A 144179-nucleotide genomic window follows, 5' to 3' on the forward strand; every position below is an offset into this window, starting at 1 on the left:
GCACTACGGGGACAATTTAGCACGGCCAATCCACCCTAACCTGCACATCCCTGGGCACTATGGGACAATTTAGCACGGCCAATCCACCCTAACCCGCACATCCCTGGGCACTACGGTAACAATTTACCACGGCCAATCCACCCTAACCTGCACATCCCTGGGCACTACGGGGACAATTTAGCACGGCCAATCCCCCCAAACCTGCACATCCCTGGGCACTAAGGGGGCAATTTAGCACGGCCAATCCACCCTAACCTGCACATCCCTGGGCACTAAGGGGGCAATTTAGCACGGCCAATCCACCCTAACCAGCACATCCCTGGGCACTACGGGGACAATTTAGCACGGCCAAACCACCCTAACTTGCACATCCCTGGGCACTAAGGGGACAATTTAGCACGGCCAATCCACCCTAACCTGCACATCCCTGGGCACTACGGGGACAATTTAGCACGGCCAATCCACCCTAACCCGCACATCCCTGGGCAGTACGGGGACAATTTGGCACGGCCAATCCACCCTAACCCGCACCTCCCTGGGCACTACGGGGACAATTTAGCACGGCCAATCCACCCTAACCCGCACATCCCTGGGCACTACGGGGACAATTTAGCACGGCCAATCCACCCTAACCTGTACGTCCCTGTGCACTACGGGGACAATTTAGCACGGCCAATCCACCCTAACCTGCACATCCCTGGGCACTAAGGGGGCAATTTAGCACGGCCAATCCACCCTAACCCACACATCCCTGGGCACTACGGGGACAATTTAGCACGGCCAATCCACCCTAACCTGCACATCCCTGGGCACTACGGGGACAATGTAGCACGGCCAATCCCCCCTAACCTGCACATCCCTGGGCACTAAGGGGGCAATTTAGCACGGCCAATCCACCCTAACCTGCACATCCCTGGGCACTAAGGGGGCAATTTAGCACGGCCAATCCACCCTAACCAGCACATCCCTGGGCACTAAGGGGACAATTTAGCACGGCCAATCCACCCTAACCTGCACATCCCTGGGCACTAAGGGGACAATTTAGCACGGCCACTCCACCCTAACCTGCACATCCCTGGGCACTACGGGGACAATTTAGCACGGCCAATCCACCCTAACCCGCACATCCCTGGGCACCACGGGGGACAATTTAGCACGGCCAATCCGCCCTAACCTGCACATCCCTGGGCACTACGGGGACAATTTAGCATGGCCAATTCACCCTAACCTGCACATCCCTGGGCACTACGGGACAATTTAGCACGGCCAATCCACCCTAACCCGCACATCCCTGGGCACTACGGTAACAATTTACCACGGCCAATCCACCCTAACCTGCACATCCCTGGGCACTACGGGGACAATGTAGCACGGCCAATCCCCCCAAACCTGCACATCCCTGGGCACTAAGGGGGCAATTTAGCACGGCCAATCCACCCTAACCTGCACATCCCTGGGCACTAAGGGGGCAATTTAGCACGGCCAATCCACCCTAACCAGCACATCCCTGGGCACTACGGGGACAATTTAGCACGGCCAAACCACCCTAACTTGCACATCCCTGGGCACTAAGGGGACAATTTAGCACGGCCAATCCACCCTAACCTGCACATCCCTGGGCACTACGGGGACAATTTAGCACGGCCAATCCACCCTAACCCGCACATCCCTGGGCAGTACGGGGACAATTTGGCACGGCCAATCCACCCTAACCCGCACATCCCTGGGCACTACGGGGACAATTTAGCACGGCCAATCCACCCTAACCCGCACATCCCTGGGCACTACGGGGACAATTTAGCACGGCCAATCCACCCTAACCTGTACGTCCCTGTGCACTACGGGGACAATTTAGCACGGCCAATCCACCCTAACCTGCACATCCCTGGGCACTACGGGGACAATTTAGCACGGCCAATCCACCCTAACCTGCACATCCCTGGGCACTACGGGGACAATTTAGCACGGCCAATCCCCCCTAACCTGTACATCTTTAAAGGAAACCTGAGCACCCGGAGCAAACCCACGCAGACACGGGAGAGAACGTGCGAACTCCACACAGACAGTCGCCCGAGGGTGGGATCGAATCCTACCCCTCAGCGCTAACCACTGAGCCTAGGGGTCTAAATTTGGTTTGAACTGGAGACTTTGTGTCCAGGTAGATCTTTTCCCCCTGAGGTGGGGGAGCCCAGAACTAGAGGGGGGTAGGTTTAAGGTGAGAGGGGGGAAAGGGACCTGAGGGGTAAATTTTCCCCCCAGAGGGTGGTGCGTGTGTGGAACGAGCTGCCAGAGGAAGTGGTGGGGCTGGTACAATGACAACATTTAAAAGGATGGGGGGGCGGACATGGATAGGAAGGGGTTTAGATTAGATTAGACTTACAGTGTGCAAACAGGCCCTTCGGCCCAACAAGTCCACACCGACCCGCCGAAGCGCAACCCACCCATACCCCTACATTTACCCCTTACCTAACACTACGGGCAACTTAGCTTGGCCAATTCACCTGACCCGCACATCTTTGGACTGTGGGAGGAAACCGGAGCACCCGGAGGAAACCCACGCAGACACGGGGAGAACGTGCAAACTCCACACAGTCAGTCGCCTGAGTCGGGAATTGAACCCGGGTCTACAGGCGCTGTGAGGCAGCAGTGCTAACCACTGTGCCACCGTGCCGCCCACAGGGGGAGATGGGCCGAGTGCTGGGACTGGGTTAGGTTAGGATATCAGAAGTGGGCCGAAGGGTCTGTTCTGTGCTGTCCAGCTGCGTTGGATGTACAGGCTACAGCGTAAAAGCCTCTCTGTCTCTGGGCCTGTTGGAAACGGTCACATCCTCGCGCAGAACAGCTTGTGGGTTTCCTGTCGAAACCGGCCAACTGGGGACCGGGGTCAGGGGGAGACGGGGGAGAGAGTGGATCAGCAATGGAGGGGTGTCACGCAGAGCTCCCAGCGTGAGATCTCCTGCCGGGAGGTTGGGGGGAGGGGAGGAGGGGTGTGCTTGGAAGAGTTGCTGCTAGTTGAAGTCCACCATCTTCCCCAGACGGGGAGCGGGAATCTCGGATCCATTCCCTGCTCCCTCCCTCCAAAACTCTCCTGGCTCTGGGTGGTGGGAGCCAGTCCTGAATTTGTCATTCGTTTGGTGGGGGCGGAGATTGAGGACAGGGGGAACCAAGGCAGGGAGATGGATTCAGATGCATGTGGTCTGTGATTGAGTCGTACGCAAACCCCTTCCTCTCCATGTCCCCCATCCCCATCCTTTTAAATGTTGTCATTGTACCAGCCCCCACCACTTCCTCTGGCAGCTCGTTCCACACACGCACCACCCTCTGGGGGAGAAACGTTACCCCTCAGGTCCCTTTCCCCCCTCTCACCTTAAACCTACCCCCCCCTCTAGTTCTGGGCTGAAGTTTTTTGTGGGTGGCAGAACAGGCTCTTGAAGGGAGGGGCTGAATGGCTCCTGTTCCTGTGTGACAGGCTGGAGGAGGAGGGGCTGAATGGCCTCGTGTTCCTGTGGCCCTGGACAGCTCTGCCTCCTGCTCCGTGACCAGGAGGTGGTGCCCTGGTGCTGCATGCAACGTTCCCCCACACCCCCCATTCCCTGTCCCAGTCAGTCTCTCCAGGTCCGGAAGCAGGAGCTGGGTGGGAGGGTAGGGGGAGGGGGATATCAGTATTCCGACAGCCACCTCTCCCGGACGGACATCTCGCTGCGACAGAGGCTTAACAGAACCGGAGCCGTGCCCAGAAATCCTGGGCTCCGGGCGGTTTTAATTTCCTCTCTGCCGTCCCAGAACCTCAGGGGGAGGGAGCTGGGGATGGGGGGGGCCGTTATATAAGCTGTTGATTCAGCCAAGGAGTCTGTCTTGGCATCAGCCCCGTGGAACGCGGGGTGTGGGGAGGTGTGGAAGGCTCCCTCAGCCTCTCCCTGCTCACCCCTCCTGCCGGTCCCCACCATGCACGCACTCCCTCCCTCCCTCCCCGAAAGTCCTGGGACGAATCGCCACGCGGCTCCCTCTTCGCCCCCACTCCCCCACGCTCCTCTGCACCGTCAGCCTACCCACGGAGTGCCGCGTCAATCCTGGAACATTCCTGATCCTCAGCGTCCATCCCGTTGTCCCACTCCACCTTGAGCGCTTCACAGTTGGACGAGGGAAACGCATGGGACGGATCTAGGACAGCAAGGTGAATGGGCATTGGCCGTTCATTGAGTCAGGGAGTCCCTACAGTGAGGAAACAGGCCCTGCAACCCCAATAAATCCAGCACAAGCCCCCAAAGGCTAGCCCACTCCCCCTACACAGTTATTCTACATTTACCCCTGACTAATCCCCCCTAACCTGCACATCCCTGGGCACTACGGGGACAATTTAGCACGGCCAATCCCCCTAACCTGCACATCCCTGCGCACTACGGGACAATTTAGCACGGCCAATCCACCCTAACCTGCACATCCCTGGGCACCACGGGGACAATTTAGCACGGCCAATCCACCCTAACCTGCACATCCCTGGGCACTATGGGGACAATTTAGCACGGCCAATCCACCCTAACCTGCACATCCCTGGCCACTACGGGGACAATTTAGCACGGCCAATCCACCCTAACCTGCACATCCCTGGGCACTATGGGGACAATTTAGCACGGCCAATCCACCCTAACCTGCACATCCCTGGCCACTACGGGGACAATTTAGCACGGCCAATCCACCCTAACCTGCACATCCCTGGGCACTACGGGGACAATTTAGCATGGCCAATCCACCCTAACCTGCACATCCCTGGGCACTATGGGGACAATTTAGCACGGCCAATCCACCCTAACCTGCACATCCCTGCGCACTACGGGGACAATTTAGCACGGCCAATCCACCCTAACCCGCACATCCCTGGGCACTACTGGGACAATGTAACACGGCCGATCCACCCTAACCTGCACATCCCTGGGCACTACGGGGACAATTTAGCACGGCCAATCCACCCTAACCTGCACATCCCTGGGTACTACGGGGACAATTTAGCACGGCCAATCCACCCTAACCTGCACATCCCTGGGCACTACAGGACAATTTAGCATGACCAATCCACCCTAACCTGCACATCCCTGGGCACTACGGGGACAATTTAGCACAGCCAATCCACCCTAACCTGCACATCCCTGGGCACTACGGGGACAATTTAGCACGGCCAATCCACCCTAACCTGCACATCCCTGGGCACTAAGGGGACAATTTAGCACGGCCAATCCACCCTAACCTGCACATCCCTGGGCACTACAGGACAATTTAGCACGGCCAATCCACCCTAACCTGCACATCCCTGGGCACTATGGGGACAATTTAGCACGGCCAATCCACCCTAACCTGCACATCCCTGGGCACTATGGGGACAATTTAGCACGGCCAATCCACCCTAACCTGCACATCCCTGGGCATTACAGGACAATTTAGCACGGCCAATCCACCCTAACCTGCACATCCCTGGGCACTATGGGACAATTTAGCACGGCCAATCCACCCTAACCTGCACATCCCTGGGCTCTACGGGGACAATTTAGCACGGCCAATCCACCCTAACCTGCACATCCCTGGGCTCTACGGGGACAATTTAGCACGGCCAATCCACCCTAACCTGCACATCCTGGGCACTACGGGGACAATTTAGCACGGCCAATCCACCCTAACCCGCACATCCCTGGGCACTACGGGGACAATTTAGCACGGCCAATCCACCCTAACCTGCACATCCCTGGGCACTACAGGACAATTTAGCACGGCCAATCCACCCTAACCCGCACATCCCTGGGCACTACGGGGACAATTTAGCACGGCCAATCCACCCTAACCCGCACATCCCTGGGCACTACGGGGACAATTTAGCACGGCCAATCCACCCTAACCTGCACATCCCTGGGCACTACAGGACAATTTAGCACGGCCAATCCACCCTAACCCGCACATCCCTGGGCACTACGGGGACAATTTAGCACGGCCAATCCACCCTAACCCGCACATCCCAGGGCACTAAGGGGACAATTTAGCACGGCCAATCCACCCTAACCTGCACATCTTTAATGGAAGCCAGAGCACCCGGAGGAAACCCACGCTGACACGGGGAGAATGTGCAAACTCCACAGAGACAGTCGCCCGAGGGTGGGATCGAACCCGGTCCCTGTGGGGCAGCGGTGCTAACCCCTGAGCCGAGGGGTCTAAATTTGGTTTGAACTGGAGACTTTGTGTCCAGGTAGATCATTTCCCCCTGGGGTGGGGAAGCCCAGAACTAGAGGTTTATAAAATCATGAGAGGGTGTGGATAGGGTAAATAGACAAGGTCTTTTCCCCCTGGGGTGGGGAGCCCAGAACTAGAGGGGGGTAGGTTTAAGGTGAGAGGGGGAAAGGGACCCGAGGGGTAACTGTTTCCCCCCAGAGTGTGGTGCGTGTGTGGAACGAGCTGCCAGAGGAAGTGGTGGGGGCTGGTACAATGACAACATTTAAAAGGATGGGGGGGGGGACATGGAGAAGAAGGGTTTGGGGGAGATGGGCCAAGTGCTGGCAAACGGGGGGACTGGGTTAGGTTAGGGTATCTGGGTCAGCATGGACGGGTTGGACCGAAGGGTCTGTTTCCACGCTGGACATCTCTGTGACTCGATATCCCAGATTTATAGGAACCATCTGGCTTGTGTAACTTGCAGATGTTATTGTGCATGACCCAGGCACTCTAACAAGGAGAGAGAGAGAGAGGGGGAGAGAGAGAGGCCGAGAAGGGGATATGCTGCCTTTCCAAACGGGCTGTCATCTATCACTGTGTCATCGCTGCTCTGTTTAATGTTCAGGGAGACAGACGGAGGACAGCAGATCCTGGGGATGGCAGTCAGAGACTGTGGTTGCTGCAGAAGCACCGCAGGTCAGGCAGCCTCCCAGGAGCAGGAGAGTCGACGTTTCAAGCACTAGCCCTTCTTCAGGAAGGCCCAACTCTCCTGCTCCTCGGCTGCTGCCGGACCTGCTGTGCTTTTCCAGCACCACGCTCTCCTGACTGTTAAATGTACAAGTCTCTCTGGTTGATAAACTTAATGGGCAGCTTCGAGGGAGTGGACGCTGTGGGAGGGTCAGTGCTGAGGGAGTGGGTGCTGTGGGAGGGTCGGTGCTGAGGGAGCGGGCGCTGTGGGAGGGTCAGTGCTGAGGGAGTGGGCGCTGTGGGAGGGTCAGTGCTGAGGGAGTGGGTGCTGTGGGAGGGTCAGCACCGAGGGAGTGGGTGGTGAGGGAGCGGCTGCTGTGTGAGGGTCAGTGCTGAGGGAGTGGGTGCTGTGGGAGGGTGAGTGCTCAGGGAGGGTCAGTGCTGAGGGAGCAGGTGCTGTGGGAGGGTCAGTGCTGAGGGAGGGTCAGTGCCGAGGGAGTGGGTGCTGTGGGAGGGTCAGTGCTGAGGGAGTGGGTGCTGTGGGAGGGTCAGTGCTGAGGGAGTGGGCCCTGTGGGAGGGTCAGTGCTGAGGGGGTGTGCGCTGTGGGATGGTCAGTGCTGAGGGAGCGGGTGCTGTGGGAGGGTCAGTGCTGAGGGAGTGGGCGCTGTGGGAGGGTCAGTGCTGAGGGAGTGGGTGCTGTGGAAGGGTCAGTGCTGTGGGAGCGGGTACTGAGGGAGGGTCAGTGCTGTGGGAGCGGGTGCTGAGGGAGGGTCAGTGCTGAGGGAGGGTCAGTGCCGAGGGAGTGGGTGCTGTGGGAGAGTCAGTGCTGAGGGAGGGTCAGTGCCGAGGGAGTGGGTGCTGTGGAAGGGTCAGTGCCGAGGGAGTGGGCCCTGTGGGAGGGTCAGTGCTGAGGGAGGGTCAGTGCTGAGGGAGTGGGCCCTGAGGGAGGGTCAGTGCTGAGGGGGTGCGCGCTGTTGGAGGGTCAGTGCTGAGGGGGTGGGTGCTGTGGGAGGGTCAATGCTGAGGGGGTGGGTGCTGTGGGAGGGTCAGTGCTGAGGGGGTGGGTGCTGTGGGAGGGTCAGTGCTGAGGGAGTGGGCGCTGTGGGAGGGTCAGTGCTGAGGGGGTGGGCGCTGTGGGAGGGTCAGTGCTGAGGGGGTGCGTGCTGTGGGAGGGTCAGTGCTGAGGGAGTGGGTGCTGTGGGAGGGTCAGTGCTGAGGGAGTGGGCGCTGTGGGAGGGTCAGTGCTGAGTGGGTGCTGTGGGAGGGTCAGTGCTGAGGGAGTGGGCGCTGTGGGAGGGTCAGTGCTGAGTGGGCGCTGTGGGAGGGTCAGTGCTGAGTGGGTGCTGTGGGAGGGTCAGTGCTGAGGGAGTGGGCGCTGTGGGAGGGTCAGTGCTGAGTGGGCGCTGTGGGAGGGTCAGTGCTGAGTGGGTGCTGTGGGAGGGTCAGTGCTGAGGGAGTGGGCGCTGTGGGAGGGTCAGTGCTGAGTGGGCGCTGTGGGAGGGTCAGTGCTGAGGGGGTGCGTGCTGAGCGAGTGGGCGCTGAGGGAGCAGGCGCCATCAGAACGTTCGTGCTCATGATGAACAGGGTGTTCAGGCTGGGAGACAGAGAACATGCAGCACAGCTCTATCAGAGAAACACGCACTGGAGGGCAGCCAAGCCTTGGGGCTGAGTCAGAACCCTCTGATCTTGGAGCGAGAGCACACGCAGGCACTCTCTGTCTCTCCAGGCTGAGGAAACAGCTGTCTGGTGGGCAGCCCGGACTCTCTCTGGCCTCTCCTCATCTCCAAGTGAAATGGGTGCATGGCTGACATTGTTCCTCATCTCTGCCCCCTCATTCACTGCAATTTCGCTCTCACCCACAGCACGGCTTCAACCTATCCACCCCACCACCCCCTATTCTTATCCCACATGCTTCTCACCCCCCAGTCTCTCTCCCCCGGGGAGCAAATCCCCCCCCCCCCCCGTTCTCTCCCTGTGGGAGTGAGTCTCTCCCGTTCTCCCCCCTCTGTCCCTGGGGAAGTGAGATCCAACCCCCCCGCCCCCGTCCCCGTTCTCCCCCTGGGAGTGAGTTCCCCCCACATTCTCCCCCGTCTCTCTCCCCGGGGGAGTGAGTCCCCCATTCTCCCCCCTCTCTCTCCCTGGGGGAGTGAGTCCCCCATTCTCCCCCGTCTATCTCCCTGGGGGAGTGAGCACCCCCGTTCTCCCCCCTCTCTCTCCCCGGGGGAGTGAGTCCCCCCGTTCTCCCCCGTCTCTCTCCCTGGGGGAGTGAGTCCCCCATTCTCCCCCGTCTATCTCCCTGGGGGAGTGAGTCCCCCATTCTCCCCCCTCTCTCTCCCCGGGGGAGTGAGTCCCCCCGTTCTCCCCCGTCTCTCTCCCTGGGGGAGTGAGTCCCCCATTCTCCCCTGTCTCTCTCCCTGGGGGAGTGAGCACCCCCGTTCTCCCCCCTCTCTCTCCCTGGAGGAGTGAGTGCCCCCGTTCTCCCCCGTCTATCTCCCCGGGGGAGTGAGCACCCCCGTTCTCCCCCCTCTCTCTCCCCGGGGGAGTGAGTCCCCCCGTTCTCCCCCCTCTCTCTCCCCGGGGGAGTGAGTCCCCCCGTTCTCCCCCCTCTCTCTCCCTGGGGGAGTGAGTCCCCCATTCTCCCCCCTCTCTCTCCCTGGGGGAGTGAGTCCCCCCGTTCTCCCCCCTCTCTCTCCCTGGGGGAGTGAGTCCCCCATTCTCCCCCCTCTCTCTCCCTGGGGGAGTGAGTCCCCCCGTTCTCCCCCCTCTCTCTCCCTGGGGGAGTGAGTCCCCCATTCTCCCCCCTCTCTCTCCCTGGGGGAGTGAGTCCCCCCGTTCTCCCTGCGTTGGGATTCGATTCCCTGCCTGAGTTCTCCTCCCCTCCAAAATGGAACTTGCTCCACTGCGTTGACCCTCTTGAAATCCCTGCTTCGGTTTCTCCTCGATCATCCTACCTCATCCTCCCTCCAGCCTCATCTATTCACGCATGAAGAGCCCCCAGCCTGTTTCACCTTTCCTGATACTTCACCCAAACCCCTTCCCCGTTCCCTCCCGCTCTACACCGTCCCAATGGACCCCAAACCCCTTCCCGTTCACTCCCGCTCTACACCGTCCCAGTGGACCCCAAACCCCTTCCCGTTCACTCCCGCTCTACACCGTCCCAGTGGACCCCAAACCCCGTCCCGTTCCCTCCCGCTCTACACCGTCCCAATGGACCCCAAACCCCTTCCCTATTCACTCCCGCTCTACACCGTCCCAATGGACCCAAACCCCTTCCCGTTCACTCCCGCTCTACACCGTCCCAATGGACCCCAAACCCCTTCCCGTTCACTCCCGCTCTACACCGTCCCAGTGGACCCCAAACCCCTTCCCGTTCACTCCCGCTCTACACCGTCCCAGTGGTCCCAAACCCCTTCCCCTTCACTCCCACTCTACACCGTCCCAGTGGATCCTAACCCCTTCCCGTTCACTCCCGCTCTACACCGTTCCAGTGGACCCCAAACCCCTTCCCCGTTCCCTCCCGCTCTACACCGTCCCAATGGACCCCAAACCCCTTCCCGTTCACTCCCGCTCTACACCGTCCCAGTGGACCCCAAACCCCTTCCCGTTCACTCCCGCTCTACACCGTCCCAGTGGACCCCAAACCCCTTCCCCGTTCCCTCCCGCTCTACACCGTCCCAATGGACCCCAAACCCCTTCCCTATTCACTCCCGCTCTACACCGTCCCAATGGACCCAAACCCCTTCCCGTTCACTCCGCTCTACACCGTCCCAATGGACCCCAAACCCCTGCCCCCTTCACTCCCGCTCTACACCGTCCCAGTGGACCCCAAACCCCTTCCCGTTCACTCCCGCTCTACACCGTCCCAAACCCCTTCCCCTTCACTCCCACTCTACACCGTCCCAGTGGATCCTAACCCCTTCCCGTTCACTCCCGCTCTACACCGTTCCAGTGGACCCCAAACCCCTTCCCCGTTCCCTCCCGCTCTACACCGTCCCAATGGACCCCAAACCCCTTCCCTATTCACTCCCGCTCTACACCGTCCCAATGGACCCAAACCCCTTCCCGTTCACTCCCGCTCTACACCGTCCCAATGGACCCCAAACCCCTTCCCGTTCACTCCCGCTCTACACCGTCCCAGTGGACCCAAACCCCTTCCCGTTCACTCCCGCTCTACACCGTCCCAGTGGACCCTAACCCCTTCCCGTTCACTCCCGCTCTACACCGTCCCAGTGGACCCTAACCCCTTCCTGTTCACTCCCACTCTACACCGTCCCAGTGGTCCCAAACCCCTTCCCCTTCACTCCCACTCTACACCGTCCCAGTGGATCCTAACCCCTCTGCCATCAGATGATAAGGTCATGTTCTCCATGCAGGTCCCACGTGAAGGGAAAGGGTTGGCAAGGCGCCTGTTCCTTCTCCAGTCCAGAGGAAGTATGTCAAAGCCAGTCCAAATTGAAACATTGCCACTGTACACAGAAGGCCTGTAAGTGAACTCTCTGTCTGTGTCTCCCCACTGCTGGTTCTCTCCAGAAAGAGATGCCAAACACGCTGTGTTGAAATGGCTTATTCTTCATACACGCCAACAGCACCACTCTGCTGTAATGCCAACCCTGCGGACATTCGCTCAGCTCAGGTCAAACACTTCTTCCCCTTGTTCCAGGGAAAGGTAGCCGTAAGGGGCTGTCAGGGTGCAAGGGGGGGATGGATTTGAGCAGAGAGCTGGGAATATTGTCCACAGATGGGAGAAGGTGGATGGGGGATTGGCTACAACAATACCTAGAATAGGAGATCACAACCACAACACCCGCTCCCTCAGCACTGACCCTCCCACAGCACCCGCTCCCTCAGCACTGACCCTCCCACAGCACCCGCTCCCTCAGCACTGACCCTCCCACAGCACCCACTCCCTCAGCACTGACCCTCCCACAGCGCCGACCCTCTCACAGCACCCGCTCCCTCTGCACTGACCCTCCCACAGCACCCACTCCCTCAGCACTGACCCTCTCACAGCACCCGCTCCCTCAGCACTGACCCTCCCACAGCACCCGCTCCCTCAGCACTGACCCTCTCACAGCAGCCACTCCCTCAGCACTGACCCTCCCACAGCGCCGACCCTCTCACAGCACCCGCTCCCTCAGCACTGACACTCCCACAGCACCCGCTCCCTCAGCACTGACCCTCCACAGCACCCGCTCCCTCAGCACTGACCCTCCCACAGCGCCCGCTCCCTCAGCACTGACCCTCCCACAGCACCCACTCCCTCAGCACTGACCCTCTCACAGCAGCCACTCCCTCAGCACTGACCCTCCCACAGCGCCGACCCTCTCACAGCACACACACCCTCAGCACTGACCCTCCCACAACACCCACTCCCTCAGCACTGACCTCCCACAGCACCCGCTCCCTCAGCACTGACCCTCCCACAGCTCACACTCCCTCAGCACTGACCCTCTCACAGCAGCCACCCCCTCAGCACTGACCCTCCCTCAGCACTGACCCTCCCACAGCGCCCGCTCCCTCAGCACTGACTCTCCCACAGCACCCACTGCCTCAGCATTGGCCCTCCCACAGCAACCGCTCCCTCAGCGCTGACCCTCCCACAGTGCACACTCCCACAGTGCACACTCCCTCAGCACTGACCTTCCCACACCACCCACTCCCTCAGCACTGACCCTCCCACAGCACACACTCCCTCAGCACTGACCCTCCCACAGCACCCACTGCCTCAGCACTGACCCTCCCACAGCACCCGCTCCCTCAGCACTGACCCTCCCACAGCACCCGCTGCCTCAGCACTGACCCTCCCACAGCACCCGCTCACTCAGCACTGACCCTCCCACAGCTCACACTCCCTCAGCACTGACCCTCCCACAGCACCCACTCCCTCAGCACTGACCCTCCCACAGCACCCACTCCCTCAGCGCTGACCCTCCCAAAGCACCCGCTCCCTCAGCACTGACCGTCCCACAGCACCCACTCCCTCAGCACTGACCCACCCACAGCACCCACTCTCTCAGCACTGACCCTCCCACAGCGCCCACTCCCTCAGCACTGACCCTCCCACAGCGCCCACTCCCTCAGCACTGACCCTCCCACAGCGCACACTCCCACAGCACCCACTCCCACAGCACCCACTCCCTCAGCACTGACCCTCCCACAGCACCCACTCCCTCAGCACTGACCCTCCCACAGCGCCCGCTCCCTCAGCACTGACTCTCCCACAGCACCCACTCCCTCAGCACTGACCCTCTCACAGCACCCACTCCCTCAGCACTGACCTTCCCACAGCAACCGCTCCCTCAGCGCTGACCCTCCCACAGCACCCACTCCCTCAGCACTGACCTTCCCACAGCACCCACTCCCTCAGCACTGACCCTCCCACAGCACCCACTCCCTCAGCACTGACCCTCCCACAGAGCCCACTCCCTCAGCGCTGACCCTCCCAAAGCAGACGCTCCCTCAGCACTGAGCCTCCCACAGCGCCGACCCTCTCACAGCACACACACCCTCAGCACTGACCCTCCCACAGCACCCACTCTCTCAGCACTGACCTCCCACAGCACCCGCTCCCTCAGCACTGACCCTCCCACAGCTCACACTCCCTCAGCGCCCGCTCCCTCAGCACTGACCCTCCCTCAGCACCCACTCCCGCAGCACTGACCCTCCCTCAGTACCCACTCCCGCAGCGCTGACCCTCCCACAGCACCCGCTCCCTCAGCGTTGACCCTCCCATAGCACCCACTCCCTCAGCACTGACCCTCTCACAGCACCCACTCCCTCAGCACTGACCCTCCCACAGCACCCACTCCCTCAGCACTGACCTCCCACAGCGCCCGCTCCCTCAGCACTGACTCTCCCACAGCACCCACTCCTCAGCACTGACCCTCTCACAGCACCCACTCCCTCAGCACTGACCCTCCCACAGAGCCCGCTCCCTCAGCACTGACTCTCCCACAGCACCCACTCCCTCAGCACTGACCCTCCCACAGCACCCGCTCCCTCAGCACTGACCCTCCCACAGCGCCCGCTCCCTCAGCACTGACCTTCCCACACCACCCACTCCCTCAGCACTGAACCTCCCACAGCACACACACTCCCTCAGCACTGACCCTCCCACAGCGCCGACCTCTCACAGCACCCGCTTCCTCAGCACTGACCCTCCCACAGCACCCACTCTCTCAGCAGTGACCTCCCACAGCACCCGCTCCCTCAGCACTGACCCTCCCACAGCTCACACTCCTGCAGCGCTGACCCTCCCACAGCACCTGCTCCCTCACCGTTGACCCTCCCACAGCGCCCACTCCCTCAGCACTGACCCTCCCTCAGCGCCCACTCCCTCAGCACTGACCTCCCTCAGCACTGACCCTTCCACAAGGCCCACTCCCTCAGCACTGACCCTCCCACAGCGCCCACTCCCTCAGCACTGACCCTCCCACAGCAACCACTCCCTCAGCACTGACCCTCCCACAGCATCCACTCCCTCAGCACTGACCCACCCACAGCACCCACTCCCACAGCACTGACCCTCCCACAGCACCCACTCCTCAGCACTGACCCTCCCACAGCGCCCACTCCCTCAGCGCTGACCCTCCCACAGCACCCACTCCCTCAGCGCTGACCCTCCCACAGCACCCGCTCCCTCAGCACTGACCCTCCCACAGCACCCGCTCCCTCAGCACTGACCCTCCCACAGCACCCACTCCCTCAGCGCCCACTCCCTCAGCACTGACCCTCCCCTGCACATGGCCGGTCGGTGCCTTGGGGACCCATGGGGGGGTATTAGGAGGCCCCCGGTGGGAATGATGTGGCCCTCTTCCTTGAACCCCACGCCCCCTTCAAATCCCGGCCCGACTCCAGCTCCCTGTCAGCCGAGCCCCATTCGTTTCTGTCACACTTCAGCTGTGCGAGGAGGGGAGGTGGAGGGGTGTGTGTGTGTGTGTCTGTGTGTGTGTGTGTGTGTGTGTGTGTGTCTGTGTGTGTGTGTGTGTGTGTGTGTACGCGCGCGTGTATAGGGTGTGTATGTGTGGGGTGTGTGTGTGTTTGTGGGGTTAGTGTGTGTGTGTGTGCGTGCGGGGGGTGTGCGCGTGCGGGGGGTGTGCGCGTGCGGGGGGGTGTGCGCGTGCGGGGGGTGTGCGCGTGCGGGGTGCGTGTGTGTGTGTGCACATGTGGGGTGTGTGTGTGTGTGTGGGGTGTGTGTATGCACGTGCGGGGTGTGTGTGTGCACGCGTGCGGGGGGGATGTGTGTGTGTGTGTGTGTGTGAGTGTGTGCGAGTGCGGGGTGTGTGGTGTGTGTGTATGCACGTGCAGTGTGTGTGTGTGCGCGCGTGCGGGGGGTGTGTGTATGTGTGTGTGTGTGTGTGTGTGTGTCGGAGGAGAGGGCTGTGCCATCCGAAAGGGGGCAGTGTCCGATGGGCAGCTTCCCACTCAGGGTGGGGGGCAACAGGGAGGGGAAGGGAGCCCCAGGGCACCGACAGATCCCCTTCTCCATATCCCCCTCCTTCCCATCACGGTCCGAGAGCCAGCGCTCTCCTTGTTACGCAAGGATCAGTCACATCCCCTTCAAATTATCTCCAAACGCCAGTGAGTGGTTTTTGTGAACAGAGCTGCATTCCTTCGGCTTTGACTTGAGGCGGGTAAACAACTCGGCGTGCCTCTGCTTCTCATTAAAATCCCTGCAGCTACAATAACAGGAAATGGGACACTCACTCCTCCAGTTCACTTTGGACATGGGGTGGGGGGCGGAGGGAGAGAGAGAGCCGAGAGAGAAATGGCAAACATTTGAGAGGAAATCATTTCCATTCGTCTCCCACCTCCCCTCCACCCCAGCTCACTCGCAATCGAACTGCAACCATCGATTGCCGCTCTGCCTGTCCACGTTTGCGCTGTCCCCGTTCACCTCCTCCCCACCCCCCCCCCCCCCTCCCTCATTCCTCACCCTATCTCCCCCTCGGCTGGGTGGCCCCATTCGAAACTGCTGCCCTCTCAGGATTCACTGTCCACCTTCAGAGCAACAACAGGAGATGGAGCTCTCACTCCATCTCCACCACGTCCCTTTCCCCCTCCATCACCATCTCCCCCCCCCCTATCCCCGTCTCCCCCCTCTGGGTCTTTATCCCGTTCCCCCTCTATCCCCGTCTCCCCCTCTGGGTCTTTATCCCGTTCCCCCTCTATCCCCGTCTCCCCCCTCTGGGTCCTTATCCCGTTCCCCCTCTATCCCCGTCTCCCCCCTCTGGGTCTTTATCCCCTTCCCCCTCTATCCCCGTCTCCCCCCTCTGGGTCTTTATCCCGTTCCCCCTCTATCCCCGTCTCCCCCCTCTGGGTCTTTATCCCCTTCCCCCTCTATCCCCGTCTCCCCCCTCTGGGTCTTTATCCCGTTCCCCCTCTATCCCCGTCTCCCCCCCTCTGGGTCCTTATCCCGTTCCCCCTCTATCCCCGTCTCCCCCCTCTGGGTCTTTATCCCGTTCCCCCTCTATCCCCGTCTCCCCCCTCTGGGTCTTTATCCCGTTCCCCCTCTATCCCCGTCTCCCCCCTCTGGGTCTTTATCCCGTTCCCCCTCTATCCCCGTCTCCCCCCTCTGGGTCTTTATCCCGTTCCCCCTCTATCCCCGTCTCCCCGTCTCTGGGTCTTTATCCCGTTCCCCCTCTATCCCCGTCTCCCCCCTCTGGGTCTTTATCCCGTTCCCCCTCTATCCCCGTCTCCCCCCTCTGGGTCTTTATCCCGTTCCCCCTGATCCGCTGGAGGTTCCCTCGGCCGATCCCGGGGTCGGAGGGACTCTCTCACGAGGAGAGGGTGGTGCCCGTACATGTTGGCGTTGCGAGGAACAAGGGGTGACCTTATTGACACAGACGCGGAGGACACGACAGGGGGTGGGGGATGATGGGGAGAGGTTGCTCCCTCCCTCAGCGGGGGGAGACTCTCGGACCCAGAGGGCCATCCTCTCAGAGTAACGGGTCCCCCACGCACAGATGGGGAGGGGAGCGCTCAGCAAGTGACCATTCGGCCCTTCGCACCCCCCCCGATGCTGTCCCGATCCACATCCCACCCACCGGCCCAGACAAGTTGTCACTCTCCGTGAAAGCCCTCTCGGTTGGTTGAACCAGCTCCCCCTCAGAGGGGAGCAGCTGCTCTGTGCCACCCCCCCTCCCAGCTGCCCTGAGCGCTTCTACCCTCCCCATCTCTCTCTCTCTCTCTCTCTCTCTCTCTCCCTCCGCCCATGGCTGACTCTCTCGCTGTCATGCCCGTTCTCCCACTCTCACGTGTGCGCTCCATAAGGCATTCTCTCTGTCCTGCGATTTCTCTATCATGTAGTTTCTGTTTGGTCCTCTCTTGCTTTCTCTCTATCGTATGCTCTGGATTCTCTCTTGTGCATGCTCTCTCTCGCTCTCAGTTTAATGCGTGTGCTCTCTTTATTGTGTACGTTCTGTCTTATGATCTTTTTGCTCTCCCTCTTGTGTGTGCTCTCTCTCTCCCTCGTATGTGCTCTCTCATGCTAGCTCTCTCTCTCTCGGTCTTTCATGAGCTCTCTCTCACTCTCTCTCCCATGCGCTCCCTCCTGCGCACTCCCTCTCCCATCCGCTCCTTTCTGCGCACTCTCTCTCCCATCTGCTCCTTTCTGCGCACTCTCTCTCCCGTGCCCTCCTTCCTGCGCTCTCTCCCGTGCACTCACTCTCCCGTGCGCTCTCTCCCGTGCACTCCCTCCTGCACACTCTCTGTCCTGTGCCCTCCCTCCTGCGCACTCTCTCTCCCGTGCGCTCCCTCCTGCTCACTCTCTCTCCTGTGCCCTCCCTCCTGCTCACTCTCTCTCCCGTGCGCTCCCTCCTGCTCACTCTCTCTCCTGTGCCCTCCCTCCTGCTCACTCTCTCTCCCGTGCGCTCCCTCCTGCACGCGCTCTCTCCCGTGCACTCCCTCCCCCGTGCGCTCCATCCCCCGTGCACTCCCTCCTGCACACTCTCTGTCCTGTTCCCTCCCTCCTGCTCACTCTCTCTCCCGTGCACTCCCTCCTGCTCTCTCTCCCGTGTGCACTCTCCCGTGCACTCCCTCCCCCGTGCCCTCTCTCCTGCCCGCTCTCTCTCCTGTGCCCTCCTTCCTGCTCACTCTCTCTCCCGTGCGCTCCCTCCTGCTCACTCTCTCTCCCGTGCACTCCCTCCTGCTCACTCTCTCCCGTGCCTTCCTTCCTGCTCACTCTCTCTCCCGTGCACTCCCTCCTGCTCACTCTCTCCCGTGCCTTCCTTCCTGCTCACTCTCTCTCCCGTGCGCTCCCTCCTGCTCACTCTCTCTCCCGTGCGCTCCCTCCTGCTCACTCTCTCTCCCGTGCACTCCCTCCTGCTCACTCTCTCTCCCGTGCGCTCCCTCCTGCACGCTCTCTCTCCCGTGCACTCCCTCCCCCGTGCGCTCTCTCCCATGCGCTCCCTCCCCCGTGCACTCCCTCCTGCTCACACTCTCTCCCGTGCACTCCCTCCTGCTCTCTCTCCTGTGTGCACTCTCCCGTGCACTCCCTCCCCCGTGCCCTCTCTCCTGCCCGCTCCCTCCCCCCTGCCCTCCTTCCTGCGCTCTCTCTCTCCTGTGCGCTCCCTCTCCCATGCACTCCCTCTCCCGTGCACTCTCTCCCATGCGCTCTCTCTCCCGTGCGCTCCCTCCTGCTCACACTCTCTCCCGTGCACTCCCTCCTGCTCTCTCTCCCATGCGCTCCCTCCCCCGTGCGCTCCCTCCTGCACACACTCTCTCCTGTGCACTCCCTCCTGCTCACTATCTCTCCCGTACCCTCCTTCCTGCACACTCTCTCTCCCGTGCACTCTCTCCTGCGCGCACTCTCTCCCGTGCGCACCCTCCTGCACACTCCTCCCCCCTCTGCCCTCTCCTCGCCCTCAACTCCTCCACCCCCTCAATCCCCCTCGTCTCCCTCCCCTCCACTCCTTCCCCTCCCTCCCCTCCATGCCCGTACTCTCCCTCCCCCCATTTCACATCTGCCCAACACATGGACAGCTTCAGCCCTCCACCAAAGGAAGGATTAACCCCTTCCCCTCCCTCTCGCTCCCCGGGACAGAGAGTTAACCCTCTCCCCTCCCCCTCACTCCCTGGGACAGACAGTTAACCCTCTCCCCTCGCTCTCCCTACCCGGACAGAGAGTTAACCCTCTCCCCTCCCTCTCACTCCCCGGGACAGAGAGTTAACCCTCTCCACTCCCTCACATCCCCGGGACAGAGAGTTAACCCTCTCCCCTCCGTCTCTCTCCCCAGGACAGAGAGTTAACCCTCTCCCCTCCCTCACACTCCCCGGGACAGAGAGTTAACCCTCTCCCCTCCCCCTCACTCCGCGGGACAGAGAGTTAACCCTCTCCCCTCCCTCTCACTCCCCGGGACAGAGAGTTAACCCTCTCCCCTCCCTCTCACTCCCCGGGACAGAGAGTTAACCCTCTCCCCTCCCTCTCACTCCCCGGGACAGAGAGGTAACCCTCTCCCCTCCCTCCTCACTCCCCGGGACAGAGAGTTAACCCTCTCTCCTCCCCCTCACTCCCCGGGACGGAGAGTTAACCCTCTCCCCTCCCTCTCACTCCCCGGGACAGAGAGGTAACCCTCTCCCCTCCCTCCTCACTCCCCGGGACAGAGAGTTAACCCTCTCCCCTCCCTCTCACTCCCCGGGACAGAGAGTTAACCCTCTCCCCTCCCTCTCACTCCCCGGGACAGAGAGGTAACCCAGCGATGTGCAGGTTAGGGTGGGATTGGCCATGCTAAATTGTCCTGTAGTGCCCAGGGATGTGCAGGTTAGGGTGGATTGGCCGTGCTAAATAGTCCCCGTAGTGCCCAGGGATGTGCAGGTTAGGGTGGATTGGTCAGGCGTAACTATAGCATTACTCTTCGGAGGGTCGGTGTGGGCTAACCTCCCTCCCTCCCTCGCACGGGCGCAGCCCGTTCCCCGTCTCTCGCACCCCGAACCGTTCACCGAGACGCAGTTTGGTCCCCACGGTTCATCTGGAACCTTCCGCCACGAACCCCGCGTTAGACGTCACTCCCTCAGCCACCTCCAAGGTGGGCCGGTCTCGCTCAGACAGAGTTTGACCCCTGTCCACGGACCAGGAGGTATTGGGGACAGGACGTCAGAGAGCTCGCGCAGAGGGGTCGGTTTTTCAAGGAGCATCCTAAATGAGGAGGGGGGGAAGAGAGAGAGAGAGAGAGAGAGAGAAGGGAGGAAAGTGGGGCAGAGTGAGAGAGACACAGAGAGAGGGAGAAAGAGGGTCAGCGCTGAGGGAGACGTTAGAGCCGAGGTCCCCATGGCGAAAGATGCCACACCCCTGTCTTTTGGACCTGCCACACTTGGAAAGCAAAAGATAAATTCCGTGGTTCTGAAACGCTTTGATGTCTGCTGCTTGCCAGGAAGGGCTGGAGGGCCTGTGTGTTCTGGAAGGGAGGGTCTGAGGGATCCCTGACGTCCCCTCCTGCCTGCTGACCTGGCTGGACTGGACCTCCCCCCTCCCCTTTCACTGGGAACACTACTCTGATTCTTTGAGCTGCCCGTCTGGTTCCGATTGAAGCTGCTCGCGAAGGGAGGGCTTCCTGCCTGGAGGAGGCGCCGTGTTCCAGGAGCCACTGAGACTGGGCCACTTGTGCCAGCAGTGAGCGTGATTGGCTCCAGTCCGACAGGCTGCAGGGCACAAGCGCCAGGGAGCGACTGCCCACCTCTCTGAGGCTCTGAGAGAGAGAGAGAGAGAGAAGGGGACTGGGATGGAAAGACGGCGTTGACCCGATCCAGTCTTCTCGGCCCCATAATTTGGCGATTCTAGCTTCCATTGAATCCCCAGCGTGCAAATACAGGCTACACAGCCCGTCAGGTCTGTACTAGCCCTATGAAAAGGCAGCCCATCCACATGTCTCCAAACTCCCCACAGCAAATCCACCCTAACCTGCACATCCCTGGGCACTATGGGGACAATTTAGCACGGCCAATCCCACCCTAACCTGCACATCCCTGGGCACTACGGGACAATTTAGCACGGCCAATCCACCCTAACCTGCACATCCCTGGGCACTACGGGGACAATTTAGCACGGCCAATCCACCCTAACCTGCACATCCCTGGGCACTACAGGGACAATTTAGCACGGCCAATCCACCCTAACCTGCACATCCCTGGGCACTACGGGGACAATTTAGCACGGCCAATCCACCCTAACCTGCACATCCCTGGGCACTACGGGGACAATTTAGCACGGCCAATCCACCCTAACCTGTACACCTTTGTGGGAGGAAACCCACACAGACACGGGGAGATTGTACAATCTCCACACAGACAGTCCCCCTAGGCTGGAATCGAACCTGGGGACCCTGGCGTTGAGACAGCAGCGCTAACCGCTGAGCTACCTTGCTTACTACAAATGCCCAGGATACCCCCAGTCCTTTTTTGGGACAGGGGCTTAGCTGGCAAGACGCCGGCATTTATTACCCATCCCCGAATCCCCTGCATCGCTTGGTGTCTGGAGTTACTGGGAGGCCCCCCACTGGGATAAGAACGGCAGATAACCTTCCCTGAAGTATGAGAAGCTGCAGAGGGTTCCCAAAAGATTTCCCAGGATGGAGGCCGAGACGTTTGTTCCCCGGAGCGTCAGAGGTTGTGGGGTGGTGGGGGTGATCTTATCTTATTGAGGTTTACACACTCACGAGGGGCATGGATAAGGGGAATAGCTTGGGTCTTTCCCCTCCCAGGGTGTTTCCAACTTTGGTGCATCATATGTAAGGTGGGGATGAGGAGGATTTTAACCAAGGAGCTAAAGGAGGGACATTTTCAGACAGGGAGTGATTCCAGTGTGGAGTGAGGTGATGGTTAAAACGTTTAAAAGACATTTGGATAGTTCGGTGAGGGAAAGGACTAGTTTAAGTTCGGGTGCATGATCGACGTGGGCCTAAGGGTCTGTTTCCGTGCTGCGTGACTCCAATAAAAGTGAACAATTGGCCACAATTTCATGGTCACTCTTCAGTCCAGCTGTTCCTTGAGTCAATGTTTCATAAAGGGACCCATTTCCCCCAGGCTGCCTTGGATAAACGAACGCTTGATTGGATGAATTACTCATCCCGAGGGTCTGAGCCGCTCTGGAGTCGGCAGTTGAGCAACCCAATCTCGAGATCCTCAATTCCGTGGCCTGACTTGAATGTTATTTCTGCTGATCCCTTGTTGTGACCTGATTGTTGGCAGTCTGTGTGAGAGACAGAGAGTAAGAGACCGCCTACTTCACCGTACCTGCAGCGCAGGGGTGTTTAAATACGGCCGCTCTCAAAGCCACGCTCCTCCCGCCCCCCCCCGCACACACACCAGGACCTCCAACACAGACTAGGGTAGCATGTTTACGAGTAGTGACAATGGACTGGAGGGGGAGGGGAGGATGGAGAAAGAGAGGACTGCAGACGCTGGAGATCAGAGTCGAGTGTGCGGCGCTGGGAAAGCACAGCAGGGTCAGGCAGCATCTGAGGAGCAGGAGAGGCGATGTTTCAACAGAAATATAGGGGGGAATCAGCTCTCGCATCATCCCTTCTTGCCCTGCCATGCGAAGGAAGTTGTGAAACCTGAAAGGGTGCAGAAAAGATTGACAAGGATGTTGCCGGGGTTGGAGGGTTTGAGCTACAGGGAGAGACTTGGAGCTGTTTACCCGGAGCGTCGGAGGCTGAGGGGTGACCTTACAGAGGTTTATAAAATCATGAGGGGGGCAGGGATAGGGTAAATAGACAAGGTATTTTCCCCCTGGGGTGGGGGGGTCCAGAACTAGAGGGGGGGTAGGTTTAAGGTGAGAGGGAGGGAAAGGGACCCAAGGGGTAACTTTTCCCCCCAGAGGGTGGTGCGTGTGTGGAACGAGCTGCCAGAGGAAGTGGTGGGGGCTGGTACAATGACAACATTTAAAAGGATGGGGGGGGGGGACATGGATAGGAAGGGTTTAGGGGGAGATGGGCCAAGTGCTGGGGAACGGGGGGGACTGGGTTAGGTTAGGATAGCAGGGAAGGGATGGGCCGAAGGGTCTGTTCCCCCGCTGCACAGCGCTGTGACTCCCCTGGGTGTGACATTGCCTGGGCTCTGTACAGAGCCTTGCTAGTCGCTGAGTTGAGATCTGAAGTTGTTCAGCTTATTTTGAAATTAAACTTCATGCTTTGTCACGTTCTTCAACACTATCTTTGGATTTGTACGTGGGACGTAGGTGCGGCTGGCTCAGCGATCACTTATATTCCAACCCGTAGCTGCCCTGGAGAGAGTTGGGGGGAGGGCCGAAACGTGGTGCCATTGATCAGAATCGAAAGCGCCATCCGAAACGCCCCCAACTCGTCGCTTTTTATCTCCCCCTCCCCCGTCACCCTTCACTTCCCCGTCGACTCTCTCACTCGGGCACAACCTCTGTGCCCCCTTCCCCCCCCCCCCCCCCCCACCCATCGCACTCTCTGTGGCGCAGTCTGTCAATGTCCCCCCCCCACCTCAGGGAAAACGCTTTCCTCTCAGTCTGAACTGCTGCGCCCGCTGCTCTGTGACTCTGCCTCAGGGGGGTGGGGTGGGGTGGGGGGGAACACACCCTCTCAGCCTTGACCCCCCCCTGCCCCCCCCCCCCCCCCAAAATGTCTCAATGAGGTCGCCTCTCGCTCTTCGAGTCCCCCAGCCTGTTTAAGGCTTTGCTCACCACCCCTCCCAGAGTTCAGCCCCCTCCTCTGAACTGCCCCCAGTGGGGGGAATCTCCTTGAATGAGGAGCAACGCCCACTCTGCCCATCGGGAGCCGTGCTCTCCCCAGCACCTTGTCCCCATTGCTGCCGAGCTGTTGGAAATCGATAAATGGCATTTCTCTCGCCCTGTCTCTGTACCTCCCCCCCCCCCCCCCCCCCCCCCCCCCCCCCCCCCCCCATCACCATCTCGCTCTCTCTCGCTAACTCTTTCTTTCTCTTTCCCTCTCTCGCTGTCTGTTTCCGTCACTCTGTCTCCCTTTCTCCCCCACTTATTTCTGTCTTCCCCCATCTCTCTCTCTCTCTCCCCTCTCTCTCTCTCTGCTTCTGTCTATCTGTCTGTCTGTCTCTCTCTCTCCCCCCTCCATCTCTGTCTCTGTCTCTCTCTCTCTCTCCTTTTCCATCTGTCTGTCTGTCTCTCTCTCCCCTCTCTACCTCTGACTCTCTCTCCCTCTCTTTCTCTCTCACTCCCCTGTCTCTCTCTGCCTCTGTCTCTCTCCCTGTCTCTTTTTCCCCTCTCTGTCTCTGTCTCTCTCTCTCTGTATCTCTCCCTCTTCTCCCCCCCCCCCCTCGCTCTCTCTCTCTCTCACACACACACACTCACTCACTCCCCTGTCTCTCTCTCTCTCTCTCTCTGCCTCTCTCTCTCTCCCTATCTCTCCCCTCTCAGTCTCTGGCTCTCTCTCTCTCTCTGTCTCTCTCACACACTCTCTCTCTCCCCCCAACTCTCTCTTTCTCTCTACCACACTCTCTCCCCCCTCACTCTGTGTCTCTCTCTCTCTCTCTCACACACACACACACACTCCCTCTCTCCCCAACTCTCTCTCTAACACTCTCTCTCTCTCTCCCCAACTCTCTCTCACACTCTCTCTCCCTTTCTCTTTCTCTGTCTCTCTCTCACACACACTCTCTCTCTCCCCAACTCTCTCTCTCACACTCTCTCTCTCTCCCCTCACTCTGTCTCTCTCCCCCTCTCCCTCCCTCTCTCTCTCTCCACCACCACCCCCCTCACCATCTCCTCCTCCCCCCAACCCCAGCAGAGACTTCTTGATGAGAAGTCTGTCAGTCGCCATTTTGAAACTTCCCAGTGCTCCTCCCTGAGCCTTTGAGAGCCGGTCCGTGTTTCTGAGACGGAGCGTCTGGGCAGGGAGTGAGATGGTGCAGATTCCCACTCCCTCCTTGGTCTGAGGATGTGCAACCTGTTATTACCACCTGCCCCTACCCCACCTCCCCAAACAGCCCAGTACCAATTGGAAGGTCCACTTTCCTTGTTGTCTGGGACTCCCATCCCCACCCCACCGATGCTCCCTCAATCTCTCCCTCTGACATCCCCTCATCATCTCCCTCTGACGCTCCCTCAACCTCTCCCTCTGACGCTCCCTCAACCTCTCCCTCTGACGCCCCCTCAACCTCTCCCTCTGACGCCCCCCCAACCTCTCCCTCAGACGCCCCCTCAACCTCTCCCTCTGACGCCCCCTCAACCTCTCCCTCTGACACTCCCTCAAACTCTCCCTCTGATAATCCCTCAACCTCTCCCTCAGACGCCCCCTCAACCTCTCCCTCAGACGCCCCCCCAACCTCTCCCTCAGACGCCCCCTCAACCTCTCCCTCTGACACCCCCTCAACCTCTCCCTCTGACACCCCCTCAACCTCTCCCTCTGACGCCCCCTCAATCTCTCCCTCTGACGCCCCCTCAACCTCTCCCTCTGACACCCCCTCAACCTCTCCCTCTGACGCCCCCTCAACCTCTCCCTCTGACACCCCCACAATCTCTCCCTCTGCCCCCTCAGTCTCTCCCTCTGACACCTCGTCAGCCTCTCCCTCAGACGCCCCCTCAACCTCTCCCTCTGACACCCCCTCAACCTCTCCCTCTGACGCCTCCTCAACCTCTCCCTCTGACGCCCCCTCAACCTCTTCCTCTGACGCTCCCTCAACCTCTCCCTCTGACGCCCCCCAACCTCTCCCTCTGACGCCCCCTCAACCTCTCCCTCTGACGCTCCCTCAACCTCTCCCTCTGACGCCCCCTCAATCTCTCCCTCTGACGCCCCCTCAACCTCTTCCTCTGCCCCCTCAACCTCTCCCTCTGACACCCCCACAATCTCTCCCTCTGCCCCCTCAGTCTCTCCCTCTGACACCTCGTCAGCCTCTCCCTCTGACACCCCCTCAACCTCTCCCTCTGACGCTCCCTCAACCTCTCCCTCTGACGCCCCCTCAACCTCTTCCTCTGCCCCCTCAACCTCTCCCTCTGACACCCCCACAATCTCTCCTTCTGCCCCCTCAGTCTCTCCCTCTGACACCTCGTCAGCCTCTCCCTCTGACACCCCCTCAACCTCTCCCTCAGACGCCCCCTCAACCTCTCCCTCTGACACCCCCTCAACCTCTCCCTCTGATAATCCCTCAGCCTCTCCCTCTGACGCCCCCTCAAACTCTCCCTCTGACGCCCCCTCAATCTCTCCCTCTGACGCCCCCTCAATCTCTCCCTCTGATGTCCGTCAATCTCTGTCTCCATGTACATCCATCCCATGACCCTGTCCACAATTGGTCCCATACAATACAAGAGCAGCATAGGCCATTCATCCCCTCAGTCCTGCTGCCCCATTCCATCAGGTCAGGGCTGATAGACAATAGGTGCAGGAGTAGGCCATTCTGCCCTTCGAGCCTGCACCACCATTCAATATGATCATGGCTTGACCATTCTCAACTCCATTTTCCTGTCTTTTCCACATAACCCTCTCGACTCCCCCTTCCTGATTAAACCCTTCGGCCTGGAATATAACCCCCCGTTGTGTTCCCCCCCCCCCGTCTGCTTCGATAACGTCGCCTCTTGTTCCTCTAAACTCCCAACGGGTACAGGCCCCAACGTACTCTCACTCTCCCCGTGAGAGGGTCCCTCCATCCCCGGGATCGGTCGACTGAACCTTCACTGGACCACCTCCGATGCCCGGTCTATCTCTGCTTGGATACGAGGCCCCAAAACCATTCAGAATGTTCCATCTGGATTCCCCCTTCTGCTAAAGTCAGTTAATTTGTCCATCCCTAAGTTTCTAAAAAAGTTCATTCAAAGGATGTGGGCATCACCGGCTGCTCCCACATTCCTTGCCCATCCCTAATTACCCTCCCCCATTAAGATGAGGTTCACTCTGCTTTGTTCAACCACCGCAGTTACCCCTCCCCTTGTGGCATAGCAACGCAGTGCATCATTAGGGAGAGGGGTCCAGGAATCTGACTCCAGTAACACTGAAGTAACCACCTATATCGTTCCCACTCGGGATGGTGTGGGGCATTCTCGGAGGGGAATTTGCAGCGTGTGGTACTTCCCCCCCCCGCTCCCCCCACCCCGCGTCTGCTGCCCCCTTGTACGTCTGAGTAAGAGGTGGCAGGTTTGTGAAGTTAGTGTCGGAGGAGAGTCGCTGCAGTGCATGCTGGAGGGAAGGAGTGTTGGAGCTCAGCCGAGCATTCCTAATGAGCCCAGCTACCTTGGGGGATGGGAGGGAGGAGGTGTTGGAGTTCAGCCGGGCATTCCTAATGAGCCCAGCTCCGTCGGGAGAAGGGAGGGAGTGTTGGAGCCCAGCCCGGCATTCCTAATGAGCCCAGCTACCTCGGGGTTGGGAGGGAGGGAGTGTTGGAGCCCAGCCGGCGATTCCTATTGAGCCCAGCTCCCTCAGGGGTGGGAGGGAGGGAGTGTTAGAGCTCAGCCGGGCATTCCTAATGAGCCCAGCTCCCTCGGGGGGTGGGAGGGAGGGAGTGTTGGAGCTCAGCCGAGCATTCCTAATGAGCCCAGCTGCTACTGTGCATCAGGGATGGAGGCAGGAAGTGTTAAAGGTCAGGGTTAGCGTGTCGATGAAGGGAGGAGGGTGTCATGGGGCTACTTTGATGAACCTTACTGGTTTTTTACAAACGATTGACGATGGATGGGATGGTGATCACTCCCTGGGAGGAGCCCTTGGTCTCCGATTGTATTGGGTTTAATTTTGACCAGGGGCTGGTGTGGGGTTTGAACTCAAGGCTCCAGATGCTGTAGCTCCCCACCCCCGCCACTTCCTCAGCGTCTGCCGTCACCAATTCCATCGCTGCTGATCTCATCATCGCAATCGCATACCCAGCCAACACAACACGAGGCCATTCAGCCCCTCCTCCTCCAGCCTGTTACACAGGAACAGGCGGCCATTCAGCCCCTCCTCCTCCAGGTTGTTACACAGGAACAGGAGCCTGTTCAGCCCCTCCACCAGCCTGTTACACAGGAACAGGCGGCCATTCAGCCCCTCCTCATCCAGCTTATCACACAGAAACACAGAGTGGGGGAGGCCCCATTCTGATTCCGAGGACTCCCTCCTCCTCCTCCTCCACACGGTCAGAGCACGGCCGAAGCCCCATATCTGAATCTCGAGAGCGGTAGGGAGCTGGCGTCACCTCACCCGCGGTCAATTCCCGCTCCCCCTCCATCTCAACGTCGGGAAAACCTTCGGTGCCCCACCCGCAGTTTAACGTCGGGTTTATCCCAGACGTGGGGAAGGCAGCTCAGAACCCTTTCTGCCCCCCTCCATACGGCCCCCCCCCCCACCCCCTCGATCGGGTACCACCTCTCCCTCAGCCTGGTTGAGCCTGAGGCCTAGCTCAGGCTGACACGGGCCTACCCCTTCCCCTCCCCCAGGGCCTCTGTTCCCCTGAAAGCCTGCCTGAGCGGCCCTGTGAATGGGGGGCATTGTTCACCAGACCTGCACTCCCGGGGCCTTCAAGGTCGCCTTTCATGGTACCTGGGGCGAGCGGAAGCTTCCGGAACACAATGGGCCCATTCATCGCGGCCTACTGCTCAGGCCTCAGTGTTGCCATTGGCGATGCCGGGCAGGCAGCTACAGGATCTCCCTCACAAAAGCCACTCTGTTGCAGACTTTTTGCTTCCCCCGCCCACCCTACCCCCCCCCCCCCCACTCCTTCTCCCACGACGATCCTCGTTCAGCCTCGCCAGGCGTCGTTTTTATTTTAATTATTTCGCCCTCCTCTCTTCAGGAGGTTGCAGGTCTCCTCGTGGTTCCCCATTTTTGCCGTCTACCAGGAGGCCGGGGCGGGCAACATACTTGCCCCAGGTCGGCTCCCTCGAGGGGACACTGCTCCGAATCTTCTGGGAGGTGTGGGGAGGGGTGGGGTAGTGGGTAGGCGGTGAGGGGTGTCTCCGAGGGTAAAGAGAGACGGGAGGGGGTGGGCGCACCAAGCGCGTAAGAGACCGGGAGAGGTGGACACGGAGACAGTGTGAGCGTGTGTGTGTGTGAGAGAGAGGGAGTGAACTAGTGAGGAGGGAGAGAGTGGCATAGTGAGGGGAGGGAGAGAGAGGGTGTGAAATAGTGAGCGAGGGAGTGAAATAGTGAGGGAGTGAAATAGTGAGAGGGAGAGAGAGAGTGAAATAGTGAGGGAGAGAGAGAGTGAAATAGTGAGAGAGAGTGAAATAGTGAGGGTGAGAGAGTGAAATAGTGAGGGTGAAAGAGAGTGAAATAGTGAGGGTGAAAGAGAGTGAAATAGTGAGGGAGAGAGAGAGTGAAATAGTGAGGGTGAAAGAGAGTGAAATAGTGAGGGAGAGTGAAATAGTGAGGGAGAGGGAGAGTGAAATAGTGAGAGGGAGAGTGAAATAGTGAGAGAGAGAGTGAAATAGTGAGGGAGAGAGAGAGTGAAATAGTGAGGGAGAAAGAGAGTGAAATAGTGAGAGAGAGTGAAATAGTGAGGGGGAGAGAGAGTGAAATAGTGAGGGAGAGAGTGAAATAGTGAGGGGGAGAGAGAGTGAAATAGTGAGGGGGAGAGCGAAATAGTGAGGGGGAGAGAGAGAGTGAAATAGGGGAGAGAGAGTGAAATAGTGCGGGGGAGAGAGGGAATGAAATAGTGAGAGAGGGGGAGAAATAGATAGAGGTGATAGTGAGAGCGAGAAGGAGAGGTAGCGAGATAGTGACAGGGCAGGAGGGAGCACAGGAGTGGAGAGACTGATAGAGATAGTGAGGGGGAGGGAGAGATTGGGTGTGTGTGAGAGAGAGAGAGAGAGAGAAAGGGAAGCAGATAGGGAGAGGGAGACATTGGGATATAGGGGAGGGAGGGACAGACAGGTGGGGGGAATCCATCTAGTGACAGAGAGAGAGACAACGGAGTGAGAAAAAGTAGAACCAAAGTTTTGAAAATCTAGGATAGAGAAGTGAGGGAGGAGAGACTCAGGGAAGAGAGAGAGAGAGAGAGAGAGCGGTGGGGGGGGGGAAGGGAGACAGTGAATGAGACAAGGTGAAATAAGGAGGGAGAGAAAGACAAAAGGAACTGAGGGAAGAGTGAGAGAGAGAGAGAGAGAGACACTGAGGAAAGAGAGAGAGAGAAACTAAGGAGAGAGGGAGAGAGAGAAACTGAGGAAAGAGAGATAAAAACTGAGGAGAGAGAGAAACTGAGGAGAGAGGGAGAGAAACTGAGGAAAGAGATAAAAACTGAGGAAAGAGATAAAAACTGAGGAAAGAGAGAGAGAGAAACTGAGGAGAGAGGGAGAGAGCGAGAGAAACTGAGGAGAGAGGGAGAGAGCGAGAGAAACTGAGGAAAAGAGAGAGAGAGAAACTGAGGAGAGAGAGAGAGAAAAACTGAGAAAAGAGAGAGAGATAAAAACTGAGGAAAGAGAGAGAGAGAAACTGAGGAGAGAGGGAGAGAGCGAGAGAAACTGAGGAGAGAGGGAGAGAGCGAGAGAAACTGAGGAAAAGAGAGAGAGAGAAACTGAGGAGAGAGAGAGAGAAAAACTGAGAAAAGAGAGAGAGAGAAAAACTGAGGAAAGAGAGAGAGAGAAACTGAGGAGAGAGGGAGAGAGAAAAACTGAGGAGAGAGGGAGAGAGCGAGAGAAACTGAGGAAAAGAGAGAGAGAGAAACTGAGGAAAAGAGAGAGAGAGAAACTGAGGAAAGAGAGAGAGAAAAACTGAGGCAAGAGAGAGAGAGAAACTGGGGGGGGGGGAGAGAGAGAGAGAAAAACAGAGGGAAGGGAGAGCCAGACAGTGCTAGGTAGTGAGGTGGAAAGAGAGAGGGTGAAGGGCGAGAGAGAGAGATAAGTGAGTGGAAGATAGTGTGAGAGAGCGAGGAACACCGACGGGGCAGTTGGTCAGCCTGAGGAGCAGGCCTGGGTTTCTGGACGGGACGCTGAGAGCGGGAAGGTTGGGGTGAGCCAAGGGGGCCATTCTCGGGGAGGGTGGGCCTAGCGAAGAGGTGCCATGACCTGGGGCCTACTCTCCGTGTTGGCCTACTGCGTCTGGGGCCTAGTCCAATGCCAGACGGCAGTGACACAGCAGCGCCTGGTCAGATGGGGGGCGCCGCTGAGCCCCGGGCTCCCGGGACGACTCCCCGCCCCGGGCCCGACCCGGAAGCTTCCGGAAAGAGGCATCCCGCGTCCCGGACGGCTGAGGGAGACCCTGGGGGCCACGCCCAGACCCCGACCGGGCGAAGGTAGGCATCCTGGCCCTTCAGCGACTTGGCATCTCGATTCAGGGGGCACGGGCAACTCTGGGAGAGGGGCCGAATGGCCTCCTGTTCCTGTGTAACAGGCTGGAGGAGGAGAGGCTGAATGGCCTCGTGTTCTGAACAAGGGAGGGAGGGAGGGAGAGACCGAGAGGGAGGGAGCCGGCACTCGGCTCGGAGACTGGGAGCGACTTGGGAAGAGAATCCGGGGAGCAAGCACGGGAATGAGATCGTCAGCGACGGAGAGAGTGTGCGTGAGAGTGAGGGAACGAGAGAGGGAGAGACAGAGAGAGAGAGAGAGAGTGTCCTCGAGAATAGAGGCACCGACGAGGGAGAAAGCAAGGCACCGAGACCCAGGGTGGGGGTGGCTGAGCACGAGAGAGAGAGAGAGATCGAGATGGAGAGACGAAAGGCTGGAACAAGATGGAGGGCGCGTCCGTGTGAGGGAGAGAGCGAAGGTTGGGGAAGAGAGAGAGAGAGAGAATGATAGAATGAGGGTGCGTGTGGGAGAAGGGGAGAGATCGAGTTAGAAGTAAGGACGGAGTGAGACAGAGAGGGCCGGAACATAAGAGGGAGAGAGGCATTGATGGCGTGAGGGTGGCTGCACGAGGATGAGGGAGAGGGAGAGAACGAGAGCGAGCGAGGGAAGGAGACCGGGAAGAAGAGCGAGGGCGACGTTGAGTAGCAATTGGGAGACCCGTCGGCGTCCCACCTCAGGGAGTTCCCTGACGTTGCGGGCTGCGGGATCTCCCTGTGCAGCGGCTTGACCGTCTGGGGCATCCTGCCCGCCCTCTGGGCAGCTGGTATCAGTGGTCCGGGAGGTGGGTGCTCAGGGAGGGTGGGGGCGTGGGCGGCGGAGCTGTTAACGCCGGCTCTCTCTGTGCATTTCCAGGCGCTGTCACCTTCTGCCAGGTGGATGGGTGGTTGCTGTACCAGGGGGCGATCTGGTCCCCCCGACCCTGCCGCGTCTGCACCTGCGAGGCAGGAGGCGCCCTCTGCGAGGACATCGAGTGCCTGGCCCTCAGCTGCGAGAAGACCCAGAGGCCGCGTGGCCAGTGCTGTCCAGTGTGCGTGCCAGACCACCGCCAAGGTAACGGGAGAGGGGGGGGCCGGGGTGGGCAATGGGCACTGCCTGTTCCAGGGAGCGCTCCCTATCTCCGTCCCCTCCTCCAGCCCCTACACCCCCTCCCTATTCCCATCCCCTCCTCCAGCCCCCTACACCCCCTCCCTATCTCCGTCCCCTCCTCCAGCCCCTACACCCTCTCCCTATCCCCGTCCCCTCCTCCAGCCCCTACACCCCCTCCCTATCTCCGTCCCCTCCTCCAGCCCCCACACCCCCTCCCTATCTCCGTCCCCTCCTCCAGCCCCCTACACCCCCTCCCTATCTCCGTCCCACCCCCTCCCTACGATCCTGGCCTCTCGTCTTTCCGTGATCCCCATTGCCCGGCCGTCGTGGTGGTGGGTGGGGGATGCCCTGGAATTCTCTGTAACCGCGTCCTCCCCGATCGAGCCCCCAACCCCAATATAAACCGAGCCCGCCCATTGCCTCTGGAGCCGCCCTCCTGTGACATCTCCCGACGTGTGGCGCGTGAAGTGATTTTCTCCTCCATCCTCCTGTGTGAGATCGACGGGGGCGTTGCTGTCTGCTCCTCCCGTTGCCGGGGAAATGCCATCACCGACGTTCCTCACTTTTCCTGACTCTCGTTTTTTTTTTCTCTCTCTGTTGTTTTGCCAATCCTCCCTCTCCCCGGTCCAGGGACCTCCGCCCGGCCAGGCCTAGGGGGCGCTCCAAGCGGAGGCCGCGACCGCGTCCCGGCCAATGGCAAGGTGGCCGGGAGGCGACCCAAGGCCCGAGGGGATGCCAGGCTTCGGGAAGCCGCCCGCCGGCCCTCGCGTCCGGCCCGAGGGAGGAAGGCGCCGGAGGAGGGGCCAGGAGCTCGCGGCAAGCGGGGGTCGCCCCGACGACCGGGCCCAGCTGGAGCCAGGACACGGGAGGCGGCCCTCCTCCGGCCCGTAGCCGTCTCCCGAGGTAGTGGAGGGGAGCCAGAAGTCGGCCTCCAGGCAGTAGGCCGCGCGGAAGGCGAGGTAGGCCCCAGGAGGCCAGAGGTGGGCCTGAGGAAGCCGGAGTTAGGCCTCAAAAGGCCAGAGGTCGGCCCCACGAACCCAGAGTTACGTCCGAAGGAGCCCGACCTCGGCCCCAAGAAACCAGAGTTAAGCCTGAAGGAGGTGGGGGTAGGCCTGAAGAAGGAAGGTCTGAATAGCCCAGAGGTCAGTGTGAAGATCCCAGAGGCAGGCCTGAAGGAGCCTGAGACAGGCCTGAAGGAGCCAGATGTAGGCATTGAGAAGGTAGGCCTCTGGAGCCCAGAGTTCGGCCTGAAGGAGGTAGGCATAAAAAGCCCAGAGGTAAGCTTGAAGAAGGTAGGTCTCAAAAGCCCAGACATGGGCCTGAAGAAGCCAAAAGTAGGCCTGAAGAAGCAAGTGGTAGGCCTGAAAGAGGTAGGCCTCAAGAGCCTAGAAGTAGGCCTGAAGAAGCCTGAAGTAGGCCTGAAGAAGCCAGAGGTAGGCCTGAAGAAGCCAGTGGTAGGCCTGAAAAAAGTAAGTCTCAAAAGCCCAGAAGTAGGCCTGAAGAAGCCAGAGGTAGGCCTGAAGAAGCCAGTGGTAGGCCTCAAAAGCCCAGAAGTAGGCCTAAAGAAGCCAGAGGTAGGCCTGAAGAAGCCAGAGGTCAGCCTGAAAGAAGTAGGGCTCAAAAGCACAGAAGTAGGCCAGAAGAAGCCAGAGGTAGGCCTGAAGCAGGTAGGCCTCAAAAGCCCAGAAGTAGGCCAGAAGAAGCCAGAGATAGGCCTGAAGAAACCAGATGTAGGCCTGAAGCAGGTAGGCCAGAAGAAGCCAGTGGTAGGCCTGAAGGAGGTAGGCCTCAAAAGCCCAGAGGTGGGCCTGAAGAAGCTTGAGGCACACCTTAAAAAAACAGAAGTGGGCCTGAAAACGGTAGGCCTCAACAAGCCAGACGCGAGCCTGAGAAAGGGAGGCCTCAACAAGCCAGAAGTAGAACTTGAGAATCCTGAGGTAGGCCTGAAGAAAGTTGACCTCAAGACACTGGAGGCCGGAGACCAGGGGCTGAAGCAGGGACAAGGCGTCAAGAAGCCAAACAGAGGGCGCAAGAAGGCTAATGTGGACCCGAAGGTGCCCAAAATGGGCGACAAGCAGCAGGTGGTTCATGGGAAACCGGCTAGAGGCCGGGGGAGTGCCAGGGAGCAGGGCCCAGGACCCAGCAAGGAGCAGAGGGCCCAAAGGAAGCCGGGAGCAGGCCGGGCCGAGGTGGTGAAGGGGCAGACAAAAGGGAGGAAGTCTCCCGGCGCCAGGAAGGATGGCAAGGAGAACCAGGCCGGAGCCAGCGCCCGCAACGGCACCGGTGTCTCCGTGCCTTTCCCCCAGGAGCTCCTACCACCCCCCGAGAGCGAGACGGGGGCACCGTCTCTGCCCGTGGGCTGCATCCTGGCGGAGAACGCGATTGCCTGCCCAGCTGCCAAGCTGACGGAGATCCCGAAACTGGTGGACCCAGGTTTACAGACTCTCTACCTGGCAGGTAAGATCAGCAGGAGGGAGAATGGCCCACCCAGTCCCTGGGCACCCGCGCTCTCTCTCTCTCTCACACACACACTCTCCCGTGCTCTTCCCCCTCTATCCCTGTCTCCCCCTCTGGGTCTTTATCCCGTTCCCCCTCTATCCCCATCTCTCCCTCTGGGTCTTTATCCCGTTCCCCCTCTCTCCCCGTCTCCCCCCTCTGGGTCTTTATCCCGTTCCCCCTCTATCCCCATCTCTGGGTCTTTATCCCGTTCCCCCTCTATCCGCGTCTCTGGGTCTTTATCCCGTTCCCCCTCTATCCCCGTCTCTGGGTCTTTATCCCGTTTCCCCCTCTATCCCCATCTCTGGGTCTTTATCTCATTCCTCCTCTATCCCCGTCTCCCCTGCTGCTAACCAACCTTCCTGCTGTTGGGAATCCCTCACCGAAACCCCCCTTGTCATTCCTCGATTTGACCTCCTGATGGACGTACTCCCATCTCGGAGGAACTGCCATCCCAGCACCCCTCTGCATGCTTCCTTCCACACCCTCTCAGCAAGATGGAGTACTGGGACCAGCACTGATTCCCCCCCCATCCCTATTTGCCTCTCCTACAAGTGCCCAGTTAGGGAAGGGGGTCCCGGATCCTGAATCCCTCCACCCCACCCCGGCAACGTTCCCAGATAGAAGGGGAAATGGGAACAGCCTAAGAGAGTGGGAGTCAATTTGGTCTTTTTCAAGATGGCCGCCGGTGACTAGCGACATCCCCTAGGGGTCGCCGTTGTGACCTCAGCTACTTGTGTTGTCCAATAGTGATCAGGATGCGAAGGAACCGAGGCCCGGTTGCTAAGATGGCGGACGCGACCCATGCCCGTCGCATTGACGGGTGGCGTGGAGGCTGTGGGGAGGGGCTAGGGGGACTTGGACAGGCCAGGAGGGCGAAAGGATATCCGAACCACAAAGAGACCTGGCCAACGCGGACAGTGCAGGGGGAGAGTCACTCCGGACCTGTCCCTGGGGGTGGGGGACAGTGTAGAGGGAGCTTTACTCTGTATCTAACCCCCTGTCCCTGGGAGCGGGGGGACAGTGTAGGGGGAGCTTTACTCTGTATCTAACCCCCTGTCCCTGGGAGTGGGGGGACAGTGTAGAGGGAGCTTTACTCTGTATCTAACCCCCTGTCCCTGGGAGCGGGGGGACAGTGTAGGGGGAGCTTTACTCTGTATCTAACCCCCTGTCCCTGGGAGTGGGGGACAGTGTAGAGGGAGCTTTACTCTGTATCTAACCCCCTGTCCCTGGGAGTGGGGGACAGTGTAGAGGGAGCTTTACTCTGTATCTAACCCCCTGTCCCTGGGAGTAGGGGGACAGTGTAGAAGGAGCTTTACTCTGTATCTAACCCCCTGTCCCTGGGAGTGGGGGGACAGTGTAGAGGGAGCTTTACTCTGTATCTAACCCCCTGTCCCTGGGAGTGGGGGACAGTGTAGAGGGAGCTTTCCTCTGCATCTTACCCCTGTGATATTATGCTTCTGAAACCCAGCCAACTGAGACCAAGAGAAAGTGAGTGTGTCTGTGTCTGTGTGAGTGTGTGTATGTATGTCTGTGAGTGTGCATGCGTCTGTGTTTGTGTGTGTGTCTATCTGAGTGTTTGTGTGTTTGCGTGTGTTTGAAGAGAGTGTGTGTGTGTCTCTCTCTCTCTCTCTGTGGAGAGTGTGTGTGTTTCTCTCTGAGTGGGGAGAGAGAGTGTGTGCGTGTGTCTCTTTCTGTCCCTGTATATGGAGAGTGTGTGTGTGTCTTTCTTTCTCTCTCTCTCTCTGTGGAATGTGTGTGTGTCTCTCTCCCCTTCTGTCTCTCAGTGGAGAGTGTGTGTGTCTCTCACTCTCTCCGTGTGGAGAGTGAGTGTGTGTGTGTGTGTCTCTCCCTCTCTCTCTGTGGAATGTGTGTGTGTGTGTCTGTCTGTCCCTCTCTCTCTCTCTCTGTGTAGTGTGTATATGTCTCTCTCTCACTCTCTCTCTGTAGAGAGTGTGTGTGTGTCTCTCCCTCTCCCTCTCTCTCTGTGGAGAGTGTATGTCTCTCTCTCTCTCTGTGGAATGTGTGTGTGTGTCTCTCTCTCTCTCTCACTCTCAGTGGAGAGTGTGTCTCTCTCTCTTTCTCTCTCTCTCTGTGGAGTGTGTATATGTCTCTCTCTCTCTCACTCTCTCTCTCTGTGGAGAGTGTGTGTGTGTCTCTCACTCTCTGTGGAGAGTGTGTATGTGTCTCTCTCTCTCTCTCTGTGGAGAGTGTGTGTCTCATTCTCTCTCTGTGGAGAGTGTGTGTGTGTGTGTGTTTCTCTCTCTTTCTCTCTGTATGTGGAGAGAGAGTGTGTGTGTCTCTCTCTCTCTCTCTCTCTCTGTGGAGTGTGTATATGTCTGTCTCTCTCACTCTCTCTCTGTGGAGAGTGTGTGTGTGTGTCTCTCCCTCTCACTCTCACTCTCAGTGGAGAGTGTGTGTGTCTTCTCTCTCTCTCTGTGGAGTGTGTATATGTCTCTCTCTCTCACTCTCTCTCTCTGTGCAGAGTGTGTGTGTGTCTCACTCTCTCTCTGTGGACAGTGTGTGTGTGTGTGTCTCTCTCTCTCAGTTGAGAGTGTCTCTCTCTCTCTCTCTCTCTTTCTCTCTCTCTCTCTCTCTCTCTGTGGAGAATGTGTGTGTGTCTCTCTCTCTCAGTAGAGAGTGTGTGTCTCTCTCCCCCTCTCTCTGTGGAGAGTGTGTGTGTGTGTGTCATTCTCTCTCTGTGGAGAGTGTGTCTCTCTCTCTCTCTCTCTCTCTCTCTCTGTGGAGAGTGTGTGTGTGTGTGTCTCTCCGTCCCACTCTCTCTGTGGAGAGTGTATGTCTGTCTGACTCTCTCTCTCTCTCTCTCTGTGGAGAGTGTATGTCTGTCTCTCTCTCTGTGGAATGTGTGTGTGTGTGTGTCTCTCTCTCTCTCTGTGGAGAGTGTGTGTATCTCTCCCCCTCTCTCTGTGTGTGCGGAGAGTGTGTCTGTCTCTGTGTGTGCGGAGAGTGTGTCTGTCTCTCTGTGTGTGCGGAGAGTGTGTCTGTCTCTGTGTGTGTGGAGAGTGTGTCTGTCTCTCTGTGTGTGCGGAGAGTGTGTCTGTCTCTGTGAGTGTGTCTGTCTCTCTGTGTGTGTGCGGAGAGTGTGTCTGTCTCTCTGTGTGTGGAGAGTGTGTCTGTCTCTCTGTGTGTGTGGAGAGTGTTTCTGTCTCTGTGTGTGTGTGGAGAGTGTGTCTGTCTCTCTGTGTGTGTGCGGAGAGTGTGTCTGCCTCTGTGTGTGTGTGCGGAGAGTGTGTCTGTCTCTCTGTGTGTGTGTGGAGAGTGTGTCTGTCTCTCTGTGTGTGGAGAGTGTGTCTGTCTCTCTGTGTGTGTGGAGAGTGTGTCTGTCTCTGTGTGTGTGCGGAGAGTGTGTCTGTCTCTCTGTGTGTGTGTGCGGAGAGTGTGTCTGTCTCTCTGTGTGTGTGTGGAGAGTGTATCTGTCTCTCTGTGTGTGCGGAGAGTGTGTCTGTCTCTCTGTGTGCGGAGAGTGTGTCTCTCTGTGTGTGTGCGGAGAGTGTATCTGTCTCTCTGTGTGTGCGGAGAGTGTGTCTGTCTCTGTGTGTGCGGAGAGTGTGTCTGTCTCTCTGTGTGTGTGGGGAGTGTGTCTGTCTCTCTGTGTGCGGAGAGTGTGTCTGTGTGTGTGTGGAGAGTGTGTCTGTCTCTCTGTGTGCGGAGAGTGTGTCTGTCTCTCTGTGTGTGCGGAGAGTGTGTCTGTCTCTCTCTGTGTGCGGAGAGTGTGTCTGTCTCTCTGTGTGTGCGGAGAGTGTGTCTGTCTCTCTGTGTGTGCGGAGAGTGTGTCTGTCTCTCTGTGTGTGGAGAGTGTGTCTGTCTCTCTGTGTGTGGAGAGTGTGTCTGTCTCTGTGTGTGCGGAGAGTGTGTCTGTCTCTCTGTGTGTGTGCGGAGAGTGTGTCTGTCTCTCTGTGTGTGCGGAGAGTGTGTCTGTCTGTGTGTGTGTGGAGAGTGTGTCTGTCTCTCTGTGTGTGCGGAGAGTGTGTCTGTCTCTCTGTGTGTGTGCGGAGAGTGTGTCTGTCTCTCTGTGTGTGCGGAGAGTGTGTCTGTCTCTGTGTGTGTGCGGAGAGTGTGTCTGTCTCTCTGTGTGCGGAGAGTGTGTCTGTCTCTCTGTGTGTGGAGAGTGTGTCTGTCTCTCTGTGTGTGCGGAGAGTGTGTCTGTCTCTCTCTGTGTGTGCGGAGAGTGTGTCTGTCTCTGTGTGTGTGCGGAGAGTGTGTCTGTCTCTCTGTGTGTGCGGAGAGTGTGTCTGTCTCTCTGTGTGTGTGGAGAGTGTGTCTGTCTCTCTGTGTGTGGAGAGTGTGTCTGTCTCTCTGTGTGTGCGGAGAGTGTGTCTGTCTCTCTGTGTGTGGAGAGTGTGTCTGTCTCTCTGTGTGTGCGGAGAGTGTGTCTGTCTCTCTGTGTGTGTGGCGAGTGTGTCTGTCTCTCTCTGTGTGTGTGGAGAGTGTGTCTGTCTCTCTGTGTGTGTGGAGAGTGTGTCTGTCTCTCTGTGTGTGTGGAGAGTGTGTCTGTCTCTGTGTGTGTGCGGAGAGTGTGTCTGTCTCTGTGTGTGTGTGGAGAGTGTGTCTGTCTCTCTCTGTGTGTGGAGAGTGTGTCTGTCTCTCTCTCTGTGTGCGGAGAGTGTGTCTGTCTCTGTGTGTGCGGAGAGTGTGTCTGTCTCTGTGTGTGGAGAGTGTGTCTGTCTCTCTGTGTGTGCGGAGAGTGTGTCTGTCTCTCTGTGTGTGGAGAGTGTGTCTGTCTCTCTGTGTGTGCGGAGAGTGTGTCTGTCTCTCTGTGTGTGGAGAGTGTGTCTGTCTCTCTGTGTGTGCGGAGAGTGTGTCTGTCTCTCTGTGTGTGCGGAGAGTGTGTCTGCCTCTGTGTGTGTGTGCGGAGAGTGTGTCTGTCTCTCTCTGTGTGTGCGGACAGCGTGTTGGAACACTGGAAGTCTCGCTTCAACTTTGCAATGAGTCATCCCTGAAATGTCCTGACAAACCTCCCCACTCCCACCCCACCCCAGTCCGTTGGTAAACCCCAGCCCGACGTCTGGCTGTGTAAACAGCAGCTTATTTGGAATGAAAGAGACGTTGAGGGAACAGCTGTCTCCAGATGTGCTGCTCTCCATCCCCTGCCAGGGGAGGAGGAGGGGGCTGGTTGGCTGGGGAGGGGAGGGTGGGAGGTTGCTGCTTTCGGACAGATCCCTCGGAGCGCGTTCGGATTCACCCTCTTTCCTGGGAATCCGAGATGGCCAAGACCGCGGGATCGCTCACGCTCGCTCATCCCACTCTCTCTCCCTCCCCACCCTTTCACCCAGCCCCACAGCCCAGCGGGGGGAGTAGGCCCAGGCTCCAGCGCGACTGAGACTCCAGAGAGGCCCCGCCTTAAGTCCTGGGGTCGAAGCCTACCAGGAACAGGCCTGAATCACACTGAACATCTGGAATGAAACTGTCACAAAGCCAGCCACGAATCCGTGGCCGGACACCACCCACAGTGAAGGAAACTGCCCCTCCTCCATGACCCGGTCAGGGCCTACATGTGACTCCAGACCCACACAGCCATGTGGTTGACTTTTAGCTGCCACACCCCCCTCTGGCACTCAGGGTGGGAGAAGGCATTGCTGTCCGAGCCAGGGAATCCCGTGATAGGATTAATAAATATCACTGTCCCGGCAGAAGGTTTAATGAGAGGGAGAGGGTGCTGAGGGAGGGTCAGTGCTGAGGGAGTGGTTGCTGAGGGAGGGTCAGTGCTGTGGGTGCGGGTGCTGAGGGAGGGTCAGCGCTGAGGGAGGGTCAGTGCTGAGGGAGAGGGTGCTGTGGGAGAGTCAGCGCTGAGGGAGGGTCAGTGCTGAGGGAGAGGGTGCTGTGGGAGGGTCAGTGCTGAGGGAGGGTCAATGCTGAGGGAGGGTCAGTGCTGAGGAAGAGGGTGCTGTGGGAGAGTCAGCGCTGAGGGAGGGTCAGTGCTGAGGGAGCAGGTGCTGTGGAAGGGTCAGTGCTGAGGGAGTGGGTGCTGTGGGAGGGTCAGTGCTGAGGGAGTGGGTGCTGTGGAAGGGTCAGTGCTGAGGGAGTGGGCGCTGTGGGAGGGTCAGTGCTGAGGGAGCGGGTGCTGTGGGAGGGTTAGTGCTGTGGGAGGGTCAGCGCTGAGGGAGTGGGCGCTGTGGGAGGGTCAGTGCTGAGGGAGTGGGTGCTGTGGGAGGGTCAGTGCTGAGGGAGTGGGTGCTGTGGGAGGGTCAGTGCTGAGGGAGCGGTGCTGTGGGAGGGTCTGGGTTGAGGGAGTGGGTGCTGTGGGAGGGTCAGTGCTGAGGGAGTGGGTGCTGTGGGAGGGTCAGTGCTGAGGGAGCGTGCGCTGTGGGAGGGTCTGGGCTGAGGGAGTGGGTGCTTAGGGAGGGTCAGCGCTGAGGGAGCGGGTGCTGTGGGAGGGTCAGCGCTGAGGGAGCGGGTGCTGTGGGAGGGTCAGCGCTGAGGGAGCGGGTGCTGTGGGAGGGTCAGTGCTGAGGGAGGGTCGGTGCTGAGGGAGTGGGCCTTGTTTTTCCCAGGCTGGTATGTGTGTTACTCCGGGTCTTGTCTCTGTTCTCATTAGACAATGGCATCCGGTCCGTTTCTGCGTCGGATTTTTCCGGGCTCCCTAATCTCCAGTGGTTGGATCTGAGCCGGAACAGGATCGCGGGAGACAGCTTGGATTCCGACGCTTTCCGGGTGAGTTCTGTCCCTCTGTTCGCCTTGTCTCCCGGCCCTCCCCCTCCCACACTCCACACATCCCCCACTTGGCTACGCTGCCCATCCCCAATTGCCCCTCCTTCCTTGAGAACGATGAGGTGAGTCGCCACCTTGTGCCATTGCGGTTCACACCCCACCCCCCCCTTCCCTCCCCCTTTCCCCCCACCTCAGGACACTGTGCCCTTCCCCCGTTCAGGGTGGGGAGGTGTGGGGAGTCCCAGGTTTCTGACCCAGAAGATACATCCCCTATTGGCTGCCCCTCCTTCTGTTGGAGGTGAGGGGGTGGGTTTGTAGGAGGGGCTTGGTTTGGGAAGGTGCTTTAGGAGGAGGTTCACCAAAGTGTGTCCTGAAGGCGGTGAACACACTGCTCTGCCTGTGCGTAGGCGATGAGCGGGAGAGAGGGAGTGTTGGAGCCCAGCCGGGCATTCCTAATGAGCCCAGCTACCTCAGGGGTGGGAGGGAGGGAGTGTCGGACTTCAACCAAATGCCCCTTTGATGTCAAGGGTTGTCCCTCGCCCCTCCTCTCTAGAATTCAGCTCCTTTATCTCCGTCCCCTCCTCCAGCCCCTACAACCCCTCCCTATCTCCGTCCCCTCCTCCAGCCCCCTACACCCCCTCCCTATCTCCATCCCCTCCTCCAGCCCCCTACACCCCCTCCCTATCCCCGTCCCCTCCTCCAGCCCCTACACCCCCTCCCTATCTCCGTCCCCTCCTCCAGCCCCCTACACCCCCTCCCTATCTCCGTCCCCTCCTCCAGCCCCTACACCCCCTCCCTATCTCCGTCCCCTCCTCCAGCCCCTACACCCCCTCCCTATCCCCGTCCCCTCCTCCAGCCCCTACACCCCCTCCCTATCTCCATCCCCTCCTCCAGCCCCTACACCCCCTCCCTAACTCCGTCCCCTCCTCAGAACTAGAGGGGGGTAGGTTTAATCTGAGAGGGGGAAAGGGACATGAGGGGTAACTTTTCCCCCCAGAGGAAGGTGGGTGTGTGGAACGAGCTGTGTTAGATACAGAGTGAAGTCCCTGTCCCCTCACTCCCAGGGACAGGGGGTTAGATACAGAGTAAAGCTCCCTCTACACTGTCCCCCACTCCCAAGGACAGGGGGTTAGATACAGAGTAAAGCTCCCTCTACACTGTCCCCCCACTCCCAGGGACAGGGGGTGAGATACAGAGGAAGTGGTGGGGGCTGGTACAATGATGACATTTAAAAGGATGGGGGGGGGACATGGATAGGAAGGTGTTTAGGGGGAGATGGGGCCAAGTGCTGGGAAACGGGAGGGGAACTGGGTTAGGTTAGGATATCAGCGGTGGGCCGAAGGGTCTGTTTCCGCGCTGGACGTCTCTGCGTAACCCCCTCGGCAATTTTTCCCTCACGGAGGAACTCGGGAGCAGCGGGTTGCTGGACGCACGCCTTCAGGAATGTTGTGAGGGCCCGTGGCCTTGTGGAGCGAACGGAATCGAGGGATGTTGGGAAGGAGACTGGGAACGACCACCCTCCCCCCCCAACCACCATCGCCTCTGAATGCCCAGGTTTTTGCCAGGGGAAGGGTTAGGGGGGCACAGCCAATGAGGGAACCGAGACCGGCCGCGCCGACAGGGAGATTCCGAGTCCCTCCCTTTCCCGGGATTGCAGCGAGCGTTTGGCGTTCGGTCAGCCCTCGCTCCCCCTGGGAAGGGACTCTCTCTGCGCGTCAGAAGGCCGTCCTCCTGATGGGAACCATTTCCTGTCCTCGGCAGCAGCCAGGAAGGAGACTTGGAACAGGGGTTAAACCAGCCTCACGGAGGCCAACCGGAGCTCGCGCTGACCTCACCAGCGGCTTCCAGGCAGTGGGAAAGCAGGGTCAGGACGTTCCGCAGCATTCCCCAGCCTGGAATACCGTCCGTCATCTCCCACCGCAGGAACCCTCAGCGAAGCTGGGTCTGAGGCAGTACAGCTCATAGTCTGCACACTGACAGCACGACAACCCCATTCCCAGGGACAGGGGGTTAGATACAGAGTAAAGCTCACTCTACACTGTCCCCGCACTCCCAGGGACAGGGGGTTAGATACAGAGGAAAGCTCCCTCTACACTGTCCCCCCCACTCCCAGGGACAGGGGTTTAGATACAGAGTACAGCTCCCTCTACACTGTCCCCCACTTCCCAGGGACAGGGGGTTAGATACAGAGTAAAGCTTCCTCTACACTGTCCCCCACTCCCAGGGACAGGGGGTTAGATACAGGGTAAAGCTCCCTCTACACTGTCCCCCCACTCCCAGGGACAGGGGGTTAGATACAGAGTAAAGCTCCCTCTACACTGTCCCCCCACTCCCAGGGACAAGGGGTTAGATACAGAGTAAAGCTTCCTCTACACTGTCCCCCCACTCCCAGGGACAGGGGGTTAGATACAGAGTAAAGCTCCCTCTACACTGTCCCTCCCCTCTCACTAACGCTCCCACTCAGGGAGTAGCTGGGAATCCTGCAGTGAGGAACTCCCCTCCTGACTCTCTCGCCCCAAAGCCCTGTCCCACCATCGACAAGGTACGAGTCAGGGAGGGGGAGGGAATACTCCCCACTTGGGGTGGGGTGGCTCCGACAACCTCGTTCAGGGGCAAAGCAGCCTCCACTACCCCCCCACTCGATCAAAACGCTAACCCCCACCTTCAATATATCTTCCCTCCAGCCCCTACACACAGCACCCGCTCCCTCAGTACTGACCCTCCCACAGCACCCGCTCCCTCAGCACTGACCCTCCCACAGCACCCGCTCCCTCAGCACTGACCCTCCCACAGCACCCACTCCCTCAGCACTGACCCTCCCACAGCACCCGCTCCCTCAGCACTGACCCTCCCACAGCACCCACTCCCTCAGCACTGACCCTCCCACAGCACCCACTCCCTCAGCACTGACCCTCCCACAGCCCCCGCTCCCTCAGCACTGACCCTCCCTGATCTGGGAGGGTGAACAGACAGTGTTGGCTGGGCCTGTGCTGAGCGTTCTCTGGCCGTGACTCTGATCCACATGTGGTGGGATCAGCCCCAGGCCAAGCAGGATGAGCTCATCCCTGGCATTCCTCCCTAACCCAGGAACCGTTCCCCTGGTGTGATCGCTGGCGCAGGGCCCCTTCAGCAGCAGCTGAGGCCGGAGTGAGGAATTCGGAGCTGCAGAGGGGTGGGCAGGGGGACCTGGCCTCCCGGAGCTGGGTGTTGGATCGGCCCAAACGAGGAGGACAGTGCTTAAATTAGAATGTGGACCAACTCCTCACCGACCCTCCTCCAGAATAATGTACCTCACACTCTGGTCAACCCACCCTAACCTGCACATCCCTGGGCACTACGGGGACAATTTAGCATGGCCAATCCACCCTAACCTGCACATCCCTGGGCACTATGGGGACAATTTAGCACGGCCAATCCACCCTAACCTGTACATCCCTGGGCACTACGGGGACAATTTAGCACGGCCAATCCACCCTAACCTGCACATCCCTGGGCACTACGGGGACAATTTAGCACGGCCAATCCACCCTAACCTGCACATCCCTGGGCACTACGGGGACAATTTAGCACGGCCAATCCACCCTAACCTACACATCCCTGGGCACTACGGGGACAATTTAGCACGGCCAATCCACCCTAACCTGCACATCCCTGGGCACTACAGGGACAATTTAGCACGGCCAATCCACCCTAACCTGCACATCCCTGGGCACTACAGGGACAATTTAGCACGGCCAATCCACCCTAACCCACACATCCCTGGGCACTACAGGGATAATTTCGCACGGCCAATCCACCCTAACCTGCACATCCCTGGGCACTACAGGGATAATTTCGCACGGCCAATCCACCCTAACCCACACATCCCTGGGCACTACAGGGATAATTTCGCACGGCCAATCCACACTAACCTGCACACGCAGGATCAAACCTGGTCTTGTAGCCACTGTATTCATGCAGTGAGCCCAGTTGAGGGTAGATGGGTTTGGATCATGAGAGAGACTGGGTCTGACAGGTGAGGGAGAGAGAAAGAGCGGATCAGGTGAGGGACCATATTCCCTGGATTTTTCCGAAGCACAAGGAAGAGAGAGGGATCTGGTAGAAACCTGGAAAATTCTAACGGAACTGGACGGGATGTGGGGGCTGACGCAGGAAGGATATTCCCGATGTGCAGAGTCGGGGTGGGGGCTGACAGTGGGACTGAGACAGGGAGAGAGGAGTTGGGGGAGGGATCCCAGGGGAATTCTCTGTCACGGGTCGGGGATGAAACACAGAGTGTTGTCGAGACAGACCTGGACAGAGCTCCGAAGGGATCGAAGGGGCAGGGGGTTGGCGGTGGGAAAGCAGAGGTGAGTGAGCCGTGACAGTACGGAATGGCGGCGCGGGTCTGAAGGGGCCGAATGGCCTGCCTCCCCGCTCCTCTTCGGAGTGTTTGGTGGGGGGGTGGGGTGGGGTGGGGCGGCTCGGTCGGAAAAGGGGGAGCCGTCGCCGTGGGAAACGAGGCCTAGGTTAGGCCTCAGCCTGAGAGGCCCTGCTGCTGCCGGTTGTGCGTTCCCCGGAGGTGGGATGGTGGGGGTGGAGGGGGTCAAGAGGTTGACCAGAATTCTTGAGGCTGAATTCTGCCCCCCCCCTCCCCACCCCGGGGGAGCAGGGGTATTCATGGACAAGAGGATTTGCCTCCCCCTGGGCCCTTCCCCTCCCATTCCACACCCAAGATTGGTATTGACATGAAGTTGGGGGGTCTAGGGTGGGGTGAGGAAGGCAACAGACTTGGTGGGACAGGCTGGATCTCAGCTTTGTGAGTGAGTGGGAGAGTGACAGGGAGAGAGGGAATGATCCTGAGAGAGAGTGACGGCGACAGGAAGAGAGGGTCAGAGATTGAGATCAAGACACTGAGAGAGTGAGCAATTGAGAGTGAGCTACCATTCCTATCCCCGTCCCCTCCTCCAGCCCCCTACACCCCCTCCCTATCTCCGTCCCCTCTTCCAGCCCCTACACCCCCTCCCTATCAACGTTCCCTCCTCCAGCCCCCTAGACCCCCTCCCTATCCCCGTCCCCTCCTCCACCCTCTACACCCCCACCCTATCTCCATCTCCTCCCCCAACTCCTACATCCCCTCCCGATCTCTGTCACCTCCTCCAGCCCCTACACCTCCTCCAGCCCCTACACCCCCTCCCTATCTCCATCTCCTCCTTCAGCTCCTACACTCTCTCCCTCGGTCTCCCGTTCACTCCATCTCTCTATGTCTCTCTCTCTCTCTCTCCCTCGGTCTCCCATTCACTCCATCTCTGTCTCTCTCTCTCTCTCTCTCTCTCTGTCCCTCGGTCTCCTGTTCACTCCATCTCTCTATCTCTCTCTCTCCCTCCCTCAGTCTCCCGTTCACTCCATCTCTCTATGTCTCTCTCTCTCTCCCTCGGTCTCCCATTCACTCCATCTCTGTCTCTCTCTCTCTCTCTCTCTCTGTCCCTCGGTCTCCTGTTCACTCCATCTCTCTATCTCTCTCTCTCCCTCCCTCAGTCTCCCGTTCACTCCATCTCTCTGTCTCTCTCTCTCTCTCCCCGCCTCAGTCTCCCGTTCACTCCATCTTGATATCTCTCTCTCTCCCTCGGTCTCCCATTCACTCCATCTCTCTATCTCTCTCTCTCTCCCTCGGTCACCCGTTCACTCCATCTCTCTATCTCTCCCTCTCTCCCTCAGTCTCGCGTTCACTCCATCTCTCTATCTCTCTCTCTCCCTCGCTCTCCCCTTCACTCCATCTCTCTATCTCTCTCTCTCCCCCTCCCTCAGTCTCCCATTCACTCCATCTCTCTGTCTCTCTCTGTCTCTCTCTCTCTCTCCCTCGCTCTCCAGTTCACTCCATCTCTCTGTCTCTCTCTCCCTTGCTCTCCAGTTCACTCCATCTCTCTATCTCTCTCTCTCCCTCGGTCTCCCGTTCACTCCATCTCTCTGTCTCTCTCTCTCTCTCCCCCTCGGTCTCCCGTTCACTCCATTTCTCTCTCTCTCTCTCCCTCAGTCTCCCGTTCACTCCATCTCTCTGTCTCTCTGTCTCTCTCCCTCGCTCTCCAGTTCACTCCATCTCTCTGTCTCTCTCTCTCTCTCTCTCCCTCGGTCTCCAGTTCACTCCATCTCTCTATCTCTGTCTCTCCCTCGGTCTCCTGTTCACTCCATCTCTCTCTCTCTCTTCCTCCCTCACTCTCCTGTTCACTCCATCTCTCTATCTCTCTCTCTCCCTCGGTCTCCCGTTCACTCCATCTCTCTCTATCTCTCTCTCTCTCCCTCGGTCTCCCGTTCACTCCATCTCTCTATCTCTCTCTCTCCCTCAGTCTCGCGTTCACTCCATCTCTCTATCTCTCTCTCTCTCTCCCTCAGTCTCCCATTCACTCCATCTCTCTCTCGCTCACTCTCCCATTCACTCCATGTCTCTCTATCTCTCTCTCTCCCTCAGTCTCGCGTTCACTCCATCTCTCTCTCTCTCTCTGTCCCTCACTCTCCCGTTCACTCCATATCTCTATCTCTCTCTCTCCCTCAGTCTCGCGTTCACTCCATATCTCTATCTCTCTCTCTCCCTCAGTCTCGCGTTCACTCCATCTCTCTCTCTCTCTCTCTCCCTTGCTCTCCCCTTCACTCCATCTCTCTCTCTCTATCTCTCTCTCTCCCTCGGTCTCCCGTTCACTCCATCTCTCTATCTCTCTCTCTCCCTCAGTCTCGCGTTCACTCCATCTCTCTCTCTCTCTGTCCCTCACTCTCCCGTTCACTCCATCTCTCTATCTCTCTCTCTCCCTCGGTCTCCCGTTCACTCCATCTCTCTCTCTCTCTCTCTCTCTCTCTCTCTGTCCCTCGGTCTCCCGTTCACTCCATCTCTCTCTCTCTCTCTGTCCCTCGGTCTCCCGTTCACTCCATCCCTCTATCTCTCTCCCTCGGTCTCCCGTTCACTCCATCTCTCTCTCTCTCTCTGTCCCTCGGTCTCCCGTTCACTCCATCTCTCTGTCTCTCTCTCCCTCGGTCTCCCGTTCACTCCATCTCTCTGTCTCTCTCTCCCTCGGTCTCCCGTTCACTCCATCTCTCTCTCTCTATCTCTCTCTCCCCCTCGCTCTCCCCTTCACTCCATCTCTCTCTCTCTCTCTCTCTGTCCCTCGGTCTCCCGTTCACTCCATCTCTCTCTCTATCTCTCTCTCCCCCTCGCTCTCCCCTTCACTCCATCTCTCTCTCTCTCTCTCTATCTCTCTCTCTCCCTTGGTCTCCCGTTCACTCCATCTCTCTCTATCTCTCTCTCTCCCTCGCTCTCCCGTTCACTCCATCTCTCTCTCTCTCTCTCTGTCTCCCTCTCTCTCTCCCTCGCTCTCCCCTTTACTCCATCTCTCTCTCTCTCTCTCTCTCTCCCTCGGTCGCCCGTTCACTCCATCTCTCTGTCTCTCCAGAACCTGACCAGACTCCGGAGGTTGAACCTGGATGGGAACCGCATCTCGCGGGTGCCTCACTTGCCGGGCTCCCTCCGGGAGCTGAAACTCAACGATAACCGTCTCCGGAGGCTGGACCGTCGCAGCTTCCGAGGTTAGGGGCCGGCTGGTGAGAGGGAGGGAGGGAGGGAACGCCGGCACACCCCGAGAGCTCCCAGCGGCGCAGGAACGCGCCCACGGCCTGCCCTGTCCACTCATTGAGATCGGCCCTGGCTTCCTCCAACGACAAGGGAGGGAGGGACAAAGAAAAAGGAGGCCACTCGACCCCTCTCCGCCCTGCCAGCCCACCCTGCAGCGGACTGGTCCCGCCCTTCAGCTCTCTTCCCTCCCGCTCGAGTGTCTCTTCCCCCACCCCCGGCCTACCCCAGGAGCAGCAAGGCCTGACAGTCGCCAAATGCTGTCGTCACGGTAACCTGGTGGAAAATGGCGGCCAGGTGAAGGGGGGAAGGGTCGAGGCTCCAGGAGCGGGCTCTTCGCCGGGAATGAGAACAGTGAAGCGCACCTCCCCTCACCGCCCTCCCCCACGTCCCGCCACCTTCGCCACCCTCCCCCGCCAACTCTGTCAGAAGCGTCAAAAAAAGCGCCAAGCTCCTGTTCGGCTTGACCGTCCTTCACAGGGCGGCCTTCCCCATTTTCAGGGATAGTCCGGCTGACCTTTGCAGAACGGCCTTCGCCCTGGCCCATATCCTGCCCACCGTGTGGGCCCCACCATCGCCCTGTCTCACCGGGACATCACCACATTGCTCAGCTCCTCGGTTTCCCCTCGTGATTACTTCTACCAGTTTTCCTGGTGTCCCTGCACGCTCGCCTTCCCTCAGAGCTCCTCACTGTGCTGCACTGTGGGAGGGTCAGCGCTGAGGGAGCGGGCGCTGTGGGAGGGTCAGTGCTGAGGGAGCGGGTGCTGAGGGAGGGTCAGTGCTGAGGGAGCGGGTGCTGTGGGAGGGTCAGTGCTGAGGGAGCGGGTGCTGTGGGAGGGTCAGTGCTGAGGGAGCGGGTGCTGTGGGAGGGTCAGTGCTGAGGGAGGGTCAGTGCTGAGGGAGGGTCAGTGCTGTGGGAGTGGGTGCTGTGGGAGGGTCAGTGCTGAGGGAGTGGGTGCTGTGGGAGGGTCAGTGCTGAGGGAGTGGGTGCTGTGGGAGGGTTAGTGCTGAGGGAGTGGGTGCTGTGGGAGGGTCAGTGCTGAGGGAGTGGGAGCTGTGGGAGGGTCAGTGCTGAGGGAGCGGGGGCTGTGGGAGGTTCAGTGCTGAGGGAGCGGGGGCTGTGGGAGGGTCAGTGCTGAGGGAGCGGGTGCTGTGGGAGGGTCAGTGCTGAGGGAGTGGGTGCTGTGGGTGGGTCAGTGCTGAGGGAGCGGGTGCTGTGGGAGGGTCAGTGCTGAGGGAGTGGGTGCTGTGGGAGGGTCATCTCAAAATGTCCACGTCACTGATAAAGTCTGTTTTCGAATTCTCTCTCTCCCCCTCCCCATCCCCCTTCCCTCTTCCCCCTCTTTTATCCCCCTCCATTCTCCCTTCCCCATCCCTCCCACTCTCTGTCTCCATCCCTCTCCCCTCCTCTCTCTCCGTTTCCCTCCACCCCCTCTCTCTCTCACCCCTCCCTTCCTCCCACACTCCCTCTGCAGGCCTGCACCAGCTGCTCACCCTGGGCCTGGAAGGGAACAACCTGAACGACGGCAATGTCCACCCTGGTGCGCTGCGCTCCCTCAAGAGCCTGGTCTACCTGCGTCTGGGCCGTAACCGCTTCCGGGCACTGCCCTCCGGCCTGCCCTCCACCCTCAAGGTCAGTGCCAGGGCAACTCCTGGCTGTCCCAGCCCCCACAGCTCTCCCGGGATCGGGAACGTTTTCCAACGCATGCTCAACTCACGGCCGGAGGCGTCCTCTCTGTCTCCCACCTGGACACGGGGATCGCAACGACGAGGGCTCCCCTGACCCTCTGGCCCCTTACCCTAACTGACCATCAATGCCCGCTATCACAGGGTGCTTCTAGAACGTTCCAGCATAGAACAGGCCCTCAATCCTCCCACAGCGCTTGCTGACCCACTGACAGTGCCCACTCGCTCCGTATTGACCCTCTGACAGTGCCCACTCCCTCAGTATTGACCCTCTGACAGTACACGCTCCCTCAGTATTGACCGTCTGACTGTGCCCACTCCCTCCGACAGTGACCGCTCCCTCAGCGCTGACCCTCTGACAGTACCCACTCCCTCAGTATTGACCCTCTGACTGTGCCCACTCCCTCAGTATTGACCTTCTGACAGTGCCCACTCCCTCAGTATTGACCTTCTGACAGTGCCCACTCCCTCAGTATTGACCCTCTGACTGTGCCCACTCCCTCAGTGCACACTCCCTCAGTATTGACCCTCTGACAGTGCCCGCTCCCTCAGTATTGACCCTCTGACACTGCCCACTCCCTCAGTATTGACCCTCTGACTGTGCCCACTCCTTCAGTATTGACCCTCTGACAGTGCCCCCTCCCTCAGTATTGACCCTCTGACAGTAACTGCCCCCTCAGTGTTGACCGTCTGACTGTGCCCACTCCCTCCGACAGTGTCCGCTCCCTCAGCGCTGACCTTCTGACAGTACCCACCCCCTCAGTATTAACCCTCTGACAGTGCCCTCTCCCTCAGTATTGACCCTCTGACAGTGCCCGCTCCCTCAGTATTAGCCCTCTGACAGTGCCCGCTCCCTCAGTATTGACCCTCTGACAGTACCCACTCCCTCAGTATTGACCCTCTGATAGTACCTGCTCCCTCAGTATTGACCCTCTGACAGTGTCCACTCCCTCAGTATTGACCCTCCGACAGTACCCACTCCCTCAGTATTGACCCTCCGACAGTGCCCTCTCCCTCAGTATTGACCCACTGACAGTGCCCACTCCCTCAGTATTGACCCTCTGACAGTGCCCACTCCCTCAGTATTGACCCTCTGACAGTGCCCACTCCCTCAGTATTGACCCTCCGACAGTGCCCTCTCCCTCAGTATTGACCCACTGACAGTGCCCACTCCCTCAGTATTGACCCTCTGACAGTACCCACTCCCTCAGTATTGACCCTCTGACAGTACCCGTTCCCTCAGTATTGACCCTCTGACAGTACCCACTCCCTCAGCACTGACCCTCTGACAGTACCCGCTCCTTCAGTATTGACCCTCTGACAGTACCCGCTCCCTCAGTATTGACCCTCTGACAGTACCCACTCCCTCAGTATTGACGCTCCGACAGTACCCGCTCCCTCAGTATTGACCCTCTGACAGTGCCCACTCCCTCAGTATTGACGCTCCGACAGTACCCGCTCCCTCAGTATTGACCCTATGACAGTACCCACTCCCTCAGTATTGACGCTCTGACAGTGCCCTCTCCCTCAGTATTGACCCTCTGACAGTACCCACTCCCTCAGTATTGACCCTCTGACAGTGCCCGCTCCCTCAGTATTGACCTTCTGGCAGTACCCACTCCCTCAGTATTGACCCTCTGACAGTGTCCACTCCCTCAGCGCTGACCCACTGACATTACCCTCTCCCTCAGTATTGACCCTCTGATAGTGTCCACTCCCTCAGTATTGACGCTCCGACAGTGCCCGCTCCCTCAGTATTGACCCTCTGACAGTACCCACTCCCTCAGTATTGACCCTCTGACAGTGCCCACTCCCTCAGCGCTGACCCACTGACATTACCCTCTCCCTCAGTATTGACCCTTTGATAGTGTCCACTCCCTCAGTATTGACCTTCTGACAGTACCCTCTCCCTCAGTATTGACCCTCTGACAGTGCCCACTCCCTCAGTATTGACCCTATGACACTGCCCACTCCCTCAGTATTGACCCTCTGACAGTACCCACTCCCTCAGTATTGACGCTCTGACAGTGTCCTCTCCCTCAGTATTGACCTTCTGGCAGTACCCACTCCCTCAGTATTGACCCTCTGACAGTGTCCACTCCCTCAGCGCTGACCCACTGACATTACCCTCTCCCTCAGTATTGACCCTCTGATAGTGTCCACTCCCTCAGTATTGACCCTCTGACAGTACCCACTCCCTCAGTATTGACGCTCCGACAGTACCCACTCCCTCAGTATTGACCCTCTGACAGTGCCCGCTCCCTCAGTATTGACCCTCTGACAGTGTCCACTCCCTCAGCGCTGACCCACTGACATTATCCTCTCCCTCAGTATTGACCCTCTGACAGTGCCCACTCCCTCAGTATTGACGCTCTGATAATGCCCACTCTCTCAGTATTGACCGTCTGACAGTACCCACTCCCTCAGTATTGACCCTCTGACAGTGCCCACTCCCTCAGTATTGACCCACTGACAGTGCCCACTCCCTCAGTATTGACCCTCTGACAGTACCTGCTCCATCAGTATTGACCCTCTGACAGTGCCTGCTCCCTCAGCGCTGACCCTCTGACATTACCCACGCCCTCAGTATTGACCCTCTGACAGTGCCCACTCCCTCAGTATTGTCCCTCTGACAGTGCCTGCTACCTCAGTATTGACGTCTGACTGTGCCCACTCCCTCCGACAGTGACCGCTCCCTCAGCGCTGACCATCTGACAGTACCCACCCCCTCAGCATTAACCCTCTGACAGTGCCCTCTCCCTCAGTATTGACCCTGTGACAGTACCCATTCACTCTGTACTGACCCTCTGACTGTGCCCACTCCGTCAGTATTGACCCTCTGATAGTACCTGCTCCCTCAGTATTGACCCTTGGACAGTGCCCACTCCCTCAGTATTGACCCGCTGACAGTGCCCACTCCCTCAGTATTGACGCTCCGACAGTGCCCACTCCCTCATTATTGACCCTCTGATTGTACCAGCTCCCACACTATTGACCTCTGACAGTACCTGCTCCCTCAGTATTGACTCTCTGACAGTCCCCTCTCCCTCAGTATTGACCCTCTGACAGTGCCCACTCCCTCAGTATTGACGCTCCGACAGTGCCCACTCCCTCAGTATTGACCCTCCGACAGTGACCGCTCCCTCAGCGCTGACCCTCCGACAGTACCCACTCCCTCAGTATTGACGTTCAGACAGTGCCCGCTCCCTCTGTATTGACCCTATGACAGTGCCCGCTCCCTCAGTATTGACCCTCTGACAGTACCCGCTCCTTCAGTATTGACCCTCTAACAGTGCCCACTCCCTCAGTATTGACCCTTTGACAGTACCCGCTCCCTCAGTCTTGACCCTCTGACAGTACCCACTCCCTCAGTATTGATGCTCTGACAGTACCCACTCCCTCAGTATTGACCCTCTGACAGTGCCCGCTCCCTCAGTATTGACCCTCTGACAGTACCCACTCCCTCAGTTTTGACCCTCTGACAGTGCCCACTCCCTCAGTGCTGACCCACTGACATTGCCCTCTCCCTCAGTATTGACCCTCTGATAGTGTCCACTCCCTCAGTATTGACCCTGTGACAGTACACACTCCCTCAGTATTGACCCTCTGACAGTGCTCACTCCCTCAGTATTGACACTCCGAAAGTGCCCACTCCCTCAGTATTGACCCACTGACAGTGCCCACTCCCTCAGTATTGACCCACTGACAGTGCCCGCTCCCTCAGTATTCACCCTCTGACATTACCCACTCCCTCAGTATTGACCCACTGACAGTGCCCGCTCCCTCAGTATTGACCCTCTGACAGTGCCCACTCCCTCAGCGCTGACCCTCTGACACTGCCCACTCCCTCAGCGCTGACCCTCTGACATTACCCACGCCCTCAGTATTGACCCTCTGACAGTGCCCACTCCCTCAGCGCTGACCCTCTGACAGTACCCGCTCCTTCAGTATTGACCCTCTGACAGTGCCCACTCCCTCAGTATTGACCCTCTGACATTACCCACGCCCTCAGTATTTTCCCTCTGACAGTGCCCACCCCCTCAGTATTGACGCTCCGACAGTGCCCTCTCCCTCAGTATTAGCCCTCTGACAGTGCCCTCTCCCTCAGTATTGACCCTCTGACAGTGCCCACTCCCTCAGTATTGACCCTGTGACAGTGCCCGCTCCCTCCGACTGTGACAGCTCCCTCAACGCTGACCCTCTGACAGTACCCACTCCCTCAGTATTGACCCTGTGAGAGTCCCCACTCCCTCAGTATTGACCCTCTGACAGTGCCCATCGCTCAGTATTGACCCTCTGACAGTGCCCATTCACTCTGTACTGACCCTCTGAGAGTGCCCATTCCCACAGTATTGACCCACTGACTGTGCCTACTCCCTCAGTATTGACCCTCTGACAGTGCCCACTCCCTCAGTATTGACCCTCTGACAGTGCCCACTCCCTCAGTATTGACGCTCCGACAGTGCACACTCCCTCAGTATTGACCCTCCGACAGTGACCGCTCCCTCAGCGCTGACCGTCTGACAGTACCCACTCCCTCAGTATTGACGTTCAGACAGTGCCCGCTCCCTCAGTATTGACCCTCTGACAGTACCTGCTGCCTCAGTATTGACCCTCTGACAGTACCAGCTCCCTCAGTATTGACCCTCTGACAGTACCAGCTCCCTCAGTATTGACGCTCCGACAGTACCCGCTCCATCAGTATTGACCCTCTGACAGTGCCCACTCCCTCAGTATTGACATTCAGCCAGTGCCCGCTCCCTCTCTATTGACCCTGTGAGAGTCCCCGCTCCCTCAGTATTGACCCTCTGACAGTGCCCGCTTCCTGAGTCTTGACCCTTGGACCGTGCCCACTTCCTCAGTATTGACCCTCTGACTGTGCCCGCTCCCTCAGTATTGACCCTCTGATAGTGCCTACTCCCTCAGTATTGACCCTCTGACAGTGCCCACTACCTCAGTATTGACCGTCTGACTGTGCCCACTCCCTCCGACAGTGCCCACTCCCTCAGCGCTGACCCTCTGACAGTATCCACCCCCTCAGTATTAACCCTCTGACAGTGCCCTCTCCCTCAGTATTGACCCTCTGACAGTGCCCACTCCCTCAGTATTGACCCTGTGACAGTGCTCACTCCCTCAGTATTGACCCTGTGACAGTGCCCGCTCCCTCCGACTGACAGCTCTCTCAACGCTGACCCTCTGACAGTACCCACTCCCTCAGTGTTGACCCTGTGAGAGTCCCCACTCACTCAGTATTGACCCTCTGACAGTGCCCATCGCTCAGTATTGACCCTCTGACAGTGCCCATTCACTCTGTACTGACCCTCTGAGAGTGCCCACTCCCTCAGTATTAACCCTCTGACAGTGCCCATCGCTCAGTATTGACCGTCAGTGAGTGCCCACTCCCTCAGTATTGACCCTCTGATAGTACCTGTTCCCTCAGTATTGACCGTTGGACAGTGCCCACTCCCTCAGTATTGACCCTCTGACAGTGCCCTCTCCCTCAGTATTGACCCTCTGATAGTACCCACTCCCTCAGTATTGACCCTCTGACAGTGCCCACTCCCTCAGTATTGACGCTCCGACAGTGCCCACTCCCTCAGTATTGACCCTCCGACAGTGACCGCTCCCTCAGCGCTGACCCTCTGACAGTACCCACTCCCTCAGTATTGACCGTCAGTGAGTGCCCACTCCCTCAGTATTGACCCTCTGACTGTGCCCACTCCCTCAGTATTGACCCTCTGATAGTACCTGTTCCCTCAGTATTGACCGTTGGACAGTGCCCACTCCCTCATTATTGACCCTCTGATAGTATCTGCTCCCTCAGTATTGACCCCCTGACAGTGCCCGCTTCCTGAGTATTGACCCTCTGACAGTGCCAACTCCCTCAGTATTGACCCTCTGACAGTACCCGCTCCCTCAGTATTGACCCTCTGACAGTGCCCGCTCCCTCAGTATTGACCCTCTGACAGTACCCACTCCCTCAGTATTGACCCTCTGACATTACCCGCGCCCTCAGTATTGACCCTCGGACAGTGCCCACTTCCTCAGTATTGACCCTCTGATATACCCGCTCCCTCAGTATTGACCCTCTGACAGTACCCGCTCCATCAGTATTGACCCTCTGACAGTGCCCACTCCCTCAGTATTGACCCTCTGACAGTGCCCACTCCCTCAGTATTGACCCTCTGACAGTACCCGCTCCCTCAGTATTGACCCTCTGACAGCACCCACTCCCTCAGTATTGACGTTCAGACAGTGCCCGTTCCCTCTCTATTGACCCTCTGGCAGTGCCCACACCCTCTCTATTGACCCTCTGACAGTGCACGCTCCCTCAGTATTGACGTTCAGACAGTGCCTACTCCCTCAGTATTGACCGTCCGACAGTACCCACTCCCTCAGTATTGACCCTCTGACAGTACCCACTCCCTCAGTATTGACCCTCTGACAGTGCCCACTCCCTCAGTATTGACCCTCTGACAGTGACCGCTCCCTGAGCACTGACCCTCTGACAGTACCCACTCCCTCAGTATTGACGTTCAGACAGTGCCCGTTCCCTCTCTATTGACCCTCTGACAGTGCCCACACCCTCTCTATTGACCCTCTGACAGTGCACGCTCCCTCAGTATTGACGTTCAGACAGTGCCTACTCCCTCAGTATTGACCGTCCGACAGTACCCACTCCCTCAGTATTGACCCTCTGACAGTACCCACTCCCTCAGTATTGACGTTCAGACAGTACCCAATCCCTCAGTATTGATGTTCAGACAGTGCCTACTCCCTCAGTATTGACCGTCCGACAGTACCCAATCCCTCAGTATTGACCGTCTGACAGTGCCCGCTACCTCAGTATTGACCGTCTGACTGTGCCCACTCCCTCCGACAGTGACCGCTCCCTCAGTGCTGACCCTCTGACAGTACCCACCCCCTCAGTATTAACCCTCTGACAGTGCCCACTCCCTCAGTATTGACCCTGTGACAGTGCCCACTCTCTCAGTATTGACCCTCTGACAGTGCCCACTCCCTCAGTGTTGACCCTCTGACAGTACCCACCCCCTCAGTATTAACCCTCTGACAGTGCCCACTCCCTCAGTATTAACCCTCTGACAGTGCCCTCTCCCTCAGTATTGACCCTGTGACAGTGTTCACTCCCTCAGTATTGACCCTGTGACAGTGCCCGCTCCCTCCGACTGTGACAGCTCCCTCAACGCTGACCCTCTGACAGTCCCCACTCCCTCAGTATTGACCCTCTGACAGTGCCCATCGCTCAGTATTGACCCTCTGACAGTGCCCATTCACTCTGTACTGACCCTCTGAGAGTGCCCTCTGCCTCAGTATTGACCCTCTGACAGTGCCCATCGCTCAGTATTGACCGTCAGTGAGTGCCCACTCCCTCAGTATTGACCCTCTGACTGTGCCCACTCCCTCAGTATTGACCCTCTGATAGTACCTGTTCCCTCAGTATTGACTGTTGGACAGTGCCCTCTCCCTCAGTATTGACCCTCTGATAGTACCCACTCCCACAATATTGACCCTCTGACAGTGCCCACTCCCTCAGTATTGACCCTCTGACAGTGCCCCCTCCATCAGTATTGACCCTCTGACAGTGCCCATCGCTCAGTATTGACCCTCTGACAGTGCCCATTCACTCTGTACTGACCCTCTGAGAGTGCCCTCTGCCTCAGTATTGACCCTCTGACAGTGCCCATCGCTCAGTATTGACCGTCAGTGAGTGCCCACTCCCTCAGTATTGACCCTCTGACTGTGCCCACTCCCTCAGTATTGACCCTCTGATAGTACCTGTTCCCTCAGTATTGACTGTTGGACAGTGCCCTCTCCCTCAGTATTGACCCTCTGATAGTACCCACTCCCACAATATTGACCCTCTGACAGTGCCCACTCCCTCAGTATTGACCCTCTGACAGTGCCCCCTCCATCAGTATTGACCCTCTGACAGTGCCCGCTCCCTCAGCGCTGACCCTCTGACATTACCCACGCCCTCAGTATTGACCCTCTGACAGTGCCCACTCCCTCAGTATTGACGCTCCGACAGTGCACACTCCCTCAGTTTTGACCCTCTGACAGTGCCCACTCCCTCAGTATTGACGCTCTGACAGTGCCCACTCCCTCAGTATTGACGCTCCGACAGTGCACACTCCCTCAGTTTTGACCCTCCGACAGTGCCCACTCCCTCAGTATTGACCCTGTGACAGTGCCCACTCCCTCAGTATTGTCGCTCCGACAATGCCCACTCCCTCAGTATTGACCCTGTGACAGCACCCACTCCCTCAGTATTGACCCTCTGACAGTGCCCACTCCATCAGTATTGACCCTCCGAAAGTGCCCACTCCCTCAGTATTGACCCACTGACAGTGCCCACTCCCTCAGTATTGACCCACTGACAGTGCCCGCTCCCTCACTATTCACCCTCTGACATTACCCACTCCCTCAGTATTGACCCTCTGACAGTGCCCATCGCTCAGTATTGACCCTCTGACAGTGCCCATTCACTCTGTACTGACCCTCTGACAGTGCCCACTCCCTCAGTATTGACCCTCTGACAGTACACACCCCCTCAGTATTAACCCTCTGACAGTGCCCTCTCCCTCAGTATTGACCCTCTGACTGTGCCCTCTCCCTCAGTATTCACCCTCTGACCGTGCCCTCTCCCTCCGACTGTGACAGCTCCCTCAACGCTGACCCTCTGACAGTACCCACTCCGTCAGTATTGACCCCCTGACAGTGCCTGCTCCCAAAGTATTGACCCTCTGACAGTGCCCGCTCCCTCAGTATTGACCCTGGGACATTGCCCACTCCCTCAGTATTGACCCTGTGAAAGTGCCCACTCCCTCAGTATTGACCCTGTGACTGTGCTCACTCCCTCAGTATTGACCCTCTGACAATGCCCATTCCCTCCGACAGTGACCGCTCCCTCAGCGCTGACCCTCTGACAGTACCCACTCCCTCAGTATTGACGCTCCGACAGTGCCCACTCCCTCAGTATTGACGCTCCGACAGTGCCCGCTCCCTCAGTATTGACCCTCTGACAGTTCCCCCTCACTCATTATTGACCCTCTGACAGTGCCCACTCCCTTAGTATTGACCCTCTGACAGTTCCCCGTCCCTCAGTATTAACCCTCTGACAGTACCCTCTCCCTCACTATTGACCCTCTGACAGTGTCCACTCCCTCAGTATTGACCCTGTGACAGTGCCCGCTCCCTCAACGTGGACCCTCTGACAGTACCCTCTCCCTCAGTATTGACCCTCTGACAGTGCCCACTCCCTCAGTATTGACCCTCTGACAGTGCCCGCTCCCTCCGTCAGTGACCGCTTCCTCAGCGCTGACCCTCTGACTGTACCCTCTCCCTCAGTATTAACCCTCTGACAGTGCCCTCTCCCTCAGTATTGACCCTCTGACAGTGCCCACTCCCTCAGTATTGACACTCTGACAATGCCCATTCCCTCTGACAGTGACCGCTCCCTCAGCGCTGACCCTCTGACAGTACCCACTCCCTCAGTATTGACCCTCTGACAGTACCCACTCACTCAGTATTGACTCTTTGACTGTACCCACTCCCTCAGTATTGACCCTCTGACAGTACCTGTTCCCTCAGTATTGACCCTCTGACAGTGCCCTCTCCCTCAGTATTGACGCTTCGATAATGCCCACTCCCTCAGTATTGACCCTCTGACAGTGCCCATTCCCTCAGTATTGACCCTCTGATAGTACCCACTCCCTCAGTATTGACCCTCTGACAGTGCCCATTCCCTCAGTATTGACCCTCTGATAGTACCCACTCCCTCAGTATTGACCCTCTGACAGTGCCCACTCCCTCAGTATTGACCCTGTGACAGTGCCCACTCTCTCAGTATTGACCCTCTGACGGTGCCCACTCCCTCAGTGTTGACCCTCTGACAGTACCCACCCCCTCAGTATTAACCCTCTGACAGTGCCCACTCCCTCAGTATTAACCCTCTGACAGTGCCCTCTCCCTCAGTATTGACCCTGTGACAGTGTTCACTCCCTCAGTATTGACCCTGTGACAGTGCCCACTCCCTCAGTATTGACGCTCTGACAGTGCCCACTCCCTCAGCGCTGACCCTCTGACATTACCCACGCCCTCAGTATTGACCCTCTGACAGTGCCCACTCCCTCAGTATTGACGCTCCGACAGTGCACACTCCCTCAGTATTGACGTTCAGACAGTGCCCGCTCCCTCTCTATTGACCCTCTGACAGTGCCCACTCCCTCTCTATTGACCCTCTGACAGTGCACACTCCCTCAGTATTGACGTTCAGACAGTGCCTACTCCCTCAGTATTGACCCTCCGACAGTACCCACTCCCTCAGTATTGACCCTCTGACAGTGCCCACTCCCTCAGTATTGACCCTCTGACAGTACCCGCTCCATCAGTATTGACGCTCCGACAGTGCCCACGCCCTCAGTATTGACCCTCTGACATTACCCACGCTCTCAGTATTGACCCTCTGACAGTGCCCGCTCCATCAGTATTGACCCTCTGACAGTGCCCGCTCCCACAGCGCTGACCCTCTGACGTTACCCACGCCCTCAGTATTGACCCTCTGACAGTGCCCGCTCCCTCAGTATTGACGCTCCGACAGTGCACACTCCCTCGGTTTTGACCCTCTGACAGTGCCCACTCCCTCAGTATTGACGCTCTGACAGTGCCCGCTCCCTCAGTATTGACGCTCCGACAGTGCACACTCCCTCGGTTTTGACCCTCTGACAGTGCCCACTCCCTCAGTATTGACGCTCTGACAGTGCCCGCTCCATCAGTATTGACCCTCTGACAGTGCCCGCTCCCTCAGCGCTGACCCTCTGACAGTGCCCACTCCCTCAGTATTGACGCTCTGACAGTGCCCGCTCCATCAGTATTGACCCTCTGACAGTGCCCGCTCCCTCAGCGCTGACCCTCTGACATTACCCACGCCCTCAGTATTGACCCTCTGACAGTGCCGACTCCCTCAGTATTGACGCTCCGACAGTGCACACTCCCTCAGTTTTGACTCTCCGACAGTGCCCACTCCCTCAGTATTGACCCTCTGACAGTACCCACTCACTCAGTATTGACTCTTTGACTGTACCCACTCCCTCAGTATTGACCCTCTGACAGTACCTGCTCCCTCAGTATTGACCCTCTGACAGTGCCCTCTCCCTCAGTATTGATGCTTCGATAATGCCCACTCCCACAGTATTGACCCTCTGACAGTGCCCATTCCCTCAGTATTGACCCTCTGATAGTACCCACTCCCTCAGTATTGACCCTCTGACAGTACCCGCTCCCTCAGTATTGACCCTCTGACAGTACCCGCTCCATCAGTATTGACCCTCTGACAGTCCCCGCTCCATCAGTATTGACCCTCTGACAGTGCCCGCTCCCTCAGCGCTGACCCTCTGACATTACCCACGCCCTCAGTATTGACGTTCAGACAGTGCCCGCTCCCACTCTATTGACCCTCTGACAGTGCCCACTCCCTCTCTATTGACCCTCTGACAGTGCCCATCGCTCAGTATTGACCCTCTGACAGTTCCCAATCCCTCAGTACTGACCGTCTGACAGTGCCCGCTACCTCAGTATTGACCGTCTGACTGTGCCCACTCCCTCCGACAGTGACCGCTCCCTCAGTATTGACCCTCTGACAGTACCCACCCCCTCAGTATTGACCCTTTGACAGTGCCCACTCCCTCAGTATTGACCCTGTGACAGTGCCCACTCCCTCAGTATTGGCCCTCTGACAGTGCCCACTCCCTCAGTATTGACCCTGTGACAGTGCCCACTCCCTCAGTATTAACCCTCTGACAGTGCCCTCTCCCTCAGTATTGACCCTCTGACAGTGCTCTATCCCTCAGTATTGACCCTGTGACAGTGCCCGCTACCTCCGACTGTGACAGCTCCCTCAACGCTGACCCTCTGACAGTACCCACTCCCTCAGTATTGACCCTGTGAGAGTCCCCACTCCCTCAGTATTGACCCTCTGACAGTGCCCATCGCTCAGTATTGACCCTCTGACAGTGCCCATTCACTCTGTACTGACCCTCTGAGAGTGCCCACTCCCTCAGTATTGACCCTCTGACAGTGCCCATCGCTCAGTATTGACCGTCAGTGAGTGCCCACTCCCTCAGTATTGACCCTCTGACTGTGCCCACTCCCTCAGTATTGACCCTCTGATAGTACCTGTTCCCTCAGTATTGACCGTTGGACAGTGCCCACTCCCTCATTATTGACCCTCTGATAGTACCGGCTCCCTCAGTATTGACCCTCTGACAGTTCCCTCTCCCTCAGTATTGACCCTCTGATAGTACCCACTCCCACAGTATTGACCCTCTGACAGTGCCCACTCCCTCAGTATTGACCCTTGGACAGTACCCACTTCCTCAGTATTGACCCTCTGACTGTGCCCGCTCCCTCAGTATTGACGCTCCGACAGTGTCCACTCCCTCAGTATTGACCCTCTGACATTACCCACGCCCTCAGTATTGACCCTCTGACAGGGCCCACTCCCTCAGTATTGACCCACTGACTGTGCACACTCCCTCAGTATTGACCCTCTGACAGTGCCCACTCCCTCAGTATTGACGCTCTGACAGTGCCCACTCCCTCAGCGCTGACCCTCTGACATTACCCACGCCCTCAGTATTGATCCTCTGACATTACCCACGCCCTCAGTATTGACCCTCTGACAGAGCCCACTCCCTCAGTATTGACCCTCCGACAGTACACACTCCCTCAGTATTGACGTTCAGACAGTGCACGCTCCCTCTCTATTGACCCTCTGACAGTGCACACTCCCTCAGTATTGTCGTTCAGACAGTGCCTACTCCTTCAGTATTGACCGTCCGACAGTACCCACTCCCTCAGTATTGACCCTCTGACAGTGCCCACTCCCTCAGTATTGACCCTCTGACAGTACCCGCTCCATCAGTATTGACCCTCTGACAGTACCCGCTCCCTCAGCGCTGACCCTCTGACATTACCCACGCCCTCAGCATTGACCCTCTGACAGTACCAGCTCCCTCAGTATTGACCCCCTGACATTACCCACGCCCTCAGTATTGACCCTCTGACAGTACCAGCTCCCTCAGTATTGACCCCCTGACAGTGCCCGCTCCCTCAGTATTGACCCTCTGACAGGACCAGCTCCCTCAGTATTGACCCCCTGACAGTGCCCTCTCCCTCAGTATTGACCCTCTGACAGTGCCCGCTTCCTGAGTATTGACCCTTGGACAGTGCCCACGTCCTCAGTATTGACCCTCTGACTGTGCCCGCTCCCTCAGTATTGACCCTCTGACAGTGCCTACTCCCTCAGTATTGACCCTCTGACAGTGCCCACTCCCTCAGTATTAACCCTCTGACAGTGCCCTCTCCCTCAGTATTGACCCTGTGACAGTGCTCACTCCCTCAGTATTGACCCTGTGACAGTGCCCATTCACTCTGTACTGACCCTCTGAGAGTGCCCACTGCCTCAGTATTGACCTTCTGACATTGCCCATCGCTCAGTATTGACCGTCAGTGCGTGCCCACTCCCTCAGTATTGACCCTCTGACTGTGCCCACTCCCTCAGTATTGACCCTCTGAGAGTACCTGTTCCCTCATTATTGACCGTTGGACAGTGCCCACTCCCTCATTATTGACCCTCTGATAGTACCGGCTCCCTCAGTATTGACCCTCTGACAGTGCCCTCTCCCTCAGTATTGACCCTCTGATAGTACCCACTCCCACAGTATTGACCCTCTGACAGTGCCCACTCCCTCAGTATTGACGCTCCGACAGTTCCCACTCCCTCAGTATTGACCCTCTGACATTACCCACGCCCTCAGTATTGACCCTCTGACAGGGCCCACTCCCTCAGTATTGACCCACTGACTGTGCACACTCCCTCAGTATTGACGCTCCGACAGTGCCCACTCACTCAGTATTGACCCTCTGACAGTGCCCACTCCCTCAGTATTGACGCTCTGACAGTGCCCACTCCCTCAGTATTGACCCTCTGACAGTACCCGCTCCATCAGTATTGACCGTCTGACAGTGCCCGCTCCCTCAGCGCTGACCCTCTGACATTACCCACGCCCTCAGTATTGACCCTCTGACAGTGCCCACTCCCTCAGTATTGACGCTCCGACAGTGCACACTCCCTCACTATTGACCCTCTGACAGTGCACACTCCCTCAGTATTGACGTTCAGACAGTGCCCGCTCCCTCTCTATTGACCCTCTGACAGTGCCCACTCCCTCTCTATTGACCCTCTGACAGTGCACACTCCCTCACTATTGACGTTCAGACAGTGCCTACTCCCTCAGTATTGACCGTCCGACAGTACCCACTCCCTCAGTATTGACCCTCTGACAGTGCCCACTCCCTCAGTATTGACCCTCTGACAGTACCCGCTCCCTCAGCGCTGACCCTCTGACATTACCCACGCCCTCAGCATTGACCCTCTGACAGTACCAGCTCCCTCAGTATTGACCCCCGACAGTGCCCGCTCCCTCAGTATTGACCCTCTGACAGTACCAGCTCCCTCAGTATTGACCCCCTGACAGTGCCCTCTCCCTCAGTATTGACCCTCTGACAGTGCCCGCTTCCTGAGTATTGACCCTTGGACAGTGCCCACTTCCTCAGTATTGACCCTCTGACTGTGCCCGCTCCCTCAGTATTGACCCTCTGATAGTGCCTACTCCCTCAGTATTGACCCTCTGACAGTGCCCACTCCCTCATTATTGACGCTCCGACAGTACCCAATCCCTCAGTATTGACCTTCTTACAGTGCCCACTACCTCAGTATTGACACTCTGACAGTGCCCACTCCCTCAGTATTGACGCTCCGACAGTGCACACTCCCTCACTATTGACCCTCTGACAGTGCACACTCCCTCCGACAGTGCCCACTCCCTCAGCGCTGACCCTCTGACATTACCCATGCCCTCAGCATTGACCCTCTGACAGTACCAGCTCCCTCAGTATTGACCCCCTGACATTACCCACGCCCTCAGTATTGACCCTCTGACAGTACCAGCTCCCTCAGTATTGACCCCCTGACAGTGCCCGCTCCCTCAGTATTGACCCTCTGACAGTACCAGCTCCCTCAGTATTGACCCCCTGACAGTGCCCTCTCCCTCAGTATTGACCCTCTGACAGTGCCCGCTTCCTGAGTATTGACCCTTGGACAGTGCCCACTTCCTGAGTATTGACCCTTGGACAGTGTCCACTTCCTCAGTATTGACCCTCTGACAGTGCCTACTCCCTCAGTATTGACCCTCTGACAGTGCCCACTCCCTCATTATTGACGCTCCGACAGTACCCAATCCCTCAGTATTGACCTTCTGACAGTGCCCACTACCTCAGTTTTGACCGTCTGACTGTGCCCACTCCCTCCGACAGTGCCCACTCCCTCAGCGCTGACCCTCTGACAGTATCCACCCCCTCAGTATTAACCCTCTGACAGTGCCCTCTCCCTCAGTATTGACCCTCTGACAGTGCCCACTCCCTCAGTATTGACCCTGTGACATTGCCCACTCCCTCAGTATTGACCCTCTGACAGTGCCCACTCCCTCAGTATTGACCCTGTGACAGTGCCCACTCCCTCAGTATTAACCCTCTGACAGTGCCCTCTCCCTCAGTATTGACCCTCTGACAGTGCTCACTCCCTCAGTATTGACCCTGTGACAGTGCCCGCTCCCTCCGACTGTGACAGCTCCCTCAACGCTGACCCTCTGACAGTACCCACTCCCTCAGTATTGACCCTGTGAGAGTCCCCACTCTTTCAGTATTGACCCTCTGACAGTGCCCATCGCTCAGTATTGACCCTCTGACAGTGCCCATTCACTCTGTACTGACCCTCTGACTGTGCCCACTCCCGCAGTATTGACCCTCTTATAGTACCTGTTCCCTCAGTATTGACCGTTGGACAGTGCCCTCTCCCTCAGTATTGACCCTCTGATAGTACCCACTCCCACAGTATTGACCCTCTGACAGTGCCCACTCCCTCAGTATTGACGCTCCGACAGTGCCCACTCCCTCAGTATTGACCCTCTGACATTACCCACGCCCTCAGTATTGACCCTCTGACAGGGCCCACTCCCTCAGTATTGACCCACTGACTGTGCACACTCCCTCAGTATTGACGCTCCGACAGTGCCCACTCCCTCAGTATTGACCCTCTGACAGTGCCCACTCCCTCAGTTTTGACGCTCTGACAGTGCCCACTCCCTCAGCGCTGACCCTCTGACATTAACCACGCCCTCAGTATTGACCCTCTGACAGTGCTCACTCCCTCAGTATTGACCCTCTGACAGTGCTCACTCCCTCAGTATTGACCCTCTTACAGTGCCCTCTCCCTCAGTATTGACCCTGTGACAGTGCTCACTCCCTCAGTCTTGACCCTGTGACAGTGCCCGCTCCCTCCGACTGTGACAGCTCCCTCAGCGCTGACCCTCTGACAGTACCCACTCCCTCAGTATTGACCCTGTGAGAGTCCCCACTCCCTCAGTATTGACCCTCTGACAGTGCCCATCGCTCAGTATTGACCCTCTGACAGTGCCCATTCACTCTGTACTGACCCTCTGAGAGTGCCCACTGCCTCAGTATTGACCTTCTGACATTGCCCATCGCTCAGTATTGACCGTCAGTGAGTGCCCACTCCCTCAGTATTGACCCTCTGACTGTACCCACTCCCTCAGTATTGACCCTCTGATAGTACCTGTTCCCTCAGTATTGACCGTTGGACAGTGCCCACTCCCTCATTATTGACCCTCTGATAGTACCGGCTCCCTCAGTATTGACCCTCTGACAGTGCCCTCTCCCTCAGTATTGACCCTCTGATAGTACTCACTCCCACAGTATTGACCCTCTGACAGTGCCCACTCCCTCAGTATTGACGCTCCGACAGTTCCCACTCCCTCAGTATTGACCCTCTGACATTACCCACGCCCTCAGTATTGACCCTCTGACAGGGCCCACTCCCTCAGTATTGACCCATTGACTGTGCACACTCCCTCAGTATTGACGCTCCGACAGTGCCCACTCCCTCAGTATTGACCCTCTGACAGTGCCCACTCCCTCAGTATTGACGCTCTGACAGTGCCCACTCCCTCAGTATTGACCCTCTGACAGTACCCGCTCCATCAGTATTGACCCTCTGACAGTGCCCACTCCCTCAGTATTGACGCTCCGACAGTGCACACTCCCTCAGTATTGACGTTCAGACAGTGCCCGCTCCCTCTCTATTGACCCTCTGACAGTGCACACTCCCTCACTATTGACGTTCAGACAGTGCCTACTCCCTCAGTATTGACCGTCCGACAGTACCCACTCCCTCAGTATTGACCCTCTGACAGTACCCACTCCCTCAGTATTGACCCTCTGACAGTGCCCACTCCCTCAGTATTGACCCTCTGACAGTACCCGCTCCCTCAGTATTGACCCTCTGACAGTACCCGCTCCCTCAGCGCTGACCCTCTGACATTACCCACGCCCTCAGCATTGACCCTCTGACAGTACCAGCTCCCTCAGTATTGACCCCCTGACATTACCCAGGCCCTCAGTATTGACCCTCTGACAGTACCAGCTCCCTCAGTATTGACCCCCGACAGTGCCCACTCCCTCAGTATTGACCCTCTGACAGTACCAGCTCCCTCAGTATTGACCCCCTGACAGTGCCCTCTCCCTCAGTATTGACCCTCTGACAGTGCCCGCTTCCTGAGTATTGACCCTTGGACAGTGCCCACTTCCTCAGTGTTGACCCTTGGACAGTGCCCACTTCCTCAGTATTGACCCTCTGACTGTGCCCGCTCCCTCAGTATTGACCCTCTGACAGTGCCTACTCCCTCAGTATTGACCCTCTGACAGTGCCCACTCCCTCATTATTGACGCTCCGACAGTACCCAATCCCTCAGTATTGACCTTCTGACAGTGCCCACTCCCTCAGTATTGACCCTCTGACAGTACCCGCTCCCTCAGTATTGACCCTCTGACAGTACCCGCTCCCTCAGCGCTGACCCTCTGACATTACCCACGCCCTCAGCATTGACCCTCTGACAGTACCAGCTCCCTCAGTATTGACCCCCTGACATTACCCACGCCCTCAGTATTGACCCTCTGACAGTACCAGCTCCCTCAGTATTGACCCCCTGACAGTGCCCGCTCCCTCAGTATTGACCCTCTGACAGTACCAGCTCCCTCAGTATTGACCCCCTGACAGTGCCCTCTCCCTCAGTATTGACCCTCTGGCAGTGCCCGCTTCCTGAGTATTGACCCTTGGACAGTGCCCACTTCCTCAGTATTGACCCTTGGACAGTGCCCACTTCCTCAGTATTGACCCTCTGACAGTGCCTACTCCCTCAGTATTGACCCTCTGACAGTGCCCACTCCCTCATTATTGACGCTCCGACAGTACCCAATCCCTCAGTATTGACCTTCTGACAGTGCCCACTACCTCAGTTTTGACCGTCTGACTGTGCCCACTCCCTCAGCGCTGACCCTCTGACAGTATCCACCCCCTCAGTATTAACCCTCTGACAGTGCCCTCTCCCTCAGTATTGACCCTCTGACAGTGCCCACTCCCTCAGTATTGACCCTGTGACAGTGCCCACTCCCTCAGTATTGACCCTCTGACAGTGCCCACTCCCTCAGTATTGACCCTGTGACAGTGCCCACTCCCTCAGTATTAACCCTCTGACAGTGCCCTCTCCCTCAGTATTGACCCTCTGACAGTGCTCACTCCCTCAGTATTGACCCTGTGACAGTGCCCGCTCCCTCCGACAGTGACAGCTCCCTCAACGCTGACCCTCTGACAGTACCCACTCCCTCCGTATTGACCCTGTGAGAGTCCCCACTCCCTCAGTATTGACCCTCTGACAGTGCCCATCGCTCAGTATTGACCCTCTGACAGTGCCCATTCACTCTGTACTGACCCTCTGAGAGTGCCCACTCCCGCAGTATTGACCGTTATAGTACCTGTTCCCTCAGTATTGACCGTTGGACAGTGCCCTCTCCCTCAGTATTGACCCTCTGATAGTACCCACTCCCTCAGTATTGACCCTCTGATAGTACACACTCCCACAGTATTGACCCTCTGACAGTGCCCTCTCCCTCAGTATTGACGCTCCGACAGTGCCCACTCCCTCAGTATTGACCCTCTGACATTACCCACGCCCTCAGTATTGACCCTCTGACAGGGCCCACTCCCTCAGTATTGACCCACTGACTGTGCACACTCCCTCAGTATTGACGCTCCGACAGTGCCCACTCCCTCAGTATTGACCCTCTGACAGTGCCCACTCCCTCAGTTTTGACGCTCTGACAGTGCCCACTCCCTCAGCGCTGACCCTCTGACATTAACCACGCCCTCAGTATTGACCCACTGACAGTGCCCACTCCCTCAGTATTGACGCTCCGACAGTGCACACTCCCTCAGTATTGACCCTCTGACAGTGCCCACTCCCTCAGTTTTGACGCTCTGACAGTGCCCACTCCCTCAGCGCTGACCCTCTGACATTACCCACGCCCTCAGCATTGACCCTCTGACAGTACCAGCTCCCTCAGTATTGACCCCCTGACATTACCCACGCCCTCAGTATTGACCCTCTGACAGTACCAGCTCCCTCAGTATTGACCCCCTGACAGTGCCCGCTCCCTCAGTATTGACCCTCTGACAGTACCAGCTCCCTCAGTATTGACCCCCTGACAGTGCCCTCTCCCTCAGTATTGACCCTCTGACAGTGCCCGCTTCCTGAGTATTGACCCTTGGACAGTGCCCACTTCCTGAGTATTGACCCTTGGACAGTGTCCACTTCCTCAGTATTGACCCTCTGACAGTGCCCACTCCCTCATTATTGACGCTCCGACAGTACCCAGTCCCTCAGTATTGACCTTCTGACAGTGCCCACTACCTCAGTTTTGACCGTCTGACTGTGCCCACTCCCTCCGACAGTGCCCACTCCCTCAGCGCTGACCCTCTGACAGTATCCACCCCCTCAGTATTAACCCTCTGACAGTGCCCTCTCCCTCAGTATTGACCCTCTGACAGTGCCCACTCCCTCAGTATTGACCCTGTGACAGTGCCCACTCCCTCAGTATTGACCCTCTGACAGTGCCCACTCCCTCAGTATTGACCCTGTGACAGTGCCCACTCCCTCAGTATTAACCCTCTGACAGTGCCCTCTCCCTCAGTATTGACCCTCTGACAGTGCTCACTCCCTCAGTATTGACCCTGTGACAGTGCCCGCTCCCTCCGACTGTGACAGCTCCCTCAACGCTGACCCTCTGACAGTACCCACTCCCTCAGTATTGACCCTGTGAGAGTCCCCACTCCCTCAGTATTGACCCTCTGACAGTGCCCATCGCTCAGTATTGACCCTCTGACAGTGCCCATTCACTCTGTACTGACCCTCTGACTGTGCCCACTCCCGCAGTATTGACCCTCTTATAGTACCTGTTCCCTCAGTATTGACCGTTGGACAGTGCCCACTCCCTCAGTATTGACGCTCCGACAGTGCCCACTCCCTCAGTATTGACCCTCTGACAGTGCCCACTCCCTCAGTTTTGACGCTCTGACAGTGCCCACTCCCTCAGCGCTGACCCTCTGACATTAACCACGCCCTCAGTATTGACCCACTGACAGTGCCCACTCCCTCAGTATTGACGCTCCGACAGTGCACACTCCCTCAGTATTGACGTTCAGACAGTGCCCGCTCCCTCTCTATTGACCCTCTGACAGTACCCACTCCCTCAGTATTGACGCTCCGACAGTGCGCACTCCCTCAGTATTGACGTTCAGACAGTGCCCGCTCCCTCTCTATTGACCCTCTGACAGTGCCCACTCCCTCAGTATTGACCCTCTGACAGTGCACACTCCCTCAGTATTGACGTTCAGACAGTGCCTACTCCCTCAGTATTGACCGTCCGACAGTACCCACTCCCTCAGTATTGACCCTCTGACAGTACCCACTCCCTCAGTATTGACCCTCTGACAGTGCCCACTCCCTCAGTATTGACCCTCTGACAGTACCCGCTCCCTCAGTATTGACCCTCTGACAGTACCCGCTCCCTCAGCGCTGACCCTCTGACATTACCCACGCCCTCAGCATTGACCCTCTGACAGTACCAGCTCCCTCAGTATTGACCCCCTGACATTACCCACGCCCTCAGTATTGACCGTCAGTGAGTGCCCACTCCCTCAGTATTGACCCTCTGACTGTGCCCACTCCCTCATTATTGACCCTCTGATAGTACCTGTTCCCTCAGTATTCACCGTTGGACAGTGCCCACTCCCTCATTATTGACCCTCTGATAGTACCTGCTCCCTCAGTATTGACCCTCTGACAGTGCCCACTCCCTCAGTATTGACCCTCTGACAGTACCCATGCCCTCAGTATTGACCCTCTGACAGTACCAGCTCCCTCAGTATTGACCCCGTGACAGTGCCCGCTCCCTCAGTATTGACCCTCTGACAGTACCAGCTCCCTCAGTATTGACCCTCTGACAGTGCCTACTCCCTCAGTATTGACGCTGCGACAGTACCCAATCCCTCAGTATTGACCTTCTGACAGTGCCCACTACCTCAGTATTGACCGTCCGACTGTGCCCACTCCCTCCGACAGTGCCCACTCCCTCAGCGCTGACCCTCTGACAGTATCCTCCCCCTCAGTATTAACCCTCTGACAGTGCCCTCTCCCTCAGTATTGACCCTCTGACAGTGCCCACTCCCTCAGTATTGACCCTGTGACAGTGCTCCCTCCCTCAGTATTGACCCTCTGACAGTGCCCGCTCCCTCAGTATTGACCCTCTGACAGTGCTCACTCCCTCAGTATTGACCCTGTGACAGTGCCCGCTCCCTCCGACTGTGACAGCTCCCTCAACGCTGACCCTCTGACAGTGCCCATCGCTCAGTATTGACCCTCTGACAGTGTCCATTCACTCTGTACTGACCCTCTGAGAGTGCCCACTCCCTCAGTATTGACCCTCTGACAGTGCCCATCGCTCAGTATTGACCCTCTGACAGTGCCCATTCACTCTGTACTGACCCTCTGAGAGTGCCTACTCCCTCAGTATTGACCCTCTGACAGTGCCCACTCCCTCATTATTGACGCTCCGACAGTACCCAATCCCTCAGTATTGACCTTCTGACAGTGCCCACTACCTCAGTATTGACCCTCTGACAGTACCCGCTCCCTCAGTATTGACCCTCTGACAGTACCCGCTGCCTCAGCGCTGACCCTCTGACATTACCCACGCCCTCAGCATTGACCCTCTGACAGTACCAGCTCCCTCAGTATTGACCCCCTGACTTTACCCACGCCCTCAGTATTGACCCTCTGACAGTACCAGCTCCCTCAGTATTGACCCCCTGACAGTGCCCGCTCCCTCAGTATTGACCCTCTGACAGTACCAGCTCCCTCAGTATTGACCCCCTGACAGTGCCCTCTCCCTCAGTATTGACCCTCTGACAGTGCCCGCTTCCTGAGTATTGACCCTTGGACAGTGCCCACTTCCTGAGTATTGACCCTTGGACAGTGTCCACTTCCTCAGTATTGACCCTCTGACAGTGCCCACTCCCTCATTATTGACGCTCCGACAGTACCCAATCCCTCAGTATTGACCTTCTGACAGTGCCCACTACCTCAGTTTTGACCGTCTGACTGTGCCCACTCCCTCCGACAGTGCCCACTCCCTCAGCGCTGACCCTCTGACAGTATCCACCCCCTCAGTATTAACCCTCTGACAGTGCCCTCTCCCTCAGTATTGACCCTCTGACAGTGCCCACTCCCTCAGTATTGACCCTGTGACAGTGCCCACTCCCTCAGTATTGACCCTCTGACAGTGCCCACTCCCTCAGTATTGACCCTGTGACAGTGCCCACTCCCTCAGTATTAACCCTCTGACAGTGCCCTCTCCCTCAGTATTGACCCTCTGACAGTGCTCACTCCCTCAGTATTGACCCTGTGACAGTGCCCGCTCCCTCCGACTGTGACAGCTCCCTCAACGCTGACCCTCTGACAGTACCCACTCCCTCAGTATTGACCCTGTGAGAGTCCCCACTCCCTCAGTATTGACCCTCTGACAGTGCCCATCGCTCAGTATTGACCCTCTGACAGTGCCCATTCACTCTGTACTGACCCTCTGACTGTGCCCACTCCCGCAGTATTGACCCTCTTATAGTACCTGTTCCCTCAGTATTGACCGTTGGACAGTGCCCTCTCCCTCAGTATTGACCCTCTGATAGTACCCACTCCCACAGTATTGACCCTCTGACAGTGCCCACTCCCTCAGTATTGACGCTCCGACAGTGCCCACTCCCTCAGTATTGACCCTCTGACATTACCCACGCCCTCAGTATTGACCCTCTGACAGGGCCCACTCCCTCAGTATTGACCCACTGACTGTGCACACTCCCTCAGTATTGACGCTCCGACAGTGCCCACTCCCTCAGTATTGACCCTCTGACAGTGCCCACTCCCTCAGTTTTGACGCTCTGACAGTGCCCACTCCCTCAGCGCTGACCCTCTGACATTAACCACGCCCTCAGTATTGACCCTCTGACAGTGCTCACTCCCTCAGTATTGACCCTCTGACAGTGCTCACTCCCTCAGTATTGACCCTCTTACAGTGCCCTCTCCCTCAGTATTGACCCTGTGACAGTGCTCACTCCCTCAGTCTTGACCCTGTGACAGTGCCCGCTCCCTCCGACTGTGACAGCTCCCTCAACGCTGACCCTCTGACAGTACCCACTCCCTCAGTATTGACCCTCTGACAGTACCAGCTCCCTCAGTATTGACCCCCTGACAGTGCCCGCTCCCTCAGTATTGACCCTCTGACAGTACCAGCTCCCTCAGTATTGACCCCCTGACAGTGCCCTCTCCCTCAGTATTGACCCTCTGACAGTGCCCGCTTCCTGAGTATTGACCCTTGGACAGTGCCCACTTCCTGAGTATTGACCCTTGGACAGTGTCCACTTCCTCAGTATTGACCCTCTGACAGTGCCCACTCCCTCATTATTGACGCTCCGACAGTACCCAATCCCTCAGTATTGACCTTCTGACAGTGCCCACTACCTCAGTTTTGACCGTCTGACTGTGCCCACTCCCTCCGACAGTGCCCACTCCCTCAGCGCTGACCCTCTGACAGTATCCACCCCCTCAGTATTAACCCTCTGACAGTGCCCTCTCCCTCAGTATTGACCCTCTGACAGTGCCCACTCCCTCAGTATTGACCCTGTGACAGTGCCCACTCCCTCAGTATTGACCCTCTGACAGTGCCCACTCCCTCAGTATTGACCCTGTGACAGTGCCCACTCCCTCAGTATTAACCCTCTGACAGTGCCCTCTCCCTCAGTATTGACCCTCTGACAGTGCTCACTCCCTCAGTATTGACCCTGTGACAGTGCCCGCTCCCTCCGACTGTGACAGCTCCCTCAACGCTGACCCTCTGACAGTACCCACTCCCTCAGTATTGACCCTGTGAGAGTCCCCACTCCCTCAGTATTGACCCTCTGACAGTGCCCATCGCTCAGTATTGACCCTCTGACAGTGCCCATTCACTCTGTACTGACCCTCTGACTGTGCCCACTCCCGCAGTATTGACCCTCTTATAGTACCTGTTCCCTCAGTATTGACCGTTGGACAGTGCCCTCTCCCTCAGTATTGACCCTCTGATAGTACCCACTCCCACAGTATTGACCCTCTGACAGTGCCCACTCCCTCAGTATTGACGCTCCGACAGTGCCCACTCCCTCAGTATTGACCCTCTGACATTACCCACGCCCTCAGTATTGACCCTCTGACAGGGCCCACTCCCTCAGTATTGACCCACTGACTGTGCACACTCCCTCAGTATTGACGCTCCGACAGTGCCCACTCCCTCAGTATTGACCCTCTGACAGTGCCCACTCCCTCAGTTTTGACGCTCTGACAGTGCCCACTCCCTCAGCGCTGACCCTCTGACATTAACCACGCCCTCAGTATTGACCCTCTGACAGTGCTCACTCCCTCAGTATTGACCCTCTGACAGTGCTCACTCCCTCAGTATTGACCCTCTTACAGTGCCCTCTCCCTCAGTATTGACCCTGTGACAGTGCTCACTCCCTCAGTCTTGACCCTGTGACAGTGCCCGCTCCCTCCGACTGTGACAGCTCCCTCAACGCTGACCCTCTGACAGTACCCACTCCCTCAGTATTGACCCTGTGAGAGTCCCCACTCCCTCAGTATTGACCCTCTGACAGTGCCCATCGCTCAGTATTGACCCTCTGACAGTGCCCATTCACTCTGTACTGACCCTCTGAGAGTGCCCACTGCCTCAGTATTGACCTTCTGACATTGCCCATCGCTCAGTATTGACCGTCAGTGAGTGCCCACTCCCTCAGTATTGACCCTCTGACTGTGCCACTCCCTCAGTATTGACCCTCTGATAGTACCTGTTCCCTCAGTATTGACCGTTGGACAGTGCCCACTCCCTCATTATTGACCCTCTGATAGTACCGGCTCCCTCAGTATTGACCCTCTGACAGTGCCCTCTCCCTCAGTATTGACCCTCTGATAGTACCCACTCCCACAGTATTGACCCTCTGACAGTGCCCACTCCCTCAGTATTGACGCTCCGACAGTTCCCACTCCCTCAGTATTGACCCTCTGACATTACTCACGCCCTCAGTATTGACCCTCTGACAGGGCCCACTCCCTCAGTATTGACCCATTGACTGTGCACACTCCCTCAGTATTGACGCTCCGACAGTGCCCACTCCCTCAGTATTGACACTCTGACAGTGCCCACTCCCTCAGTATTGACGCTCTGACAGTGCCCGCTTCCTGAGTATTGACCCTTGGACAGTGCCCACTTCCTCAGTATTGACCCTCTGACTGTGCCCGCTCCCTCAGTATTGACCCTCTGACAGTGCCCACTCCCTCATTATTGACGCTCCGACAGTACCCAATCCCTCAGTATTGACCCTCTGACAGTGCCCACTACCTCAGTATTGACCCTCTGACAGTACCCGCTCCCTCAGCGCTGACCCTCTGACATTACCCACGCCCTCAGCATTGACCCCCTGACAGTGCCCTCTCCCTCAGTATTGACCCTCTGACAGTGCCCGCTTCCTGAGTATTGACCCTTGGACAGTGCCCACTTCCTCAGTATTGACCCTTGGACAGTGCCCACTTCCTCAGTATTGACCCTCTGACAGTGCCTACTCCCTCAGTATTGACCCTCTGACAGTGCCCACTCCCTCATTATTGACGCTCCGACAGTACCCAATCCCTCAGTATTGACCTTCTGACAGTGCCCACTACCTCAGTTTTGACCGTCTGACTGTGCCCACTCCCTCCGACAGTGCCCACTCCCTCAGCGCTGACCCTCTGACAGTATCCACCCCCTCAGTATTAACCCTCTGACAGTGCCCTCTCCCTCAGTATTGACCCTTTGACAGTGCCCACTCCCTCAGTATTGACCCTGTGAGAGTCCCCACTCCCTCAGTATTGACCCTCTGACAGTGCCCACTCCCTCAGTATTGACCCTGTGACAGTGCCCATTCACTCTGTACTGACCCTCTGAGAGTGCCCACTCCCGCAGTATTGACCGTTATAGTACCTGTTCCCTCAGTATTGACCGTTGGACAGTGCCCTCTCCCTCAGTATTGACCCTCTGATAGTACCCACTCCCTCAGTATTGACCCTCTGATAGTACACACTCCCACAGTATTGACCCTCTGACAGTGCCCACTCCCTCAGTATTGACGCTCCGACAGTGCCCACTCCCTCAGTATTGACCCTCTGACATTACCCACGCCCTCAGTATTGACCCTCTGACAGGGCCCACTCCCTCAGTATTGACCCACTGACTGTGCACACTCCCTCAGTATTGACGCTCCGACAGTGCCCACTCCCTCAGTATTGACCCTCTGACAGTGCCCACTCCCTCAGTTTTGACGCTCTGACAGTGCCCACTCCCTCAGCGCTGACCCTCTGACATTAACCACGCCCTCAGTATTGACCCACTGACAGTGCCCACTCCCTCAGTATTGACGCTCCGACAGTGCACACTCCCTCAGTATTGACGTTCAGACAGTGCCCGCTCCCTCTCTATTGACCCTCTGACAGTACCCACTCCCTCAGTATTGACCCTCTGACAGTGCCCACTCCCTCAGTATTGACCCTCTGACAGTACCCGCTCCATCAGTATTGACCCTCTGACAGTACCCACTCCCTCAGCGCTGACCCTCTGACATTACCCACGCCCTCAGCATTGACCCTCTGACAGTACCAGCTCCCTCAGTATTGACCCCTTGACAGTACCAGCTTCCTCAGTATTGACCCCCTGACACTACCCAGGCCCTCAGTATTGACCCTCTGACAGTACCAGCTCCCTCAGTATTGACCCCCTGACAGTGCCCGCTCCCTCAGTATTGACCCTCTGACAGTACCAGCTCCCTCTGTATTGACCCCCTGACAGTGCCCTCTCCCTCAGTATTGACCCTCTGACAGTGCCCGCTTCCTGAGTATTGACCCTTGGACAGTGCCCACTTCCTCAGTATTGACCCTCTGACTGTGCCCGCTCCCTCAGTATTGACCCTGTGACAGTGCTCACTCCCTCAGTATTGACCCTGTGACAGTGCCCGCTCCCTCCGACTGTGACAGCTCCCTCAACGCTGACCCTCTGACAGTACCCACTCCCTCAGTATTGACCCTGTGAGAGTCCCCACTCCCTCAGTATTGACCCTCTGACAGTGCCCATCGCTCAGTATTGACCCTCTGACAGTGCCCATTCACTCTGTACTGACCCTCTGAGAGTGCCCACTGCCTCAGTATTGACCTTCTGACAGTGCCCATCGCTCAGTATTGACCGTCAGTGAGTGCCCACTCCCTCAGTATTGACCCTCTGACTGTGCCCACTCCCTCAGTATTGACCCTCTGATAGTACCTATTCCCTCAGTATTGACCGTCAGTGAGTGCCCACTCCCTCATTATTGACCCTCTGATAGTACCGGCTCCCTCAGTATTGACCCTCTGACAGTGCCCTCTCCCTCAGTATTGACCCTCTGATAGTACCCACTCCCACAGTATTGACCCTCTGACAGTGCCCACTCCCTCAGTATTGACGCTACGACAGTGCCCACTCCCTCAGTATTGACCCTCTGACATTACCCACGCCCTCAGTATTGACCCTCTGACAGGGCCCACTCCCTCAGTATTGACGCTACGACAGTGCCCACTCCCTCAGTATTGACCCTCTGACATTACCCACGCCCTCAGTATTGACCCTCTGACAGGGCCCACTCCCTCAGTATTGACCCACTGACTGTGCACACTCCCTCAGTATTGACGCTCCGACAGTGCCCACTCCCTCAGTATTGACCCTCTGACAGTGCCCACTCCCTCAGTATTGACCCTCTGACAGTGCCCACTCCCTCAGTATTGACGCTCTGACAGTGCCCACTCCCTCAGTATTGACCCTCTGACAGTACCCGCTCCATCAGTATTGACCCTCTGACAGTGCCCGCTCCCTCAGCGCTGACCCTCTGACATTACCCACGCCCTCAGTATTGACCCTCTGACAGTGCCTACTCCCTCAGTATTGACGCTGCGACAGTACCCAATCCCTCAGTATTGACCTTCTGACAGTGCCCACTACCTCAGTATTGACCGTCCGACTGTGCCCACTCCCTCCGACAGTGCCCACTCCCTCAGCGCTGACCCTCTGACAGTATCCTCCCCCTCAGTATTAACCCTCTGACAGTGCCCTCTCCCTCAGTATTGACCCTCTGACAGTGCCCACTCCCTCAGTATTGACCCTGTGACAGTGCTCCCTCCCTCAGTATTGACCCTCTGACAGTGCCCGCTCCCTCAGTATTGACCCTCTGACAGTGCTCACTCCCTCAGTATTGACCCTGTGACAGTGCCCGCTCCCTCCGACTGTGACAGCTCCCTCAACGCTGACCCTCTGACAGTACCCACTCCCTCAGTATTGACCCTGTGAGAGTCCCCACTCCCTCAGTATTGACCCTCTGACAGTGCCCATCGCTCAGTATTGACCCTCTGACAGTGTCCATTCACTCTGTACTGACCCTCTGAGAGTGCCCACTCCCTCAGTATTGACCCTCTGACAGTGCCCATCGCTCAGTATTGACCCTCTGACAGTGCCCATTCACTCTGTACTGACCCTCTGAGAGTGCCCACTCCCTCAGTATTGACCCTCTGACAGTGCCCATCGCTCAGTATTGACCGTCAGTGAGTGCCCACTCCCTCAGTATTGACCCTCTGACTGTACCCACTCCCTCAGTATTGACCCTCTGATAGTACCTGCTCCCACACTATTGACCTCTGACAGTACCTGCTCCCTCAGTATTGACCCTCCGACAGTGACCGCTCCCTCAGCGCTGACCGTCTGACAGTACCCACTCCCTCAGTATTGACCGTCAGTGAGTGCCCACTCCCTCAGTATTGACCCTCTGACTGTGCCCACTCCCTCATTATTGACCCTCTGATAGTACCTGTTCCCTCAGTATTCACCGTTGGACAGTGCCCACTCCCTCATTATTGACCCTCTGATAGTACCTGCTCCCTCAGTATTGACCCTCTGACAGTGCCCACTCCCTCAGTATTGACCCTCTGACAGTACCCGCTCCCTCAGTATTGACCCTCTGACAGTACCCGCTCCATCAGTATTGACCCTCTGACAGTGCCCACTCCCTCAGTATTGACCCTCTGACAGTACCCACTCGCTCAGTATTGACCCTCTGACAGTACCCGCTCCCTCAGTATTGACCCTCGGACAGTGCCCACTTCCACAGTATTGACCCTCTGATATACCCGGTCCCTCAGTATTGACCCTCTGACAGTACCCGCTTCATCAGTATTGACCCTCTGACAGTGCCCACTCCCTCAGTATTGACCCTCTGACAGTACCCGCTCCCTCAGTATTGACCCTCTGACAGTGCCCACTCCCTCAGTATTGACCCTCTGACAGTACCCGCTCCATCAGTATTGACCCTCTGACAGTGCCCACTCCCTCAGTATTGACCCTCTGACAGTACCCGCTCCATCAGTATTGACCCTCTGACAGTGCCCACTCCCTCAGTATTGACGCTCCGACAGTGCCCACTCCCTCAGTATTGACCCTCCGACAGTGACCGCTCCCTCAGCGCTGACCCTCTGACAGTACCCACTCCCTCAGTATTGACGTTCAGACAGTGCCTGCTCCCTCTCTATTGACCCTCTGACAGTGCCCACTCCCTCTCTATTGACCCTCTGACAGTGCACGCTCCCTCAGTATTGACGTTCAGACAGTGCCCACTCCCTCAGTATTCACCGTCCGACAGTACCCACTCCCTCAGTATTGACCCTCTGACAGTACCCACTCCCTCAGTATTGACGTTCAGACAGTGCCTACTCCCTCAGTATTGACCGTCCGACAGTACCCAATCCCTCAGTATTGACCGTCTGACAGTGCCCGCTACCTCACTATTGACCGTCTGACTGCGCCCACTCCCTCCGACAGTGACCGCTCCCTCAGTGCTGACCCTCTGACAGTACCCACCCCCTCAGTGTTAACCCTCTGACAGTGCCCACTCCCTCAGTATTGACCCTGTGACAGTGCCCACTCTCTCAGTATTGACCCTCTGACAGTGCCCACTCCCTCAGTGTTGACCCTCTGACAGTACCCACCCCCTCAGTATTAACCCTCTGACAGTGCCCACTCCCTCAGTATTAACCCTCTGACAGTGCCCTCTCCCTCAGTATTGACCCTGTGACAGTCCCCACTCCCTCAGTATTGACCCTCTGACAGTGCCCATCGCTCAGTATTGAGCCTCTGACAGTGCCCATTCACTCTGTACTGACCCTCTGAGAGTGTCCACTGCCTCAGTATTGACCCTCTGACAGTGCCCATCGCTCAGTATTGACCGTCAGTGAGTGCCCACTCCCTCAGTATTGACCCTCTGACTGTGCCCACTCCCTCAGTATTGACCCTCTGATAGTACCTGTTCCCTCAGTATTGACCGTTGGACAGTGTCCTCTCCCTCAGTATTGACCCACTGACAGTGCCCACTCCCTCAGTATTGACCCACTGACAGTGCCCGCTCCCTCCGTATTCACCCTCTGACATTACCCGCTCCCTCAGTATTGACCCTCTGACAGTGCCCACTCCCTCAGTATTGACCCACTGACAGTACCCGCTCCCTCAGTATTGACCCACTGACAGTACCCGCTCCCTCAGTATTGACCCTCTGACAGTACCCACTCCCTCCGACAGTGACCGCTCCCTCAGCGCTAACCCTCTGACAGTACCCACCCCCTCAGTATTGACCCTCTGACAGTGCCCTCTCCCTCAGTATTGACCTTCTGACAGTGCCCACTCCCTCAGTATTGACCCTGTGACAGTGCCCACTCCCTCAGTATTGACCCCCTGACTGTACCCACTCCCTCAGTATTGACCCTCTGATAGTACCTGCTCCCACACTATTGACCTCTGACAGTACCTGCTCCCTCAGTATTGACCCTCCGACAGTGACCGCTCCCTCAGCGCTGACCGTCTGACAGTACCCACTCCCTCAGTATTGACCGTCAGTGAGTGCCCACTCCCTCAGTATTGACCCTCTGACTGTGCCCACTCCCTCATTATTGACCCTCTGATAGTACCTGTTCCCTCAGTATTCACCGTTGGACAGTGCCCACTCCCTCATTATTGACCCTCTGATAGTACCTGCTCCCTCAGTATTGACCCTCTGACAGTGCCCACTCCCTCAGTATTGACCCTCTGACAGTACCCGCTCCCTCAGTATTGACCCTCTGACAGTACCCGCTCCATCAGTATTGACCCTCTGACAGTGCCCACTCCATCAGTATTGACCCTCTGACAGTACCCACTCGCTCAGTATTGACCCTCTGACAGTACCCGCTCCCTCAGTATTGACCCTCGGACAGTGCCCACTTCCACAGTATTGACCCTCTGATATACCCGGTCCCTCAGTATTGACCCTCTGACAGTACCCGCTTCATCAGTATTGACCCTCTGACAGTGCCCACTCCCTCAGTATTGACCCTCTGACAGTACCCGCTCCCTCAGTATTGACCCTCTGACAGTGCCCACTCCCTCAGTATTGACCCTCTGACAGTACCCGTTCCCTCAGTATTGACCCTCTGACAGTGCCCACTCCCTCAGTATTGACCCTCTGACAGTACCCGCTCCATCAGTATTGACCCTCTGACAGTGCCCACTCCCTCAGTATTGACCCTCTGACAGTACCCGCTCCATCAGTATTGACCCTCTGACAGTGCCCACTCCCTCAGTATTGACGCTCCGACAGTGCCCACTCCCTCAGTATTGACCCTCCGACAGTGACCGCTCCCTCAGCGCTGACCCTCTGACAGTACCCACTCCCTCAGTATTGACGTTCAGACAGTGCCTGCTCCCTCTCTATTGACCCTCTGACAGTGCCCACTCCCTCTCTATTGACCCTCTGACAGTGCACGCTCCCTCAGTATTGACGTTCAGACAGTGCCCACTCCCTCAGTATTGACCGTCCGACAGTACCCACTCCCTCAGTATTGACCCTCTGACAGTACCCACTCCCTCAGTATTGACCCTCTGACAGTACCCACTCCCTCCGACAGTGACCGCTCCCTCAGTGCTGACCCTCTGACAGTACCCACCCCCTCAGTGTTAACCCTCTGACAGTGCCCACTCCCTCAGTATTGACCCTGTGACAGTGCCCACTCTCTCAGTATTGACCCTCTGACAGTGCCCACTCCCTCAGTGTTGACCCTCTGACAGTACCCACCCCCTCAGTATTAACCCTCTGACAGTGCCCACTCCCTCAGTATTAACCCTCTGACAGTGCCCTCTCCCTCAGTATTGACCCTGTGACAGTCCCCACTCCCTCAGTATTGACCCTCTGACAGTGCCCATCGCTCAGTATTGAGCCTCTGACAGTGCCCATTCACTCTGTACTGACCCTCTGAGAGTGTCCACTGCCTCAGTATTGACCCTCTGACAGTGCCCATCGCTCAGTATTGACCGTCAGTGAGTGCCCACTCCCTCAGTATTGACCCTCTGACTGTGCCCACTCCCTCAGTATTGACCCTCTGATAGTACCTGTTCCCTCAGTATTGACCGTTGGACAGTGCCCTCTCCCTCAGTATTGACCCACTGACAGTGCCCACTCCCTCAGTATTGACCCACTGACAGTGCCCGCTCCCTCCGTATTCACCCTCTGACATTACCCGCTCCCTCAGTATTGACCCTCTGACAGTGCCCACTCCCTCAGTATTGACCCACTGACAGTACCCGCTCCCTCAGTATTGACCCACTGACAGTACCCGCTCCCTCAGTATTGACCCTCTGACAGTACCCACTCCCTCCGACAGTGACCGCTCCCTCAGCGCTAACCCTCTGACAGTACCCACCCCCTCAGTATTGACCCTCTGACAGTGCCCTCTCCCTCAGTATTGACCTTCTGACAGTGCCCACTCCCTCAGTATTGACCCTGTGACAGTGCCCACTCCCTCAGTATTGACCCCCTGACAGTGCCTGCTCCCAAAGTATTGACCCTCTGACGGTGCCCGCTCCCTCAGTATTGACCCTGGGACATTGCCCACTCCCTCAGTATTGACCCACTGACAGTACCCGCTCCCTCAGTATTGACCCTCTGACAGTACCCACTCCCTCAGTATTGACCGTCTGACTGTACCCACTCCCTCCGACAGTGACCGCTCCCTCAGCGCTAACCCTCTGACAGTACCCACCCCCTCAGTATTGACCCTCTGACAGTGCCCTCTCCCTCAGTATTGACCTTCTGACAGTGCCTGCTCCCAAAGTATTGACTCTCTGACAGTGCCCGCTCCCTCAGTATTGACCCTGGGACATTGCCCACTCCCTCAGTATTGACCCTCTGACAGTCCCCACTCAATCAGTACTGACCCTCTGATAGTACCCACTCCCTCAGTATTGACGCTTCGATAATGCCCAATCCCTCAGGATTGACCCTCTGACAGTGCCCGCTCCCTCAGTATTGACTCTCTGACAGTGCCCGCTCCATCAGTATTGACCCTCTGACAGTGCCCGCTCCATCAGTATTGATGCTCCGACAGTGCCCACTCCCTCAGTATTGACGCTCCGACAGTGCTCACTCCCTCAGTATTGACCCTGTGACAGTGCCCGCTCCCTCCGACTGTGACAGCTCCCTCAACGCTGACCCTCTGACAGTACCCACTCCCTCAGTATTGACCCTGTGAGAGTCCCCACTCCCTCAGTATTGACCCTCTGACAGTGCCCATCGCTCAGTATTGACCCTCTGACAGTGTCCATTCACTCTGTACTGACCCTCTGAGAGTGCCCACTCCCTCAGTATTGACCCTCTGACAGTGCCCATCGCTCAGTATTGACCCTCTGACAGTGCCCATTCACTCTGTACTGACCCTCTGAGAGTGCCCACTCCCTCAGTATTGACCCTCTGACAGTGCCCATCGCTCAGTATTGACCGTCAGTGAGTGCCCACTCCCTCAGTATTGACCCTCTGACTGTACCCACTCCCTCAGTATTGACCCTCTGATAGTACCTGCTCCCACACTATTGACCTCTGACAGTACCTGCTCCCTCAGTATTGACCCTCTGACAGTGCCCTCTCCCTCAGTATTGACCCTCCGACAGTGACCGCTCCCTCAGCGCTGACCGTCTGACAGTACCCACTCCCTCAGTATTGACCGTCAGTGAGTGCCCACTCCCTCAGTATTGACCCTCTGACTGTGCCCACTCCCTCATTATTGACCCTCTGATAGTACCTGTTCCCTCAGTATTCACCGTTGGACAGTGCCCACTCCCTCATTATTGACCCTCTGATAGTACCTGCTCCCTCAGTATTGACCCTCTGACAGTGCCCACTCCCTCAGTATTGACCCTCTGACAGTACCCGCTCCCTCAGTATTGACCCTCTGACAGTACCCGCTCCATCAGTATTGACCCTCTGACAGTGCCCACTCCATCAGTATTGACCCTCTGACAGTACCCACTCGCTCAGTATTGACCCTCTGACAGTACCCGCTCCCTCAGTATTGACCCTCGGACAGTGCCCACTTCCACAGTATTGACCCTCTGATATACCCGGTCCCTCAGTATTGACCCTCTGACAGTACCCGCTTCATCAGTATTGACCCTCTGACAGTGCCCACTCCCTCAGTATTGACCCTCTGACAGTACCCGCTCCCTCAGTATTGACCCTCTGACAGTGCCCACTCCCTCAGTATTGACCCTCTGACAGTACCCGTTCCCTCAGTATTGACCCTCTGACAGTGCCCACTCCCTCAGTATTGACCCTCTGACAGTACCCGCTCCATCAGTATTGACCCTCTGACAGTGCCCACTCCCTCAGTATTGACGCTCCGACAGTGCCCACTCCCTCAGTATTGACCCTCCGACAGTGACCGCTCCCTCAGCGCTGACCCTCTGACAGTACCCACTCCCTCAGTATTGACGTTCAGACAGTGCCTGCTCCCTCTCTATTGACCCTCTGACAGTGCCCACTCCCTCTCTATTGACCCTCTGACAGTGCACGCTCCCTCAGTATTGACGTTCAGACAGTGCCTACTCCCTCAGTATTGACCGTCCGACAGTACCCACTCCCTCAGTATTGACCCTCTGACAGTGCACGCTCCCTCAGTATTGACGTTCAGACAGTGCCTACTCCCTCAGTATTGACCGTCCGACAGTACCCAATCCCTCAGTATTGACCGTCTGACAGTGCCCGCTACCTCACTATTGACCGTCTGACAGCGCCCACTCCCTCCGACAGTGACCGCTCCCTCAGTGCTGACCCTCTGACAGTACCCACCCCCTCAGTATTAACCCTCTGACAGTGCCCACTCCCTCAGTATTGACCCTGTGACAGTGCCCACTCTCTCAGTATTGACCCTCTGACAGTGCCCACTCCCTCAGTGTTGACCCTCTGACAGTACCCACCCCCTCAGTATTAACCCTCTGACAGTGCCCACTCCCTCAGTATTAACCCTCTGACAGTGCCCTCTCCCTCAGTATTGACCCTGTGACAGTCCCCACTCCCTCAGTATTGACCCTCTGACAGTGCCCATCGCTCAGTATTGAGCCTCTGACAGTGCCCATTCACTCTGTACTGACCCTCTGAGAGTGTCCACTGCCTCAGTATTGACCCTCTGACAGTGCCCATCGCTCAGTATTGACCGTCAGTGAGTGCTCACTCCCTCAGTATTGACCCTCTGACTGTGCCCACTCCCTCAGTATTGACCCTCTGATAGTACCTGTTCCCTCAGTATTGACCGTTGGACAGTGCCCTCTCCCTCAGTATTGACCCACTGACAGTGCCCACTCCCTCAGTATTGACCCACTGACAGTACCCGCTCCCTCAGTATTGACCCTCTGACAGTACCCACTCCCTCAGTATTGACCGTCTGACTGTACCCACTCCCTCCGACAGTGACCGCTCCCTCAGCGCTAACCCTCTGACAGTACCCACCCCCTCAGTATTGACCCTCTGACAGTGCCCTCTCCCTCAGTATTGACCTTCTGACAGTGCCCACTCCCTCAGTATTGACCCTGTGACAGTGCCCACTCCCTCAGTATTGACCCCCTGACAGTGCCTGCTCCCAAAGTATTGACCCTCTGACAGTGCCCGCTCCCTCAGTATTGACCCTGGGACATTGCCCACTCCCTCAGTATTGACCCACTGACAGTACCCGCTCCCTCAGTATTGACCCTCTGACAGTACCCACTCCCTCAGTATTGACCGTCTGACTGTACCCACTCCCTCCGACAGTGACCGCTCCCTCAGCGCTAACCCTCTGACAGTACCCACCCCCTCAGTATTGACCCTCTGACAGTGCCCTCTCCCTCAGTATTGACCTTCTGACAGTGCCCACTCCCTCAGTATTGACCCTGTGACAGTGCCCACTCCCTCAGTATTGACCCCCTGACAGTGCCTGCTCCCAAAGTATTGACCCTCTGACAGTGCCCGCTCCCTCAGTATTGACCCTGGGACATTGCCCACTCCCTCAGTATTGACCCTCTGACAGTCCCCACTCAATCAGTACTGACCCTCTGATAGTACCCACTCCCTCAGTATTGACGCTTCGATAATGCCCAATCCCTCAGGATTGACCCTCTGACAGTGCCCGCTCCCTCAGTATTGACTCTCTGACAGTGCCCGCTCCATCAGTATTGACCCTCTGACAGTGCCCGCTCCATCAGTATTGATGCTCCGACAGTGCCCACTCCCTCAGTATTGACGCTCCGACAGTGCCCGCTCCCTCAGTATTGACCAACTGACAGTGCCCACTCCCTCAGTATTGACGCTCCGACAGTGCCCACTCCCTCAGTATTCACCCTCTGATAGTACCCACTCCCTCAGTATTGACCCTCTGACTGTGCCCACTCCCTCAGTATTGACCCTCTGATAGTACCCACTCCCTCAGTATTGACTCTCCAACAGTGCCCACTCCCTCAGTATTGACCCTCTGACAGTGACCGCTCCCTCAGTATTGACCCTCTGACAGTACCCACTCCCTCAGTATTGACCCTCTGACAGTGCCCACTCCCTCAGTATTGACCCTCTGATAGTACCCACTCCCTCAGTATTGACTCTCCAACAGTGCCCACTCCCTCAGTATTGACCCTCTGACAGTGACCGCTCCCTCAGTATTGACCCTCTGACAGTACCCACTCCCTCAGTATTGACCCTCTGACAGTGCCCACTCCCTCAGTATTGACCCTCTGACAGGACCCGCTCCCTCAGTATTGACCCTCTGACTGTACCCGCTCCCTCAGCGCTGACCCTCTGACATTACCCACGCTCTCAGCATTGACCCCGTGACAGTGCCCGCTCCCTCAGTATTGACCCTCTGACAGTACCAGCTCCCTCAGTATTGACCCTCTGACAGTGCCCTCTCCCTCAGTATTGACCCTCTGATAGTACCCACTCCCACAGTATTGACCCTCTGACAGTGCCCACTCCCTCAGTATTGACGCTACGACAGTGCCCACTCCCTCAGTATTGACCCTCTGACATTACCCACGCCCTCAGTATTGACCCTCTGACAGGGCCCACTCCCTCAGTATTGACCCACTGACTGTGCACACTCCCTCAGTATTGACGCTCCGACAGTGCCCACTCCCTCAGTATTGACCCTCTGACAGTGCCCACTCCCTCAGTATTGACGCTCTGACAGTGCCCACTCCCTCAGTATTGACCCTCTGACAGTACCCGCTCCATCAGTATTGACCCTCTGACAGTGCCCGCTCCCTCAGCGCTGACCCTCTGACATTACCCACGCCCTCAGTATTGACCCTCTGACAGTGCCCACTCCCTCAGTATTGACGCTCCGACAGTGCACACTCCCTCAGTATTGACGTTCAGACAGTGCCCGCTCCCTCTCTATTGACCCTCTGACAGTGCCCACTCCCTCTCTATTGACCCTCTGACAGTGCACACTCCCTCAGTATTGACGTTCAGACAGTGCCTACTCCCTCAGTATTGACCGTCCGACAGTACCCACTCCCTCAGTATTGACCCTCTGACAGTACCCTCTCCCTCAGTATTGACCCTCTGACAGTGCCCACTCCCTCAGTATTGACCCTCTGACAGGACCCGCTCCCTCAGTATTGACCCTCTGACAGTACCCGCTCCCTCAGCGCTGACCCTCTGACATTACCCACGCCCTCAGCATTGACCCTCTGACAGTACCAGCTCCCTCAGTATTGACCCCCTGACATTACCCACGCCCTCAGTATTGACCGTCAGTGAGTGCCCACTCCCTCAGTATTGACCCTCTGACTGTGCCCACTCCCTCATTATTGACCCTCTGATAGTACCTGTTCCCTCAGTATTCACCGTTGGACAGTGCCCACTCCCTCATTATTGACCCTCTGATAGTACCTGCTCCCTCAGTATTGACCCTCTGACAGTGCCCACTCCCTCAGTATTGACCCTCTGACAGTACCCACGCCCTCAGTATTGACCCTCTGACAGTACCAGCTCCCTCAGTATTGACCCCGTGACAGTGCCCGCTCCCTCAGTATTGACCCTCTGACAGTACCAGCTCCCTCAGTATTGACCCTCTGACAGTGCCTACTCCCTCAGTATTGACGCTGCGACAGTACCCAATCCCTCAGTATTGACCTTCTGACAGTGCCCACTACCTCAGTATTGACCGTCCGACTGTGCCCACTCCCACCGACAGTGCCCACTCCCTCAGCGCTGACCCTCTGACAGTATCCTCCCCCTCAGTATTAACCCTCTGACAGTGCCCTCTCCCTCAGTATTGACCCTCTGACAGTGCCCACTCCCTCAGTATTGACCCTGTGACAGTGCTCCCTCCCTCAGTATTGACCCTCTGACAGTGCCCGCTCCCTCAGTATTGACCCTCTGACAGTGCTCACTCCCTCAGTATTGACCCTGTGACAGTGCCCGCTCCCTCCGACTGTGACAGCTCCCTCAACGCTGACCCTCTGACAGTACCCACTCCCTCAGTATTGACCCTGTGAGAGTCCCCACTCCCTCAGTATTGACCCTCTGACAGTGCCCATCGCTCAGTATTGACCCTCTGACAGTGTCCATTCACTCTGTACTGACCCTCTGAGAGTGCCCACTCCCTCAGTATTGACCCTCTGACAGTGCCCATCGCTCAGTATTGACCCTCTGACAGTGCCCATTCACTCTGTACTGACCCTCTGACTGTACCCACTCCCTCAGTATTGACCCTCTGATAGTACCTGCTCCCACACTATTGACCTCTGACAGTACCTGCTCCCTCAGTATTGACCCTCTGACAGTGCCCTCTCCCTCAGTATTGACCCTCCGACAGTGACCGCTCCCTCAGCGCTGACCGTCTGACAGTACCCACTCCCTCAGTATTGACCGTCAGTGAGTGCCCACTCCCTCAGTATTGACCCTCTGACTGTGCCCACTCCCTCATTATTGACCCTCTGATAGTACCTGTTCCCTCAGTATTCACCGTTGGACAGTGCCCACTCCCTCATTATTGACCCTCTGATAGTACCTGCTCCCTCAGTATTGACCCTCTGACAGTGCCCACTCCCTCAGTATTGACCCTCTGACAGTACCCGCTCCCTCAGTATTGACCCTCTGACAGTACCCGCTCCATCAGTATTGACCCTCTGACAGTGCCCACTCCATCAGTATTGACCCTCTGACAGTACCCACTCGCTCAGTATTGACCCTCTGACAGTACCCGCTCCCTCAGTATTGACCCTCGGACAGTGCCCACTTCCACAGTATTGACCCTCTGATATACCCGGTCCCTCAGTATTGACCCTCTGACAGTGCCCGCTTCATCAGTATTGACCCTCTGACAGTGCCCACTCCCTCAGTATTGACCCTCTGACAGTACCCGCTCCCTCAGTATTGACCCTCTGACAGTACCCGCTCCCTCAGTATTGACCCTCTGACAGTGCCCACTCCCTCAGTATTGACCCTCTGACAGTACCCGTTCCCTCAGTATTGACCCTCTGACAGTGCCCACTCCCTCAGTATTGACCCTCTGACAGTACCCGCTCCATCAGTATTGACCCTCTGACAGTGCCCACTCCCTCAGTATTGACCCTCTGACAGTACCCGCTCCATCAGTATTGACCCTCTGACAGTGCCCACTCCCTCAGTATTGACGCTCCGACAGTGCCCACTCCCTCAGTATTGACCCTCCGACAGTGACCGCTCCCTCAGCGCTGACCCTCTGACAGTACCCACTCCCTCAGTATTGACGTTCAGACAGTGCCTGCTCCCTCTCTATTGACCCTCTGACAGTGCCCACTCCCTCTCTATTGACCCTCTGACAGTGCACGCTCCCTCAGTATTGACGTTCAGACAGTGCCTACTCCCTCAGTATTGACCGTCCGACAGTACCCACTCCCTCAGTATTGACCCTCTGACAGTACCCACTCCCTCAGTATTGACCCTCTGACAGTACCCACTCCCTCAGTATTGACGTTCAGACAGTGCCTACTCCCTCAGTATTGACCGTCCGACAGTACCCAATCCCTCAGTATTGACCGTCTGACAGTGCCCGCTACCTCACTATTGACCGTCTGACTGCGCCCACTCCCTCCGACAGTGACCGCTCCCTCAGTATTGACCCTGTGACAGTGCCCACTCTCTCAGTATTGACCCTCTGACAGTGCCCACTCCCTCAGTGTTGACCCTCTGACAGTACCCACCCCCTCAGTATTAACCCTCTGACAGTGCCCACTCCCTCAGTATTAACCCTCTGACAGTGCCCTCTCCCTCAGTATTGACCCTGTGACAGTCCCCACTCCCTCAGTATTGACCCTCTGACAGTGCCCATCGCTCAGTATTGAGCCTCTGACAGTGCCCATTCACTCTGTACTGACCCTCTGAGAGTGTCCACTGCCTCAGTATTGACCCTCTGACAGTGCCCATCGCTCAGTATTGACCGTCAGTGAGTGCCCACTCCCTCAGTATTGACCCTCTGACTGTGCCCACTCCCTCAGTATTGACCCTCTGATAGTACCTGTTCCCTCAGTATTGACCGTTGGACAGTGCCCTCTCCCTCAGTATTGACCCTCTGACAGTGCCCACTCCCTCAGTATTGACCCACTGACAGTGCCCGCTCCCTCCGTATTCACCCTCTGACATTACCCGCTCCCTCAGTATTGACCCTCTGACAGTGCCCACTCCCTCAGTATTGACCCACTGACAGTAACCGCTCCCTCAGTATTGACCCTCTGACAGTACCCACTCCCTCAGTATTGACCGTCTGACTGTACCCACTCCCTCCGACAGTGACCGCTCCCTCAGCGCTAACCCTCTGACAGTACCCACCCCCTCAGTATTGACCCTCTGACAGTGCCCTCTCCCTCAGTATTGACCTTCTGACAGTGCCCACTCCCTCAGTATTGACCCTGTGACAGTGCCCACTCCCTCAGTATTGACCCCCTGACAGTGCCTGCTCCCAAAGTATTGACCCTCTGACAGTGCCCGCTCCCTCAGTATTGACCCTGGGACATTGCCCACTCCCTCAGTATTGACCCACTGACAGTACCCGCTCCCTCAGTATTGACCCTCTGACAGTACCCACTCCCTCAGTATTGACCGTCTGACTGTACCCACTCCCTCCGACAGTGACCGCTCCCTCAGCGCTAACCCTCTGACAGTACCCACCCCCTCAGTATTGACCCTCTGACAGTGCCCTCTCCCTCAGTATTGACCTTCTGACAGTGCCCACTCCCTCAGTATTGACCCTGTGACAGTGCCCACTCCCTCAGTATTGACCCCCTGACAGTGCCTGCTCCCAAAGTATTGACTCTCTGACAGTGCCCGCTCCCTCAGTATTGACCCTGGGACATTGCCCACTCCCTCAGTATTGACCCTCTGACAGTCCCCACTCAATCAGTACTGACCCTCTGATAGTACCCACTCCCTCAGTATTGACGCTTCGATAATGCCCAATCCCTCAGGGTTGACCCTCTGACAGTGCCCGCTCCCTCAGTATTGACTCTCTGACAGTGCCCGCTCCATCAGTATTGACCCTCTGACAGTGCCCGCTCCATCAGTATTGATGCTCCGACAGTGCCCACTCCCTCAGTATTGACGCTCCGACAGTGCTCACTCCCTCAGTATTGACCCTGTGACAGTGCCCGCTCCCTCCGACTGTGACAGCTCCCTCAACGCTGACCCTCTGACAGTACCCACTCCCTCAGTATTGACCCTGTGAGAGTCCCCACTCCCTCAGTATTGACCCTCTGACAGTGCCCATCGCTCAGTATTGACCCTCTGACAGTGTCCATTCACTCTGTACTGACCCTCTGAGAGTGCCCACTCCCTCAGTATTGACCCTCTGACAGTGCCCATCGCTCAGTATTGACCCTCTGACAGTGCCCATTCACTCTGTACTGACCCTCTGAGAGTGCCCACTCCCTCAGTATTGACCCTCTGACAGTGCCCATCGCTCAGTATTGACCGTCAGTGAGTGCCCACTCCCTCAGTATTGACCCTCTGACTGTACCCACTCCCTCAGTATTGACCCTCTGATAGTACCTGCTCCCACACTATTGACCTCTGACAGTACCTGCTCCCTCAGTATTGACCCTCTGACAGTGCCCTCTCCCTCAGTATTGACCCTCCGACAGTGACCGCTCCCTCAGCGCTGACCGTCTGACAGTACCCACTCCCTCAGTATTGACCGTCAGTGAGTGCCCACTCCCTCAGTATTGACCCTCTGACTGTGCCCACTCCCTCATTATTGACCCTCTGATAGTACCTGTTCCCTCAGTATTCACCGTTGGACAGTGCCCACTCCCTCATTATTGACCCTCTGATAGTACCTGCTCCCTCAGTATTGACCCTCTGACAGTGCCCACTCCCTCAGTATTGACCCTCTGACAGTACCCGCTCCCTCAGTATTGACCCTCTGACAGTACCCGCTCCATCAGTATTGACCCTCTGACAGTGCCCACTCCATCAGTATTGACCCTCTGACAGTACCCACTCGCTCAGTATTGACCCTCTGACAGTACCCGCTCCCTCAGTATTGACCCTCGGACAGTGCCCACTTCCACAGTATTGACCCTCTGATATACCCGGTCCCTCAGTATTGACCCTCTGACAGTACCCGCTTCATCAGTATTGACCCTCTGACAGTGCCCACTCCCTCAGTATTGACCCTCTGACAGTACCCGCTCCCTCAGCGCTGACCCTCTGACAGTACCCACTCCCTCAGTATTGACGTTCAGACAGTGCCTGCTCCCTCTCTATTGACCCTCTGACAGTGCCCACTCCCTCTCTATTGACCCTCTGACAGTGCACGCTCCCTCAGTATTGACGTTCAGACAGTGCCTACTCCCTCACTATTGACCGTCCGACAGTACCCACTCCCTCAGTATTGACCCTCTGACAGTGCACGCTCCCTCAGTATTGACGTTCAGACAGTGCCTACTCCCTCAGTATTGACCGTCCGACAGTACCCACTCCCTCAGTATTGACCCTCTGACAGTACCCACTCCCTCAGTATTGACCCTCTGACAGTACCCACTCCCTCAGTATTGACGTTCAGACAGTGCCTACTCCCTCCGACAGTGACCGCTCCCTCAGTGCTGACCCTCTGACAGTACCCACCCCCTCAGTATTAACCCTCTGACAGTGCCCACTCCCTCAGTATTGACCCTGTGACAGTGCCCACTCTCTCAGTATTGACCCTCTGACAGTGCCCACTCCCTCAGTGTTGACCCTCTGACAGTACCCACCCCCTCAGTATTAACCCTCTGACAGTGCCCACTCCCTCAGTATTAACCCTCTGACAGTGCCCTCTCCCTCAGTATTGACCCTGTGACAGTCCCCACTCCCTCAGTATTGACCCTCTGACAGTGCCCATCGCTCAGTATTGAGCCTCTGACAGTGCCCATTCACTCTGTACTGACCCTCTGAGAGTGTCCACTGCCTCAGTATTGACCCTCTGACAGTGCCCATCGCTCAGTATTGACCGTCAGTGAGTGCTCACTCCCTCAGTATTGACCCTCTGACTGTGCCCACTCCCTCAGTATTGACCCTCTGATAGTACCTGTTCCCTCAGTATTGACCGTTGGACAGTGCCCTCTCCCTCAGTATTGACCCTCTGACAGTACCCACTCCCTCAGTATTGACCCTCTGACAGTACCCACTCCCTCAGTATTGACCCACTGACAGTACCCACTCCCTCAGTATTGACCCACTGACAGTACCCGCTCCCTCAGTATTGACCCTCTGACAGTACCCACTCCCTCAGTATTGACCGTCTGACTGTACCCACTCCCTCCGACAGTGACCGCTCCCTCAGCGCTAACCCTCTGACAGTACCCACCCCCTCAGTATTGACCCTCTGACAGTGCCCTCTCCCTCAGTATTGACCTTCTGACAGTGCCCACTCCCTCAGTATTGTCCCTGTGACAGTGCCCACTCCCTCAGTATTGACCCCCTGACAGTGCCTGCTCCCAAAGTATTGACCCTCTGACAGTGCCCGCTCCCTCAGTATTGACCCTGGGACATTGCCCACTCCCTCAGTATTGACCCACTGACAGTACCCGCTCCCTCAGTATTGACCCTCTGACAGTACCCACTCCCTCAGTATTGACCGTCTGACTGTACCCACTCCCTCCGACAGTGACCGCTCCCTCAGCGCTAACCCTCTGACAGTACCCACCCCCTCAGTATTGACCCTCTGACAGTGCCCTCTCCCTCAGTATTGACCTTCTGACAGTGCCCACTCCCTCAGTATTGACCCTGTGACAGTGCCCACTCCCTCAGTATTGACCCCCTGACAGTGCCTGCTCCCAAAGTATTGACCCTCTGACAGTGCCCGCTCCCTCAGTATTGACCCTGGGACATTGCCCACTCCCTCAGTATTGACCCTCTGACAGTCCCCACTCAATCAGTACTGACCCTCTGATAGTACCCACTCCCTCAGTATTGACGCTTCGATAATGCCCAATCCCTCAGGATTGACCCTCTGACAGTGCCCGCTCCCTCAGTATTGACTCTCTGACAGTGCCCGCTCCATCAGTATTGACCCTCTGACAGTGCCCGCTCCATCAGTATTGATGCTCCGACAGTGCCCACTCCCTCAGTATTGACGCTCCGACAGTGCCCGCTCCCTCAGTATTGACCAACTGACAGTGCCCACTCCCTCAGTATTGACGCTCCGACAGTGCCCACTCCCTCAGTATTCACCCTCTGATAGTACCCACTCCCTCAGTATTGACCCTCTGACTGTGCCCACTCCCTCAGTATTGACCCTCTGATAGTACCCACTCCCTCAGTATTGACTCTCCAACAGTGCCCACTCCCTCAGTATTGACCCTCTGACAGTACCCACTCCCTCAGTATTGACCCTCTGACAGTGCCCACTCCCTCAGTATTGACCCTCTGACAGGACCCGCTCCCTCAGTATTGACCCTCTGACTGTACCCGCTCCCTCAGCGCTGACCCTCTGACATTACCCACGCCCTCAGCATTGACCCCGTGACAGTGCCCGCTCCCTCAGTATTGACCCTCTGACAGTACCAGCTCCCTCAGTATTGACCCTCTGACAGTGCCTACTCCCTCAGCATTGACGCTGCGACAGTACCCAATCCCTCAGTATTGACCTTCTGACAGTGCCCACTACCTCAGTATTGACCGTCCGACTGTGCCCACTCCCTCCGACAGTGCCCACTCCCTCAGCGCTGACCCTCTGACAGTATCCTCCCCCTCAGTATTAACCCTCTTACAGTGCCCTCTCCCTCAGTATTGACCCTCTGACAGTGCCCACTCCCTCAGTATTGACCCTGTGACAGTGCTCCCTCCCTCAGTATTGACCCTCTGACAGTGCCCGCTCCCTCAGTATTGACCCTCTGACAGTGCTCACTCCCTCAGTATTGACCCTGTGACAGTGCCCGCTCCCTCCGACTGTGACAGCTCCCTCAACGCTGACCCTCTGACAGTACCCACTCCCTCAGTATTGACCCTGTGAGAGTCCCCACTCCCTCAGTATTGACCCTCTGACAGTGCCCATCGCTCAGTATTGACCCTCTGACAGTGTCCATTCACTCTGTACTGACCCTCTGAGAGTGCCCACTCCCTCAGTATTGACCCTCTGACAGTGCCCATCGCTCAGTATTGACCCTCTGACAGTGCCCATTCACTCTGTACTGACCCTCTGAGAGTGCCCACTCCCTCAGTATTGACCCTCTGACAGTGCCCATCGCTCAGTATTGACCGTCAGTGAGTGCCCACTCCCTCAGTATTGACCCTCTGACTGTACCCACTCCCTCAGTATTGACCCTCTGATAGTACCTGCTCCCACACTATTGACCTCTGACAGTACCTGCTCCCTCAGTATTGACCCTCTGACAGTGCCCTCTCCCTCAGTATTGACCCTCCGACAGTGACCGCTCCCTCAGCGCTGACCGTCTGACAGTACCCACTCCCTCAGTATTGACCGTCAGTGAGTGCCCACTCCCTCAGTATTGACCCTCTGACTGTGCCCACTCCCTCATTATTGACCCTCTGATAGTACCTGTTCCCTCAGTATTCACCGTTGGACAGTGCCCACTCCCTCATTATTGACCCTCTGATAGTACCTGCTCCCTCAGTATTGACCCTCTGACAGTGCCCACTCCCTCAGTATTGACCCTCTGACAGTACCCGCTCCATCAGTATTGACCCTCTGACAGTGCCCACTCCCTCAGTATTGACGCTCCGACAGTGCCCACTCCCTCAGTATTGACCCTCCGACAGTGACCGCTCCCTCAGCGCTGACCCTCTGACAGTACCCACTCCCTCAGTATTGACGTTCAGACAGTACCCGCTCCCTCTCTATTGACCCTCTGACAGTGCCCACTCCCTCTCTATTGACCCTCTGACAGTGCACGCTCCCTCAGTATTGACGTTCAGACAGTGCCTACTCCCTCAGTATTGACCGTCCGACAGTACCCACTCCCTCAGTATTGACCCTCTGACAGTACCCACTCCCTCAGTATTGACCCTCTGACAGTACCCACTCCCTCAGTATTGACGTTCAGACAGTGCCTACTCCCTCAGTATTGACCGTCCGACAGTACCCAATCCCTCAGTATTGACCGTCTGACAGTGCCCGCTACCTCACTATTGACCGTCTGACTGCGCCCACTCCCTCCGACAGTGACCGCTCCCTCAGTGCTGACCCTCTGACAGTACCCACCCCCTCAGTATTAACCCTCTGACAGTGCCCACTCCCTCAGTATTGACCCTGTGACAGTGCCCACTCTCTCAGTATTGAACCTCTGACAGTGCCCACTCCCTCAGTGTTGACCCTCTGACAGTGCCCACTCCCTCAGTGTTGACCCTCTGACAGTACCCACCCCCTCAGTATTAACCCTCTGACAGTGCCCACTCCCTCAGTATTAACCCTCTGACAGTGCCCTCTCCCTCAGTATTGACCCTGTGACAGTCCCCACTCCCTCAGTATTGACCCACTGACAGTACCCGCTCCCTCAGTATTGACCCTCTGACAGTACCCACTCCCTCAGTATTGACCGTCTGACTGTACCCACTCCCTCCGACAGTGACCGCTCCCTCAGCGCTAACCCTCTGACAGTACCCACCCCCTCAGTATTGACCCTCTGACAGTGCCCTCTCCCTCAGTATTGACCTTCTGACAGTGCCCACTCCCTCAGTATTGACCCTGTGACAGTGCCCACTCCCTCAGTATTGACCCCCTGACAGTGCCTGCTCCCAAAGTATTGACCCTCTGACAGTGCCCGCTCCCTCAGTATTGACCCTGGGACATTGCCCACTCCCTCAGTATTGACCCTCTGACAGTCCCCACTCAATCAGTACTGACCCTCTGATAGTACCCACTCCCACAGTATTGACGCTTCGATAATGCCCAATCCCTCAGGATTGACCCTCTGACAGTGCCCGCTCCCTCAGTATTGACTCTCTGACAGTGCCCGCTCCATCAGTATTGACCCTCTGACAGTGCCCGCTCCATCAGTATTGATGCTCCGACAGTGCCCACTCCCTCAGTATTGACGCTCCGACAGTGCCCGCTCCCTCAGTATTGACCAACTGACAGTGCCCACTCCCTCAGTATTGACGCTCCGACAGTGCCCACTCCCTCAGTATTCACCCTCTGATAGTACCCACTCCCTCAGTATTGACCCTCTGACTGTGCCCACTCCCTCAGTATTGACCCTCTGATAGTACCCACTCCCTCAGTATTGACTCTCCAACAGTGCCCACTCCCTCAGTATTGACCCTCTGACAGTGACCGCTCCCTCAGTATTGACCCTCTGACAGTACCCACTCCCTCAGTATTGACCCTCTGACAGTGCCCACTCCCTCAGTATTGACCCTCTGACAGGACCCGCTCCCTCAGTATTGACCCTCTGACTGTACCCGCTCCCTCAGCGCTGACCCTCTGACATTACCCACGCCCTCAGCATTGACCCCGTGACAGTGCCCGCTCCCTCAGTATTGACCCTCTGACAGTACCAGCTCCCTCAGTATTGACCCTCTGACAGTGCCTACTCCCTCAGCATTGACGCTGCGACAGTACCCAATCCCTCAGTATTGACCTTCTGACAGTGCCCACTACCTCAGTATTGACCGTCCGACTGTGCCCACTCCCTCCGACAGTGCCCACTCCCTCAGCGCTGACCCTCTGACAGTATCCTCCCCCTCAGTATTGACCCTCTGACAGTGCCCACTCCCTCAGTATTGACCCTGTGACAGTGCTCCCTCCCTCAGTATTGACCCTCTGACAGTGCCCGCTCCCTCAGTATTGACCCTCTGACAGTGCTCACTCCCTCAGTATTGACCCTGTGACAGTGCCCGCTCCCTCCGACTGTGACAGCTCCCTCAACGCTGACCCTCTGACAGTACCCACTCCCTCAGTATTGACCCTGTGAGAGTCCCCACTCCCTCAGTATTGACCCTCTGAGAGTGCCCATCGCTCAGTATTGACCCTCTGACAGTGTCCATTCACTCTGTACTGACCCTCTGAGAGTGCCCACTCCCTCAGTATTGACCCTCTGACAGTGCCCATCGCTCAGTATTGACCCTCTGACAGTGCCCATTCACTCTGTACTGACCCTCTGAGAGTGCCCACTCCCTCAGTATTGACCCTCTGACAGTGCCCATCGCTCAGTATTGACCGTCAGTGAGTGCCCACTCCCTCAGTATTGACCCTCTGACTGTACCCACTCCCTCAGTATTGACCCTCTGATAGTACCTGCTCCCACACTATTGACCTCTGACAGTACCTGCTCCCTCAGTATTGACCCTCTGACAGTGCCCTCTCCCTCAGTATTGACCCTCCGACAGTGACCGCTCCCTCAGCGCTGACCGTCTGACAGTACCCACTCCCTCAGTATTGACCGTCAGTGAGTGCCCACTCCCTCAGTATTGACCCTCTGACTGTGCCCACTCCCTCATTATTGACCCTCTGATAGTACCTGTTCCCTCAGTATTCACCGTTGGACAGTGCCCACTCCCTCATTATTGACCCTCTGATAGTACCTGCTCCCTCAGTATTGACCCTCTGACAGTGCCCACTCCCTCAGTATTGACCCTCTGACAGTACCCGCTCCATCAGTATTGACCCTCTGACAGTGCCCACTCCCTCAGTATTGACGCTCCGACAGTGCCCACTCCCTCAGTATTGACCCTCCGACAGTGACCGCTCCCTCAGCGCTGACCCTCTGACAGTACCCACTCCCTCAGTATTGACGTTCAGACAGTACCCGCTCCCTCTCTATTGACCCTCTGACAGTGCCCACTCCCTCTCTATTGACCCTCTGACAGTGCACGCTCCCTCAGTATTGACGTTCAGACAGTGCCTACTCCCTCAGTATTGACCGTCCGACAGTACCCACTCCCTCAGTATTGACCCTCTGACAGTACCCACTCCCTCAGTATTGACCCTCTGACAGTACCCACTCCCTCAGTATTGACGTTCAGACAGTGCCTACTCCCTCAGTATTGACCGTCCGACAGTACCCAATCCCTCAGTATTGACCGTCTGACAGTGCCCGCTACCTCACTATTGACCCTGTGACAGTGCCCACTCTCTCAGTATTGAACCTCTGACAGTGCCCACTCCCTCAGTGTTGACCCTCTGACAGTACCCACCCCCTCAGTATTAACCCTCTGACAGTGCCCACTCCCTCAGTATTAACCCTCTGACAGTGCCCTCTCCCTCAGTATTGACCCTGTGACAGTCCCCACTCCCTCAGTATTGACCCTATGACAGTGCCCATCGCTCAGTATTGACCCTCTGACAGTGCCCATTCACTCTGTACTGACCCTCTGAGAGTGTCCACTGCCTCAGTATTGACCCTCTGACAGTGCCCATCGCTCAGTATTGACCGTCAGTGAGTGCCCACTCCCTCAGTATTGACCCTCTGACTGTGCCCACTCCCTCAGTATTGACCCTCTGATAGTACCTGTTCCCTCAGTATTGACCGTTGGACAGTGCCCTCTCCCTCAGTATTGACCCACTGACAGTGCCCACTCCCTCAGTATTGACCCACTGACAGTGCCCGCTCCCTCAGTATTCACCCTCTGACATTACCCACTCCCTCAGTATTGACCCTCTGACAGTGCCCACTCCCTCAGTATTGACCCACTGACAGTACCCGCTCCCTCAGTATTGACCCTCTGACAGTACCCACTCCCTCAGTATTGACCGTCTGACTGTACCCACTCCCTCCGACAGTGACCGCTCCCTCAGCGCTAACCCTCTGACAGTACCCACCCCCTCAGTATTGACCCTCTGACAGTGCCCTCTCCCTCAGTATTGACCTTCTGACAGTGCCCACTCCCTCAGTATTGACCCTGTGACAGTGCCCACTCCCTCAGTATTGACCCCCTGACAGTGCCTGCTCCCAAAGTATTGACTCTCTGACAGTGCCCGCTCCCTCAGTATTGACCCTGGGACATTGCCCACTCCCTCAGTACTGACCCTCTGATAGTACCCACTCCCTCAGTATTGACGCTTCGATAATGCCCAATCCCTCAGGATTGACCCTCTGACAGTGCCCGCTCCCTCAGTATTGACCCTCTGACAGTGCCCGCTCCATCAGTATTGACGCTCCGACAGTGCCCACTCCCTCAGTATTGACGCTCCGACAGTGCCCGCTCCCTCAGTATTGACCAACTGACAGTGCCCACTCCCTCAGTATTGACGCTCCGACAGTGCCCGCTCCCTCAGTATTCACCCTCTGATAGTACCCACTCCCTCAGTATTGACCCTCTGACTGTGCCCACTCCCTCAGTATTGACCCTCTGATAGTACCCACTCCCTCAGTATTGACTCTCCAACAGTGCCCACTCCCTCAGTATTGACCCTCTGACAGTGACCGCTCCCTCAGTATTGACCCTCTGACAGTGCCCACTCCCTCAGTATTGACCCTCGGACAGTGCCCACTCCCTCAGTATTGACCCACTGACAGTTCCCGCTCCCTCAGTATTGACCCTCTGACAGTACCCGCTCCCTCAGTATTGACCCTCTGACTGTGCCCACTCCCTCAGTATTGACCCTCTGACAGTGCCCTTTCCCTCAGTATTCGCCCTCTGACAGTGCCCACTCCCTCAGTATTGACCCTCTGACAGTACCCACACCCTCAGTATTGACCCTCTGACAGTGCCCTTTCCCTCAGTATTGACCCTCTGACAGTGCCCGCTCCCTCAGCACTGACCCTCTGACAGTGCCCGCTCCCTCAGTGTTGACCCTCTGACAGTATCCGCTCCCTCAGTGTTGACCCTCTGACAGTACCCGCTCCCTCAGTATTGACCCTCTGACAGTGCCCGCTCCTACAGCACTGACCCTCTGACAGTGCCCACTCCCTCAGTGTTGACCCTCTGACAGTGCCCATCGCTCAGTATTGACCGTCAGTCAGTGCCCACTCCCTAAGTATTGACCCTCTGACAGTGACCGCTCCCTCAGTATTGACCCTCTGACAGTGCCCACTCCCTCAGTATTGACCCTCGGACAGTGCCCACTCCCTCAGTATTGACCCACTGACAGTTCCCGCTCCCTCAGTATTGACCCTCTGACAGTGCCCGCTCCTACAGCACTGACCCTCTGACAGTGCCCACTCCCTCAGTGTTGACCCTCTGACAGTGCCCATCGCTCTGTATTGACCGTCAGTCAGTGCCCACTCCCTCAGTATTGACCCTCTGACTGTGCCCACTCCCTCAGTATTCACCCTCTGATAGTACCCACTCCCTCAGTATTGACCCTCTGATAGTACCCACTCCCTCAGTATTGACGCTCCAACAGTGCCCACTCCCTCAGTATTGACCCTCTGACAGTACCCACTCCCTTAGTATTGACCCTCTGACAGTACCTGCTCCCACAGTATTGACCCTCTGACAGTGCCCACTCCCTCAGTATTGACGCTCCGACAGTGCCCACTCCCTAAGTATTGACCCTCTGACAGTGACCGCTCCCTCAGTATTGACCCTCTGACAGTGACCGCTCCCTCAGTATTGACCCTCTGACAGTGCCCACTCCCTCAGTATTGACCCTCGGACAGTGCCCACTCCCTCAGTATTGACCCACTGACAGTTCCCGCTCCCTCAGTATTGACCCTCTGACAGTACCTGCTCCCTCAGTATTGACCCTCTGACTGTGCCCACTCCCTCAGTATTCACCCGATAGTACCCACTCCCTCAGTATTGACCCTCTGACTGTGCCCTCTCCCTCAGTATTGACCCTCTGATAGTACCCACTCCCTCAGTATTGACGCTCCGACAGTGCCCACTCCCTCAATATTGACGCTCCGACAGTGCGCACTCCCTAAGTATTGACCCTCTGACAGTGCCCACTCCCTCAGTATTGACCCTCTGACAGTGCCCGCTCCCTCAGCACTGACCCTCTGACAGTGCCCGCTCCCTCAGTGTTGACCCTCTGTCAGTATCCGCTCCCTCAGTGTTGACCCTCTGACAGTACCCGCTCCCTCAGTATTGACCCTCTGACAGTGCCCGCTCCGTCAGCACTGACCCTCTGACAGTGCCCACTCCATCAGTGTTGACCCTCTGACAGTGCCCATCGCTCAGTATTGACCGTCAGTCAGTGCCCACTCCCTCAGTATTGACCCTCTGACTGTGCCCACTCCCTCAGTATTCACCCTCTGATAGTACCCACTCCCTCAGTATTGACCCTCTGATAGTACCCACTCCCTCAGTATTGACGCTCCAACAGTGCCCACTCCCTCAGTATTGACCCTCTGACAGTACCCACTCCCTCAGTATTGACCCTCTGACAGTACCTGCTCCCACAGTATTGACCCTCTGACAGTGCCCACTCCCTCAGTATTGACGCTCCGACAGTGCCCACTCCCTAAGTATTGACCCTCTGACAGTGACCGCTCCCTCAGTATTGACCCTCTGACAGTGCCCACTCCCTCAGTATTGACCCTCGGACAGTGCCCACTCCCTCAGTATTGACCCACTGACAGTTCCCGCTCCCTCAGTATTGACCCTCTGACAGTACCCGCTCCCTCAGTATTGACCCTCTGACTGTGCTCACTCCCTCAGTATTGACCCTCTGATAGTACCTGCTCCCTCAGTATTGACCCTCTGACAGTGCCCTCTCCCTCATTATTGACCCTCTGACAGTCCCCACTCCCTCAGTATTGACCCTCTGACAGTACCCGCTCCCTCAGCGCTGACCCTCTGACAGAACCCACTCCCTCAGTATTGACCATCTGACAGTTCCCACCCCCTCAGTATTAACCCTCTGACAGTGCCCACTCCCTCAGTATTGACCCTCTGACAGTGCCCACTCCCTCAGTATTGACCCTCTGACAGTTCCCGCTCCCTCAGTATAGACCCTCTGACAGTGCCCACTCCCTCAGTATTGCCCCTCTGACAGTACCCGCTCCCTCAGCACTGACCCTCTGATAGTACCCACTCCCTCAGTATTGACCCACTGACTGTGCACACTCCCTCAGTATTGACCCTCTGTGTGCACACTCCCTCAGTATTGACCCTCTGACTGTGCACACTCCCTCAGTATTGACCCTCTGACAGTGCACACTCCCTCAGTATTGACGCTCCAACAGTGCCCACTCCCTCAGTATTCGCCCTCTGACAGTACCCACTCCCTCAGGATTGGTCCTCTGACAATGCCCACTCCCTCAGTATTGACCCTCTGACAGTACCCACTCCCACAGCGCTGACCCTCTGACAGTACCCGCTCCCACAGCGCTGACCCTCTGACAGTACCCGCTCCCTCAGTACTGACCCTCTGACAGTGCCCAATCCCTCAGTATTGACCCTGTGACAGTGCCCACTCCCTCAGTATTAAACCTCTGACAGTGCTCACTCCCTCAGTGTTGACCCTGTGACAGTTCCCGCTCCCTCAGTATTGACCCTCTGACAGTGCCCTCTCCCTAGTATTGACCCTCTGACAGTGCCCTCTCCCTCAGCATTGACCCTCTGACAGTGCCCTCTCCCTCAGCATTGACCCTCTGACAGTGCACACTCCCTCAGTATTGACCCTGTGACAGTGCCCACTCCCTCAGTATTGACCCTCTGATAGTTCCCACTCCCTCAGTATTGACCCTCTGACTGTACCCACTCCCTCAGTATTGACCCTTTGACAGTACCCACTCCCTCAGTATTGACCCTCTGACTGTACCCACTCCCTCAGTATTGACCCTCTGACAGTACCCACTCCCTCAGTATTGACCCTCTGACAGCACCCACTCCCTCAGTATTGACGCTCTGACAGTGCCCACCCCCTCAGTATTGACCCTCTGTCAGTGCCCACTCCCTCAGTATTGACCCTCTGTCAGTGCCCACTCCCTAAGTATTGACCCACTGACAGTGTCCACTCCCTCAGTATTGACCCTCTGACAGTACCTGCTCCCTCAGTATTGACCCTCTGACTGTACCCTCTCCCTCAGTATTGACCCTCTGACTGTACCCTCTCCCTCAGTATTAACCCTCTGACAGTGCCTGCTCCCTCAGTATTGATCCTCTGACAGTGCCCACTCCCTCAGTATTGATCCTCTGATAGCACCCACTCCCTTAGTATTGCAGTCCAACACAATGTTGCTTTTTGTTAAGTTCGGATAAGAGATCCTTCGGAGAGCGACAGTATCATTTTTGTTGAGGGAGAGCCCAGTTTTGATCCACTCTAAGCCTGTTTGATGGTCTCGTTTCACATCTTGTAACAGGCCCCATCCATCAGGCACCTGGCCTCCATCCACACGTTGACAGTGTTCCCTGGGCCCCAGATCTCTTGCAGGTCAAATGCAGCCAAGCCAATGTTTTCACTGATGTGGGCCTTCCTGCTGCAAATCATTCCCTATGGCACATCCCAGCTGTATTCATAGTGAGAGAATCAGTGCTGAGGGAGTGGGCCCTGAGGGAGGGTCAGTGCTGAGGGAGCGGGTGCTGTGGGAGGGTCAGTGCTGAGGGAGTGGGCCCTGAGGGAGGGTCAGTGCTGAGGGAGCGGGTGCTGTGGGAGGGTCAGTGCTGAGGGAGTGGGCACTGTGGGAGGGTCAGTGCTGAGGGAGTGGGCGCTGTGGGAGGGTCAGTGCTGAGGGAGCGGGTGCTGTGGGAGGGTCAGTGCTGGGGGAGTGGGTGCTGTGGGAGGGTCAGTGCTGAGGGAGCGGGTGCTGTGGGAGGGTCAGTGCTGAGGGAGCGGGTGCTGTGGGAGGGTCAGTGCTGAGGGAGCGGGTGCTGTGGGAGGGTCAGTGCTGAGGGAGCGGGCGCTGTGGGAGGGTGGGTGCTGAGGGAGTGGGTGCTGTGGGAGGGTCAGTGCTGAGGGAGTGGGTGCTGAGGGAGGGTCAGCGCTGAGGGAGCGGGTGCTGAGTGAGGGTCGGAGTTGATGCTGCCGTTTCCCACAGGAGCTGCACCTCGAGAACAATCACATTGAGGAGGTTCCCGGCGGTGTGTTGAACAAGACCCTGAACCTCACCCTGCTGGTCCTTCGCCACAACCGACTTCAGGAAACCCGGATCCACCCTCGCGCCTGGATCCACCTGCGGTGAGTGTCGGACACTGCCCCTGCCACCATTCAACCCCTCCCCACTCCGCTCCAGCCTCCCTGTTTCCCTGACCTTTCTCCACCCTTTCCTCCCGTCCCCCCCGGGACAGATCCAGCGCCTTTCAACGTTGGATAGCGTCTGTGTCCTGGGGACTGTCCCTGAGAGAGAGTGAGAGAGAATTCCCAGCTCCCCTCCCCATCTCTCTGTCAGGAGGGGCGGGGGCTCCCGAGGGTGGGGCTGGCGCAGAGCACAGTCAGGGACGGAGGGGGTTTAAGGAGAAGGGGAGGGGGAGACAGGCAGAGAGGTACGGAGGGAGTTGGGGAGAGTGAAAGGGATGAGTGATCAGGAGAGGGGATGGACAGTCCCCTCGAGAGGCCTAGGGTCAGCGTCAAATCTGATCTCTGCAGTGAGCGGGTTCAGGGCGATGGAGGAGATGATGGGGATAGGGAGGGGATGTAAAATATCAGCATCACCTCCAACCCTCACAGCACTGACCCTCCCAGAGCACCCGCTCCCTCAGCACCGACCCTCCCACAGCGCCCGCTCCCTCAGCACTGACCCTCCCACAGCCCCCGCTCCCTCAGCACTGACCCTCCCACAGCCCCCGCTCCCTCAGCACTGACCCTCCCACAGCACCCACTCCCTCAGCGCTGACCCTCCCACAGCACCCGCTCCCTCAGCACTGACCCTCCCACAGCACCCACTCCCTCAGCGCTGACTCTCCCACAGCACCCACTCCCTCAGCGCTGACTCTCCCACAGCGTCCGCTCCCTCAGCGCTGACCCTCCCACAGCACCCACTCCCTCAGCGCTGACCCTCCCACAGCACCCACTCCCTCAGCACCGACCCTCCCACAGCACCCACTCCCTCAGCGCTGACCCTCCCACAGCACCCACTCCCTCAGCGCTGACCCTCCCACAGCACCCACTCCCTCAGCACTGACCCTCCCACAGCGCCCGCTCTCTCAGCACTGACCCTCCCACAGCACCCACTCCCACAGCACCGACCCTCCCACAGCACCCACTCCCTCAGCACTGACCCTCCCACAGCACCCACTCCCTCAGCACCGACCCTCCCACAGCACCCACTCCCTCAGCACCGACCCTCCCACAGCACCCACTCCCACAGCACCGACCCTCCCACAGCACCCACTCCCTCAGCACCGACCCTCCCACAGCAGCCACTCCCTCAGCACCGACCCTCCCACAGCACCCACTCCCTCAGCACTGACCCTCCCACAGCAGCCACTCCCTCAGCACCGACCCTCCCACAGCACCCACTCCCTCAGCACTGACCCTCCCACAGCACCCACTCCCTCAGCACTGACCCTCCCACAGGGCCCACTCCCTCAGCACTGACCCTCCCACAGCACCCGCTCCCTCAGCACTGACCCTCTCACAGCACCCACTCCCTCAGCACCGACCCTCCCACAGCACCCACTCCCTCAGCACTGACCCTCCCACAGCACCCACTCCCTCAGCACTGACCCTCCCACAGGGCCCACTCCCTCAGCACTGACCCTCCCACAGCACCCACTCTCTGTGGGGGTTAGCAGCTGTCGGAGAGGGTTGGGGCTGTAGGTAGCGTTGGACCCCCTGACACAGAGAGCCCTGTCCCCCTAGGCTCAGAGCTGGGAGCTGTCTGGCAAGTGGCCAAGTCTGCGGTCTCTGACGAGCCCGGGCCTGCGTCCGGAGAGACGTCCCGTTCCATTTGAGCATCTGGAACCGTCTCTGGAATGCTGCTGCCATTCCTGACGGCTCCGTCTTATCGCTTTCAGCTGCTCCCTTCCCCATTCCCCGCCCCCACCTCCCCCCACTTCCATCCCCCGATAAGAGAGACTGGGGCCCTCCCATCCACTCGGAAAGACGAGGCCTGCAAATGATCAGGGGGGTCAACCGAGAGGGGGTGCCCCACTCCCCCTCCCCCTCCTCCAGCCCACCTCTAACGCCCTCCCCTCCCACACCAAACCCACCACCCACCCGACTATTGTTGGAGGAGACCAGACCAGAACGAGGGGAAGTGCCTCAGTGTCCCAGTTCGGAAAACAGGGGAGGGGGGAGGGAAGGACTCGCTCCCGCGGGGAGAGAGAGAGAGGGAGAATGAGAGGAGACTCACTCCCGTTGGGGGGAGAGGGGGAGAACAGGGGAGATTCACTCCCACGGGGAGAGAGAGAGGGGGAGAACGAGGGGAGACTCACCCCCACGGGAAGAGAGAGAGGGTGAGAACGAGGGGAGACTCACTCCCACGGGGAGAGAGAGAGGGGGAGAACGAGGGGAGACTCACTCCCGTTGGGGAGAGAGGGGGAGAACGAGGGGAGACTCACTCCCACGGGGAGAGAGAGAGGGGGAGAACGAGGGGAGACTCACTCCCACGGGGAGAGAGAGGGGGAGAACGAGGGGAGACTTACTCCCACAGGGAGAGAGAGGGGGAGAACGAGGGGAGACTCATCGCCGCGGGGAGTGAGAGGGGGAGAGCGAGGGGGGGACTCACCCCTGCGGGGAGAGAGCGGGGGAAAATGTGAGGAAACTCACTCCCGTTGGGGAGAGAAGGGGAGAATGAGGGGAGACTCACTCCCATGGGGAGAGAGAGGGGGGAAAATGGGGGGGGTGTGTGTGGGGTGGGGGTGTGGGGGTGTGTGGGGTGGGGGGGTGTGTGTGTGTGGGGTGTGTGGGTGTGTGGTGTGTGTGTGTGTGGGTGTGTGTGTGAGTGTGTGTGTGTGGCCTGTATATTTGCCCCAGGCCTGAATCGCCTCACTCTGGGACTATAAACCTTCCCGAAGCCCCCAGAGTGGCTGGGGGAGGGTTATTTGTACAGAAACAATGTGATCACATTGGAGAAATATTTATTCCCTCACTGCCGATGCCAAAGTACACAGGGCTACGGGCCGAGAGCTGGGAAATTGGGATTCGGACGCCAAGACAGAGTGTAGGCCGCGCACTCCCTCCCAATCTGCTCTCCCCGTTCGATACCACCCTGGCCAACCCAGTCTGTAACCTCCGACCCGACATTCCTGAATGTTCCCCGCCTTCCCATCATCCCCTCCGTCCTCGGGAACCCGCCAGCCCCGCTGTCCCGAAAGCTCTTTCCAGGGATTCTCCGTGCTCCGACCTTGGGAAGGATGGCTTTCAAAGTCTCGCCACGCATGGTGATGGACTCGCCCCCCCCACCTCACCGACGAGCCTCCCCCTGAACTGTTCCCTCCACGTTCCCATCCGGGAACATTCCAGCGCAGTACAGGCCCTTCGGCCCCTCCACGCTGTGCTGACCCATCTGAAGCCCCTCTCTCCTACCCTATTCCATTCTCCTCCCTATGCCTATCCAATGCCCATTTAAATGCCCCTAAAGTTGGTGAGTCTACTCCTGTTACAGACAGTGTGTTCCACGCCCCCTCCTACTCTCTGAGTAAAGAAACTCCCTCTGCCATCTGTCCTGTATCTATCACCCCCCCTCAGTTTAAAGCTGTGTCCCCTCGTGCTAGCCATCACCATCCGAGGGAAAAGCCTCTCCCTGCCCACCCTATCTAACCCTCGGATTATCTGATATGTCTCAATTAAGTCACTTCTCAACCTCCATCTCCCTAAAGGAAACAGCCTGAAGTCCCTCAGCCTTTCCTCATAAGACCTTCCCTCCGTACCAGGCAACATCCCGGGAAATCTCCTCTGAACCCTTTCCAAAGCTTCCACATCCTCCCTATAATGCGGTGACCAGAACTGTACACAATACTCCCAAGTGCGGCCGCACCAGAGTTTTGTACAGCTGCAGCACGACCCCGTGGCTCCGAAACTCAATCCCTCTCCCGATAAACGCTAACACACCATACGCCTTCTTAACACCTCTCATCCTGGGGCGGCAACTTTCAGGGATCTATGTACATGGACACCGAGATCTCTCTGCTCATCTACGCTGTCAAGAATCTTACCATTAGCCCAGGACTCTGCATTCCTGTTACTCCTTCCAAAGTGAATCACCTCACACTTTTCCACATTAAACTCCATCTGCCACCTCCCAGCCCAGCTCTGCAGCTTATCGATGTCCCTCTGTAACCCACAACATCATTCCGCACTATCCACAACTCCACCGACCTTAGTGTCACCCGCAAATTTACTAACCCATCCTTCCACACCCTCATCCAGGTCATTTATAAAAATGACCAACAGCAGTGGCCCCAGAACAGACCCCTCTGGGAACTGAGCTCCAGGATGGACATTTCCCATCAACCCCCACCCTCTGTCTTCTTTCAGCGAGCCAATTTCTGATCCCAACCGCTAAATCACCCTCAATCCCATACCTCCGTGTTTGGTGCAGTAGCCTACCGTGGGGAACCTTATCAAACACCTGACTGAAACCCATATACACCACATCCACCGCTTTCCCCTCATCCACTTGTTATTCCAGGCATATTCCCATCAGGAGTCGGTGACAGGAAAGAAAGATTCCTTTTCGCAATTCCATGTCCTCTCGGCCGACCCACCTCCACTTCGACCTTCCCCACCCTCCACAGAGCTCAAAAACAGCTCACGTCTCCTCAAAGGCTGCACCGACATTCCCCTCAAACTCTCCACTATTGATTTCTGGTCTGAGAGGGGCTGAGTGGCCTCCTGTCCCTGTGTAACAGGCTGGAGGAGGAGGGGCTGAATGGCCTGGTGTTGCTGTAGCTGGGTGAGTGTAGGGGGAGCTGAGTGAGGAGCTGGATGAGTTGTTGCTAAGTCCTTGGTGAAGATCCACAGCATGGGACTTGCTGTACTGCACAACTGAACCACAGCCATCATTCCATCTCAGGAACACCGTCTCTCTCAGCCCTCAGCGCTGACCCTCCCACAGCACCCACTCCCACAGCGCTGACCCTCCCACAGCACCCGCTCCCTCAGCACCAACCCTCCCACAGCACCCGCTCCCTCAGCACTGACCCTCCCACAGCACCCGCTCCCTCAGCACTGACCCTCCCACAGCACCCGATCCCTCAGCACCAACCCTCCCACAGCACCCGCTCCCTCAGCACTGACCCTCCCACAGCACCCGCTCCCTCAGCACCGACCCTCCCACAGCACCCGCTCCCTCAGCACTGACCCTCCCACAGCACCCACTCCCTCAGCACTGACCCTCCCACAGCACCCGCTCCCTCAGCACTGACCCTCCCACAGCACCCACTCCCTCAGCACTGACCCTCCCACAGCACCCGCTCCCTCAGCACTGACCCTCCCACAGCACCCACTCCCTCAGCACTGACCCTCCCTCAGCACTGACCCTCCCACAGCACCCACTCCCACAGCGCTGACCCTCCCACAGCACCCACTCCCTCAGCACTGACCCTCCCACAGCACCCGCTCCCTCAGCGCTGACCCTCCCACAGCACCCGCTCCCTCAGCACTGACCCTCCCACAGCACCCGCTCCCTCAGCACTGACCCTCCCACGGCATCCACTCCCTCAGCACTGACCCTCCCATAGCACCCACTCCCTCAGCGCTGACTCTCCCACAGCACCCGCTCCCTCAGCGCTGACCCTCCCACAGCACCCGCTCCCTCAGCACTGACCCTCCCACAGCACCCACTCCCTCAGCACTGACCCTCCCACAGCACCCGCTCCCTCAGCACTGACCCTCCCACAGCGCCCGCTCCCTCAGCACTGACCCTCCCACAGCGCCCGCTCCCTCAGCACTGACCCTCCCACAGCGCCCACTCCCTCAGCACTGTGTGTGTGTTTGTGAGAGTGTGTGTGTGTTTGTGAGAGTGTGTGTGTGTTTGTGAGAGTGTGTGTGTGTGTGTATGTGTGTGTGAGAGAGAGTGTGTCTGTGTGTGTGAGTGAGCGTGTGTGTGTCTGTGTGTGAGTGAGCGTGTGTGAGTGCGTGAGAGTGTGTGTGTGTGTGGATGAGTGAGTGTGTGAGTGTGAGTGAATGTGTGTGTGAGAGTGTGTGTGTGTGAGTGAGCTTGTGTCAGTGAGTGTGTGAGTCTGAGTGTGTGTCTGTGTGTGTGTGAGCGTGAGTGTGTGTCTGAGAATGCGTGTGTGAGTGTGAGAGTGAGCGTGTGTGTGTGTGTGTGTGCCGGGGGCGGGTGGGTAATCAGAAACAAACCTTGTCCCTGGGAGTGGGGGGACAGTGTAGAGGGAGCTTTACTCAGTATCTAACCCCCTGTCCCTGGGAGTGGGGGGGACAGTGTAGAGGGAGCTTTCCTCTGTATCTAACCCCCTGTCCCTGGGAGTGGGGGACAGTGTAGAGGGAGCTTTACTCTGTATCTAACCCCCTGTCCCTGGGAGTGGGGGGACAGTGTAGGGGGAGCTTTACTTTGTATCTAACCCCCTGTCCCTGGGAATAGGGGGGACAGTGTAGAGGGAGCTTTACTCTGTATCTAACCCCCTGTCCCTGGGAATGGGGGACAGTGTAGAGGGAGCTTTACTCTGTATCTAACCTCCTGTCCCTGGGAGTGGGGGACAGTGTAGAGGGAGGTTTACTCTGTATCTAACCCCCTGTCCCTGGGAGTGGGGGGACAGTGTAGAGGGAGCTTTCCTCAGTCTGTCACCGTGTGCTGGCTCTCCCACAGGAAGCTGGAGATGTTGGATCTCTCCCACAACCGGCTGGTGCACGTCCCGTCTTTCCTGCCCACGGGAACGCGGCAGCTCCTGCTCCACCACAACCAGATCGAGAGGATTCCCGGCTACGTGTTCGCCCACCTGGACCCCGGCCTGGAATTCCTGCACCTCTCCTACAACCGGCTGCAGCACACCGGGATCCACGGAGTCTCCTTCCTGGGCCTGGGCGATTCCCTGCAGGAGCTGCTGCTGGATCACAACCAGCTGGGGGCTATCCCAGCCGGACTGCTGCAGCTCCACGCCCTGCAGGTCCTGCAGCTCAGTCACAACCACATCTCGTACGTATCCCCCTCCCCGTTCCCCTCCCTCCTCACAGCAACCGGGAACGGGAGAAAGACCCAGAGACGGGGATAGAGGGGGAACGGGATAAAGTCCCAGAGACGGGGATAGAGGGGGAACGGGATCAAGACCCAGAGACGGGGATAGAGGGGGGAACGGGATAAATACCCTGAGACGGGGATAGAGGGGGAACGGGATAAAGAGCCAGAGACGGGGATAGAGGGGGAACGGGATAAAGAGCCAGAGACGGGGATAGAGGGGGAACGGGAAAAAGACCCAGAAGGTGAGATGGGTACTGACTGACTGACCCACCCACAGCACCCACTCCCTCAGCACTGACCTACCCACAGCACCCACTCCCTCAGCATTGACCGTCCCACAGCGCCCGCTCCCTCAGCATCCGTTCCCTCAGCGCTGACCCTCCCACAGCACCCGCTCCCTCAGCACTGACCCTCCCACAGCACCCACTCCCTCAGCACTGACCCTCCCACAGCACCCGCTCCCTCAACACTGACCCTCCCACAGCATCCACTCCCTCAGCACTGACCCTCCCACAGCGCTCACTCCCTCAGCACTGACCCTCCCTCAGCACTGACCCTCCCACAGCACTGGCTCCCTCAGCACTGACCCTCCCACAGCACCCAGTCCCTCAGCACTGACCCTCCCACAGTACCCACTCCCTCAGCAGTGACCCTCCCACAGCGCTCACTCCCTCAGCACTGACCCTCCCTCAGCACTGACCCTCCCACAGCACCGGCTCCCTCAGCACTGACCCTCCCAAAGCACCCGTTCCCTCAGCACTGACCCTCCCAAATCACCCGCTCCCTCAGCACTGACCCTCCCACAGCGCCCACTCCCTCAGCACTGACCCTCCCACAGCACCGGCTCCCTCAGCACTGACCCTCCCACAGCACCCACTCCCTCAGCACTGACCCTCCCACAGCACCCGCTCCCTCAGCACCCACTCCCTCAGCGCTAACCCACCCACAGCGCCCACTCCCTCAGCACTGACCCTCCCACAGCACCCGCTCCCTCAGCACTGACCCTCCCACAGCACCCGCTCCCTCAGTGCTGACCCTCCCATAGCACCCGTTCCCTCAGCACTGACCCTCCCACAGCGCCCGCTCCCTCAGCACTGACCCTCCCACAGCACCCACTCCCTCAGCACTGACCCTCCCACAGCGCCCACTCCCTCAGCACTGACCCTCCCACAGCGCCCACTCCCTCAGCACTGACCCTCCCACAGCCCCCACTCCCTCAGCACTGACCCTCCCACAGCACGCAAACCCTCAGCACTGACCCTCCTAGAGCACCCACTCCCTCAGCACTGACCCTCCCACAGAGCCCCCTCCTTCAACACTGACCCTCCCACAGAGCCCCCTCCCTCAACACTGGCCCTCCCACAGCACCCACTCCCTCAGCACTGACCCTCCCACAGCACCCACTCCCTCAGCACTGACCCTCCCACAGCACCCGCTCCCTCAGCACTGACCCTCCCACAGCACCCGCTCCCTCAGCACTGACCCTCCCACAGCACCCGCTCCCTCAGCACTGACCCTCCCACAGCACCCGCTCCCTCAGCACTGACCCTCCCACAGCACCCACTCCCTCAGCACTGACCCTCCCAAAGCACCCGCTCCCTCAGCATTGACCCTCCCACAGCGCCCACTCCCTCTGCACTGACCCTCCCACAGCACCGGCTCCCTCAGCACTGAACCTCCCACAGCACCCGTTCCCTCAGCACTGACCCTCCCAAAGCACCCGCTCCTTCAGCACTGACCCTCTCACAGCGCCCACTCCCTCAGCACTGACCCTCCCACAGCACCCGCTCCCTCAGCATCCACTCCCTCAGCGCTGACCCTCCCACAGCGCCCACTCCCTCAGCACTGACCCTCCCACAGCACCGGCTCCCTCAGCATTTACCCTCCCACAGCACCCAGTCCCTCAGCACTGACCCTCCCACAGCACCCACTCCCTCAGCACCGACCCTCCCACAGCACCGACCCTCCCACAGCATCCGCTCCCTCAGCACTGACCCTCCCACAGCACCCGTTCGCTCAGCACTGACCCTCCCACAGCACCCACTCCCTCAGCACTGACCCTCCTAGAGCACCCACTCCCTCAGCACTGACCCTCCCACAGCACCCGCTCCCTCAGCACTGACTCTCCCACAGCACCCGCTCCCTCAGCACTGACCCTCCCACAGCACCCACTCCCTCAGCACTGACCCTCCCACAGCACCCACTCCCTCAGCACTGACCCTCCCACAGCACCCGCTCCCTCAGCACTGACCCTCCCACAGCACTGACCCTCCCTCAGCACTGACCCTCCCACAGCACCCACTCCCTCAGCACTGACCCTCCCACAGCGCCCGCTTCCTCGCTCCTGACTGTCTGACCTTCAGACCTCCTGGTGATCGATGCCAGCGTGGGAATGGATAAGGGTTCCAGCGTCGGTGAATTTCCTGACTGTGCTAACTATCTGCTCTGTTCTGTTTGTCCTGCTCCCCATCTCTCCATCCCTCCCTCCTCCTCCCTCCTCCTCCCCCTGTAGGTATGTTCCATTAGACTCAGTGTGTGACACGCGGATTAGTGAGGATTCCAGCCTGGTGTCTGTCCACTTGGAGAACAACGTGATAGACCCTCGCCTCATCCCTCCAACAGCCTTCTCCTGCATCTCCTCTTATCAGAGTGTTATCCTGCGCCCACAGAGATATGAGGAATGACCCCCTTGCTGGACTCACAGCTTATCGCAACTATGGTTCCCCTCCCTCCCGACCGCCAAACCCTCACTCTGACCCCTCACCCTGAACGCTAATCCTTCACCCTGACCCCTCACCCTGAACGTCAATCCCTTCACCCTGAGCACCAATACATCACCCTGACCCTTCACCCTCAATGTCGATTTGTCACCCTGACCCCTCACCCTGAACGTCAATCCCTCACTCTGACTCCTCACCCTGAACGCCAATCCCTCACTCTGACCCCTCACCCTGAACGCCAATCCTTCACCCTGACCCCTCACCCTGAACGTCAATCCCTTCACCCTGAACACCAATACGTCACCCTGACCCTTCACCCTGAATGTCGATTTGTCACCCTGACCCCTCACCCTGAACGCCAATCCCTCACTCTGACCCCTCACCCTGAACGCCAATCCCTCACCCTGACCCCTCACCCTGAACGCCAATTTGTCACCCTGACCCCTCACCCTGAACGCCTATCCCTCACCCTGACCCCTCACCCTGAACGCCAATTCGTCACTCTGACCCCTCACCCTGAACGTCAATCTGTCACACTAACACCTCACCCTGAACGCCAAGCCCCTCACTCTGACCCCTCACCCTGAATGCCAATCCCTCACCCTGACCCCCTCACCCTGAACGCCAATCTGTCACACTAACACCTCACCCTGAATGCCAATCCCTCACCTTGACCCCTCACCCTGAACGCCTGTCACCCTGACCCCTCACCCTGAACGCCCATCCATCACCTTGACCCCTCACCCTGAACGCCAACCCCTCACTCTCACCGTTCACCCTGAACACTCACCCATCACCCTGAACCCCATCTACGCACGATACTGGACCCCTGGCCCTCACACCCAGTTCTGACCTTACAGTGACTCCTTGACCCTTGACCCCTTTTTCCTGACTGGGCCTCAGGTCACCCCTGACGGTCCAGCCCCACCTGACACCAAATCCCTTCCCCCCCCCCCCCTCCACCTCCCCGTGTTGTCCCTGTCCCTGGGAGTGGGGGACAGTGTAGAGGGAGCTTTACTCTGTATCTAACCCCCTGTCCCTGGGAGTGGGGGACAGTGTAGAGGGAGCTTTACTCTGTATGAAACCCCCCTGTCCCTGGGAGTGGGGGGACAGTGTAGAGGGAGCTTTACTCTGTATCTAACCCCCTGTCCCTTGGAGTGTTGGGACAGTGTAGAGGGAGCTTTACTCTATATCTAACCCTCTGTCCCTGGGAGTGGGGGACAGTGTAGAGGGAGCTTTACTCTGTATCTAACCCCCTGTCCCTGGGAGTGTTGGGACAGTGTAGAGGGAGCTTTACTCTATATCTAACCCTCTGTCCCTGGGAGTGGGGGACAGTGTAGAGGGAGCTTTACTCTGTATCTAACCCCCTGTCCCTGTGAGTGGCGGGATGGTGTAGAGGGAGCTTTCCTCTGTATCTAACCCCCTGTCCCTGGGATTGTGTGATAGGGGACAGTGTAGAGGGAGCTTTACTCTGTATCGAACCCCCTGTCCCTGGGAGTGGGAGACAGTGTAGAGGGAGCTTTACTCTGTATCTCATCCCCTGTCCCTGGGAATGGGGACAGTGTAGAGAGAGCTTTACTCTGTATGTAACCCCCTGTCCCTGGGAGTGGGGAAGAGTGTAGAGGGAGCTTTGCTCAGTATCTAACCCCCTGTCCCTGGGAGTGGGGAAGAGTGTAGAGGGAGCTTTGCTCAGTATCTAACCCCCTGTCCCTGGGAGTGGGGGGACAGTGTAGAGGGAGCTTTACTCTGTATCTAACCCCCTGTCCCTGGGAGTGGGGGAGAGTGTAGAGGGAGCTTTGCTCAGTATCTAACCCCCTGTCCCTGGGAGTGGGGGGACAGTGTAGAGGGAGCTTCACTCTATATATAACCCCCTGTCCCTGGGCGTGTGTGATGGGAGACAGTGTAGAGGGAGCTTTCCTCTGTATCTAACCCCCTGTCCCTGGGCGTGTGTGATGGGAGACAGTGTAGAGGGAGCTTTCCTCTGTATCTAACCCCCTGTCCCTGGGCGTGTGTGATGGGAGACAGTGTAGAGGGAGCTTTCCTCTGTATCTAACCCCCTGTCCCTGGGCGTGTGTGATCTGTGAAATAAAGTGACCGGTTTATGTGTGAAAGCTGGCGCTCTCTCGCTGCTCAATGACTGAACGCAGCGTCGTGTGTGCGGAACTCTCCGGAAGTCCGGGCGGCCATTCCCTGCAGAGAGAGGGATGGCCCCCTTCATCCGACCGGGATCTGGTCCGAGGCTGTGCTGGTGCCTACGCGTTTGGCTTCAGGTGAGAGCGTGTTGGGGGAGAGCGACGGGGCTGTTGTTCGACTTTGGGAGTCCGCACAGGGAGTGCCTCACACCCTTCCTCGCTCCCCCCCGCCCCCGAATTTGGACTGCATTCGCCTAGCGCCTCTCAGACATTTCCCCGACCACCACCACCGCCCCCAAGGCAGAAGGCATTCACGGACAGGGCTGGGATGGAGGAGGGGTGGGGATGAGGGCACACTCAGGAGGAGGGGGAGTGTGTCAGCATTTAGAGAGGAAAGCTCCCTCTACACTCCCAGGGACAGGGGGTTAGATACAGAGTAAAGCTTCCTCTACACTGTCCCCCTACTCCCAGGGGCAGGGGGTTAGATACAGAGTAAAACTCCCTCTACACTGTCCCCCCACTCCCAGGGACAGAGGGATAGATACAGAGTAAAGCTTTCTCTACACTGTCCCCCACTCCCAGGGACAGGGGGTTAGATACAGAGTAAAGGTCTCTCTACACTGTCCCCCACTCCCAGGGACAGGGGGTTAGATACAGAGTAAAGCTCCCTCTATACTGTCCCCCCACTCCCAGGGACAGAGGGATAGATACAGAGTAAAGCTCCCTCTACACTGTCCCCCCACTCCCAGGGACAGGGGTTAGATACAGAGTAAAGCTCCCTCTACACTGTCCCCCCACTCCCAGGGACAGGGGGTTAGATACAGAGTAAAGCTCCCTCTACACTGTCCCCCCACTCCCAGGGACAGGGGGTTAGATACAGAGTAAAGCTCCCTCTACACTGTCCCCCACTCCCAGGCCACACCCTGATCTCCCGACTCCTGGACTCAGTGCTCTGACCGATAAAGGAGAGCATACCAAACGCCGCCTTCACTATCCTATCCACCTGCGACCTGAGAAGATTTTTTAAACAATAAAACATTTGGAGATTGGATGGTGCACGGTTCAAGAGCCAGCTGCTGCAGAGCTGTGTTTGACCACGTTTATTTGAAATACTTCGACTGGGACAGAAAGATAAAAGGGAAAATGATTGAGTTTCCACTCAGGGTCGGTGCTGAGGGAGCGGGTGCTGTGGGAGGGTCAGCGCTGAGGGAGCGGGTGCTGTGGGAGGGTCAGCGCTGAGGGAGCGGGTGCTGTGGGAGGGTCAGCGCTGAGGGAGCGGGCGCTGTGGGAGGGTCAGTGCTGTGGGAGGGTCAGTGCTGAGGGAGTGGGTGCTGTGGGAGGGTCAGTGCTGAGGGAGCGGGCGCTGTGGGAGGTCAGTGCTGAGGGAGGGTCAGTGCTGAGGGAGTGGGGGTGTAGGAGGGTCAGTGCTGAGGGAGTGAGTGCTGTGGGAGGGTCAGTGCTGAGGGAGTGAGTGCTGTGGGAGGGTCAGTGCTGAGGGAGCGGGCGCTGTGGGAGGGTCATTGCTGAGGGAGTGGTTGCTGTGGGAGGGTCAGTGCTGAGGGAGCGGGCGCTGTGGGAGGGTCAGTGCTGAGGGAGCGGGCGCTGTGGGAGGGTCATTGCTGAGGGAGCGGGCGCTGTGGGAGGATCAATGCTGAGGGAGCGGGTGCTGTGGGAGGGTCAGCGCTGAGGGAGCGGGTGCTGTGGGAGGGTCAGTGCTGAGGGAGCGGGTGCTGTGGGAGGGTCAGTGCTGAGGGAGGGTCAGTGCTGAGGGAGTGGGGGTGTAGGAGGGTCAGTGCTGAGGGAGCGGGCGCTGTGGGAGAGTCAGTGTTGAGGGAGCGGGCGCTGTGGGAGGGTCATTGCTGAGGGAGCGGTTGCTGTGGGAGGGTCAGTGCTGAGGGAGCGGGTGCTGTGGGAGGGTCAGTGCTGAGGGAGCGGGTGCTGTGGGAGGGTCAGCGCTGAGGAAGTGGCTGCTGTGGGAGGGTCAGTGCTGAGGGAGTGGGCGCTGTGGGAGGGTCAGCGCTGAGGGAGTGAGTGCTGTGGGAGGGTCAGTGCTGAGGGAGCGGGCGCTGTGGGAGGGTCAGTGCTGAGGGAGTGGGTGCTGTGGGAGCGTCAGTGCTGAGGGAGTGGGCGCTGTGGGAGGGTCAGCGCTGAGGGAGTGAGTGCTGTGGGAGGGTCAGCGCTGAGGAAGTGGCTGCTGTGGGAGGGTCAGCGCTGAGGGAGTGGGCGCTGTGGGAGGGTCAGCGCTGAGGGAGTGAGTGCTGTGGGAGGGTCAGTGCTGAGGGAGCGGGCGCTGTGGGAGGGTCAGTGCTGATGGAGTGGGTGCTGTGGGAGGGTCAGCGCTGAGGAAGTGGCTGCTGTGGGAGGGTCAGCGCTGAGGGAGTGAGTGCTGTGGGAGGGTCAGTGCTGAGGGAGCGGGCCCTGCGGGGGGGTCAGTGCTGAGGGAGCGGGCGCTGTGGGAGGGTCAGTGCTGAGGGAGCGGGTGCTGTGGGAGGGTCAGTGCTGAGGAAGTGGGGGCTGTGGGAGGGTCAGTGCTGAGGGAGTGGGTGCTGTGGGAGGGTCAGCACTGAGGGAGCGTGCGCTGTGGGAGGGTCAGCGCTGAGGGAGCGTGCGCTGTGGGAGGGTCAGCGCTGAGGGAGCGGGCGCTGTGGGAGGGTCAGCGCTGAGGGAGTGGGCGCTGTGGGAGGGTCAGTGCTGAGGGAGCGGGTGCTGTGGGAGGGTCAGTGCTGTGGGAGTGGGTGCTGTGGGAGGGTCAGTGCTGAGGGAGCGTGCGCTGTGGGAGGGTCAGCGCTGAGGGAGCGTGCGCTGTGGAGGGTCAGTGCTGAGGGAGTGGGCGCTGTGGGAGGGTCAGTGCTGAGGGAGCGGGTGCTGTGGGAGGGTCAGTGCTGAGGGAGCGGGCGCTGTGGGAGGGTCAGTGCTGAGGGAGCGGGCGCTGTGGGAGGGTCAGTGCTGAGGGAGTGGGCGCTGTGGGAGGGTCAGTGCTGAGGGAGCGGGCGCTGTGGGAGGGTCAGTGCTGAGGGAGCGGGCGCTGTGGGAGGGTCAGTGCTGAGGGAGCGGGCGCTGTGGGAGGGTCAGTGCTGAGGGAGCGGGCGCTGTGGGAGGGTCAGTGCTGAGGGAGCGGGCGCTGTGGGAGGGTCAGTGCTGAGGGAGCGGGTGCTGTGGGAGGGTCAGTGCTGTGGGAGCGGGTGCTGTGGGAGGGTCAGTGCTGTGGGAGGGTCAGTGCTGTGGGAGCGGGTGCTGTGGGAGGGTCAGTGCTGTGGGAGCGGGTGCTGTGGGAGGGTCAGTGCTGAGGGAGTGGGTGCTGTGGGAGGGTCAGTGCTGAGGGAGCGGGTGCTGTGGGAGGGTCAGTGCTGTGGGAGTGCCACACTGTCAGAGATGGGCATTAGCTGTCGTGCCCTGATGTGTCGAGGTCCCGTTGGTGTTCGGGCTGGGTGGTGCACCATTTCCCCTGACAGTGATAGACAGTGAAGGGTTGCCTGGTACATGGGAGTGTCTGCTCTGTAGTGAGCCAGTTGTTCCTCATTCCTGGCTCAGTGTATATCTTCACACTCCCTCCATCACAGCACGGAGCACCCTCCCCTTCCTGTCCTCCACCATCCTCAGACAGGCTGGGGACATGGCTCAACACACACCGTGTCACTTCGGCATCTCCCCTCTCCTCTCCCTGAGCCCTGCTCTCTTACTACCCCTGTCTCTCTCCCTCTCCCCTCCCTTCTATCTCTCCCTCTCCGTCTCCCTTTCTAACTCTCCCTCCTTGCCTATATTTCTCGCTCCCTTTCTCTACCTCGCCCTCGTTCTCTGCCTTTCAATTCTCTCCCACTCACCTCTTTTTTCCTCGCTCACGCTTTCCACCTCTCCAGCCCCTCTCCCTCTCCCGCTCCCTCTCTCCTCCTCTCTCACTCTATTCCTCTCTGTTTCTTTCCTTTCTCTCTCTCTCTCCCCCTCCATCCCCTCCCCTTTTCTCCTTCTGTCTTTCTCTCTGTCTCTTCCTCTCCTCCCCCACACTTTTTTTTTCCCACTGCCCCCTGCCTCTCTATTGCTTCTCTCTCGCTCTCTCTGTTTCTCTCACTCTGTCTCTGTCTCTCTCTCTCTCCTTCCTTCTCTCTCTCTCTCTCTCTCTCTGTCTCTCTCTCTCCTTCCTTCTCTCTCTCTGTCTCTCTCTCTCCCCCTGTCTCTCTCTCCCCCTGTCTCTCTCCCCCTGTCTCTCTCTCCCTCTGTCTCTCTCTCTCTCCCTGTCTCTCTCTCTCTCTCCCTGTCTCTCTCTCTCTCTCCCCGTCTCTCTCCGTCTCCCTGTCTCTCTCTCTCTCTCTGTCTCTTGCTCTCTGTGTCTCTCTCTGTGTCTCTCACTCCCCCCTCTCCCTGTCTCTCTCCCCCCTCTCCCTCTGTCTCTCTCTCCCCCTCTCTCTCTCCCCCTCTCTCTCTCCCCCTCTCTCTCACCCCCTCTCCCCCCTCTCTCTCCCTGTCTCTCTCCCCCTCTCTCCCTGTCTCTCTCCCCCCTCTCTCTTCTGTCTCTCTCCTGTCTCTCTCCCCCTCTCTCCCTGTCTCTCTCCCTCTCTCTCTCTCCCTGTCTCTCTCCCCCTCTCTCTCTCCCTGTCTCTCTCTCCCCCTCTCTCTCACCCCTCTCTCTTTCCCTGTCTCGCTCTCTCTCCCCCTCTCTCTTTTCCCTGTCTCTCTCTCTCTCCCCCTCTCTCCTTCCTTTCTGTCTCTCCCCCCCCCTCTCTCACCCCTCTCTCCCCCTCTCTCTTTCCCTGTCTCTCTCTCTCCCCCCTCTCTCTTTCCCTGTCTCTCTCTCTCCCCCCCTCTCTCTTTCCCTGTCTCTCTCTCTCCCCCCTCTCTCTTTCCCTGTCTCTCTCTCTCTCCCCCTCTCTCCTTCCTTTCTGTCTCTCTCCCCCTCTCCACTTCTCCCTGGTTCCTCCTTGCCTCTCTCCCCCCCCAACCCCCCACTTCTCCCTGGTTCCTCCTTGCCCCTCTCCCCACCTTGCCATTCCTGACGGAGGGCTGGCGATGTGGTTGTGAGAGACTGTGAGAAGGTTCCCCTGGGGCTGTGTTTAAGTTCATCAGGGCCTGGGGTCTGGCTCTGTCGGAAGGAGGGGAGGGGGTTGTGTGGGGATGCTGAGTTGGTGGGGGGGGTGGGGAGACAGAAAAGTGAGGAGGGGTAAGTGAGCAGGGGGTTTCGGTGAAAGGGAAGTGAGGGGTCGCGAGAGGGCAAACTCGGCTCCAGCAATCTTCCCTCTCCCTCACTCTTCTTCACTCTCTTTATCCTCACCTTCTCTCTCTCCGTCTCTGTGTCTCTCCCCATCACCACTCTCTCTCTCTCTCTCTCTCCCCCTCCCTCCCTCTCCTTGTCTGTTCATCTCTCACTCTCCTGTCTCTTTCTCTCTTCCTGTCTGTCTCTCTCTCTCCCTGTGCATGTTTCTCTCTCTCTCTCACTCTCCATGTCTCTCTCTATGTCTCTCCCTCCCTCTCTCTTTCTCTCCCTTCCTCTCTGTCTCTCCCCATCGCTCTTCCTGTCTCTCTTTGTCTCTCTCTCTCTCTCTGCTGCCCCAGTCTCTCTCCCTCCCTCCCTCACTCCCTCCCTCTCTCTCCCTCTCTCTCCCCTCTCCCTCTCTCTCTATCCCTCTCTCCCCCCTCCCCTCTGTCTCTCTCTCCCTCCCTCTGTCTCTCTCTCTCTCCTCTCCCTCTCTCTCTCTCCCTCCCTCTGTCTCTCTCTCTCCCTCTCTCTCTCTCCCTCTCCCCTGTCTCTCTCTCTCTCCCTCCCTCTGTCTCTCCCTCCCTCTGTCTCTCTCTCTCCCTCTCCCTCTGTCTCTCTCTCTCCCTCCCTCTGTCTCTCTCTCCCCCTTCCTCTGTCTCTCTCTCTCCCTCCCTCTGTCTCTCCCTCCCTCTGTCTCTCTCTCTCCCTCCCTCTCTCCCCCTCTCCCTCACTCTCTCTCCCTCTCCCTCCCTCTCCTTTCCTCCCTCTTTCTCCCTCCCACTCTGTCTCTCTCCCACCCTCCCTCTCCCTCCTCCCTCTCCCTCCCTCCGTCTCCCTCCCTCTCTCTCTCTCCCTCCCTCGCCCTCCCTCTCTCCCTCCCCCTCTCCGTCCCTCTCTCTCTCTCCCACCCTCCCTCTCCCTCCCTCCCTGTCCCTCTCCCACCCTGTCTCTCTCTCTCTCCCGCGCCCTGTCCTGGGCCTGGATGCCTGGGGGCTGTGTTTGGAGAGAGCCCGTGTTGAATGTGCCTTTCCCCTGTCTCTCCCTCTGTCCGTCTCTCCCTCTGTCCGTCTCTCCCTCTGTCTGTCTCTCCCTCTGTCTGTCTCTCCCTCTGTCTGTCTCTCCCTCTGTCTGTCTCTCCCACTGTCTGTCTCTCCCTCTGTCTGTCTCTCCCACTGTCCGTCTCTCCCACTGTCCGTCTCTCCCTCTGTCCGTCTCTCCCTCTGTCCGTCTCTCCCTCTGTCCGTCTCTCCCTCTGTCCGTCTCTCCCTCAGTCTGTCTCTCCCTCTGTCTGTCTCTCCCTCTGTCTGTCTCTCCCTCAGTCTGTCTCTCCCTCTGTCTGTCTCTCCCACTGTCCGTCTCTCCCTCAGTCCGTCTCTCCCTCTGTCCGTCTCTCCCTCTGTCCGTCTCTCCCTCAGTCCGTCTCTCCCTCTGTCCGTCTCTCCCTCTGTCTGTCTCTCCCTCAGTCTGTCTCTCTGTTTCCCTCCCTCCCTCTTACTTTCTCTGTCTCTCTCTCTCTCACACACACGATTGCAGACATTCTTTCTTTCTCTGGAAACACAGGAACAGGAGGCCATTCAGCCCCTCCTCCTCCAGCCTGTTACACAGGAACAGGAGGCCATTCAGCCCCTCCTCCTCCAGCCTGTTACACAGGAACACGAGGCCATTCAGCCCCTCCTCCTCCAGCCTGTTACACAGGAACACGAGGCCATTCAGCCCCTCCTCCTCCAGCCTGTTACACAGGAACAGGAGGCCATTCAGCCCCTCCTCCTCCAGCCTGTTACACAGGAACAGGAGGCCATTCAGCCCCTCCCACCACCGAGAGAGTGAGAGCACAGAGGGAGACAGAGAGAAAGAGAGAGAGGAGGGCAGCGAGAGTGATGTAAAGAGAGAGACAGTGTGAAAGAGAGAGAAAAAGAGAAACAGAGAGAGAAAAGAGCAAGAAAAAGGGAGACACATAATGTGGAAAAGAGAAGTAGAGAGAGAGAGACACACACAGACAGAAAACGAGAGAGAGAGAGACGCAGAGAAAACGAGAGAGAGAGACAGAACACGAGAGAGACACACAAGACGAGAGAGAGACACAGAAAACGAGAGAGAGACACGCACAGAAAACGAGAGAGAGAGACACAGAAAATGACAGACACAGAGAAAACGGTGAGAGAGAGACACAGAAAACGAGAGAGACATGGACAGAAAACGAGAGAGAGACACACAGAAAACGAGAGAGACACACACAGAAAACGAGAGAGAGACAGAGAAAACGTGAGAGAAATGCACAGAAAACCACAGAGAGAGACACGCACAGAAAGGAGACAGAGAGACATACAGAAAACAATAGAGAGAGGGACACAGAAAACGAGAGAGAGACACGCACAGAAACGAGAGAGAGACCCACACAGAAAAGGAGAGAGACACACAGACAGAAAACGAGGGAGAAACAGGCACAGAAAACGAGAGAGAGACACACACAGAAAAACAGAGAGTGAGACACACAGAATACGAGAGAGAGACACACAGAAAATGAGAGAGAGACACAGAAAATGAGAGAGAGAGAGAGACAGACACAGAAAACGAGAGAGAGACAGACACAGAAAACGAGAGAGAGAGAGACACAGAAAACGAGAGAGAGACACACACAGAAAACGAGAGAGAGACACACACACAAAACGAGAGAGAGACACACAGAAAATGAGAGGGAGAGACACACACAGAAAACAAGAGAGAAATGACACGCACAGAAAACGAGAGAGAGAGACACACACACAGAAAACGGGAGAGAGAGAGACAGAAAATGAGAGAGAGAGACAGACACAGAAAACAAGAGAGAGAGATACACACAAAGCGAGAGAGAGACACGCACAGGAAACGAGAGAGGGAGACAGACAGAAAACGATAGAGAGACACACATAGAAAAGGAGAGAGATACACAGAAAACGAGAGAGAGAGATACACACAAAGCGAGAGAGAGAGAGACACAGAAAACGAGAGGGAGAGACACGCACTGAAAACGAGAGAGCAATGACACGTACAGAAAACGAGAGAGTCACACACAGAAAAGGAGAGAGAGAGAGAGAGACACACACAGAAAACGAGAGGGAGAGACACGCACAGAAAACGAGAGAAAGAGACACAGAGAAAACGAGAGAGAGACACAGAAAACGAGAGAGACATGGACAGAAAACGAGAGAAAGAGACACACAGCAAATGAGAGAGACACACAGAAAACGAGAGGGACACGCACAGAAAAAAAGAGAGACACTCACAGAAAACGAGATAGAGAGACACACACACAAAACGAGAGAGAGAGACACACAGAAAATGAGAGAGACACAGAAAACGAGAGAGAGACGCACAGAAAACGAAAGAGACACACAGAAAACGAGAAAGAGAGACAGAAAATGAGAGAGAAACACAAAAAACGAGAGAAACACAAAAAACGAGAGAGACACACAGACACAGAAAACGAGAGGGAGACACACAGAAAACGAGAGAGAGAGGCACGCACAGAAAAAGAGAGAGACGCACAGAAAATGAGAGAGACACACACACACAGAAAACGAGAGAGGGACACACAGAAAACGAGAGTGACACAGAAAACGAGAGAGAGAGACACGCACAGAAAATGAGAGAGAGAGACACACAGAACACGAGAGAGACACACAGAAAACGAGAGGGAGAGAGACTCAGAAAACGAGAGAGACGCACAGAAAAGGAGAGAGACAGACAGACACAGAAAACGAGAGAGAGACACACAGAAAACAAGAGAGAGACAGAGAAAACGTGAGAGAAATGCACAGAAAACCAGAGAGAGAGACACGCACAGAAAGGAGACAGAGAGACATACAGAAAACAATAGAGAGAGGGACACAGAAAACGAGAGAGAGACACGCACAGAAACGAGAGAGAGACCCACACAGAAAAGGGGAGAGACACACAGACAGAAAACGAGGGAGAAACAGGCACAGAATACGAGAGAGAGACACACAGAAAACGAGAGAGAGACACACAGAAAATGAGAGAGAGACACACACAGAATACGAGAGGGAGACATACAGAAAATGAGAGAGAGAGAGAGACAGAAAACGAGAGAGAGAGAGACACAGAAAACGAGAGAGAGACACACAGAAAATGAGAGAGAGAGAGAGACAGACACAGAAAACGAGAGAGAGGCACACACACAAAACGAGAGAGAGACAGACACAGAAAACGAGAGAGAGGCACACACACAAAACGAGAGAGAGACAGACACAGAAAACGAGAGGGAGAGACACACACAGAAAACAAGAGAGAAATGACACGCACAGAAAACGAGAGAGAGACACACACACAGAAAACGGGAGAGAGAGAGACAGAAAATGAGAGAGAGAGACAGACACAGAAAACAAGAGAGAGAGATACACACAAAGCGAGAGAGAGACACGCACAGGAAACGAGAGAGGGAGACAGACAGAAAACGATAGAGAGACACACATAGAAAAGGAGAGAGAGAGACACAGAAAATGAGAGAGAGAGACACACAGAAAACGAGAGGGAGAGACACGCACTGAAAACGAGAGAGAGAGACACGCACTGAAAACGAGAGAGCAATGACACGCACAGAAAACGAGAGAGTCACACACAGAAAACGAGAGAGAGAGAGAGAGAGAGACAGAAAATGAGAGAGAGACACACAGAAAATGAGAGCGAGAGACACGCACTGAAAACGAGAGAGAGAGACACACACAGAAAACGAGAGGGAGAGACACAGAGAAAATGAGAGAGAGACACAGAAAACGAGAGAGACATGGACAGAAAACGAGAGAAAGAGACACACAGCAAATGAGAGAGACACACAGAAAACGAGAGGGACACGCACAGAAAAAAAGAGAGACACTCACAGAAAACAAGAGAGAGAGACACAGAAAACGAGAGAGACACGCACAGAAAACGAGATAGAGACACAGAGAGAAAGCGAGAGAGGGAGATACACACAGAAAATGAGAAGACGCACACACAAAAAACGAGAGAGACACAGAAAGCGAGAGAGAGACACACACAGAAAACGAGAGAGAGGCACACACACAAAACGAGAGAGAGACAGACACAGAAAACGAGAGGGAGAGACACACACAGAAAACAAGAGAGAAATGACACGCACAGAAAACGAGAGAGAGACACACACACAGAAAACGGGAGAGAGAGAGACAGAAAATGAGAGAGAGAGACAGACACAGAAAACAAGAGAGAGAGATACACACAAAGCGAGAGAGAGACACGCACAGGAAACGAGAGAGGGAGACAGACAGAAAACGATAGAGAGACACACATAGAAAAGGAGAGAGAGAGACACAGAAAATGAGAGAGAGAGACACACAGAAAACGAGAGGGAGAGACACGCACTGAAAACGAGAGAGAGAGACACGCACTGAAAACGAGAGAGCAATGACACGCACAGAAAACGAGAGAGTCACACACAGAAAACGAGAGAGAGAGAGAGAGAGAGACAGAAAATGAGAGAGAGACACACAGAAAATGAGAGCGAGAGACACGCACTGAAAACGAGAGAGAGAGACACACACAGAAAACGAGAGGGAGAGACACAGAGAAAATGAGAGAGAGACACAGAAAACGAGAGAGACATGGACAGAAAACGAGAGAAAGAGACACACAGCAAATGAGAGAGACACACAGAAAACGAGAGGGACACGCACAGAAAAAAAGAGAGACACTCACAGAAAACAAGAGAGAGAGACACAGAAAACGAGAGAGACACGCACAGAAAACGAGATAGAGACACAGAGAGAAAGCGAGAGAGGGAGATACACACAGAAAATGAGAAGACGCACACACAAAAAACGAGAGAGACACAGAAAGCGAGAGAGAGACACACACAGAAAACGAGAGAGAGAGACGCACAGAAAACGAGAGAGAGACACACAGAAAACGAGAGGGAGACACACAGAAAACGAGAGAGACACAGACAGAAAACGAGAGAGAGAGACAGAAAACGAGAGAGAGAGGCACGCACAGAAAAAGAGAGAGACGCACAGAAAATGAGAGAGACACACACACACAGAAAACGAGAGAGGGACACACAGAAAACGAGAGTGACACAGAAAACGAGAGAGAGAGACACGCACAGAAAATGAGAGAGAGAGACACACAGAACACGAGAGAGACACACAGAAAACGAGAGGGAGAGAGACTCAGAAAACGAGAGAGACGCACAGAAAAGGAGAGAGACAGACAGACACAGAAAACGTGAGAGAAATGCACAGAAAACCAGAGAGAGAGACACGCACAGAAAGGAGACAGAGAGACATACAGAAAACAATAGAGAGAGGGACACAGAAAACGAGAGAGAGACACGCACAGAAACGAGAGAGAGACCCACACAGAAAAGGGGATAGACACACAGACAGAAAACGAGGGAGAAACAGGCACAGAATACGAGAGAGAGACACACAGAAAACGAGAGAGAGACACACAGAAAATGAGAGAGAGACACACACAGAATACGAGAGGGAGACATACAGAAAATGAGAGAGAGAGAGAGACAGAAAACGAGAGAGAGAGAGACACAGAAAACGAGAGAGAGACACACAGAAAATGAGAGAGAGAGAGAGACAGACACAGAAAACGAGAGAGAGGCACACACACAAAACGAGAGAGAGACAGACACAGAAAACGAGAGGGAGAGACACACACAGAAAACAAGAGAGAAATGACACGCACAGAAAACGAGAGAGAGAGACACACACACAGAAAACGGGAGAGAGAGAGACAGAAAATGAGAGAGAGAGACAGACACAGAAAACAAGAGAGAGAGATACACACAAAGCGAGAGAGAGACACGCACAGGAAACGAGAGAGGGAGACAGACAGAAAACGATAGAGAGACACACATAGAAAAGGAGAGAGAGAGACACAGAAAATGAGAGAGAGAGACACACAGAAAATGAGAGGGAGAGACACGCACTGAAAACGAGAGAGAGAGACACGCACTGAAAACGAGAGAGAGACACACAGAACACGAGAGAGACACACAGAAAACGAGAGGGAGAGAGACTCAGAAAACGAGAGAGACGCACAGAAAAGGAGAGAGACAGACAGACACAGAAAACGAGAGAGAGACACACAGAAAACAAGAGAGAGACAGAGAAAACGTGAGAGAAATGCACAGAAAACCAGAGAGAGAGACACGCACAGAAAGGAGACAGAGAGACATACAGAAAACAATAGAGAGAGGGACACAGAAAACGAGAGAGAGACACGCACAGAAACGAGAGAGAGACCCACACAGAAAAGGGGAGAGACACACAGACAGAAAACGAGGGAGAAACAGGCACAGAATACGAGAGAGAGACACACAGAAAACGAGAGAGAGACACACAGAAAATGAGAGAGAGACACACACAGAATACGAGAGGGAGACATACAGAAAATGAGAGAGAGAGAGAGACAGAAAACGAGAGAGAGACACACAGAAAATGAGAGAGAGAGAGAGACAGACACAGAAAACGAGAGAGAGGCACACACACAAAACGAGAGAGAGACAGACACAGAAAACGAGAGGGAGAGACACACACAGAAAACAAGAGAGAGACACAGACAGAAAACGAGAGAGAGAGACAGAAAACGAGAGAGAGACACACAGGGAAAATGATAGAGAGAGACACAGACAGAAAACGAGAGACAGAGACACGCACAGAAAACGAGACAGAGAGTAAGAGAGACACAGAAATCGAGATAGAGAGATGCACAGAGAAAACGTGAGAGAAAGACACACACAGAAAACGAGAGAGTCACACACAGAAAACGAGAGAGAGAGAGAGAGAGAGAGACAGAAAATGAGAGAGAGACACACAGAAAATGAGAGCGAGAGACACGCACTGAAAACGAGAGAGAGAGACACACACAGAAAACGAGAGGGAGAGACACAGAGAAAATGAGAGAGAGACACAGAAAACGAGAGAGACATGGACAGAAAACGAGAGAAAGAGACACACAGCAAATGAGAGAGACACACAGAAAACGAGAGGGACACGCACAGAAAAAAAGAGAGACACTCACAGAAAACAAGAGAGAGAGACACAGAAAACGAGAGAGACACGCACAGAAAACGAGATAGAGACACAGAGAGAAGGCGAGAGAGGGAGATACACACAGAAAATGAGAAGACGCACACACAAAAAACGAGAGACACAGAAAGCGAGAGAGAGACACACACAGAAAACGAGAGAGAGAGACGCACAGAAAACGAGAGAGAGACACACAGAAAACGAGAGGGAGACACACAGAAAACGAGAGAGGCACAGACAGAAAACGAGAGAGAGAGACAGAAAACGAGAGAGAGACACACACAGAAAACGAGAGAGAGAGACAGAAAACGAGAGAGAGACACACACAGAAAACGAGAGAGAAAGAGAGACCCGTAAAACGAGAGAGAGACACACAGGGAAAATGATAGAGAGAGACACAGACAGAAAACGAGAGACAGAGACACGCACAGAAAACGAGACAGAGAGTAAGAGAGACACAGAAATCGAGATAGAGAGATGCACAGAGAAAACGTGAGAGAAAGACACACACAGAAAACGAGAGAAAGACACACCAAAAACGAGAAACACACAGAAAACGAGAGAGGCACACACAGAAAACGAGAGAGGCACACACAGAAAACGAAACAGAGAGAGAGAGAGACAGAAAATGAGAGAGAGACACACAGAAAACGAGAGAGAGAGACAGAAAATGAGAGAGAGACACACACAGAAAACGAGAGAGAGACACACACAGAAAACGAGAGAGAAAGAGAGACATGTAAAACGAGAGAGACACACAGAAAACGAGAGAGAGACAGAAAACAAGAGAGAGACACACAGAAAACGAGAGAGAAAGAGAGACATGTAAAACGAGAGAGACACACAGAAAACGAGAGAGAGACAGAAAACGAGAGAGAGACACACACAGAAAACGAGAGAGAGACACACACAGAAAACGAGAGAGACAGAAAACAAGAGAGAGACACACACAGAAAACGAGAGAGAAAGAGAGACACGTAAAACGAGAGAGACACACAGAGAAAACGAGAGAGAGAGAAACACAGAAAATGAGAGAGACACACACAGAAAACGAGAGAGAGACACACAGAGAAAATGATAGAGAGAGACACAGACAGAAATCGAGACACACACACAGAAAACGGGTGAGAGTGACACAAAAAACGAGAGACACACAGAAAATGAGAGAGTGACACGCACAGAAAACGAGAGAGAGAGACACGCACAGAAAACGAGAGTGAGAGAGACGTACAGAAAACGAGAGAGAGAGAGACAGAAAACAAGAGAGAGACACACACAGAAAACGAGAGAGAGAGAGACAGAAAACAAGAGAGAGACACACACAGAAAACGAGAGAGAGAGAGACACACACAGAAAATGAGAGAGAGAGACAGAAAACAAGAGAGAGACACGCACAGAAAAAGAGAGAGAAGTGACACGCACAGAAAACGAGAGAGAGCGATGCACAGAAATTGAGAGAGAGACACACAAAAAACGAGAGAGAGAGACAGACACAGAAAACGAGAGAGAGACAGACACAGAAAACGAGAATGAGACACACACAGAAAACGAGAGAGAGAGAGAGACAGAAAACGAGAGAGAGACACACACAGAAAACGAGAGAGAGACACACACAGAAAACGAGAGAGAAAGAGAGACACGTAAAACGAGAGAGAGAGACACACAGACAGAAAACGAGAGAGAGAGACAGAAAACAAGAGAGAGACACACACAGGAAACGAGAGAGAAAGAGAGACACGTAAAACGAGAGAGACACACAGAGAAAACGAGAGAGAGAGAAACACAGAAAATGAGAGAGACACACACAGAAAACGAGAGAGACTGAAAGACACGTAAAACGAGAGAGAGACACACAGGGGAAATGATAGAGAGAGACACAGACAGAAATCGAGAGACACACACAGAAAACGGGTGAGAGTGACACACAAAAAACGAGAGACACACAGAAAATGAGAGAGTGACACGCACAGAAAACGAGAGACAGAGACACGCACAGAAAACGAGAGAGAGAGAGAGACGTACAGAAAACGAGAGAGAGACACAAACAGAAAATGAGAGAGAGAGAGACAGAAAACAAGAGAGAGACACACACAGAAAACGAGAGAGAGAGACACACACACAGAAAACGAGAGAGGGAGAGACAGAAAACAAGAGAGAGACACGCACAGAAAACGAGAGAGAAGTGACACGCACAGAAAATGAGAGAGAGAGATGCACAGAAATTGAGAGAGACACACACAAAAAGCGAGAGAGAGAGACAGACACAGAAAAGGAGAGAGAGAGAGACACAGAAAACGAGAGAGAGAGACACACACAAAAAACGAGAGAGAGAGACAGACGCAGAAAATGAGAGAGAGACACACAGAAAATGAGAGCGAGAGACATGCACTTAAAACGAGTGGGAGAGACACACACAGAAAACGAGAGAGAAATGACATGCACAGAAAACGAGAGAGTCACACACACAGAAAACGCGTGAGACACACACAGGAAACAAGAGAGACACACACAGAAAACGAGAGAGAGACACAGAAAATGAGAGACACACACAGAGAAAACGAGAGAGAGACAAACACAGAAAACGAGACAGATAGACAGACAGAGAAAACGAGAGAGATAGAGACACAGAAAACGAGAGCGAGAGACACACATTGAAAACGAGAGAGAGACACGCACAAAAAACGAGAGAGACACACAGACACAGAAAACGAGAGGGAGACACACAGAAAACGAGAGAGAGAGGCACGCACAGAAAACGAGAGAGACACACACACACAGAAAATGGGGGAGAGAGAGACAGAAAATGAGAGAAAGAGACAGACACAGAAAACAAGAGAGAGATACCAACAAAGCGAGAGAGAGACACGCACAGGAAACGAGAGAGGGAGACAGACAGAAAACGATAGAGAGACACACATAGAAAAGGAGAGAGAGACACACAGAAAATGAGAGAGAGAGATACACACAAAGCGAGAGAGACACACACAGAGAAAACGAGAGAGAGACACACACTGGAAATGAGAGAGAGAGAGACACAGAAAACGAGAGAGAGACACACAGAAAATGAGAGCGAGAGACACGCACTGAAAACGAGAGGGAGAGACACGTACAGAAAACGAGAGAGAAATGACACGCACAGAAAACGAGAGTCACACACACAGAAAATGAGAGACACATGCACAGAAAACGAGAGAGAGAGACACACAGAGAAAAGGAGAGAGACACGCACAGAAAACGAGAGAAAGAGACACACAGAATACGAAAGAGACACACACAGAAATCGAATGAGAGAGACACGCACAGAAAACGAGAGAGAAACACATTGAAAACGAGAGAGACGCACATAGTAAACGAGAGACACACACACAAAATGAGAGAGAAAGACACACACGCAGAAAACGAGAGAGACACACACAGAAAACGAGAGAGACACAGACACGCACACACAGAAAATGATCGAGAGACACACATACAAAATGAGAGAGAGACACACACGCAGAAAACGAGAGAGACACACAGAAAACGAGAGGGAGACACACAGAAAACGAGAGAGACACACAGACAGAAAACGAGAGAGAGAGACAGAAAACGAGAGAGAGACACACACAGAAAACGAGAGAGAAAGAGAGACACGTAAAACGAGAGAGAGACACACAGGGAAAATGATAGAGACACAGACAGAAAACGAGAGAGAGAGGCACACACACAGAAAACGAGAGAGAGAGACACGTAAAACGAGAAAGACACACAGAAAACGAGAGAGACACACACACAGAAAACGAGAGAGGGACACACAGAAAACGTGAGAGAGAGACACACACAGAAAATGAGAGAGAGAGACACACAGAACACGAGAGAGACACACAGAAAACGAAAGGGAGAGACACACAGAAAACGAGAGAGACACACAGAAAAGAAGAGTGACAGACACACACAGAAAACGAGAGACACGCACAGAAAACGTGAGAGAAATGCACAGAAAACCGGAGAGAGACACACACACAAAAAGGAGACAGAGAGACATACAGAAAACGATAGAGAGAGGGACACAGAAAACGAGAGATTGAGATACACAGAAAACGAGAGAGAGACACACAGAGAAACGAGAGACCCGCACAGAAAACGAGAGAGACACGCACAGAAAACGAGGGAGAAACACGCACAGAAAAACAGAGAGTGAGACACACAGAAAACGCGAGAGAGGCACACAGAATACGAGAGAGACACACGCACAGAAAAAGAGAGAGATAGAGACACACAGAAAACGAGAGAGAGAGACACACAAAGCGAGAGAGAGACACGCACAGAAACGAGAGCGAGACACACACAAAAAACGAGAGAGAGAGAGACGCAGAAAATGAGAGAGAGACATGCACAGAAAACGAGAGGGTGAGGGAAGGACGCTCACAGAAAACGAGAGAGAAATGGCACAAAAAGAAAACGAGAGGGAGAGACAGAAAATGAGAGAGAGAGACAGACACAGAAAACGAGAGAGAGAGATACACAAAGCGAGAGAGAGACACACAGAGAAAACGAGAGAGAGAGAGAGAGACACAGAAAACGAGAGAGAGACACAGAGAAAATGAGAGCGAGAGACACGCACGGAAAATGAGAGGGAGAGATGCACAGAAATTGAGAGAGACAGACACAGAAAACGAGAGAGAGAGAGAGAGACAGAAAACGAGAGAGAGACACACAGAAAAAACGAGAGCGAGAGACAGACTCAGAAAATGAGAGAGTGAGACTCACAAAGAAAATGAGAGCGAGAGACACGCACTTAAAACGAGTGGGAGAGACACGCACAGAAAACGAGAGAGAGAGAGACACAAAAACGAGAGAGAGACACACACAAAAATGAGAGAGAGACAGACACAGAAAATGAGAGAGAGAGAGACACAGAAAACGAGAGAGACACACACACAGAAAACGAGAGAGACACACACACAGAAAACAAGAGAGAGAGACACACAGAAAACGAGAGAGAGACACACAGAAAACGAGAGACGCACACACAGAAAATGAGAGACACACACACAGAAAACGAGAGACACACAGAGAAAACAGTGAGAGAGACACGCACAGAAAACGAGAAAGAGAGAGACAGAAAATGAGAGAGAGAGAGAGACACAAAAAACGAGAGACACACAGAAAATGAGAGAGACATACACAGAAAACGAGAGAGAGAGACACGCACAGAAAACGAGAGAGAGAGACACACACAGAAAACGAGAGGGAGACGCACACAGAAAATGGGAGAGAGAGAGACACGCACAGAAAACGAGAGAGACACGCACACAGGAAAAGAGAGACACACACAGAAAACAAGAGAGACACACACAGAAAACGAGAGAGAGAAAAACAGAAAACGATAGACACACACACAGAAAATGAGAGAGACACACATAGAAAACGAGAGACACACAGAGAAAACAGTGAGAGAGACACGCACAGAAAACGAGAGAAAGAGACACACAGAGAAAACGAAAGAGAGACACACAGAAAACGAGAGAGAGACACACAGAAAATGAGAGGAACACGTACAGAAAAAAGAGACACGCACAGAAAACGAGATAGAGAGACACACACAGAAAACGAGAGAGACACACACAGAAAAAGGAAGACACACACACAAAATGAGAGAGAGAGACACACACACAGAAAACGAGAGAGACACGCACAGAAAACGAGATAGAGAGACATACACAGAAAACAAGAGAGAGACACAGAGAGAAAATGAGAGAGGGAGATACACACAGAAAACGAGAAGACACACACACACACAGAAAACGAGAGACACACACACACAGAAAACGAGAGGGAGACGCACACAGAAAATGGGAGAGAGAGAGAGAGACACGCACAGAAAACGAGAGAGACACGCACACAGGAAAAGATAGACACATACAGAAAACAAGAGTGAGACACACACAGAAAACGAGAGAGAGACACACAGAAAACGAGAGACACACACAAAGAAAGTGAGAGACACACACACAGAAAACGAGAGACACACAGAGAAAACAGTGAGAGAGACACACACAGAAAACGAGAGAAAGAGACACACAGAGAAAACGAGAGAGGGACACACAGAAAACGACAGAGAGACACACAGAAAACGAGAGGAACACGTACAGAAAAAAAGAGAGACACGCACAGAAAATGAGAGAGACACGCACACAGGAAAAGATAGACACACACAGAAAACAAGTGAGACACACACACAGAAAACGAGAGAGAGATACACAGAAAACGAGAGACACAGACACAGAAAATGAGAGTGACACACACAGAAAACGAGAGACACACAGAGAAAACAGTGAGAGAGACACACACAGAAAATGAGAGAAAGAGACACACAGAGAAAACGAAAGAGAGACACACAGAAAACGAGAGAGAGACACACAGAAAATGAGAGGAACACATACAGAAAAAAAGAGAGACACGCACAGAAAACGAGAGAGACACACACAGAAAAAGGAAGACACACACACAAAATGAGAGAGAGAGACACACACACAGAAAACGAGAGAGACACACACAGAAAACGAGATAGAGAGACACACACAGAAAACAAGAGAGAGACACAGAGAGAAAATGAGAGAGGGAGATACACACAGAAAACGAGAAGACACACACACACAGAAAACGAGAGAGACGCACAGAAAGCGAGAGAGAGACGCGCACAGAAAACGAAAGAGAGACACACAGAAAACGAGAGAGACACACACAGAAAACGAGAAAGAGAGAGACAGAAAATGAGGGGGAGAGAGAGACACAAAAAACGAGAGACACACAGAAAATGAGAGAGAGACATACACAGAAAACGAGAGAGAGACACGCACAGAAAACGAGAGAGACACGCACAGAAAATGAGAGAGAGACACACAGAAAACGAGAGAGAGACACACACAGAAAACGAGAGAGAGAGAGACACGTAAAACGAGAGAGACACGCACAGAAAACGAGAGAGAAAGACTCACAGAAAACGAGAGAGACACACACACAGAAAACGAGAGAGGGACACACAGAAAACGAGAGAGATAGACAGACAGAAAATGAAAGAGACACACAGAAAACGAGAGTGACACACAGTAAACGAGAGAGAGAGACACACACAGAAAATGAGAGAGAGAGAGACAGAACACGGGAGAGACACACAGAAAACGAGAGGGAGAGAGACACAGAAAACGAGAGAGACACACAGAAAAGGAGAGAGACAGACACACACAGAAACGAGAGAGAGACCCGCACACAAAATGAGTGAGAAACACGCACAGAAAAACAGAGAGTGAGACACACAGAATACGAGAGAGAGACACACAGAATACGAGAGAGACACACGCACAGAAAAAGAGAGAGATAGAGACACACAGAAAACGGGAGAGAGACATGCACAAAAAACGAGAGAGAGAGACACAGACACAGAAAACGAGAGAGAGAGAGACACAGAAAACGAGAGAGACACACGCACAGAATACGAGAGGGAGAGACACACACAGAAAATGAGAGAGTGACACACACAGAGAAAAAAGAGAGACACACACAGAAAACAAGAGAGAAATGACACGCACAGAAAACGAGAGAGAGACACACACACAGAAAACGGGAGAGAGACAGACAAAAAACGAGAGACACACAGAAAATGAGAGAGCGACACGCACAGAAAACGAGAGAGAGAGACACGCACAGAAAACGAGAGAGAGAGAGACGTACAGAAAACGAGAGAGAGACACAAACAGAAAACGAGAGAGAGAGAGAGAAAACAAGAGAGAGACACACACAGAAAACGAGAGAGAGAGACACACACACAGAAAACGAGAGAGAGAGACACGTAAAACGAGAGACACACACAGAAAACGAGAGAGACACACACACACAGAAAACGAGAGAGGGACACACAGAAAACGAGAGAGACAGACACACAGAAAATGAAAGAGACACACAGAAAACGAGAGTGACACACAGAAAACGAGAGAGAGAGACACACACAGAAAACGAGAAGACACACACACACAGAAAACGAGAGAGACGCACAGAAAGCGAGAGAGAGACGCGCACAGAAAATAAAAGAGAGACACACAGAAAACGAGAGAGACACACACAGAAAACGAGAAAGAGAGAGACAGAAAATGAGAGAGAGAGACAAAAAAAACGAGAGTCTCACAGAAAATGAGAGAGAGGCATACACAGAAAACGAGAGAGAGACACGCACAAAAAACGAGAGAGAGAGATACAGACACAGAAAACGAGAGAGAGAGAGAGACAGAAAACGAGAGAAACACACGCACAGAATACGAGAGGGAGAGACACACACAGAAAATGAGAGAGTGACACACACAGAGAAAAAAGAGAGACACACACAGAAAACAAGAGAGAAATGACACGCACAGAAAACGAGAGAGAGTCACACACACAGAAAACGGGAGAGAGAGAGACAGAAAATGAGAGAGAGAGACAGACACAGAAAATATGAGAGAGAGATACACACAAAGCGAGAGAGAGACACGCACAGGAAATGAGAGAGGGAGACAGACAGAAAACGATAGAGAGACACACATAGAAAAAGAGAGAGAGAGAGACACAGAAAACGAGAGAGAGAGAGATACACAGAAAACGAGAGAGAGAGATACACACAGAGCGAGAGAGAGACACACAGAAAACAGAGAGAGACACACAGAAAACGAGAGGGAGACACACAGAAAACGAGAGAGACACACAGACAGAAAACGAGAGAGAGAGAGAGAGACAGAAAACGAGAGAGAGACACACACAGAAAACGAGAGAGAAAGAGAGACACGTAAAACGAGAGAGAGACACAGAAAGAAAACGAGAGACACACACACAAAACGAGAGACAGAGACACACACAGAAAACGAGAGAGAGACACATAAAACGAAACAGAGAGAGAGAGACAGAAACGAGAGAGAGAGAGAGAGACAGAAAACGAGAGAGAGACACACACAGAAAACGAGAGAGAGACACACACAGAAAACGAGAGAAAGAGAGAGGGACAGAAAACGAGAGAGAGACACATACAGAAAATGAGAGAGAGAGAGACACACACAGAAAACGAGAGAGAAAGAGAGACACGTAAAACGAGAGAGACACACACAGAAAACGAGAGAGAGACACACAGACAGAAAACGAGAGAGAGAGAGAGAGACAGAAAACGAGAGAGAGAGTCAGAAAACGAGAGAGAGACACACAGAAAGCAAGAGAGAGACACACACAGAAAACGAGAGAGAGACACACACAGAAAACGAGAGAGAGAGAAACACAGAAAAAGAGAGAGACACACACAGAAAACGAGAGAGACTGAGAGACACGTAAAACGAGAGAGAGACACACAGGGAAAATGATAGAGAGACACAGACAGAAATCAAGAGACACACACAGAAAACAGGTGAGAGTGACACACAAAAAAACGAGAGACACACAGAAAATGAGAGAGCGACACGCACAGAAAACAAGAGAGAGAGACACGCACAGAAAACGAGAGAGAGAGAGAGACGTACATAAAACGAGAGAGAGACACAAACAGAAAACGAGAGAGAGAGAGAGAAAACAAGAGAGAGACACACACAGAAAACGAGGGAGAGACACACACACACAGAAAACGAGAGAGAGAGACACGTAAAACGAGAGACACACACAGAAAACGAGAGAGACTGAGAGACACGTAAAACGAGAGAGAGACACACAGGGAAAATGATAGAGAGAGACACAGACAGACAGCGAGAGACACACAGAGAAAACGGGTGAGAGTGACACACAAAAAACGAGAGACACACAGAAAATGAGAGAGCGACACGCTCAGAAAACGAGAGAGAGACACGCACAGAAAACGAGAGAGAGACGTACAGAAAACGAGAGAGAGACACAAACAGAAAACGAGAGAGAGAGAGAGAAAACAAGAGAGAGACACACACAGAAAACGAGAGAGAGGCACACAGAATAAGAGAGAGAGACACACAGAATACGAGAGAGAGACACACAGAATACGAGAGAGACACACGCACAGAAAAAGAGAGAGATAGAGACACACACAGAATACGAGATAGAGACACGCACAAAAACGAGAGAGAGAGATACAGACACAGAAAACGAGAGAGAGAGAGACAGAGAGACACAGAAAATGAGAGAGAGACACACACAGAAAACGAGAGAGAGAGAGACACAGAAAACGAGAGAGAGACACACAGGGAAAATGATAGAGAGAGACACAGACAGAAATCGAGAGACACACACAGAAAACGGGTGAGAGTGACACACAAAAAACGAGCGACACACAGAAAATGAGAGAGCGACACGCACAGAAAACGAGAGAGAGACACACACAGAAAACGAGAGAGAGACACACAGACAGAAAACGAGAGAGAGAGAGAGACAGAAAACGAGAGAGAGAGTCAGAAAACGAGAGAGAGACACACAGAAAGCAAGAGAGAGACACACACAGAAAACGAGAGAGAGACACACACAGAAAACGAGAGAAAGAGAGAGGGACAGAAAACGAGAGAGAGACACACACAGAAAATGAGAGAGAGAGAGACACACACAGAAAACGAGAGAGAAAGAGAGACACGTAAAACGAGAGAGACACACACAGAAAACGAGAGAGAGACACACAGACAGAAAGCGAGAGAGAGAGAGAGAGAGACAGAAAACGAGAGAGAGAGTCAGAAAACGAGAGAGAGACACACAGAAAGCAAGAGAGAGACACACACAGAAAACGAGAGAGAGACACACACAGAAAACGAGAGAGAGAGAAACACAGAAAAAGAGAGAGACACACACAGAAAACGAGAGAGACTGAGAGACACGTAAAACGAGAGAGAGACACACAGGGAAAATGATAGAGAGACACAGACAGAAATCAAGAGACACACACAGAAAACAGGTGAGAGTGACACACAAAAAACGAGAGACACACAGAAAATGAGAGAGCGACACGCACAGAAAACAAGAGAGAGAGACACGCACAGAAAACGAGAGAGAGAGAGAGACGTACATAAAACGAGAGAGAGACACAAACAGAAAACGAGAGAGAGAGAGAGAAAACAAGAGAGAGACACACACAGAAAACGAGGGAGAGACACACACACACAGAAAACGAGAGAGAGACACGTAAAACGAGAGACACACACAGAAAACGAGAGAGACTGAGAGACACGTAAAACGAGAGAGAGACACACAGGGAAAATGATAGAGAGAGACACAGACAGACAGCGAGAGACACACAGAGAAAACGGGTGAGAGTGACACACAAAAAACGAGAGACACACAGAAAATGAGAGAGCGACACGCTCAGAAAACGAGAGAGAGACACGCACAGAAAACGAGAGAGAGACGTACAGAAAACGAGAGAGAGACACAAACAGAAAACGAGAGAGAGAGAGAGAAAACAAGAGAGAGACACACACAGAAAACGAGAGAGAGGCACACAGAATACGAGAGAGAGACACACAGAATACGAGAGAGAGACACACAGAATACGAGAGAGACACACGCACAGAAAAAGAGAGAGATAGAGACACACACAGAATACGAGATAGAGACACGCACAAAAAACGAGAGAGAGAGATACAGACACAGAAAACGAGAGAGAGAGAGAGACAGAGAGACACAGAAAATGAGAGAGAGACACACACAGAAAACGAGAGAGAGAGAGACACAGAAAACGAGAGAGAGACACACAGGGAAAATGATAGAGAGAGACACACACAGAAATCGAGAGACACACACAGAAAACGGGTGAGAGTGACACACAAAAAACGAGCGACACACAGAAAATGAGAGAGCGACACACACAGAAAACGAGAGAGACACGCACAGAAAACGAGATAGAGACACAGAGAGAAAATGAGAGAGGGAGATACACACAGAAAACGAGAAGACACACACACACACAGAAAACGAGAGACACACACACACAGAAAACGAGAGGGAGACGCACACAGAAAATGGGAGAGAGAGAGAGACACGCACAGAAAACGAGAGAGACACGCACACAGGAAAAGATAGACACATACAGAAAACAAGAGTGAGACACACACAGAAAACGAGAGACACACACACACAGAAAACGAGAGACACA

At 56.3% G+C, this 144179-nt stretch overlaps 1 protein-coding gene across 2 annotated transcripts; it reads left to right on the top strand.

The window, feature by feature from the left end:
• Nucleotides 1-29601: 29601 nt before the first annotated feature.
• On the top strand, nucleotides 29602-118816 carry LOC132813702 (extracellular matrix protein 2-like). Of its 2 annotated transcripts, XM_060823234.1 has the most exons (9): nucleotides 29602-31006; nucleotides 31911-32108; nucleotides 32775-34601; nucleotides 41197-41312; nucleotides 48728-48860; nucleotides 50379-50536; nucleotides 106942-107081; nucleotides 113617-113943; nucleotides 116498-118816. In XM_060823234.1, exons 1-9 carry the CDS (start codon nucleotides 30775-30777, stop codon nucleotides 116667-116669), a joined length of 3303 nt encoding a protein of 1100 aa, XP_060679217.1. In that variant the 5' UTR covers nucleotides 29602-30774; the 3' UTR covers nucleotides 116670-118816. The 2 variants fall into 2 exon arrangements, with proteins under 2 accessions (XP_060679217.1, XP_060679218.1); XM_060823235.1 differs by lacking the exon at nucleotides 106942-107081 and having other exon boundaries at nucleotides 116498-116614.
• Nucleotides 118817-144179: the final 25363 nt, after the last annotated feature.

This window comes from Hemiscyllium ocellatum, unplaced genomic scaffold (genome assembly GCF_020745735.1).
Source record: "Hemiscyllium ocellatum isolate sHemOce1 unplaced genomic scaffold, sHemOce1.pat.X.cur. scaffold_441_pat_ctg1, whole genome shotgun sequence".
In the NCBI taxonomy this organism is placed as follows: Eukaryota; Metazoa; Chordata; class Chondrichthyes; order Orectolobiformes; family Hemiscylliidae; genus Hemiscyllium; species Hemiscyllium ocellatum.

Coding starts and splice junctions, on each gene's coding strand:
- LOC132813702 (XM_060823234.1), top strand. CDS start 30,775: ATGACCTGGGGCCTACTCTCCGTGTTGGCCTACTGCGTCTGGGGCCTA. Junction 31,007..31,910: donor CAGACCCCGACCGGGCGAAG/GTAGGCATCCTG, acceptor GTGCATTTCCAG/GCGCTGTCACCTTCTGCCAG. Junction 34,602..41,196: donor ACAGACTCTCTACCTGGCAG/GTAAGATCAGCA, acceptor TGTTCTCATTAG/ACAATGGCATCCGGTCCGTT.